Genomic DNA, 144,179 nt, shown 5'->3' with positions numbered 1-144,179 from the left:
CAGCACGTAAATGGTAAGTAGAACGCCCACAATTTCAATAATACTTGTGTTTCCGATTGTAACGTGACAACATTTGTTCCAAAATGACTTTGTTGGCTGTTAATGTGTGCGTCTTCGCGAATTGGACAAAAAAATTACCACAACATGTTGGTGGCATGTCATGACACCATACCAAGTTTCATGATTTTCAGGCAAGTTTTGGATTTACATGAATTTAAAAACCAAGTTTGTTGATGTTTCCGGCCGAGCCACGACGCCCAGATGTTTGAATTCCACTCTCATTTCTTGTTAATGGGACCTACATATTCACCCAAGTACACATAAATGATTTTGAACCAACTTTGGCACAGTGGAGCATGTGCTTGTAGTGCAAATTTGAATTATGCGCATTAAATGACCAGAAACTCAATTAATGTATAAAAAGGCCAAACGAAAACGGAATAATTCCAATATTTAGCACAAAACTCCTATTGGTCTATGTTTCCTTTGTAAAAAAAATCAAGGCGGGGAAAGGCAGTGTATGTCGTTTCGCACACGAAGGTGACACGTTCCCTCTCAGAACCACAAGCCTTCTTGAGAGAAGATCCGGTTTGCAAGAAGGTTATACCAAAGCTTGTCCCAATTCGGCCAAAAAAAATACCACAACATGTTGGTGCCATGTCATGACACCATGCCAAGTTTCATGATTTTCATGCATATTTTGGATTTACATGAATTTAAAAACCTAGTTTCTCAATGTTTCCAGTCGAGCCACGACGCCCAGATGCTTGAATTTCATTCCCATTTCTTGCAAGGGACCCATAAATTCACCCAAAGAAACACATGTGATTTTTCAACAAACTTTGGTGCACTGGAGCATGTGCTTGCAGTTAAAATTTGAATTATGCACATTAAATGTCCAGAATCTCAATTAATGCATAAAAAGGCCAAACGAACCCGAAATAATTCCAATTTTTAACACGACACTCATATAGTTCTATGTTGGCTCTGTAAAAAAATCAAGAAGGGGGGGCAGCGGCGTATATCGTTTCGCACACAAAGGTGACACGTTTCCCTCTCGGAACCACGATCCTTCTTGAGAGAAGCTCCGGTTTGCAAGAAGCTTATACCGAAACTTGTCCCAATTCGGCCAAAAATTTACCACAACATGTTGGTGCCTGATATGTCCATTTTGCATCATGTTTTCATACTGTTATTTATTATGTTTTTATTCATAATAATGCTTTTGGGAGTAATTCCAATGCCTTTTCTCTCATAATATGCAAGGTTTACACAAAGAGGGAGAATGCCGACACCTGGAATTCTGGACCTGAAAAAGCTATGTCAGAGTTACCTATTCTGCACATCTCCAAATGATCTGAAAATTTACGGAGAATTGGTTTGCAATATATGAAGAATATTAGAGCAAATAACTACCAGAGGGGCCCACCAGGTAGGCACAAGCCACCTGGGCGTGCCCGGGAACCCAGGAACGCCCTGGTGGGTTGTGCCCTCCTCGGTGCACCTCCGGTGCCCATCTTCTGGTATATAAGTCATTTTGACCTAGAAAAAATAAAGAGAGGACTTTCGGGACGAAGCGCCACCATCTCGAGGCGGAACTTGGGCGGGAGCACTTTTTCCCTCTAGTGGAGCGATTCCGCCGAGGGAACTTCTCTCCCGGAGGGGGAAATCATCGTCATCGTCATCACCAACCAACTCTCCTATCTTTGGGAGGGCCATCTCCATCAACATCTTAAACAACAACATCTCCTTTCAAACCCTAGTTCATCTCTTGTGTTTAATCTTTGTACCAGAGCCTTAGATTGGTGCTTGTGGGTAACTAGTAGTGTTGATTACATCTTGTAGTTGATTACTATATGGTTTATTTGGTGGAAGATTATATGTTCAGATCCATTATGCTATTTAATACACCTCTGATCTTGACCATGATTATCATTTGTGAGTAGTTACTTTTGTTCTTGATGTCACGGGAGAAGTCATGTTGCAAGTAATCATGTGAACTTGATATGTGTTCGATATTTTGATGATGTGTATGTTGTGATTCCCTTAGTGGTGTCATGTGAACGTCGACTACATGGCACTTCACCATATTTGGGCCTAAGGGAATGCATTGTGGAGTAGTTATTAGATGATGGGTTGCTAGAGTGACAGAAGCTTAAACCCTAGTTTATGCGCTATTTCATAAGGGACTGATTTGGATCCAAAAGTTTAATGCTATGGTTAGATTTGATCTTAATACTTTTCTCGTAGTTGCGGATGCTTGCGAGGGGGTTAATCATAAGTAGGAGGTTTGTTCAAGTAAGAACAGCACCTAAGCACTGGTCCACCCACATATCAAATTATCAAAGTAGCGAACACGAATCAAATCAACATGATGAAATTCCCGTGAACCCTCAAGAACGCTTTGCTTATCATAAGAGACCGTTTTGGCATGTCATTTGCCACAAAAGGATTGGGCTACCTTGCTGCACTTTATTTACCATTACCATGACTTGCTTGTTACAAATTATCTTGTTATCAAACTACCTATTACCGACAATTGCAATGCTTGCAGAAAATACCTTGTTGAAAACCACTTGTCATTTCCTTCTGCTCCTCGTTGGGTTCGACACTCTTACTTATCGAAAGGACTACGATTGATCCCCTATACTTTTGGGTCATCAAGGCTCTTTTCTGGCGCCATTGCCGGGGAGTGAAGCACTCTTGGTAAGTGGAAATTGGTAAGGAAAAATTATTACTACATGCTGAAACTTATTGTCACTTGCTACTATGGAAAATCATCCTTTGAGGTGTTTGTTCGGGGTATCTTCACCTCGACCGGAACCACGATTAGTTGCCCCTCAATCTACTGCACCTACTGAAAATATTGTTTATGAAATTCTTCGGGTATGATAGAACAACTGCTAGCTAATCCTTATGCAAGAGATGGAACCAAACATCCTGATATGCACTTGATATATGTAGATGAATTTGTGGATTATTTAAGCTTGCAGGTTTGCCCGGAGATGAAGCTAAGAAGCAGGTTTCCCTTTATCTTTGAAGGGAAAATCATTGGCATGGTATAGGCTATGCAATGATATTGGATGTTAGAACTGGAATCGATTGAAATTGGAATTTCACCAAAAACATTATCCTATGCATGTAGTTCATCGTGATCGGAATTATATATATAATTTTTGGTCTCGTGAAGGAGAAAGTATCGCTCTAGCTTGGGGGAGGCTTAAGTCAATGTTATATTCATGCCCAATCATGAGCTCTCTAGAGAAATTATTATTCATAATTTTTATGCTCGGCTTTCTCGCGATGATCAATCCATGCTCGATACTTCTTGTACTGGTTCTTTTATGCAGAAGACTATTGAATTCAGGTCGGATCTTTTAGAAAGAATTAAACTCAACTCTGAAGATTGGGAACTCGAGAAGGTAAAGAGTCAGGTATTAAGCTTGAATTTTATTGTGTTAAACCTTTTATGAATACCGATGCTTTTCACAAGTTTAGCACTAAATATGGACTTGACTCTGAGATAGTAGCCTCTTTCCGTGAATCATTTTCTACTCATGTTGATCTCCCTAAGGAGAAGTGGGTTAAATATCACCCCCCTATCAAACAAGAAATTAAAGAACCCGACATAGCTAAAGATGAAACTATCATTTACAATGTTGATCCAGTTGTGCCTACTGCTTACATTGAAAACCCACCTTTCCCTGTTAGGATAAAGGAACATGCTAAGGTTTCAACTGTGGTTTGCAAAAGTCATATTAGAGAAACTAAACCTTCTGAGAAAATTAAAGTAGAACCTAGTGTTGCTATTGTTAAAGATCTCCTGGTAGAAAACATTGATGGGCATGTTATTTACTTCTGTGATGAAGCTGCTAGAATTGCCAAACCCGATGAAAAAGATAAACATAGACCGCCTGTTGTCGCGTTAAAATAGGAGATCATTGTTATCATGATTTATGTGATTTAGCTGCTAGCGTGAGTGCTATTCCTTTTACCTTATACCAAGAAATTATGAATGACATAGCACCCGCTGAAATAGAAGACATAGATGTTACTATTAAACTTGCTAATAGAGACACCATCACACCACTTGGGATTGTTAGAGATGTTGAAGTCTTGTGTGGGAAAATAAAATACCCTACTGATTTTCTAGTTCTTGGTTCCCCACAAGATGACTTCTGTCACATTATCTTTGGTAGACCTTTCTTGAACACTGTCAATGATAAAATAGATTGTGAAAAACAAACTGTCGGTGTTAGCTTTGGTGATGAGTCTCATGAGTTTAATTTTTCCAAGTTTAATAGAAAACCTCACAAAAAGAATTACCTAGTAAGGATGAAATAATTGGTCTTGCTTCTATTGCTGCCTCCTATTGATCCACTAGAACAATATTTGCTAGACCATGAAAATGATATGCACATGCAGGAAAGAAATGAGATAGATAAAATTATCTTTGAACAACGACCTTTGCTCAAACATAATTTACCTCTTAAAACTCTAGGAGGTCCTCCTCCTCCTAAAGGTGACCCAGTGTTTAAATTGAAACAATTGCCTGACACACTGAAATATGCTTATCTCGATGAGAAAAAGATATATCCTGTTATTATTAGTGCTAACCTTTCGGAACATGAAGAAGAAAGATTGTTGAAAATTCTGAAGAAGCACCGTGCTGCTATTGGATATACTCTTGATGATCTTAAGGGCATTAGTCCCACTCTCTATCAGCACAAGATTAATATGGAACCTGATGCTAAACCCGTTGTTGATCATCAACGACGTTTGAATCCTAAGATGAAAGAAGTGGTAAGAACTAAAATATTAAAACTTCTGGAAGCAGGTATAATCTATCCCATAGCTGATAGTAGATGGGTAAGTCCCGTTCATTGTGTCCCTAAGAAAGGAGGCATTAATGTTGTTCCCAATGATAAAAATGAACTTATTCCACAAAGAATTGTTACTGTCTATAGATTGGTAATTGATTTTAGAAAATTAAATAAAGCTACTAGAAAATATCATTACCCTTTGCCTATTATTGATCAAATGCTGGAAAGATTGTCTAAGCACACACACTTTTGCTTCCTTGATGGATATTTTGGTTTTTCTCAGATACCTGTTTCACAACCTGATCAAGAGAAAACCACTTTTACTTGCCCTTTTGGAACTTATGCTTATAGACGTATGCCTTTTGGTTTATGCAATGCACTTGCTACTTTTCAAAGATGTATGACTACTATATTCTCTGATTTTTGTGAAAAGATTGTTGAGGTTTTCATGGATGATTGTTTGGTTTATGGGACTCCTATTGATGATTGCTTAAGCAACCTTGATCGAGTTTTGCAGAGATGTGAGCACACTAATATTGTCTTGAATTGGGAGAAGTGCCACTTTATTGCTAATGAAGGTATTGTCTTGGGTCATAAAATTTCTGAACGAGGTATTGAAGTGGACCAAGCTAAAGTTGATCCAATTGAGAAAATGCCATGTCCCAGAGATAAAGGTATTCATAGTTTCCTAGGTCATGCTGGTTTCTATAGGAGGTTTATTAAAGACTTCTCTAAATTTCTAGGCCTCTTACAAATCTTTTACAAAAGGATGTTCCATTTGTTTTTGATGATGATTGTGTAGAAGCCTTTGAAACAGTTCAGAAAGCCTTAACTTCTGCACCTATTATTCAACCACCTGATTGGAACTTGCCTTTTGAAATTATGTGTGATGCCAGTGATTATGTTGTTGGTGCTGTTCTAGGACAAAGAGTTGATAAAAATTAAATGATATCCATTATGCTAGCAAAACTCTAGACGGTGCCCAAAGAAATTGTGCTACTACTGAAAAAGAATTTTTAGCAGTTGTGTTTGCTGACAAATTCAGATCTTACATTGTTGATTCCAAAGTTATTGTTCACATCGATCATGCTGCTACTAAATATCTTATGGAAAAGAAAGATGCCAAACCTAGACTCATTATGTGGGTTCTCTTGCTACAAGAATTTTATTTACATATCACTGTTAGAAAAGGAGTTGAGAACCCCGTAGCTGATAACTTGTCTAGATTAGAAAATATTCTTGATGACCCACTACCTATCAATGATAGTTTTACTGATGAACAACTAGCTGCAATAAATGTTTCTCATAACACTCCTTGGTATGCTGACTATGCTAATTATATTGTTGCTAAATATATATATCACCTAGTTTCACATATCAACAAAACAAAATAATCTTCTATGACTTAAGACATTACTTTTGGAATGACCCACATCTTTACAAAGAAGGAGTAGATGGTATTATTAGACATTGTGTACCTGAGCATGAACAGGAACAAATCCTACGGAAATGTCACTCCGAAGCTTATGGATGGCATCATGCGGGAGATAGAACTGCTCACAAGGTATTGCAATCTGGTTTTTCTTGGCCTACTCTCTTCAAGGATGCCCGTAAGTTTGTTTTATCTTGTGATGAATGTCAACGAATTGGTAATATTGGGAAGCGTCAAGAAATGCCTATGAATTATGCACTTGTTGTTGAACCATTTGATGTTTGGGGTTTTCTTCATATGGGACCTTTTCCTTCCTCTAATGGGTATACACATATTTTGGTTGCTGTTGATTATGTTACTAAGTGGGTAGAAGCTATTCCAACTAGTAGTGCTGATCGTAACGCTTCCATTAAAATGCTTAAAGAAGTTATTTTACCGAGGTTTGGAGTCCCTAGATATTTAATGAATGATGGTGGTTCACACTTTATTCATGCTGCTTTCCGTAAAATGCTTGCTAAATATGATGTTAACCATAGAATTTTCATCACCCTATGATCCTCAATTTAGTGGTGAGAAATAAAACTAATATTACAGAAAACCGTTAATAGATCCCGAAAGAATTGGTCTAAGAAATTAGACGATGCACTTTGGGCCTACAGAACAGCTTATAAAAATCCTATGGGTATGTCTCCCTATAAAATGGTTTATGGAAATGCTTGTCATTTGCCTCTAGAGTTAGAACACAAAGCATATTGGGCAATTAAAGAACTTAACTATGATTTCAAACTTGCCGGTGAAAAGAGGTTATTTGATATTAGCTCACTAGATGAATGGAGAACCCAAGTGAGGGAGTCCTGGACTAAGGGGTCCTCGGGCGTCCGGCCTGTTATCCATGGGCCGGACTGATGGGCTGTGAAGACATGAAGACTGAAGACTATACCCGTGTCCGGATAGGACTCTACTTGGCATGGAAGGTAAGCTTGGCAACCGACTATGTATATTCCTTCTTATGTAACCGACTCCATGTAAACCCTAGATCCCCCCGGTGTCTATATAAACCGTAGGGGTTAGTCTGGAAAACATGCACATTACCATAGTCATATAGGCTAGACTTCTAGGGTTTAGCCATTAAGATCTCGTGGTAGATCAACTCTTGTAATACTCATATTCATCAAGATCAATCAAGCAGGAAGTAGGGTATCACCTCCATAGAGAGGGCCCGAACCTGGGTAAACATCGTGTCCCCCGTCTCCTGTTACCATCGATCCTAGATGCACAGTTCGGGACCCCCTACCCGGGATCCACCGGTTTTCACACCGACATTGGTGCTTTCATTGAGAGTTCCACTATGTCGTCGACAAAAGGTTCGATGGCCCCTTCAATCGTCCATAGTGACCACGTCCAAGGAGAAACCTTCCTCCCCGGACAGATTTTCGTATTCGGCGGCTTCGTACTGTGGGCCAACTCGCTTGGCCATCTGGAGCAGATCGATAGCTACGCCCCTGACCATCAGGTCAAATTTGGAACCTTGAACTATGTCATGGATATCCGCGGAGACTTGATCTTCAATGGATTCAAGACCGCGGCGATCGCTCCCCCTCGCTCCGTTAAACATGACTTAAATCTGTCATCGGACCAGATTCAGGAGATGGTTCCTGTAACTGCTACAGCCGTAGGTCCGAAGCAGATTGCACCATCCGAAGCCACAGAGTCCGCGGCGTTGGAGCCGCACACAAACTCAACACCAGGGAATATTTGCGTCAACGGAACTCCGGACTCGTCTCCGGTTATAAGTTCCGGACCATGCACGCTTGCGGACACCGAGCTGGATCGGTTATCGATTTTTGAATTCAGCGCCACAGATATCTTCCAGCACTCGCCTTTGGGTGATGTGCTAAACTCTTTAAAGAATTTGTCCTTGGAGAAGGATTCACAGCCGAACTATGTTCGGTTCGAGCTAGAGGCTGATAATGGAGAATTTCGCTTCCCACCCGCCACCCACTTCATAGCCGCTGTCGAGGACTTAACCGACATGCCCGCTTCAGGCTCCGAAGACATTGACGGTATAGACGACGATGCCGATAAGGAGCAAGGCCAAGACCCGCCAGTCATCAGGCGTGGGACGGTCACCCCTTCATATGACGTATACATGGTCGATACACTTAAAAAGCCTCGCGGCAATAACAAAGGAGATACAGTTGAGAATAAACCTCCTGAGACACAGTCTAAGTACCGGTGCCCTAAACACCACTCCAAGTCACATCGCAACAACGCTGGCACCGGAGAAAATAGTACTCCGGACGACGCCGAAAACAATTAAGACCCTGTTGGAGCAAGATCCGAACAGGAGGAACAAGAAAACGGGCAAGCCAGCCCCGATGAACAGGCCCCGCCCAGCGACAGTTCGGAAGACGGCAACTACCTTCCACTCTCCGAAGATGAGGTAAGCCTCGGCGACGAAGACTTCATCATACCCGAAGAGCCCCTCGAGCAGGAGCGCTTCAAGCGCAGGCTGATAGCTACGGCAAGGAGCCTGAAAAAGAAGCAGCAGCAGCTTCAAGCTGACCAAGACCTACTCAACGACAGATGGAACGAAGTCCTGGTTGCCGAAGAATACGGCCTTAGTGGCCTAGCTAAAAGCCACCCAAAGCACAGATTGCTATGCCAGTCCGATGACGGGGCGTTGGTGCCCATACCATCGTCACACAATGCGGCAGGTCGCCAACAATTCTGTCCGGATATGAGGCAACTCAAGCCGAACACCAGACCGCCCCACCTCGCCGTAAAGGCAGGAACAACACAGGTCACGGTTACCCAGACAACCTGCAGAGGTTCTTGGACAATAGAGCAGGCTACGCAAGACCGATCTACGGATCACGAAAGCATGCTTCGACACGCGACGATGGCTACCTATTCGGACGTATCAAACCTCGCCACGCCCGAGCCGAAAACCGCAAAGGGACTCCTTCGGAGTTACGTTGCAGTGTGGCCCAACATAGAGGCGCTGCACACCCGCTTTGCTTCACTGATGAAGTAATGGATCATGAATTCCCCGAAGGATTCAAACCCGTCAATATCGAATCGTACGACGGGACAACCGATCCCGCGGTATGGATTGAAGATTTCATCCTCCACATCCATATGGCCCGTGGGGACGACCTCCACGCCATTAAATACCTCCCACTAAAGCTAAAAGGGCGAGCTCGGCACTGGTTAAACAGCCTGCCTGAAAATTCCATAGGCAGCTGGGAGGACTTGGAAGAGGCCTTCCTCGATAACTTCCGAGGAACACATGTCCGGCCACCGGATGTCGATGACCTAAGTCACATTGTCCAGCAGCCCGGAGAATCAGCCAGGGAGCTCTGGACTCGGTTCTTAGTCAAAAAGAACCAAATCGTCGACTGTCCGAACGCGGAAGCCCTTGCAGCTTTCAGACACAGTGTCAGGGATGAATGGCTTGCACGCCACCTCGGCCAAGAAGGACCTAAATCCATGACAGCCCTCATTGTTCTGATGACCCGCTTTTGCGCGGGAGAAGACAGCTGGCTCGCTCGTGAAAGCAACAGCGCCAGCGACCCGGGCACCTCAGAAATCCGAGACGGCAACGGCAAGGCACGACGAAGCAAGTACAACAGTCGCAACGATGATGAAAGATCACGCGACACAGCGGTCAACGCCGGATTCAGCAATCACAAGCCCGGTCAGCGGAAGAATCCATTCAAGGCGAATCGAGACGAACCATCCAGCCTGGACAGGATATTGGACCGACCCTGCCAGATTCATGGCCACCCCAATAAACCAGCTAATCATACCAACAGAAACTGCTGGGTCTTTAAACAGGCCGGCAAGCTCAACGCCGAACACAGGGGGAGGAGGCCGCCAAGCGACAGGGATGACGGAAAGGATCACCAAAGAAACACAGGGGGTCAGAAGCAATCTCCACCCGAGGATCAACAACTCCTAGAACGGAAATAGCAACCCAGCTTCCGCCGTCCACTCTGTACACCTACAAAGTTTGTACCGCGCATACATCATTACACACTCAAGATACCATGGGCATTGGCGGAAGCACAATACGGACAAACCTGCAAGCACTCCGATAACTTTTTTTATTATTTACTTCCTTTTTATTTCTTCCTTTGCTATCCTTTAAAAATAGGTGACGAACAGGATAAACATCTGAAACTGGCTCTATCGGAATCCGGATCCGCACACTCACCTAAGGGGCTATTTCCATCAAGGATTCCCCCCCCCCCCCACCGAGGACTGGCGGCGCAGCGTGTGAGAGGAGGTCCAAAATAACTTTTTGTAGACCGCACTCTCTATTTCTCGAGCCCGTACTATGCCGGTTCCTCCGCCTCCAACCCCGAGCATGTCAAATAGCCGGGAGGATGGCTTTTATATATATATATATATATATATATATGTATATATATATATATCATAAGCAATCATTGGCACATCGCTCAGTTCCCAGTAAACAAATATCCGAACTAATCATCCGCACTGTTTCCCAAACAAATTTGGCTCCTACGGTTATTTTACAGAAATACCTTGTCATAACCTGCCAGGGGCTCGGTGTGGGAACAAATGAGTTGCCAGTAAAAGTCCGAACAGCTCTGTAGCATACTTCGGCGTCGCAAGTCTGGCCTTATATGCATCAGCTCTGAATCATTGTCTTGGGTCAATAGTTGGGTTGCCCGACTCCTGTGGTTGCTACCCTACGTTCCGCTCTATCGGCTAGGGTAGTAAGGGAGAACTACTGCGATTGTGCCCTGGTCTAAACCGGACGAGCACCTCAGTAGAGAAAGCCGAAAACTGACTGTCATGATGTGGCGTGAGCTGGTCAACCACTTGACGACTTCTTGGAATCTTTAGCGATTCTCCGTGTCACATGAGGGATCTTTTTCAGATCAAATATGTAAGGCACCATACGCCACATACATACCAGGGGCTATGTCGTAGCCCCACCATAAAACTCTTATGGCTAAGTGAAAGTGTTAACGCCTTATAGTCCGATTGCCTGGTTCGCCGCATTATCACCTCCTTCATGGACCAAGACGTTGGATAAAGAGTGATTAAATGCTTTTCCGAACACCCACGTACTTCTTACGAGGGGGCTGAAGCCGACGACTGGAAAACTTTCAGATTATATTAAAACGGCTGCACAGGAGGAATTCAAGCTTTCGAGCAAAACATAAAAATAGATTAATTATAAAATTGTCTTTTACAATTTTCGTACACGTCACTCGAACATTATGTCTTTTGAGCACTGACCCTCTATAAAGCGGGCGGCCTCTAGGACGTCTTCAAAATAATGCTCTGATTCCGGGTGGTCCTTGCCTTTGGGTGGACTCTTCGTCGCGACATCGATGGCCCTCATCTTCCCCCAGAATGTTTTGACTCGGGCAAAAGCCATCCGTGCACCCTCAATGCACGATGATCGCTTCACAGCATCGATATGCGGCACCGCGTCAACCAGCCTCTGCACCAAACCGAAATAGCTATTCGGAACATGCTCGGTTGGCCACAACCGGATTAGGACATCCTTCATGGCAGCGCCGGATATCCTATGAAGTTCGGCCCATTGGGACATATGTTCATTGAGCAACAGAGGGCGCTTTGATGCACCAAATTGCGACCAAAAAAGCTTCTCCGTTGCGTATTCGTCTCGCGCTTGGTAATACTATGCTGCATCGGCAGAACTCTTCGGCAAGTCCAAGAACTCGTCCGGAGAACTCCATACTTGGTTAAGTTGGGCATAGTTCGGGTCATCGAACTTAGTTTGCAGCAGAAAAGGCTTTCCAGCCGCAATCTCCCTCACCTGTCGAACCTCCTCACGGGCTGCTCTGGATTCCAACCGCGCTGCTCTAGCCTCTTGTAAGGCCTTGTCCAGATCAACCGTTAAGGCTTTACTCTCCTTCTCTAGAAATTCACAGCGGCCGGTAGCATTCTCCAGCTCGAGCGCCATCGTGGATATTTTCTCCTCATTTTGGCGTCGTGCAGCTTGTTCGGCTTTTAATTCAGCCGATGCCTTTTCGGCAGCAGCATTGCTACGATGGGCCTGCTCCTTGGCCCGGGCCAGCTCCGCTCGAAGAACTTCAACAGCGGCAGCACCATCTGCAGCCATGCATATTCCAGCATCTAAGTCTCAGCATCATGCTTATACCACAAAAAAAATGTATGAGGATTGTCCCGAATACATACCTTGCGACTCGTCAAGACGCATATTGATCAAAGCAAGATCATCCCCTGCCACATCAAGCTTCCGCTGCAACTCGGCAATTTCCATAGTCCGGGAAGCGGCCAAGGGGGAAGCAGCCGGTGTTCAAAGTTGATCAGGTTAGTCCTCAAACGATCCTTTTTCGATCCTCCGTTTTGCTTCCCAGTGGAAGCCAACCCGAGTATCAGGGGCTACTACCTATACACAGGCGCATCTTTGCAAATAAAACATAGCCGAAAAACATTATGTCACAAACCTCGAAGCCCTTCAGTAGGCTCATGAAAGCTCCATTTAATCCGCTCTTCGCGGACGAAATCTTTTCAATCACTGTACCCATCAAGGTACGATGTTCCCCCGAGACAGATGCCCCGCAACATGTCCTGCAACACATCCGGAGTCCCCGGGTCTCCGGAAGCTGCTCCAAGAGCGCAATCGTCCTTTGAAGGAATCTGTTCACCCGTCTCCAAAATCACTGTCGGCTGTGAACCAGACAGTTTGGGGGCCTTTGTTATCATCAGCCCCGGAATCCCGGATAGTCCGAGGTCCGCCTTCGGGTACTGCCTCTTTTGTCTCCTGTTCTAAAGGGACCCTCCGCGATGACACTTCAGAGTCATCCGCCTTATTGGGCGAGGAGGTTGGAGGAGGCGTCTCGCTCTCCATCATCTCTGGGAGAAGACTCCCCGAAGAAGAGGATCACCCAGAAAAACTCTGTGCCGACCTGCAAAAATGCATGAATGCGTTACGAATATCTTTGGTAACAGCAACGGAGCAGGACACTATCAAAGTACTCCGGAATCTCTTACGGTGTGGCCGAGTGCTTGTCCCACTGTTGGAGCTGTTCAATGGCGTCACTTTTCAAACCTAAGCCGCTCGACGGTGGCATCTTGCCCTTCTTGGAAGACCGCCCCTCCCAATCTTTAGAGGTGGCCCTTTTCCTCCTACTCGGAGAAGGGATGCTGGGTCCTTTTCCGCCTCTGTCTTCGGGCAAGGAAAGGTCGATTTCTCCGGACTCAGTGTCCGACTTACCTCCAGAACCAAGGTCATCTTGGGTCTTCTCACCCTCCCCTGCTGGTGCCTGGTACGGTGCCGAGGCCAGCATCCTTGTTAGCACAGGAGTAGCTGAGTCTTCGGGAAGGGGAGTCGGACACCTAATCCGCTCCACCTTCTTTATCCAGCCCTGAAAAAGGATGATACTGTCGGTATCTTGCCACTGGGTATCTAATTTAAGGTATTTGGCAAACGGGTACTTACCGGGGTATCCGGATGGTTACAGTCTAGGCTGGCATCTTCGGTGGTGTCCAGCCATTGCCTTCGTTTCCCGAAGAATAACCTCCACATTCCTTCGTGTGTAGTGCCGAAGAAGTGTTGAAGCGTCCGCGGCCCTTCCGGATTAAACTCCCACATGCGAAGAGGCCATCGCTGGCACGGCAGGGTCCGATGAACTAACATTACTTGAACGACGTTGGCTATATCGATGTCCTTCTCAATGAGGCTTCGGATGCGACTTTGCAGAGTTCGCACCTCGTTCATTGATCCCCAATCCAATCCCTTATTAATCCACGATGCAAGCTGAGTTGGGGGCCGGATCGAAATACAGGCACAGTTGCCCACTTGGAGCCGCGAGGCTCGGTGATATAGAACCACCCCTGCTGCCACAGATCGGAAGATTTGGCAAAGGATCCTTTCAGCCAAACCGCGCTAGCAAGCTTGCTCATTGAAGCACCCCCGCACTCGGTCTGCTCCCCCTCTATCACTTGCGGATTCACATCGAAGGTCTTGAGCCACAAGCCGAAGTGCGGGGGAGTCCGGAGGAAGGCTTCGCACGTGACGATAAACGCCGAGATAAGAAGAATAGAGTCCGGGGCCAGATCGTGAAAATCTAGCCCGTAATAGAACATGAGCCCCCGGACGAAGGGGTTAAGTGCAAACCCTAGCCCGCGAAGGAAGTGGGACACGAAGATGACCCTCTCGCCGGATCTGGGGGTGGGACTAACCTGCCCCTCGGCGGGAAGCCGATGATGGATTTCCGCGGTCAAATACCTCGCCGCCCGAAACTTTGCAATATCTCCCTCCGTGACAGAAGAAGCTACCCACCGGCCTTGACGGCTGGATCCGGACATAATTAGGGCTTGTGGCGACCGAAACTCGGGTGGTCAAGCTCGGGATAGCGGGGTCTGAGGGAGAAGCAAGCGTGGAAGAAAAGGACGGGTTTGTACCCCTATATATAAAGGCTGCGAATATCAAACGTCTCCTTTCAGGCCTCGAAAACTTGCTAGTTTCCAAGGAGTTGTACCCGAGCGACGGTTGGGTTACTCACGTCCGGGTTGACAGGAATCCCTTAAAAAAGGGAGGCACGATCTCTGCTTGGATAAGACATGCCTATAAAACCATGTCTTGAGACGTGGGGCGACGGGCCAGCTAAAACGGTTCGCAAATAATGGCCGAAGCAGGCGTGATGTCATATTACCAAAAATTGTCGGGGGATTGGACTCGTGAAATATTATATCCTCTGCAGTTGTGTATACAAATCCGGATACAATAAATACATCTGAAGACTATCTTGGAGTTCGGGAAAAAGGGGAACCCGCCTTGCAATGCTGAAGACAATATGCGCGCCGGACTCCTCGTCATTGAAGCCAGGTTCAGGGGCTACTGAGGGACTCCTGGACTAAGGGGTCCTCGGGCGTCCTGCCTGTTATCCATGGGCCGAACTGATGGGCTATGAAGACATGAAGACCGAAGACTGTACCCGTGTCCGGATAGGACTCTACTTGGCGTGGAAGGCAAGCTTGGCAACCGACTATGTAGATTCCTTCTTATGTAACCGACTCCATGTAAACCCTAGATCCCCCCGGTGTCTATATAAACCGGAGGGATTAGTCCGGAAAACATACACATTACCATAGTCATATAGGCTAGACTTCTACGGTTTAGCCATTACGATCTCGTGGTAGATGAACTCTTGTAATACTCATATTCATCAAGATCAATCAAGCAGGAAGTAGGGTATTACCTCCATAGAGAGGGCCCGAACCTGGGTAAACATCGTGTCCCCCGTCTCCTGTTACCATCGATCCTAGACGCACAGTTCGGGACCCCCTACCCGAGATCCGCCGGTTTTGACACCAACACCAAGCCCATGAAAATGCCAAGTTATTTAAAGAAATAGTTAAAAGATGGCATGACAAAAGACTCCTAAAGCGGGAATTCAAAGTTGGAGAATATGTTCTTTTGTACAACTCTCATTTCAGATTCTTTGCAGGAAAACTTCTCTCTAAATAGGAAGGACCATATATCATCAAGGAGGTTTACCGCTCTGGAGCTATCAAAATAAATAATGCCGAAGGTACTAACCCGAAGGTGGTCAATGGGCAAAGAATTAAACACTATATCTCAGGTACGCCTATTAATGTTGAAAGCAATATTATTCAAACCATCACACCTGAGGAACACATAAAAGAGACCTTCCGAAACACTCCAGAATAATTGAAAAGGAGGAGGTACGTGATACGGTAAGTAAACAGATTCCGAAAAATCCGCAAAAATATTTTCTGTCAGTTTTGGAATATTTTAAAAATTAGGAAGATAAGAAACAACCAGGAAGGCACCTGAGGGGGGCTGATAACCCACAAGTATAGGGGATCAATTGTAGCCTCTTTCGATAAGTAAGAGTGTCGAACCCAACGAGGAGCTAAAGGTAGAACAAATATTCCCTCAAGTTCTATCGACCACCGATACAACTCTACGCACACTTGACGTTCGCTTTACCGGAAACAAGTATGAAACTAGAAGTACTTTGTAGGTGTTTTTGGATAGGTTGCAAGAAGATAAAGAGCGCGTAAATAAAAGCTAGGGGATGTTTAAGTAAAGACACAACTAAGTTAATTTTAGTAGAGAGTTTTTGTCAACAAGAAAGTTATTTGTCCCTGGGCAATCGATAACTAGACCGGTAATCATTATTGCAATTTTATTTGAGGGAGAGGCATAAGCTAACATACTTTCTGTACTTGGATCATATGCACTTATGATTGGAACTCTAGCAAGCATCCGCAACTACTAAAGATCATTAAGGTAAAACCCAACCATAGCATTAAAGCATCAAGTCCCCTTTATCCCATACGCAAACAACCTACTTACTCGGGTCTGTGCTTCTGTCACTCAGGCCACCCACCATAAGAAAATCATGAACGTATTGCAAACCCTACAGCGGGAATCCCTCACGCTTGCGCGACATGGAGAGCACCATAGGACAGCACCAATAATAAAACGTGCAACTCAAACCAATCTTGATCATCAAATAGCCCATAGGACAAAATGGATCTACTCAAACATCTTAGGATAGCCATACATCATTGGGAAATAATATATAGCGTTGAGCACCATGTTTAAGTAGAGATTACAGCGGGTAAGAGAGAGGTTACACCGCTGCATACAGGGCGGAAGAGTTGGTGATGATGGCGGTGAAGTTGTTGGTGAAGATTGCGGTGATGATGATGGTTCCGGCGACGTTCCGGCGCCACCGGAAGCGGGGGGGAGAGCCCCCTCCTTCTTCTTCTTCCTTGACCTCCTCCCTAGATGGGAGCAGGGTTTCCCCTCTAGTCCTTGGCCTCCATGGCGTGGGAGGGGCGAGAGCCCCTCCGAGATTGGATCTGTCTCTCTGTTTCTCTCTGTTTCTGCGCTCTGTTATGCTGCCCTTTCACCGTTTCGTATATATATGGAGATCCGTAACTCCGATTGGACTGAAACCTTCACCGTGATTTTTTACCAAAATTAGCTTTCTTGCGGCCGAAGAAGGGCATCAACCGCCTTACGGGTGGCCCACGAGGGTCAGGGGCGCGCCCCCCTGCCTCGTGGCCACCTCGGGCACCGTCTCGCGTGGATTTTTCTTTCGGAATTTTCCAAATATTCCAAAAATAAGCTCCGTCCGTTTTTATCCCGTTTGGATTCCGTTTGATATGGATATTCTGCGAAACCGAAAACATGCAACAAACAGGAACTGGCACTGGGCACTGGATGAATATGTTAGTCCCAAAATAGTATAAAAAGTTGCCAAAAGTATATGAAAGTTGTAAAATATTGGCATGGAACAATCAAAAATTATAGATACGACGGAGACGTATCAGGGGCACAAGACACCAGGGCGCGCCTGGGCCCCCTGGCACGCCCAGGTGGGTTGTGCCCACCTCGGGAACCTTCCCGACTCCGTTTTCCTCCCGTTTGCTTGTTTCCCAAGATAAAAAATCTTTATATACCCCCCGAACGTATTGACCACCTTATCGCGGAGAAATCTTCTGTTTTTCTTTCTTGTTGTTTTCTGACAGATCTAGATCGCCATTGCCGCTTTGGGCTCATCCAAGGACAAGTTCTTCGAGAACGTTATCAACCCGTATTTGCGGGAGGTGATGCAGTACCCTCAAGCCATTGAGATGCGTGGGGGTGCTCCACATCCGGGACGTCCAGGGTCCCAAGGGGACGGGGACCATGGATGCCAGGCTCGAAGCTATGGAGCAGGAGGTCTTCAAGTGCAAGGGGATGGTGGAACATGGACTTAATGCCAATCACCTCATGATCGCGGATTAGACCCGTGATCTCAAGGTGGATGGCAAATCCATGAAGGACATCGTCTTCACCTTCAACAAGCAAATCAACTTTCTGCAAAGCCAACTCTATGATCTCCAAAACCAAGTCTTCGAATATGAGGCAAGGTTTAAAGGTATGAGTTTGGCTGCCAGCTGCAGGACTCACGAGACTCGCTCCTCCTTTTATGATGGTGAGCCATTGCCATGGAAACCGGAAGATAAGATCGCTACTACCTCTTCACCACCACCTTCTTCATCACCAAAGAAGACTTGAGTTCATGGTATGGACACTCCCCTTGGCTTGTGCCAAGCTTGGGGGAGGTGTCCCGGTATCGTATCACCACCACTATCTCTGCTTTTATCTATTTTAATTCGATCTTTAGTTTCCCTATGATTTAGTTGAATAAAAGTTTAGTTTGATCCTTTCTTTTCGAGTGTTTGCTTAGTGATCTATCTATCGATGTAATCGTGTGTGAGATATAATAAATAGTAGTTTGAGTTTTGTTTCTTTACTTTCATGTTCCAATAAAAAGAAAGGAAAATAAATGGAAAGATCATATGCTAATCTTATGGTAAGTAATGACATCACATAAGGAAAAGTATAGGTGGTAAAATTTATTGGAGATTGACAAACATAGTGCTACTTCTTGAGCTTGTGTTGGTTTTTCCCTTGAAGAGGAAAGGGTGATGCAACAAAGTAGAGATAAGTATTTCCCTCAGTTTGAGAACCAAGGTATCAATCCAGTAGGAGACAACGCACAAATCACCGAATACCTGCACAAACAATCAAACAACTTGCACCCAACGCAATAAAGGGGTTGTCAATCCCTTCACGGTTACTTGCAAAAGTGAGATCTGATAGAGATAGATAAACGATAAAGTAAATATTTTTGGTATTTTTGGTTTATAGATTGGAAAGTAAAAGATTGCAAAATAGTATATCAGAAACTTATATGATGGAAAATAGACCCCGGAGCCATAGGTTTCACTAGAGGCTTCTCTCAAGATAGCAAATAATACGGTGGGTGAACAAATTACTACCGAGCAATTGATAGAAAAGCACAATGTTATGACGATATTTAAGGCAATGATCATGAATATAGGCATCACGTCCGTGTCAAGTAGACCGGAACGATTCTGCATCTACTACTATTACTCCACACATCGACCGCTATCCAGCATGCATCTAGAGTATTAATTTCATGAAGAACAGAGTAACGCATTAAGTAAGATGACATGATGTAGAGGAATTAACTCAATCAATATGATGAAAACCCCATCTTTTTATCCTCGATGACAACAATACAGTACGTGCCTTGCTACCCCTACTGTCACTTGGAAAGGACACCGCAAGATTGAACCCAAAGCTAAGCACTTCTCCCATTGCAAGAAAAACCAATCTAGTTGGCCAAACCAAACCGATAGTTCGAAGAGAATTACAAAGATATCAAATCATGCATAAAAGTATTCAGAGAAGATTCAAATAATATTCATAGATAAGTTGATCATAAATCCACAATTCATCGGATCTCGGCAAACACACCGCAAAAAAGTATTAATTGAATAGATCTCCAAGAACATCGAGGAGAACATGGTATTGAGAATCAAAGAGAGAGAAGAAGCCATCTAGCTACTAGCTATGGACCCGTAGGTCTGTGGTTAACTACTCACGCTTCATCGGAAGGGCAATAGAGTTGATGTAGAAGCCCTCCGTGATCGAATCCCTCTCCAGCAGGGTACCGGAAAAGGTCCCTAGATGGGATCTCACGGGTACAGAAGGTTGCGGCGGTGGAAAAATGTTTTCGTGGATGCCTCTGGTGGTTTGGGGATATTTGGGAATATATAGGCGAAAGAATTAGGTCAGGAGGGCCACGGGGGGGCACGAGGGTGGGGGGAAAGCCCTACCCCCTGGGCGCGCCCTCTGTCCTTGTGGCCGCCTCGTGGCTCCTCCGACTTCATCTCCAAGTCTCCTAGTTGTCTTCTGGTCCAAGAAAAATCATCGCGAAGGTTTCATTCCGTTTGGACTCCATTTGGTATTCCTTTTCTGCAAAACTCAAAAACAACGAAAAAACAGGAACTGGCACTGGGCTCTAGGTTAATAGGTTAGTCCCAAAAATAATATAAAATACATATTAATGCATATAAAACATCCAAAACAGATAATATAATAGCATGGAACAATCAAAAATTATAGATACGTTGAAGACGCATCACATAGCATTGGTCAATGATGCAATTCACGAAAGAATTAATAAGGGAAGAGAAGATTCACATGCAAATACACTATCTTGGATATCTTTTATGATTGTGAGCCCCCATTAAATATTTTGTGTCAAATAGTTGACGTTGGACAAGGAAGACAACGTAATGATTTATGTTTGTTCATATTCACATAGAAGTTATATTGTCATAGATCCTTCAAAATGTGGTGCTTGCTCAATATCTTTTCTAGCCAAAAAATTTGCACTAAGTAGAGATACTACTTGTGCATCCAAAAACCCTTAACCCAAATCTTATTTTGAGAGTCCACCATACCTACCTATGTGTTGAGGAAGACCCTTCAAGTAAGTTGTCATCGGTGCAATAAGGCAATAAAAATTGCTTCTAAATGTGTTGGATCATTTAGTGTAAGAGAAAATTGAGTGTTGTACGAACTTGTGATGGCAAAATAATAAAAGCAACAGACTGCATAATAAAGGTTTCCATCATAAGGGGCAATATAATGTGACGTTCTTTTACATTAAGGAATTTGGCATACAAACAAATTAAGTGCATGACAACCTCTGCTTCCCTCTGCGAATGGCCTATATTTTACTTTTATACATTTACTTTTATGTAAGAGTCAAAAGTTTTCTTCCCTATTCCTTTTTATTTTCTTTTTCTGCAAGCATCATGTGGTGAGGAAAGATCTAGGCACATATATTCAGTTGGATATGAGTAGGCATGAGTTATTATTGTTGACATCACCCTTGAGGTGAATACGTTCACTATTGCAGGATGGTCCAAACGCGACACTACGATCAGAGACTCTTCGACGAACCTGTGTGCAATGCCATAATCACAAACGGTGGTGTAAAAAACCGTCAAAAAAGGTGCAAAACGTTTGCGATGGCAGATGCATCAAACACGGTTCAGAATTTAGTTGCGTGTGCAATGCAGGGCATACGGTTCAACTCAATTAACTGTTTGGGATGAGGAGGAACAAAAGAAACGGGCAGCCGGATGAAGGCGTATGCGATATACAACATATGGTTCACTGGGATGAACTGTGTGTGATTAGGCAACACAATGGAAACGGTTCAACTGAACAAGATGTGTGTGATACGCGGCAAACAGGTCCGTAATCAGAAATGTGTGCGAAGACCAATAATAACGCAGACGATTGCTGCTAATAAGCCGTGTGAATTGCTCTGTCTACAGTAGAATAACATATATATATATATATAACTGAAATAAACATCCAATTACATAAGTGACTATACAGATCATTCGCACACACCTCCATAAACAATTGCATGCATTCGAAAGTAGGAGAAACGATCGTCTAGTCATCTACTTCTTGTGATGCTCCCGCCACTGCTATGTGGCTCGATCCCTCGTCTGGGTCAGGAAGAAGACAGTTCCTCATGTCAACGATCCGCATGTACATCTCGTAGCTTGTGTACGCGTCCATGGCCGCGTACTTGACATGTTGTTCATCCAGTCTCTCATGCCACACACTGTGCCAGGCGTTCTTGTCCTTATTGCTCTCTTCCTTCATCTTTGCATAGTAGGGGTCGATGATGGCCGAGGCGAGGTCAACCAGGGAGTTCAGTTTGTTTTTGTCGCTGCCCCAGACCTTGTACTGCTGCTGGATGTTGACAAGATTCGGGCATTTCAAGTCCGAAACCTTGAGCGGTTTTTTATCGTTGGTGGTGTCCAGCTTAGAGAAACTGTAGTTGGAGCTATTGATAAACCTAGAGAAATGCTCGCAAGGCCTTGTGGCAAGGTGGTAGTGGTAGACGAGGACGTCATGTCGCACGCACAACTGGGCGACGACAACCTTCTGATCGTGCCCGGCACGACCGACGGTGTACTCGAGGTCGAAGCCGACCACTCGGTACTTGTCCTCGGCAAGGAACTGCTCCATAGTTTGGATGGAGCTCTCCACCGAGACCGGATCGTTCGTGTACACCACTGAGAGGGCCTTCCCCCTCACGTGGGTGTCCACTACGTGATGCGTGGTGAACTGCCCGCCGTTGTCGTCGTCGGCCGCTGGGAGCGCCATTGGAGCCACGGGAAGCGCCATTGGAACCGCTGGATGTCCTCTCTGTATCTGTCCTGGTGGGTGTGCTTATTGTGTCGTGTGAGACGAGAGAGGAAGGTAAATGGCCACAGGAATAAAAGGGGGTCGGGCGGCGTGGATTCTCGGCGCGTCCGCATGGCAGTTTTTGCAGCGGGTAACTGCATCGTCGCGCCGCGCCCGGCGCAACCGCTTGCACACGAATGTGCATGATCGTGCGCCGGCCCCAAACACTGGCAGTGCGCATGGAGGGACGAGGGCAGAGCACCCAGAGGGATGCGAGAGCAGAGCGCGCGACGCGAGCAGAGCGTGCCACGGCCGCCTGAACCGCAAGCAACCACACGCATAGAACAGTTGAACACGCAGGAAATGGTCGCCTACAAGCCGGCCGACAGTTCCTTTATATTCTATTCCATACTTTGCCCTCAAATTTAACCAACAAAATGTTAATTCTTGTTTTAAAAATTATATAATTGGAAACTATGTTCAAATACAAATCCAACTATATAATCCTTGGCGACATGCATTTGTATTTTATTATTTAAATCATACTTATAAACCAGGACGGTGGTATAGTAGGTAATTAAATCGCAAACGTTTCTTTTATTAACCGTATGTGTACGTGGCGTTTCGTCCTCCTCTCGCACGTCTTGTCACCTCGCTGCCGCAGACGGCTTACAGCGCAAGCTTGCGCAGCGCGCGGGGGCGTTCTTTTGGCCAAACGGTGGCGATAATGAATCATCGGTGAGCCCGTTCCCACGCAATCTCGCAGGTTCCCGCGCAAGCTTCCCGCCCGACTCGGTGAAATCCCCCAAAATCCCAATGCTTACCGGCCTGCTATAGAAACGCTCACGGCCGGCGAGTCCTGCGTCACATTTTCCCCTCCCTCCCTGTAGCTTATCTCATCTGCTTCTCCCACAATCACCAATGGCACCGGTCCGTCGTCGTCGCTCAGCCATTCCGCTGTCATTAGAGGACAGCTCCAGCTGGGAGGCTACACTGCGGGGGCGGCGCAGTCCCTGGCGTAGTGTAGTGCGCGTGGCGTCCTTGTTGGGTGTGCGGGGAACACCCACCACACGCTCCGCCGCCAGTGCCCGCAGCTGTTGCCGGCCGCCGTTGCTGCCACACCACCGTCGAAAGCCAGGGCCATCTCCCGCTCCGCCACCGCGGCCCGAAGGAGGGAGGTGGCCGTCGTGGCCGCCACCCCACTGCCGGCCACTGTGGCCGTCACCCGCTCCGCCACCGCGGCCCGAAGGCGGGAGGTGGTGGTCCTGGCCGCCACCCCGTCGTCGGCCGCCGTGGCCGCCAGCCCACCGTCGACCGTCGGGGACATCACCCGCTCCACCACCGCCACCCGAAGGCGGAAGGCAGAGGTGGATGCACGCACGTGCGTCAGCGACCTTGCGCGCTACACTGAGTTCCTGCGGGAGGAGGAGGAGCGCCTCGTCGAGCACGCAAAGAGCCTTACCGCCGCCGTGGCCGCGGCACACGCCGCCTCAGAGGCGAGGAACACTACTAGAAAAACGGCTATAGCTAATATGGACATTAATGGCGCACCATGTATGTGGTGCACCACTGCTATATAGTAGTGGCGCACCAGATATAGGTGCGCCATTAGTAACCAAAACAGTAATGGCGCACCAGGTGAAAAGTGCGTCATTACTAAGTTTGACCAAGGTTTGACCCAGTCATACACATAGTAATGGTGCACTTTGTATAGGTGCGCCATTACTAAGTTGACATAGTAATGGGTACAAGAAAAGGGGAGCACGGTGGTTTAAGAATTTAAACGAGGTTTCACATGTCCCAGTTCCATACGGAAATGCATAACAGGGGATGAAAGACTTATCTGAATCCGTAGCCCCCAGCAACCTTGGCTTGCCATGGTTGGATCCTTGTGTCTTCAGCTCCCGGCAGTCTTGGCTTGCCGGGGCCGGAGCGCCGGTCCATTCTCTTTCTTCCAAGTGGCTCAGCAGAAGTGTCCACGTGCCCTGCGAACCAAAGAGGATAGAAAACGCACACTCTACCTCTAGGCTAGGGGTTAGTCGCCGCTAAGCACTATCAACCCTAACCGAGGGAGAGACTTAACCTAGCATGCATGCTATAACTTAGGGCGCCAGTGCTTCATTTATTTATGCTCAGGGTCTGCGCCTGGCTTTGTACAGAGGGTTACATGCCTTGTCGGCAAGGCTTGTACAAAAGGTGGTTTGCCGGGGGGGCCCGGCAACCGCGCCTTATGGGTAAAACTTGCGAAGATGTTCAATGTTCCACGAGTTGCTCACTGGAATAGCATCTTCGGTCTCCAGGCGGACTGCGCTGGGCCTGGTGACTCGTATTACCCGATAAGGGCCTTCCCACTTCGGCGTCAACTTGTTGGAATTCTTGGCCGATTGAACGCGCCGAAGAACACGGTCGCCTTCCTCAAAGCTTCGGGCATGAACCTTGCGGCTATGGTAGCGGCGCAAGGCTTGCTGGTAGCGTGCTGCTCTCACAGCCGCCCGAAGACGATCTTCCTCAAGGAGCGTTGCGTCATCTTGCCGCAATTGCTCTTGCTCAAGCTCGTCGTAAGAGAGCACTCGAGGTGGCCCGTATATGAGTTCCGTGTGGAGAGCTTCCTCTGCCCCGTATACCAGGGCAAAGGGTGTCTGGCCGGTGGCTCGATTTGGCGTCGTCCTGATCGACCATAGAACCGCCGGCAACTCCTCAATCCAGCGCCTTCCGCTCTTGTGCAGCCTGTCAAAAGTCTTTGTCCTCAGGCCTCGCAACACTTCAGCATTTGCCCTCTCCGCCTGGCCGTTGCTCCATGGGTGTGCCACGAAAGCAAAATAGACCTTGCTGCCGAGGTCTTGGATGTATTGCATGAAGGTGTGGCTTGTGAACTGCGTGCCATTGTCGGTGATGACTCTGTTTGGCACACCAAAACGGCAAACTAGCCCCTTGAAGAACTTGACGGCTGACTGTGTTGTCACCTTTCTCACTGCTTCCACCTCCGGCCACTTTGTGAACTTGTCAATCACAACGTACAAGTACTCAAAGCCCCCGACAGCGTGGGGGAAAGGGCCCAGGGTGTCGAGCCCCCAGACCGAGAATGGCCAGGAAAGAGGAATTGTTTGAAGGGCTTGAGCTGGTTGATGAAGCTTCTTCGAATGGAACTGACACGCTTCACACTTGGTTACTAGTGCCATTGCATTCTGGAGGGCAGTGGGCCAGAAGAAACCCTGCCGGAACGCCTTGCCGGCAAGGGCCCTCGACCCTATATGGGAGCCACATATGCCTCCGTGTATCTCCTTCAATTTCACACCGTTCGATCTCTTCCTGTATAGAACGTCATCGACGAACTGATACATAGCAGAGCAACGGGCTACTTTCTCCGCTTCTTCCTGCTCCTCAGGAAGCTCCCCTGTTTGGAGGAATCGGACGGTATGTTGTGCCCATGCCAGAGCCTGGGGCTCGACGGCAAGGACCAAAGGAATTTCTTCTGCCATGGGAGCGGCCGTCTCTACGGCCAGGGCTTGACGGCCTTCCAGAGTCAGTCGCTCCTCGGGAGGCTCAGAATCCATGGCAACACCCTTACGGGCGGCCCCCGGGGGCTCAGCGGGAAAGTACTTGCCGGGGCCTGATTTCCTCCGTTTGTTCTGCTCCGTTGATGGTTCGACGGATGGTTGAGTTAATCGAAGCAAAAAAGTACCTGGTTCCACAGGTAGCTTGAATGCAGCGCGCTTTGACAGGTAATCGGCGATGTCGTTCTCCGCTCGGGGAACGTGCTCCGCTTGTATACCGTCAAAGCGTTCCTCCAGCTTCCTCACCTCATCTACGTAGGCCTCCATCAATGGGCTCTGATAATCTTTGTTGACTTGTCTGACGACAAGCTGCGAATCACCCCTGACGATGAGCTTCTTAACCCCGAGGTCTGCCGCGATCCTGAGACCGGCAAGCAACCCCTCGTACTCAGCAGTGTTGTTGGTGGACATCTCCCTGGGAAAGTGCATCTGGATTACATACTTGAGGTGCTCTTCGGTGGGTGCGACGAGCAGCACACCAGCACCGGCGCCTTGCAGCAAGAAAGCACCGTCAAAGTACATGATCCAGTTGTGACTTGCTTCCTTGCCGGGGAGAGTGGTCTCCTGGATTTCCTCGTCAGGCGTTGAGGTCCATTCTGCAATGAACTCCACCAAGACTCTGCTCTGGATTGTCGAAGTACTTTCAAACTTCAACCCAAAGCTTGATAGCTATAAGGCGCACTCCACAATCCTTCCGGATGCGTCTGGGTTGTGCAGTATCCGTTGCAACGGGAGGCGGGTGACGACAGTGATTGATAACCCACAAGTATAGGGGATCGCAACAGTTTTCGAGGGTAGAGTATTCAACCCAAATTTATTGATTCGACACAAGGGGAGCCAAAGAATATTCTCAAGTATTAGCAGTTGAGTTGTCAATTCAACCACACCTGGATAACTTAATATCTGCAGCAAAGTATTTAGTAGCAAAGTAGTATGGAAGTAACGGTAACGGTAGTAAAAGTAATATTTTTGGGTTTTGTAGTAATTGTAACACTAGCAACGAAAAAGTAAATAAGCAAAGAACAATAGATGAAAAGCTCGTAAGCATTGGATCGGTGATGGAGAATTATGCCGGATGCGGTTCATCATGTAACAATCATAACATAGGGTGACACAGAACTAGCTCCAATTCATCAATGTAATGTAGGCATGTATTCCGAATATAGTCATACGTGCTTATGGAAAAGAACTTGCATGACATCTTTTGTCCTACCCTCCCGTGGCAGCGGGGTCCTAATGGAAACTAAGGGATATTAAGGCATCCTTTGAATAGAGTACCGGACCAAAGCATTAACACATAGTGAATACATGAACTCCTCAAACTATGGTCATCACCGAGAGCAGTCCCGATTATTGTCACTTCGGGGTTGCCGGATCATAACACATAGTAGGTGACTATAGACTTGCAAGATAGGATCAAGAACTCACATATATTCATGAAAACATAATAGGTTCAGATCTGAAATCATGGCACTCGGGCCCTAGTGACAAGCATTAAGCATAGCAAAGTCATAGCAACATCAATCGCAGAACATAGTGGATACTAGGGATCAAACCCTAACAATTCTAACTCGATTACATGATAAATCTCATCCAACCCATCACCGTCTAGCAAGCCTACGATGGAATTACTCACGCACGGCGCTGAGCATCATGAAATTGGTGATGGAGGATGGTTGATGATGACAATGGCGACAGATTCCCCTCTCCGGAGCCCCAAACGGACTCCAGATCAGCCCTCACGAGAGAGTTTAGGGCTTGGCGGCGGCTCCGTATCGTAAAACATGATGAATCTTTCTCTCTGATTTTTTTCTCCCCGAACACGAATATATGGAGTTGGAGTTGAGGTCGGTGGAGCTCCAGGGGGCCCACGAGGCAGGGGGCGCGCCCCCCACCCTCGTGGAAAGGGTGTGGGCCCCTGGCCTTGATTCTTTCGCCAGTATTTTTTATTATTTACAAAAATAATCTCCGTGGAGTTTCAGGTCATTCCGAGAACTTTTGTTTCTGCACATAAATAACACCATGGCAATTCTGCTGAAAACAGCGTCAGTCCGGGTTAGTTCCATTCAATCATCCAAGTTAGAGTCCAAAACAAGGGCAAAAGTGTTTGGAAAAGTAGATACGACGGAGACGTATCAACTCCCCCAAGCTTAAACCTTTGCTTGTCCTCAAGCAATTCAGTTGATAAACTGAAAGTGATAAAGAAAAACTTTTACAAACTCTGTTTGCTCTTGTTGTTGTAAATATGTAAAGCCAGCATTCAAGTTTTCAGCAAAGATTATGAACTAACCATATTCACAATAACACTTAGGTCTCATGTTTAATCATGTCAATGGCATAATCAACTAGCGAGCAATAATAATAAATCTCGGATGACAACACTTTCTCAAAACAATCATGATATGATATAACAAGATGGTATCTCGCTAGCCCTTTCCGAGACCGCAAAACATAAATGCAGAGCACCTTTAAAGATCAAGGACTGACTAGACATTGTAATTCATGGTAAAAGAGATCCAATCATAGTCATACCCAATATAAATTAATAGTAATGGATGCAAATGACAGCGGTGCTCTCAAGCTGGTGCTTTTTAATAAGAGGGTGAAGACTCAGCATAAAAGTAAATAGATAGGCCCTTCGTAGAAGGAAGAAGGGATTTGTAGAGGTGCCAGAGCTCGATTTTAAAGCAGAGATAAATAATATTTTGAGCGGCATACTTTCATTGTCAACATAACAACCGAGAGATGGCGATATCTTCCATGCTACACACATTATAGGAGGTTCCCAAACAAAATGGTAGAGTTTATACTCCCCCTCCACCAACAAGCATCAATCCATGGCTTGCTCGAAACAACGAGTGCCTCCAACTAACAACAGTCCTGGGGGAGTTTTGTTTGCAATTATTTTGATTTGATTTGCATAAAGCATGGGACTGGGCATCCCGGTGACCAGCCATTTTCTCGTGAGTGAGGAGCAGAATCCACTCCTCTTGAGAATAACCCACCTAACATGGAAGATATGGACAGCCCTAGTTGATACATGAGCTATTCGAGCATACAAAACAGAATTTCATTTGAAGGTTTAGAGTTTGGCACATACAAATTTACTTGGAACGGCAGGTAGATACCGCATATAGGAAGTTATAGTGGACTCATATGGAATAACTTTGGGGTTTAAGGGATTGGATGCATAAGCAGTATTCCCGCTTAGTACAAGTGAAGGCTAGAAAAAAACTGGGAAGCGACCAACTAGAGAGCGACAACAGTCATGATCATGCATTAAAATTAATAAACATTGAGTGCAAGCATGAGTAGGATATAATCCACCATGAACATAAATATCATGAAGGCTATGTTGATTTTGTTTCAACTACATGTGTGAACATGTGCCAAGTCAAGTCACTCGAATCGTTCAAATGAGGATACCACCCTATCATACCTCATCACAACCATTTTAATAGCAGGTTGGCACGCAAGGTAAACCATTGTAAGCTCCTAGCTAATTAAGCATGGCATAAGTAACTATAATCTCTAATTGTCATTGCAAACATGTTTATTCATAATAGGCTGAATCAGGAACGATGAACTAATCATATTTACAAAAACAAGAGAGGTCGAGTTCATACCAGCTTCTCTCATCTCAATCAGTCCATCATATATTGTCATAATTGCCTTTCACTTGCACGACCGAACGATGTGAATAATAATAATAGTGCACATGCATTGGACTAAGCTGGAATCTGCGAGCATTCAATAAACAGGAGAAGACAAGGCAATATGGGCTCTTGGTTAAATCAAAAATAATGCATATAAGAGCCGCTTCAACAATTTAATCATGGTCTTCTCCTATCAACCCCCAAAGAAAAGAAAAGAAATAAAACTATTTACACGGGAAAGCTCCCAACAAGCAAAAGAAGAATAGGAAATCTTTTTGGGTTTTCTATTAGTTATTACTACAGCAAGAAAAGTAAACTAGCTAAAAGCTACAACTATTTTTTTTAGTTTTCTCAAGGTTTTTCAAACACACAAGAAGAAAGCATAAAAAGAAAAATAAACTAGCATAGATATTACAGTGAAAGAGTATGAGCACCGACAACTAGAAATGAGTGTGTGAACATGAATGTAATGTCGGTGAGAAATACGTACTCCCCCAAGCGTAGGCTTTTGGCCTAAGTTGGTCTATTACCACGGCTGGCCTGGCAAATATCCATAGTTATAGTTGGGGTCGTACTGAGAAGAAGAAGCCTCTAATTGCCACTGGTTGGCAATTACTTCCGGATCCCACTGGTAATTAGACTGTTGTGGAGGATCAAATTTTGGTTCCAGCTCTGGCTCTGTGGCTGATGTAGGGTTCCGGTATGCCTGGATGGTCGCTAGCGGAACGAGATACTGGCCTGCAGATAAATCAAACAAGGAAGGAGCAGGCAAGGTAATAGTCTCAGGGTGATTTTATCAAATAACAGTTTGTATTTAAGTGCCCCTTCCCTATTCTTAACAATAAAGTCATGCGCTACCATACTCTTATAATCTAAATAAACAGTAGGCAGCAATTTTTCTTCTTTTTCATAATGCCTAATAGGTATGTTATAGTATGCAGCGAGGCGCGAAGCATAGACACCTGCAAAGATGGGGCCCTTTGTATGGTTCAGACTTAACCGTTTGGCAATAATAGCGCCCATACTAACAGAGTCATCACGAAATAAAGCATGGAACAAAATAATAATATCAGGAACACTAAGGTTTCCACAGTTTCCGCGACCAATTAAGCAACGACTAGCAAATATTGCAAAGTAGCGTAAAACAGGAAAATGTATGCTAGTGATTCTTGCATCGGAAACCTTCCTAGTTTCCCCTACAGTAATAGTATCAATAAACCCATCCACATCTCTACGATGTGGTTCCTCTAAGCTACCCTCGAAAGGTATTTTGCAAACCCTGCAAAATTCATATAGTGACATCTTCTTAACCACATCATATAAATGAAACTCTACTGAAGGAGGAGATTCCTTAGGATAATAGCAGAAGTTTTGCACAAAAGTATTGGTGAGTAAGAGATACTGTTCGCGTTGGTCGTGGAGGAAGTCGGTGAGGCCTGCATTCTCAGCCAATTCATAAAAATCATCATAAATCCCAGCTGCTCTCAAGAAATCATCACACGGGCGAACCTCCGCAGTACGAGGCAGATTATACTTGGGCCTCTCTTCTTCTTCACTTTGTTTTTCCTTCGAGCTTCGGCTCGATGAGCCCCTCAAAAATCTCTTCATCATTTTCTGAAAATTTCTGAAATTTTTAGTAACTTCAAATAAAAGTGAACCAAGCTCAACAAAATTGATAGCAACTACTCCTACAAGTGCCTAGAGCCTATATGCATTAGAACTACTTGGAACCATATAAATTTGACATGCAAGCTCAAGAACATGGTCACCTAGGCAGCACAAATTTGCAATGAATAAAGCACTAGAACAAAAACTAATTGGACCAATGGAGGAGTCACATACCAAGGAACAATCCCCCAAAGCAGTTTTGTGAGAGGTGCTTTGAGCAAGGAGATCAAAAATCGCAGAAAAATGAGCTAGAACTCGTGCTTGAGCTGGATGGTGATTTTTTTGGGAGGAAGAAGAAGTGTGTGGGTGCAGGAATAAGTGGAGGGGAGCCACCATGGGCCCACGAGGCAGGGGGGGCGCCCAGGGGGTGGGCGCGCCCTGGACCCTCGTGCCCAGGTGCCAGCTCCCCCTGCTGTGTTCTCAGTGCCAGATATTCTCAAATATTCCAGAAAAAATCATATTTCAATTTCGGGGCATTTGGAGAACTTTTATTTTCGGGGTATTTTTTATTGCACGGATAATTCAGAAAACTGACAGAAAAAATACTATTTTTACTTTATTTCAACTAAATAACAGAAAGTAAAAGGAGGGTACAGAAAGTTGTGCTTTCTAACTTCATCCATCTCATGCTCATCAAAAGGAATCCACTAACAAGGTTGCTCAAGTCTTGTTAACAAACTCATTCCGAATAACATGGAACCGGAGAAATTTTGAATAACACTATGTTACCTCAACGGGGGTATGCACATCCCCAATAATGAGAATAGCATATCTCTTTTTGATAGTAGGAAGAGGAAATTCAAAACCTCCAAAAAAATCGATGGAATTTTTCCAATAGAGTTGATACTGTGGACTTGAGGTTGTTTCCTCGGAAAGTGTACCATATGCTCATTACCATTAACATGAAAAGTGACATTGCCTTTGTTGCAATCAATAACAGCCCCTGCAGTATTCAAAAAAGGTCTTCCAAGAATAATAGACATACTATCGTCCTCGGGAATATCAAGAATAACAAAGTCCGTTAAAATAGTAACGTTTGCAACCACAACAGGCACATCCTCACAAATACCGACAGGTATAGCAGTTGATTTATCAGCCATTTGCAAAGATATTTCAGTAGGTGTCAACTTATTCAAATCAAGTCTATGATATAAAGAGAGAGGCATAACACTAACACCGGCTCCAAGATCACATAAAGCAGTTCTAACATAATTTCTTTTAATGGAGCATGGTATAGTTGGTACTCCTGGATCTCCAAGTTTCTTTGGTATTCCACCCTTAAAAGTATAATTAGCAAGCATGGTGGAAATTGCAGCTTCCGGTATCTTTCTTTTATTTGTAACAATTTCTTTCATATACTTAGCATAAGGGTTCGTTTTGAGCATATCAGTTAATCGCAAATGCAAAAAGATAGGTCTAATCATTTCAGAAAAGCGCTCAAAATCCTCATCATCCTTTTTCTTGGATGGTTTGAGAGGAAAAGGCATGGGTTTCTGAACCCATGGTTCTCTTTCTTTACCGTGCTTCCTAGCAACAAAGTCTCTCTTATCATAACGTTGATTCTTTGATTGTGGGTTATCAAGATCAACAGCAGGTTCAATTTCTACATCATTATCATTGCTAGGTTGAGCATCAACATGAACATCTTCATTAACATTATCACTAGGTTCATGTTCATTACCATATTGTGTTTCAGCATCAGAGATAGAAATATCATTTGGATTCTCAGGTGGTTTAGCAATAGGTTCACTAGAAGCATGCAAAGTCCTATCATTTTTCTTTTTCTTCTTTTTAGAAGGACTAGGTGCATCTACATTATTTCTCTGAGAATCTTGCTCAATTCTCTTAGGATGGCCTTCAGGATACAAAGGTTCCTGAGTCATTTTACCAGTTCTAGTAGCCACTCTAACAGCATAATCATTATTCTTACTATTCAATTCATTGAGCAAATCATTCTGAGCTTTAAGTACTTGTTCTACTTGAGTGGTAACCATAGAAGCATGTTTACTAATGAGTTTAAGTTCACCTTTAACTCTAGACATATAATCACCCAAGCGTTCAATCATATAAGCATTTTGTTTTAATTGTCTACCAAAATAAGCATTAAAATTTTCTTGTTTAACAATAAAATTGTCAAACTCATCTAAGCACTGTCTAGCAGACTTATAGTGAGGAATATCACCTTCATCAAATCTATAGAGAGAATTTACCTTTACTACCTGTGTCGGGTTATCAAGACCATGAGTTTCTTCAATAGGTGATGAATTAAGATCATGTATTTCTTCAACAGGCGGTAAATTAAGACCATGTATTTCTTCAATAGGAGGTAAGTTCTTAACATCTTCAACTTTTATACCTTTTTCCTTCATAGATTTCTTTGCCTCTTACATATCTTCAGGACTGAGAAATAGAACACCCCTCTTCTTCGGAGTTGGCTTAGGAGTTGGTTCAGGAAGTGTCCAATTATTTTCATTGGTCAACATATTATTCAATAGAATTTCAGCTTCATCTGGTGTTCTTTCCCTGAAAACAGAACCAGCACAACTATCCAGGTGGTCTCTGGAAGCATCGGTTAGTCCATTATAAAAGATATCAAGTATTTCATTTTTCTTGAAAGGATGATCAGGCAAAGCATTAAGTAATTGGAGAAGCCTCCCCCAAGCTTGTGGGAGACTCTCTTCTTCAATTTGCACAAAATTATATATTTCCCTTAAAGCAGCTTGTTTCTTATGAGCAGGGAAATATTTAGCAGAGAAGTAATAAATCATATCCTGGGGACTACGCACACAACCAGGATCAAGAGAATTAAACCATATCTTAGCATCACCCTTTAATGAGAACGGAGATATTTTAAGGATATAATAGTAGCGAGTTTTCTCATCATTAGTGAACAGGGTGGCTATATCATTTAATTTAGTAAGATGTGCCACAACAGTTTCAGATTCATAGCCATAGAAAGGATCAGATTCAACCAAAGTAATTATATCAGGATCAATAGAGAATTCATAATCCTTATCAGTAACAAAGATAGGTGAAGTAGCATAAGCAGGATCATATTTCATTCTAGCATTCAGAGTTTTTTGTTTAAGCTTAGCTAATAATTTCTTAAGATCACTTCTATCATTGCAAGCAAGAAAGTCTCTAGCAGTTTCTTCATCCATAACATAGCCCTCAGGCACAACAGGCAATTCATATTTATTGGGAGTGTCTTCATCATCACTTTCATCAATATTATCAGTTTCAATAATTTCATTCTCTCTAGCCCTAGCAAGTTGTGCATCAAGAAATTCACCAAGTGGCACAGTAGTATCAAGCATAGAAGAAGTTTCGTCATAAGTATCATGCATAGCAGAAGTGGCATCATCAATAACATGCGACATATCCGAATTAATAGCAGAAGCAGGTTTAGGTGTCGCAAGCTTACTCAAAACAGAAGGTGAATCAAGTGCAGAGCTAGATGGCAGTTCCTTACCTCCCCTCGTAGTTGAGGGATAAATTTTTGTTTTCTCGACTTTCAAGTTCTTCATAGTGACCAACAGATATAAATCCCAAGTGACTCAAAGAATAGAGCTATGCTCCCCGGCAACGGCGCCAGAAAATAGTCTTGATAACCCACAAGTATAGGGGATCACAACAGTTTTCGAGGGTAGAGTATTCAACCCAAATTTATTGATTCGACACAAGGGGAGCCAAAGAATATTCTCAAGTATTAGCAGTTGAGTTGTCAATTCAACCACACCTGGATAACTTAATATCTGCAGCAAAGTATTTAGTAGCAAAGTAGTATGGAAGTAACGGTAACGGTAGTAAAAGTAATATTTTTGGGTTTTGTAGTAATTGTAACACTAGCAACGGAAGAGTAAATAAGCAAAGAACAATAGGTGAAAAGCTCGTAGGCATTGGATCGGTGATGGAGAATTATGCCGGATGCGGTTCATCATGTAACAATCATAACATAGGGTGACACAGAACTAGCTCCAATTCATCAATGTAATGTAGGCATGTATTCCGAATATAGTCATACGTGCTTATGGAAAAGAACTTGCATGACATCTTTTGTCCTACCCTCCCGTGGCAGCGGGGTCCTAATGGAAACTAAGGGATATTAAGGCCTCCTTTGAATAGAGTACCGGACCAAAGCATTAACACATAGTGAATACATGAACTCCTCAAACTATAGTCATCACCGAGAGTGGTCCCGATTATTGTCACTTCGGGGTTGCCGGATCATAACACATAGTAGGTGACTATAGACTTGCAAGATAGGATCAAGAACTCACATATATTCATGAAAACATAATAGGGGATCAAAACCTAACAATTCTAACTCGATTACATGATAAATCTCATCCAACCCATCACCGTCTAGCAAGCCTACGATGGAATTACTCACGCACGGTGGTGAGCATCATGAAATTGGTGATGGAGGATGGTTGATGATGACAATGGCGACGGATTCCCCTCTCCGGAGCCCCAAACGGACTCCAGATCAGCCCTCCCGAGAGAGTTTAGGGCTTGGCGGTGGCTCCGTATCCTAAAACGCGATGAATCTTTCTCTTTGATTTTTTCTCCCCGAACACGAATATATGGAGTTCGAGTTGAGGTCGGTGGAGCTCCAGGGGGCCCACGAGGCAGGGGGCGCGCCCAGGGGGGCAGGCGCGCCTCCCACCCTCGTGGAAAGGGTGTGGGCCCCCTGGCCTTGATTCTTTCGCCAGTATTTTTTATTATTTACAAAAATAATCTCCGTGGAGTTTCAGGTCATTCCGATAACTTTTGTTTCTGCACATAAATAACACCATGGCAATTCTGCTGAAAACAGCGTCAGTCCGGGTTAATTCCATTCAAATCATGCAAGTTAGAGTCCAAAACAAGGGCAAAAGTGTTTGGAAAAGTAGATACGACGGAGACGTATCCGTGATCTCGTGGGCTTGGAAGTAATGACGTAGCTTCCTCGAGGCCATAAGGAGGCCGAAGAGCAATTTCTGCACACCGGAGTACCTTGACCTAGCCCCCTGCAAGAGGGAGCTGACAAACTAAACCGGGTGCTGCATCATCTTCTTCTTCTGCACCACTTCATTTGGCTGCGCGGGCTCTGTCCCGATGGCGTTAGACTCCGCCGGGGGCCTTGCCTTGCGGGCACCTGGCCCTGCCAGGGGAATCTCTGACTTGCCATCCGCCGGTCCTGCCGTTGCCACTGCCTCTTCGTCGACCTCCCTCTGCGCCACTAGCGCGGCGCTGACCACTTGATTCATCGCCGCCAGATACAGCAGCAACAGCTCTTGCGGTTTAGGCGCCACCAGTACTGGTGTAGAAGAGAGGTATTTCTTCAGATCCTGCAGTGCTGCTTCGGTCTCCGGGGTCCACTCCATTGGGCCCGCCTTTTTCAAAATCTTGAAAAAAGGGAAGGGCGTGCTCGGCAGACTAGGAGATGAATCGGCTCATGGCGGCAACGCAGCCAGTGAGCCGACGCACATCCTTGATCCGCTTGGGCGCCTCAATCTGCTCGATAGCCTTGATCTTGTCTGGGTTTGCCTCGATCCCACGCTGCGACACAAAGGACCCGAGAAGTTTGTCGGACGGAACGCCGAAGACACTTCTCAGGGTTCAGCTTGAGGTTGATCTTGCGCAGGTTGGCAAACGTCTCTTCTAAGTCTTGTACCAGAGTTGCCTTGTCCTTGGTTTTGACCACTATGTCATCCATGTAAGCTTCCATATTTCTATGTAGCTGGGGCTCAAAACCAATTTGGACCGCCCTCGCGAACGTCGAGCCAGCACTCTTCAACCCGAAAGGCATCCGTAAAAAGCAATACGTACCACATGGGGTGATGAATGTTGTCTTCTCTTCGTCTTCTCTTGTCATGAAGATCTGGTGGTAGCCCGAGTAGGCGTCGAGGAATGATAACAGATCACACCCGGCCGTGGAGTCAACAATCTGGTCGATGCGCGGCAACGGGAAGGGGTCCTTAGGACAAGCCTTATTGATATCTGTGTAGTCAATACACAGCCTCCACTTCCCGTTTGCCTTGCGCACCACCACCGGATTGGCCAACCACGTCGGATGGAGCACTCCCCTCACCAAGCCTGCTGCTTCCAACTTCCTGATCTCCTGTGTGATGAACTCCTGCCGTTCCAAAGCTTGCTTCCTGACCTTCTGCTTGACGGGTCGCGCATGGGGGTAGACAGCAAGATGGTGCTCAATCACTTCCCTGGGATCGCCGGCGATGTCGGATGCTTGCCATGCAAAGACAACGACATTCGCCCGTAGGAAAGTGACGAGCGCGCTTTCCTATTTGCTGTCGAGGGTGGAGCTTATGGTGAAAGCCCCTCCCGTACCATCCTCCTTGACGGACACCTTCTTGGTCTCTGGCGGCGCAGCTCTGGATTTCTTGCTCTTGCCGGTGGAGCTCTCTGGCACGTCCTCGACGGTAGCACAACACTCCGAAGAGGTGCGCTTGCTAGAGTGGGTGCGAGAGGTCTTGCCAGTCTTCTTCTTCCCTCCCGGGGCTTCAGCGGCAGGAGCAAGTGCCTTGGCGGCAGCTGCTGCAACTGCTTCCCGGTAGAGTAGGTCGGCGCAGATCAACGCATCCTTCTTGTCGCAGGGAACGGTGATGATGGTCATCGGCCTAGGCATCTTCAGCGTGTTGTAGGCGTAATGCGACGCCGCCATAAACTTGGCTAGTGCCGGGCGGCCGAGGATCCCATTGTAGGGCAAAGGGATCTCGGCTACATCGAAGACAATCCTCTCCGTCCTGTAGTTCAACTCTCCTCCAAACGTCACAGGCAACGTGACCTTCCCCTTCGGCTGGCTCCTCCCAGGGTTGACCCCTTGAAACGTTCCCGTCTCCTCAAGGTCTCCGTCAGGAATTTTCAGCCTTTTGATCAATGGGTGAGATCAAGTTGAGACCGGCCTGCCGTCAACCAGCATCTTGTTCACCTTGAGGTTGCATATCGTTGGTGAAACCAACAACGGCAAACACCCGACCGCAGTTGTGCGATCAGGGCTATCCTCGGCGTCAAAAATGATGGGCGTGCTGGACCACTTCAACGGCTTCTGAGCGTCGAACGATGGATCCGTTGCTGTGATCTCACGCGCCCACTGCTTGAGCTGGCGGTGAGAAGTGTGCAGCGAGGCGCCACCATCGACGCACATGGCCTCCGTAGCCTTCTGAAACTCTTGCTCGCCGGACTCGTCGTCCTCATCGTGATCGTCGTCTTCCTGCTTCTTGTCGCGGCCCCGAGCGGGCCTCTCTTGTTCGTTATCCTTGCCGCGGCGGCCTCCTTGGCCGCCACGCTTCTTGCTGGATCCTTCGGCACCATCCTGGCCCTTCTCCTTGTCCCGCCTCTCATACTCGGCCTTTTGCTTCTCAGCAAGCAGCTCGACTTGTCGGCAGTTCTGGAGGTCGTGGCCCTTGGTGCGGTGGATCTTGCAGTATTGCTTGTCGGAGCCTACTGGCTTGTCGGCAGCCGCCAAGGCCCAGCAAGCGGCACACCCGGCAATCTCCTTGCCGGGGTCGTCTGCCTTGGCCTTCTTGGCAGCGCCGGTGTCGTCGGATCCCTCGACGGCAAGCACGACCTTGCCCTTGCGTTTCCTATTGCGACGCCGACCCTTCTTCGTCGGGGCGGTGGCGTCTTCGTCGGTAGAGTCGGTTTCCACGCCGGCGTCCTCGCCGGGGTACTTCCTCCCCTCTTCAGCCCGAGCGCATCTATCGGCCAGAACATAGAGTTCGGCGACATCCTTGACCTTGTTCATCGCCAGCTCTTCACGCATCTTGCGGTTGTGCATATTCTGATGGAACGCGCTGATCACGGTGGCAGGATGAACATCTGGGATGTTGTATTGCACCCGGCTGAACCTCTATATGTACTTGCGCAGGTTTTCACCTTCCTTCTGGGAATGATATGCAAATCACTCGCCTGGCCATGAGCTTGGTGGCCTCCGGTGAAGGGACCAAGGAACTCATGACACAGATCCGACCAAGAAGAAATGGAATCCGCCGGCAAGTGCATCAACCAAGACATGACATTGGGTTTTAGGGCCAACAGGAAGTAATTGGCAAGCACCTTGTCGTCGCGAGCTCCAGCGGCTTGCATCGCGATGGTGTAGATGCTGAGGAACTCCGACGGGTGGGTCTTGCCGTTCTACTTCTCGCCGACGTCGGGCTTGAACGTACGGTGGGACGGCCACTGGAACTGCCGCAGATCACGGGTAAAGGCCGGGCAACCCACCTCGTAAGGTAGGCCGCCGGAGCCTCCCGGTGCTGGGTGGTCCATAGTGGGCCCTGCCCGCCTATCTGACTGGTGGCGTATATCGCGCCGGCGCTCGATGGTGGTTTGAGCGTCTTCATGGGCTCGCTCCCGAAGAACTTGGCGCTGGTCGCGGTGGGTCCGTGGGTCGGACGACGCTATGGAAATGTTATCACAAGCGTCATCACGACGGATCGACACCCGCGGTGGCTGGCGTAGAGGAGGAGAGTGCACCATGGCCGCAGCACCTCCGGCCCCTCCACCGCTGGCATGCGGTGGTTCGACGGAGCGCCGGCCTAAGGTCCCCGCTGGCCGTGGCTCGTCTTGGTTGGCGACGCCGACAAGGCTCCGGAAGGTGGCCCTCCACTCATCGAGCCTTTCTGCAGCAGGAGGGAAGTCGAAGAGTAGCTGCGCGCGCGCCAAAGCTTCTGCTGGCATGGGTGGCGGCGAGAGCTGCGTGGACTGTGGCGTGCTTCGACTTCTAACCACGTTAGAAGGAGCTCTATCACGGCCCAGCGGCTGCGTACCATTTTCGCCAGCACTTCGGTGGGCATGCTGGCCTCCTTCGTCCCGCAGATGATGCACAGGACTCTTCCCACGGCGGCAGCCGGGGTCTCCAGCGTGGTGGCGCTGCTCGTCACGCGCACCCTGGGAAGAGTGCGCTGTGGGCGCCGGCGTAGGCGTCTTGGAGGTTGCTGCGCCGCCCGTAGGGGGCACAGCGACACCCCTGGAGGGCCCCGCGCCGCCTGTGGGGGGCCCAGCCCCGTCTTTGGATTTGGCGGTGTGCGGCCCGTCGTCTGGCGCACGAACGACGCCGCTCGCCAGGCTCTGACTGCCAGAGCGATGCTGGTGCTCGCGGGCTACAGCTCGGGTTCTGTCCGCGACCGGCCCGCTGCTCGCCCGCACTGGCACGGGCCGTTCGGCTCGCGGCGAGCCGATCGTCGTGATCGTCTTCTTCTTGGGGGCCATGGCGATGAAGAACTACTAGGCTAGCTGCTAGACCAGATTCTCACAACTGCTTCCCCTACCTGGCGCGCCAAAGATGTCGGGGAAACGACACCTAAGGGATCACTGGAATCCCTTCTACAGTTGGCGGGCGCGGGGTTGTGAGAAGAGCAGGTTTAGGAGCTAGCACAAAGATCGTTTACCCAGGTTCGGGCCGCGAGGATGCGTAATACCCTAGTCCTGCTTTGATGTGTATTTCAGAGTGTTCTTGAGCTCTCGAACTAGCTACGGTGGTTGCGTAGTTCCAAAGAGCCGAATCCTTCTCCAGTATGCCTCGGGCCTCCTTTTATAGTCAAAAGGGGCTGCCACAGTGGCACACAGGAGGTGGAAAGGTCTACAGTGTGCGAGCTTATCGCCTGGCACTACGGGACAAAGTGCATTAAATGCACTACTTAGGTGTCCATTAGCTTTATCGGGGACGAGAACGAGGCACGTCCTGTCCGTCGCCGCTCCGCCTTGCTTCGACACGCGCCCAGGCCAGCGATGTGTGCAGCGCCATGTAGGCAGGCAGGCTGCTGAGGTGGCGCGGTGGCAGGGCATTCACGAAGATCTGCATGCCACCACGCAGGTGCTTGCTGAGTTGGTCTGGAAGCCGCATGTTGCCACGCAGGTGCCTGCCCAGCTGTTTGCACTACTAGGAAAAGGGATATAGATAATATGGACACTAATGGTGCACCACACATGTGGTGCGCCACTACTATATACTAATGGTGCATCATGTGTTGGTACGCCATTAGTGTCCAAATACTAATGGCGCACCACATCCACGGTGCGCCACTACTAACAAAAAAAAAATTTCAAACTAGTAATGGCGCACCAGGGGATAGTGCGCCATTATTAGTTTAACTAGTAATGGCGCACCACACCCTCGGTGCGCCACTATTAACAATTTTTATTTTATTTTTTTAAAACTAGTAATGGCGCATCAGGGGACAGTGCGCCATTACTAGTTTTACTAGTTTTAACTAGTAATGGCGCACCACACCCTCGGTGCGCCACTAGTAACAATTTTTTTTATTTTTTTTCAAAGTTAGTAATGGCGCACCGTGGGTGTGGTGCGCCATTACTAGTTAAACTAGTAATGGTGCACCATACCCACGGTGCGCCATTACTTTGCCCAAAAATTCCACCGAATGCACCCCCCCCCCCAGACCGCCTTTTCCGTTTTAGAAAAAAATAAAAGAAAATGATGGAAATGTCAAAAAAATAAAAAAAATAAGTTTCCCATGTGATATGTGGTCTAGTTGTTGGGAAAATTTACAAATATGAATTTCGACTTTATTTGCAAAATCTCTCTGGAATTTGTAAAATGGGCATAACTTTTGCATACGAACTCGGATTAAAAAGTTTTTATATGAAAAATCATCTACTTGAAAAGATACATCCGAATTCAACTAGGGGAACCCCGTTGAACATTTTTAGAATCCCCAAAAACCTAACAGAAAAAAAGATACGGGACTTTTAAGATCTAGAGGGGGAAAATGGAAAAAAATTCAAACTTACTAGTGGCGCACCATTTGCTAGGTGCGCCACTAGTAACAGAAAAAAAATAGTTTCAAATTTTTTTTGGAAAAAATGTTCAAAATATGATACGTAATATGAACGGAAGTTTGAAATATTTTTTCAAAATTTCATCATACTCATGAACATGAACAAAGTCCTAGACATCAACAAGGTTTAATAGGATTGACATGCTAGATATATCAACAAGTGCCTGTTAAGTGAGCTGGTGCTGGGGTTGGATAGAACTCTGAAGTTAAGCGTGCTTGGGCTGGCGTAGTGTGAGGATGGGTGACCTTTCGGGAAGTTTGACCACGGAGTGCGATTTGACTTGAGATTAAGCATATTGACCCGAGATTAAGCCATAGTGACCAGAGATTAAGAAAAAATTGAAAAAAAATGAAAAAAAATTTGAAAAAAATTTGAAAAAAAAAGTTAGTAATGGCGCATTTCTATGTGGTGCGCCATTACTAAGTCAGATAGTAATGGCGCACCGTGTGATATATTAATGGCGCACTGCCTGGTGCGCCATTAGTATAACAGATACTAATGGTGCACCTGTGGTGCGCCATTAGTAAAAAATTCTAATGGTGTGATGCTAGTGGCGCACTAGCAGGCCTTTTCCTAGTAGTGTTGGGCTGGCAGCTGCATGCGAACGGCGGCAGAGTCTTGGTTGACGCAGGCCTGGCTGTGGCCCCACTAATGCCCTCGGCAAGGGTCTTGCCGGGGGGGCCGGCAAGGGTCTTGCCGTGGCGTTGCAGTCGTCCCCGGCAAGGCGCTTGTCGGGGGTCTTGTGGATTTCCTCGGCTAGGATCCCGCTGAGGGTCGCCGTCTTCTGGTCCTCATATGATCCTGTGTATTTATGATCTTGACAAAGATCTGCATGCCACCACAGAGGTGCCTCCCGAGCCTTGGTTCCAACGTAGTCGTTGGCGGCGTTCGGAACTCTTGGGCTCAGGGTGGCTCGCCCTGCTGGTACTGGGCAAGTTGCCCCGGCAAGGCTCTTGACGGGGCCATGGAGGCCGCCCCGGCAAGGGCCTTGTCGTGGGAGTCCACCTCGCCCTCTTGCTCTTTGGTGTTTCTGGCCTTGGCGTTGCCCTGACCGTCTTGTGCTCCGGCTTCTCTCCGGCTTCCCTCCTCTGCCCTGCTAAGTGTGGCCGCCGGCGCGGCTCCGACTGCCCGTGCACAAGTAAAGGGGTTTAAAAGGAGAGCCCCTACTTTTGTACACCGACACTATAGGATGGTACTAACTCTTTTACCTTGTTTTTACCCCTTGTGCCATTTCAAAATTTATAACAGCGATTTATGCATATCTTTGTTTTCAGTACTTTCCAAAGCAGTTCACCGATGATTACCTCTCAAACCACATGCATGATCAAGAGGCGAGGAAGGTATTCATTCAACACCCACGGTACAATATTGAAGTCTTCCTGAAGAGGATGAAGGTTGGGCGGGCAATAATCCATAGCCACTGGCCTAAAGTTGCAAGGACATTCAACATCACTGAAGGCTCAATATTCGCCTTCCGCTTCTGCAGTTTCCCAGATGAGATTCATCTATCTATTTACCGTGTATGATGCTACTTTCCAAAGGTTTTCGATGTTGCATGTGAAACTTGGTGCTGTTGTGTAATGGCGTAGCTAGCTACATCCCTCTTTGGTGTAACCGAGTGCTGAAGCTATCGGATATAATTCGATTATAAAATCCTGGTTGCTGTTATACGAATATGAAATATCTGGTGTGTTTTATAAGAAATGTCAATTTGATTACTACATGGATTATCAATAATAGGCTAATTATTCTGCTTATTGGGGTTTTCTATTGCAGACGGTTACTCTGACAACACCGTGGGCGATAAACTCAAACAACCCACACGGTTTTGAGAAAGTAGGCGTGTTGGATCAACTAACAATCACACACGGCTTCCGGCAAAGAACTGTTTGCGTTAGGCCACCTTGCACAAACGTTTCCACACAAAAAATTGTGTGTGATATACATACAAACGGAAACGTTTTTCCGGGATTCACTGTGTGGGATGTACATACGAACGGAAACGATTGGGCTTCGATGCCTCGCCCGATCGCACACGAGCTCATTTTGCCCCCACGTGTGTGGCCGGAGGGCCTATCCCCGATGGTTTCTGGGTCATGTGGGAAGGACCCCCTATCGCACACACTCACTCAGCGACGGTTCAGAATGCCATCGCGGAAAGGGGGTAAAAACTGTTTGTATAGCACGTCTCTGTACCAGTGGGCAAAGCAGTTTTTGAGTTTGTTTTCCACTTTTGAGGATTTTTTGGAGCCCCTTCAAATTTGAGACTACTATATGTTTACCTAATATGATTTTCTAAGGAATTTTTGGACCTAACTTATGTGTGGCGGCCCTTTACCACTGCCCGCCAGAGCTAACTTCTGGATATTTAGATTTTTTGGGGCGCATGTTACAAAGATTTATCTGTGGTGGGCATACGATCTGCCAGCCACTATTGCCTTTCAAACTAGTGGCGGGTGTCACTTTGAGCCCGCCGTTGATAACATTCACCACACGGGCAAAAGTGGAAGAGTTTGTGTGGTGGGTCAACATATCTGCCCGCCACTGTTGTGTCGATTCCGCTGGCATGTACCTGGCTACGCCCGCCACTCATTTGAGGGCACCTATAAGCGTTTTCCCAGTAGTGCCTGGTCATAAAGACCTTATTTTATAGGGTGACATTCTCTACTTATTCCGTAATAAGCAAAAATCTCTAGAGCCCCTTTCATTATAAAAGCAAATTCAGTATAAGAACAATAGTAGTCATTTGTTTAACTCTAGGATCCTGAATATTTGGGAGTTCAAGAAACAATCATTACAAAGTAGGATGCATATCTATAAATTTTCTTTCGAGTTGTACTACAAGCAAAATTATAGCGTTCGCATAACTAGTGGTTTTTGCAAGAATTGACCCCCCCCTATTGCTGGTTCCTGCACAAGTAAAGAGTTCTTAAATAACATTTTTTTCAATGATATCCCCACTTCCTACAAGAAACCTTTTTATTTGCAAGGTTAAAGGCACTTCTTTTCATGATAATCATTATCATGGGTAAGTGGTTTAGGCAGTTTCTCGTGATTACCACTAGGAATGTCTTCACTAGAATCATTAGCAACAACTTCTTCAAAAATTTGTTCTTTCATAAGATTTAACAAGGTAGCCTGAAAATCATAAGACTCCGCACTAGTGGCGGGAGGAGAAATAGGAGTACTAATAAAATTATTGTTATTAGTACTTGAAAATCGTAAAGCTTAGTGTTCTCGGTTGTAGACATAGTGGCAACAAAAGCAGAAATAGCAACACAAGTTATTTTGGTATTTTCAAAATTTTGCAAGCAAAGAAATAGGCAAATAAAAAGCAAAGGCAAGTACACAAGAAATAAAACAAGCAAAATAAAAGAGTTTGTGCGAAGGCACCTGATTTGGAAGAAGAAGACTCCCGGACAACAACGCCAGAAATTTCTTTGCTACTCCCACAGGAGTCATTAGGTTTCCCCAAATAGGAAGGTGATGTAGATAGAAGAAAATTTTCCCTCGGTTGAGAACCAAGGTTTATCGAACGAGTAGGAGCTTCAAGCTAACAAGATAAGAAGCACATGTACACCCAACGCTAAGAAGCTAATAAAATTCTTGCACCCAACGCTACAAGAGGTTTGTCAAACCCCTTGTCCTTGCTAGTTTCAAGATTGAAAGCTAATAGATAGATGGATAGTTGTGTCATAAAATAGCAAAATAAATAAAGGAGGAGCAAATTGTATGGAAAACTTTAATTAATAGAGAATGGACCCGGGGGCCAGAGGTCCACTAGAGGTATCTCTCTCGAAAGATAGCAATGGCATGGTAAAAAATTACAATTGGGCAATTGACAACAATAGCGACGTTTATAATTAGAATCATTCATGGCGTAATCTCACATATGCATTATGTCCGTGATAAGTAGCCGTTACTCCATCAACATCTACTACTAATACTCCACCCCGAAACCGTTATCCAGCACACATCTCAAGGTATTAAGTTTACAAGAAACAGATCATTGCAATAAGCAAGATGACGTAATGTAGACAGAAAGAAATCTAGCAACAAGATTAAAACCTGTCATTTTATCCTTAGTGGAAACAATACAATATGTATCTTTGTCCTTATTGTCACTAGATTAGAGCACCGTGAACCCACTACTATACACCACTCTCTCTAAAGAACTACTCATCAATCTTGGCCAGAGAAGACAAATAGATCGGAAAGCATACATAGCTATTTAATTCTACAACGAAGAAAAATCAAAAGATTCAATAATATTAAATGAACAATCTGATCATAAACTTATAATTCATCATGTCCCAACAAACACACTGAAAAATTACATCGTATTGATCCTGATCATACAAAGAAGGGGAACATGGTATTGAAGATCCAGAGAGAGAGGCAGAGAGAGACATCTAGCTACTACTATGGACCCGTAGGTCCTAAGGAAACTACTCACACATCATCATGGAGCTTTTTGCCTACTCTCGGCATCTCCCGAAGCTTCCTATGTTCCTTCTGGTCCATAAAAAATCGTCAAAATTGGCATCATGTTTAGACCTTCCTAGGTATTGATTTTCTGCGAAACCAAAAACAAGAAGAAAAAAGTACTAGCACTAAGTTAATAGGTTAGTCTTGAAAAGTAATACAAAAATATATAAAAAAGATAATATAATAGCATGAAACAATAGAAATTTATGGATACATTTGAGACATATCAACCATCTCCACCGCCATCACCGCAGCACTCATCGAAACTAGTCACACTTTATAATCGTGTATCGCATCCGGCAACTATTCTAAGACATATTATCAATCAATAATCCTCATGATGTGTTCTTCAATGGTTTCTTCTTGTGCTCTGGTCCCATGTGTGAGTATTTTGGCAAGGTCATGTGTTGAGGCAAATCCCTATAGCCCTATGTATTTGTCGGATGGATCAATGAAAGTATTTTGATGTCTTGTATGTGTGAAATAAAATTACTTCCTAGATGTCTCTTGTCTCATTCGCGATCTTTGTCTCTGCAGATGTTCACGATCATAGAGATCGAGCCACGGAGAGGCTAAGGGCAGAGAGACCGTGAAATGCCATTCTAAACACCAGTGATAGAAAGGTTTAGTATGATGGTGTGAATCCTATCTCTAGGATACAGGAGGTGTAGTCATTAAATGCCAAATACTTTTGTCTAATTTTCTTAATACCCGAGGCAACCTCACGCGACGAATAGAGCCTTCGGTAGGACAAATGACTCTTGATGCAGGATGTGTGTCGGTCAAGACGTAATTTGGACACATCCCCCACTTCAAGACGTTTCAAGCATATCCAAATGCTGACTTTCAAAGGACCAATGAATATCATGATTATCCTGTTCAAAAATATGTGGTTGTAAGAACAAGTCCTCATACTCATGCCTATTCCCATTTATAAGTGTTCAACTGTGCAACTTGATTTGATCCGGTCCAAGAACTGGAATTTAATTCTCTTGCAAATCTTGTTACAAACCCTAGCCTTAAAGGCACTCTTCCTCTCGTGGGTTCGATAAATCAAGGTCACCTCTGTGGAAAAAGACGAGAATCATTTCTGCTCCTTTATCGGCTCACTAAAAGGACCCATAGACCAAGCAAGCAGGACAATGATGTCAGGCCCAATGGCGAAGGTGCACGCGTGTGCACACACACACAAACATTACATTAACTGTGCATATTAATCATCACATCGTTAGTGAAATTTTACATATAAGGCCTACTATGTATATATATATGACAAATCTTATGTACCACCGGTGGTAGTTACAATGCAAGTCTCTCTTTGGTGAATGTTTCACAAGTTGTACAAAAGGTTATGTTAGCTAGAGCAATATTATTTCAGTGCCAAGTATATATCATATACACATCGTCAACATGTTATAGAAACAAAAGGTGAATAAAGCAGTTTGCCAGCTATTAGGTACCAAGCTCCTTCTAAACATCTCGTGTACTCTAGATTTTGCATGTATCTAATCATAAAGATCACTATCAAGATATATTTGTATACCACACACTTTAAGGTATTTATTAGATAGTTAACATCACACATATAAATACGCTACATTAATACAAGATTCACAAATCAATCTAAGAAGACATCAAATTTTGTCATTTTTGTTTGCTCACATTTAAATTGAATTGATTTAAATATCATTTAAGGTGTATTTTATTGAGAAATGCAATTTTATTACAAATGTTGTTTAAATTTACCACAAAACATAGATATGATTATAAGTTGGAAATATTGACTTATAAACATAGATATGATCATAAGTTGGAAATTTGATTTATAAACATAGTTATAATTATAAGTTTAGCATAAATACTGATATTTATTTGACACAACACCGGGGTTGGACTGTCCCTGAATGAAAATATAAGAAGATACTAAAAGACAATGTTAACTCACACAATTTTACTTTGAGTTTACTTGTCTTCCAGGATTCTGGTAGAACCATTTCCTGGAAGTGATACCATCAAATATATTTTGTGAATATTTAAAGACACAATTGGGACAGAAATGCAAGAGTTCATTCGAGCAAAAATATACCTCCAAAAGTGTAGCTGCAAAAATGGGTTCTATTTCAAGGAGTTCCTCGGAATGCATTTGTTCATGATCTTCAACAAAAACAGAAAAAACACATGTGATGTAGTGTCCAATGCCAAACCAGTCTACAGTTAGCACTTTATTAAGTTTATGAAATTATGCATTGCAACAGTAAGAAAAAATATCATTTATATATCATCTTATCACTGGATCTGTGTGGCACTGTACGAATAGTGGATAGAGTACACTGAGGAATGCATGCTAGAAAGTACACCCAATGCTTGTAGAGCTGTGAAAATGAGAAGATGAAGGCAGCACACCTTGTAGTCACCAAGAGAGCGGTTTGCCCATGCCCTCGCCTATATTTGGTAGATTTCTTTTGGGTGTTTTTCTTGTGGGTAGTCACCCAATGCTTGTAGATTTCTTGTAGTCATCAACAGCAAAAAGGATGATCACTGGTTAGCACGAGATTGAGTTGTTTTTTCTCATTCTTGTTGAACCATGCAGGACTATGATGTATGATTTTTTAAGTGCATTATAAATCAACAAACATCATTGTGTGGAAGACCTCGCTTATGTAAGAAAAAGGACTACAAGCATTGGGTGACTACCCACAAGAAAAATACCCAAAAGAAATCTACCAAATATAGGTGAGGGCATGGGCAAACTGCTCTCTTGGTGACTACAAGGTGTGTTACCTTCATCTTCTCATTTTCACAGCTCTACAAGCATTGGGTGTACTTTCTAGCATGCATTCCTTAGTGTACTCTATCCACTGTTCGTACAGTGCCACACGGATCTAGTGATAAAATGATATATAAATGATATTAAGGCTCCAACAAATGACTTGTTTCCATGTTGGTGAACTGACCAGCGAACGTTTTCGTTTACTAGGGAGCTAGCGATCGAGTGAACCAACCTATAGAGGCCCGCTTTAACTTCTAGGCCTCTAGGCCCAATTACAATTTTCTTATGTACACAAAAAAGGAAAATAAAAAATTTACCATGATATATGTATAAAAATCAGTACATAATAAAAAATGTCATCTTGTACAAAAACTTTTTTGCCACTGATCTGAATTATGAAAATTGCCATGCTACTTTAGAGAAAAGTGCCACTACTCTAATTTATAAATTTACAATGAGTGTGATTAAAAAAAGTTTGTGTGATCTAGAAAACAAAATTGTCATGCTAAACTATAAAAACTTCCATCTTGTAGATAGAAAAGATTTTATCTAGATACTAAAAAAAATTTGTCATCTCTTAATATCAAAAAATCCATATCTTAATAATTAAAATGCCATATGTTAATAATAATAATGTCATCTCTTAATAATAAAAATGATATCTCTTCAAATATAAATATGCCATCTCGTAATAATTAAATATGTCATCTCTTAATATTAAAAATGTCATCTATTAATTAATTAAAATGTTATCTCTTAATAATAATAAATTCCATCCCTTAATAATAAAAATGGCACATAAAATAAACTTGAGTTGTAAAAAAGGCTAAATTGCCATCGAGCGAACCAACCCATAGAGGCCCCCTTTAGCTTCTAGGCCTCCAGGCCCAATTACAATTTCCTTTTGTACACAAAAAATAAAAGGAAAACGATTTACCATGATGTATGTATAAAATCAGTATCTAATAAAAAAATGTCATCTTGTACAAAAACGTTTTTGCCGCTGATTTGAATTATGAAAATTGCCATGCTAATTTAGAAAGAAAAAAATGCCACTACTCTAATTTATAAATTAACAATGAGTGTGATAAAAAAAGTTTGTGTGATCTAGAAAATAATGTTGTGATGCTAAACTTTAAAAACTGCCATCGTGTAGATAATAAAGGTTTTATTTGGATACTAAAATTTTAGAAAATTTCCATCTCTTAATAATAAAAAAATCCATATCTTAATAATAAAAATGACATGTCTTAATAATAATAATAATAATAATAATAATAATAATAATGATGATGATGTCATCTCTTAATAATAAAAATGGCATCTATTAATAATAAATGACATCTCTTAAAATATAAATATGTCATCTCGTAATAATAATAAAAAATGTCATCTCTTAGTAATAAAAATGCCATCTCTTAAATAATTAAAATGTCATCCCTTAATAATAATAAATTCCATCTCTTACTAAAAAAATGTCATATAAAAAATAAACTTGGTTTGTAAAAAATGCTGAATTGCCATGTGACATATTTCAAAAATTTATAAACTGACATGTTATATTTTTTGCTAGAAAAAATTGCCATGTAAAAGTTGATTCCATCATGGTGAGAAAAGGCTAAAAAGGAGTGCCTGGGATTCGAACCCAGGTATCCCATGTGCAAGCTCGTGTCACTAGCTAGTGTAGTACACTAGGGTGCTTTGAAAAGTAAAATGTTTGCTGGCTTTTATCTTATAACGAACTACTTTCAATATCTGGCGTGCCATCTCCCCTTCGCTGAGATCTATGCAACTGTGGGTAGGGCATTCGCTGGGCCAGCAAAAAACAAAAAAAGACGAAGAAAGTCGTTGCAAAAACAAAGAAAAACCAAAGCATAATGAAGAAAAAATAAAAGAAAAAGAAACCTGAATAAAAATAGAAAAAAGAAAAAGAAAGAAAGAACACCGGACTGAACTGATGAATGCAACGACTGGGCGCGGTGCGAACGAAGCCATCATTCAATGCTGCTAAGTGGGCCAGCCAGCTGCTCTGTTTCCCGTAGGCAATTCCTATTAGGAATCTACCGGCGAAACATAGTTGTCACGCCTCCCCAGCCCGAATACTTCAGCACCAAACAGAGATAGAGTGTATTCGATAAGCGGCCCAGACCCTTCTGATCGAAACTCCGCCTATGTTGTCTCAACATAGCTGGTCCCAAGCCCATGTAAAAGAGGAGGGTTGTGATAGGCTTGGTGAGCCAACGTCAAAACTCAACCACCCTTATGGAGATGAAACCCAAAAGATTTCTGTTGGGGCGTAAGCCTATCAGTGACGTCACATCGTAATCCGGGTGTGGTGTCATATGGGAAAGGGCCAGGCAGTTACCCCCCCCCCCCTCGTGGCGCGTTGTATCTTGATCTGCATATGATGGCAAGTGAGCAAGGATCGGTCCATCGCATCCTTAGTGGCGCGCTACACCGATGCCTGGGTGTAGTGGAAAATGAGCAAGGGTGTTTGCATTTGACTTGAGTGCGAAGGGTAAGGAAGCTAGCCGTGACTAGGAGGATCCGCTTATGTAGCTAGAATGTAGGGTCCATGACAGGTAAGTTTTGGGAGCTAGTTGATACAGCAGTGAGGAGAGGTGTTGATATCCTTTGCGTCCAAGAAACCAAATGGAGGGGATATATTGTGAAGGAGGTAGAGGATACCGTCTTCAAGCTGTGGTATACGGGGACGGCCGCGAACAGAAATGGAGTAGGCATCTTGATCAACAAGAGCCTATAGTATAAACTGGTAGACGTTAAGAGACATGGGGATTGGATTATCCTGATCAGGCTGGTAGTTGAGGACTTGGTTCTCAATGTTATCAGCGCATATGCCCCGCAAGTAGGCCACAATAAGGACACCAAGAGGGAGTTCTGGGAAGGCTTGGAGGACATGGTTGGGAGTGTACCGAGTGGCGAGAAGATCTTTATAGGAGGGGACCTTAATGGCCATGTGGGTACATCTAACACATGTTTTGAAGGGGTGCATGGGGCTTTGGCTATGGCATCAGGAATCAATAAGGAGAAGATGTCTTAAGCTTTTCTCCAGCCTATGGCATGATCGTAGCTAACAGCCTCTATAAAAAGGGAGAATTACATCTAGTGGCTTTTAGTAGTGGTTAACACTCTAGCTAGACTGATTTCATCCTCTCGAGAAGAGAGGACATGCGTGTGTGCCTAGATTGTAAGGTGATATCTGGAGAGGGTTTTGTCCCTCAACATAAGCACGTGGTGGTTGACTTCCACTTTTGGATCCCTTTCCAGCGGGATAACTGTGCCAAAGTTGCTAGAACGAAGTGATGGAAACTCAGGGGGGGAGTGATAGCTCAGGCGTTCAAGGAGAGGGTCGTTAAGGAGGGCCCTTGGGGGGAAGGAGGTGACGGAGATGATATGTGGACGAAGATGACGACTTGCATTCGTAAGGTGGCCTCAGAGGATTTTGGAGTGTCCAGGGGAAGTAGAAGCGAATCTAATAAAGATACCTGGTGGTGGAATGATGATGTCCAAAAGGCTATTATGGAGAAGAAAGATTGTTTTAGATGCCTATACCTGGATCGGAGTGTAGAAAACATAGAGAAGTACATGATGGTAAAGAAGGTGGCAAAGCAAGCTGTGAGTGAAGCAAGGGGTTAGGCATATGAGGAACTCTACCAACGGTTAGACACGAAGGAAGGCGAAAGAGACATCTATAAGATGACCAAGATCCAAGAGGGGGAGATGAGGGAAGTTGACCAAGTCAAATGCATCAAGGACGAAGTAGACCAGCCCCTGGTGAAGGACGAGGAGATTAAGCATAGATGGCGGGAGTACTTCGACAAGCTCTTCAATGAGGAGAATGAGAGCTCTACCATTGAACTGCACGACTCCTTTGATGATACCAGTAGGCATTTTGTGCGGAATTCAGGAGTCTGAGGTCAAGGGGCCTTATAAAAAGGATGAAAGGAGGCAAGGCGATGGCCCTAATTGTATCCCGATTAAGGTGTGGAGGGGCCTTGCAAACATAGCTATAGCATGGCTAACTAAACTTTTCAACCTCATTTTCCGGGCAAATAAGATGCCAGAAGAATGGAGACGGAGTATATTGGTACCAATCTTTAAGAACAAGGGGGATGTTAAGAGTTGTACTAATTACCGTGGAATTAAGCTGATGAGCCATACAATGAAGCTATAGGAGAGAGTCATTGAGCACCGCTTAAGAAGAATGACAAGCTTGACCAAAAATTAGTTTGGTTTCATGCCTGGGTGGTTGACCATGAAATCCAATTTCTTGGTACGACAACTCATGGAGAGATGGAGCAAAAGAGGGACTTACACATGGTGTTCATTGACTTGGAGAAGGCCCACAATAAGATACCATGGAATGCCATGTGGTGGGCCTTGGAGAAACTTGTTTGGGTCTAAAGTCTTTGTTGTTATTGTTGATGTTGTTGTCGTTGTTGTTTGTTTATGTACGTTTAAGTTTTTTTTTCATTTCTTTTTTATTTTTCCTTCCTTTTTTACTTCTCCATAGTTAAATTTCATGATTTTTTGTGTCTTTCAATTGGCAAAATTAACCCAATTTCGTGAAACTTTTTTATTAAAGTCCTGAAATTTTTTCAATTGCAGAACTTTTCCGAATTCATGATTTTTTTTTTCTCAAAATACATGAACATTTTTGTCTCAAATTTGTGAACTGTCTTCAAATTCATTTAGTTTTTTCTCCAATTTGTGAAATATTTACAAATTCATGACCTTTTTTTAAATATGCGATTTCTCAAATTCATAACTTTTTCAAAACTGAGAACCTTTTTCCTAAAATTTGTGGACTTTTTCGCAAATTCATAAATTTTCTGGTCTCGGGATTTTTATTACAAAGTAATGAGCTTTTTCAAATATGAGGAAATTTTTCAAATGTTTGATTTTTTTTTGCAACTTCGTGATATTTCTAAATACTTGTGAATATTTTCTAAATTCATGAACATTTTTAAAAATTCATCAACTTTTTACGGATTCATGATTTATTTTTTGTATTGTGAACTTTTTTACAAATCCACAACTTGAAACAAATGTAAGTGAATTTCGAAAAAAATCATGATTAAATAAAATGTAAACCAACTTGTAAAAAATGTCCATGAAGTTGAAGAATGTTCATGATTTCAAAAACTGAGCACATTCAAAAAAAACTGTTCAAGGATTTTAAAAATGGTCGTTAATTCTAAATGTTCACCATATAGAAAAATGTTGACGTATTTGTAAATAGTGTTCGCAGATTTATAAATATTTGCAATTTGGGAAAAGTATGAACATTTTTTGAATTCAATTAACAAATTTTTAATTCAAAACAGTGTTCATCTACAATTTAAAAAATTGTTTGGATTTGAAAAAATGTTCCTCCAATTTGAAAGAAAATGTTCATCAATTGTTCGTTAAATTTGGAAAAAAAATTAAAAAGGGAAAAAGTAAAATGGAAAGATAAATAAACAAGAAAAAGAAAATGAGAGAAAAAACTGAATGAAATATGAAGTAAAAAAATCTGTTTGGGAACGTTCTAGAACCTTCCCAAAATCGGAGATGAGCTAGTTGGCCGACCCACCCAGCGAGGGAGCGTTTGGGGGGGGGGGGGGGGGGGGGGGGCGTATACTCGCGGGCGACCTTCGCATGGAAGGAGACGCATCAAAATAATTTTTGAAGATATTCTTTCCATCAAAATAAATTTTCAAGATATTATTTCCATCAAAATAATTTTTCAAAGTGAATATGCTAGTAAAAACTGAGAATATTTTTTAAAAAGTGAAAAAAGTGCATTATTTTTAAAAATTCTACATCTTTCGAGATTCCATACAATACTGGAAAACGGCGAACAAATTTATGAATGCACGAATATTTTTTAAAATTCTGAGTAGATATTTAGAACACGGATAATTTTCAAAATTCGCAAACATTTCTTAAAAACGCATTTGGAATCGTTTTTGGAATTGTGAACAATTGTTTAAATCAGACATTTTCTAAATTTGTGATATTTTTAGAAAACATAAAAATTATTTAGAAATTTGAACAGTTTTTTAAAACACAAAGATTTTTCAAATTTTCAAACCTTGTTTGAAACCATAAACATGTTTTAAAACACAAGCATTTCCTGAAAAACATGAAAATTGCTTGAAATTATAAGAGTTTTTTGAAAAAGACAAAAAAAATTGAAAGTTGTGAATTTTTTTAAAGAAGAAAAAGAGAAGAAAAGAAAAGGGAACCAAAAACATGGAAAACAATACAAAGAGAAAACCAAAATACTTAAAACAAAAAGAAAACCGATGAAGCACTAAAGAAGACAACAGAAAAAAGGAATCCGATCATGAACCTTCTAGAAGGTTCCCAGAACTTGTCAGGAGCCATCTGGAAAGTTCCCAGAACCAGTACCGTAGCAACCTGTGCCCTAACTAGAATGGGCCAGCTAGTTTAGTCTTTCGCTTCCAATCGTTGTGCGTTTCACAAACACTTTGACGCAGTGAGCGTCAAATAGATTCACCTTAACTCACGGTGCAAACAAGAAGAAGAAAGAATAAAGAGCGGCGCTACTGTGTTTTTTCGTGTGGTTTTTTTTATCAAATTTTCACTATTTTGCATTGGTTTTCTTTGGGTTTTCTCAATTTTTCTTTCTTTCTTTTTCCTCTTTTCTTGGTTTTCTTTGTTTCTTTCTTCTGTTGTCACATGTTTTCTTTGGTTTTAATTTTCCATTTTTCATCAAACAACTTATTTTTCTTATACAGTGTAGATTTTTCTTATACACCAGGAATAATTTCTATACACGTTTATATTTTTCAAATACATGATTAATTTTTACAACATATGTTTTGATGTCTACATTTTTCATACACATTGAATATTTCTCGAACATTTAATTTATGTAATCTAGTATTTTCCAAATAGATGATTAACATTTTTTATGTACGTGATTTGAACATTTTTTTTGGAATATGTGTTAAACATTTTCAAATACACGTTAAAACAATTTTTGAACATGTTTCTACCATTTTTATATAAGTCTAGAATTTTTCAAATACATGATTAACGTTTTTTTAAGTACAAGATTTGAACTTCTTTCCGAAAATGTGTTATTTTTCCAAATACAGGTTAAAGCAGTTTTCTCAACGATACAAAGATTTTTTGAAAACTATGTGAACATTTTTTTACATTGTAAAAACATTTTTTAGAATGTCACAAACATATTTTTTGGAATGTGTGAATATTTTTTAAATTGTAAAGTATATTTTTGAAACACTTGAACACTTTTTAAATTTCCCACACAGTTTGTTAATTGGAAAAACATTTTCTACAAGTTAAACTAACATTTTTTATACTGCATGCACAATTTTTAAATATGTGATGAACGCTTTTGCAGAAAATAACTAAATTATTTTTTTCATAATATATGTCCTTAGTATTTATAAAAGATAAACAAACATAAAAAAAGGTACATGACATCAGCATGACAAAGCTAGATGTTTACTGGGCTAGCCCTCTAGGGACTCCCTTGTAGGCGAGCTCGGCTTCCATCCCATTAATGGGGAGACAAACTTGCCCTGGAAATGGCACTATATCTATATCGATATTTATAACTCCAATGCATCCACATTTATATCTATATTTATATCTACTAATAATGGGCAACGTATTTCTCTGAATTTTTGGCCCAACCACCCGTAAGTGCTAAAGAACGTGACGCTTCGTACATCGTCGTCGGCTTGGCCTCCACCTGGCCATGTAAGTCGGATGCCAAAAGCTAAAATTCGTTTATCAATTAATCATCTCATCTTACTTATTTACACCAAATTTCACCAATTTATCTATGCCTACGAGTAACGAGAATCAACAAGTTGAGCCATCAACAGTCGGAAAAAGCATGCAGAACCCATGCATAACAATCAAAGAGGTGTGTGCATTAATATCTTGGCCTCGATGGAGACCAGCTAGGAGTACATACACGATCTGGTTCGAAGACCTGTCCACTACCCGTCTGCAGTCAGGGCCATCTCATCCTGAGCACAACACTATGGTTGTCGCGCGGCTTCTTTGTGACTCAACAAATCCTTCTGGGGTCCAAACCAGGTGCCGAATTTATCTTCAAAATTAATTCTTCCAAACTCAATTATAAATCCAAATTTTGTTTTTTTTACGAGAAAAACAAATCTAGATCTGGGTGTCCGCCTAAGTGTCGGCTGCCAAATTTGTCTTCAAAATTAACTCTTTTGGAGTCTCAGAGTTGGATTATCAATTTAATTTTTTATTTTTTACCAGAAAAATAAGTTTAGATCTCGGAGTCCGTCTACGTGCCGTCGCCGGGTATCATTGTTCAGATGCTGTCATAATGCGTCGATAAACGTTTTGATGAACATGCTTATTTCTTTCACATTGCAACGCATGGCCATGTGTGCTACGACTCAAAAGGGAAATGGAGATGTAGAGACGGGCCGGCAAGACCCTGCACCAACCGCGTGCTGGGCTGCTGCGGCATAGTACTCCCTCCGTCTAGGTATGTAAGTCATCTTAGGTTGCGCACCGCGACCAAGGTAGAGGGGAAAACAAGAGTACTTAATTTTTTTGGCTAATTAATAACATTGCATGCAATGAACTAACCACTGCATGTCGAGTTTGCTAGTCTCAAGTCATTTAAAGCATGCATGGCTCACATCTCTTATTGGTTGATATGTCACGAAACAAGAAACGAGATGAGAGTTAATGTATCGCGCCTAAGTGTTTTGGGATTATTTGATTTTCGTAAGAGGACTTACACACCTAGACGGAGGGAGTAGTGAACATCTGAGCACCTTTTTCTCTTGCCTACATAAAAATGAACTTTTTCTGAAAGAAACATAGTAAACTATTTTTTTGCGAGGAACACAGTAAACTAAGGTTGGTCATAGTTGGAGTAATATAAATAGTAACATAGATGCCACATAAGCAAAAATGATGATGTGTCAAGTAGTTAATGAGGAGAGAGGGAAATAGAGTAACATAATATATTACCATCACATAGCGCTTTTCAATGTAAAATGAGTCTACAAAGTAATAAATGAAGGCATATACTCCCTCCGCCTAGGTGTGTAAGTCATCTTAGGTTGCGCACCGAGAACAAGATGGAGGGGAAAACGGGAGAAATTAATGTTATTTTGCTAATTAATAACATTGCATGCAATGAACTAACCACTACATGTCGTGTTTGGTAGTCTCAAGTCATTTAAATCATGCATGGCCCACATCTCTTATTGGTTGATATGTCACGAAACAAGAAACGAGATGAGAGTTATTGTACCCACTAGTAGAAAAAGGGTCATCTGTCTCGGTTGGTAAGGGTCTTTTGTCCCGGTTGTTAAACCGGGACTAAAGGGTCGTTACTAATGCCCTAGCCCTTTAGTCCTGGTTCTTACACGAACCGGGACAGATGGGCCTCCACGTGGCCGCTGCGGCCAGCCCAGGCAGGAGGGCCTTTGGTCCCGGTTGGTGACACCAACCGGGACCAAAAGGCATCCACGCGTCAGCATTTCAGTGGCTGGGGTTTTTGTTTTTTTTTTGAAAGGGGGAGGGTTTAGGGGGTAATTTAGGGTGTGTAAGCTAGCTAACAGAGATATATAATAACTGATATATAATAACTCTTCATGTCCGCATCATGCATCATCATAATAACAAGTCCTACTAATCATCATCATACAACTTATACTCGTTATTAATAACAAGTCATACGATCATCATCCTCATAGTCATCGAACCAACCCTACTTAATTGTTCTTAGCACATGATCATCAGTATTAGGTAGGACCTAAATACCCTCTTTAAGGTAAAATAGCATAAAACAATATAGACCCCGACTCTCCATTATGGAGAATGGAGATCATCCTGTCTCCAATTTTTGCGCTTCGCTTCCTTTTGCTTCCAAGAACCTCCTTGCGACTGTCCATACATTTTTTCCATTCTTTGATTTTCGTGTCTCCACTTCTTTTAGAAATCCGGTATGGACAGTTGAGATTCGTAGGATGACCTGGTTGTATGTTCAAAACATCAAGACTACCATTCGGATACATCAAATGAGGCACACAATCCTCTGGGATTATCTGTTGAAAAACATAATAATAACTTCATAGTTAGCAATGATGTACTAGTTTTAGAAGTAGGCAAAAGATGCACGGATGTCGTAATAGTAAGAAATCTTACCAGGGTATCTCCATAGTAGTTACCGTAGTTCAACACGTGCACTAGTGGCACGTATTGACCATAATGTGGAGTAGTTTTACAATAGATATTCTAATTCTCAAGATCAGTACAAAATCCGACCAGATGAGTTTTCTCCTTATAAGTTAACTCAGAGCCATCAGTGTAGTACGTTCTGTCTACCATGTTCCGCACATTGTTTGAACAATCAAAATAAGCTGTCAATGAAAATAAGTTGTCAACTATTTTGAAATGAACAATATAAATTAGCGAATAACTATGTTTGAGAAACTCACATAGCGGTAGAATTGGAGGCGTATCAACAAGGACCCAAATGTCCATATTGTCTTGCTCGATGTCAGGATCACCAAGATCCATGGTGACAAGCATACCCTCATCAAAACCATACATCTTGCAAAATGCTTCCCAATTTTTGCAACCAAAATGGGTTACGCTCTCAGAATTATACAGATTTACTTCAAAATCTATATCATGATGGGTCCTTAGGTGAATTTTCTTTGTTTCCATACTTTCATGGTCTTCAAAACCCATCCTCTCCAAGACGTAGCGTCTTGCATGGCATGGGATAAGCTAGTCGAATTGTAAAAGATGAAAATTACACGTTGAAATAGTTGAAGTCGTGCTTAATTACGAAAAAATAACACTTGTCGTCGTTGCGTACCGTTTCAACATCGAAGGTCTCCTCCAGCTTAATACTGAAGCGCCGATCTTTGTCCAGGTGAGGCCTATCGCACAGACCTCGGTCGTCGTGGCACTAGTTGCACTCCCACGGGAGACTTTCGTCGTTCGAGTACGACATTTCCTATGTTCATAATTCAAATATTAAACGTCTACAATTAAATATATGTACTAAAAAACCTAAGTTAGATCATTATTATTCATCACGGGTTGACTATCGGTTTGTCGAGTCTTTTCTTGAAAACTCTCAGCTCACGTGGTGTATACATTTGACCGTTGGTGATGGTCGCTCCTCCCTTCATCCCCGAGTGCATTACACCAAAATGTCTAGCACACGGGAATGAAGGAGAAGCGACCCCCACGACAACAGTCGGGATTCTTTGTCCTCTCATATATATATGGTGGAACTCTCCCTCACTGATTCCTCTCAGACATTTGCGACCGTCGGTGATGGTAGCTCCTTCCTTTCGTTCCCGAGTGCATTACACCAAATTGTCTAGCACACGGGAACGAAGGAGAAGCTACCCCCACGACAACAGTCGGGATTCTTCGTCCTCTCATATATGGTGGAGACTCAATAGACTTAAAGTCAACCCGAAATATCGTTTAATTATCTTTCTAAAACTGGTTCGTGGCTGGTCTCACCTCGAAGTCGGAGGGGGTCGGTGACGGGGACGACGGCAGGGATGATGGAGGGTGGCTCCTAGATTTCTGCGAAAACAAAAACCCTATAAGCTATCAACTAATCATATGCATACGCCTTGCATAGTGCTCTCCAATTTTAGCATTCAAAGTAGGAGTAGTTTTCCAATTTGAGCATTCAATAATCAAAATCAAATCACAAAATAAAGTAGTATTCAAATTAGGATGCATTCAATTATAAGCAAAACTACATCATCTCCATGCGTCCGTACATCGTCGAATATTATCACTAATACACCTCGAATACTATCATACATATAGCATCGCTAGTACAGCTAGAACCGTAGCGCCCGACGGGTATCGGTGCGGGCGGTGGATACCCAAAGAGAAGGAACCATCACAGGATCATAGCTCCAGTGAGATCCCTGAAGAACCTGCCAGGTATTGTCGAACCTGCACTCCAACGCAACTATGTAGCGACGGACGTGCTCGTCTCCTCGCTGACACGGTGACGTACCACCTCCGCGGTGTCCGGAAGCCTCGGCACCATCACTGGCCCACGCGACCGCCACCAAACAAGGATCGGGTCAATGACGGGCTGGCTCCTCACCAACCTACGCCCCCGGGAAGGTAGCACCTCCCAAAACCAGCCCGGCGGAGCCCAGTCCCGGACATGGCCCCTCTGATCAAGCCGGCCTCCTCCGCCGAGTCGATGATGAGGATGCGGGATTGGCACCATCGACGTCGATGCGGGAATAATTGCTTTAACTAAAAAATAAACTAGTTCTATTAATTTTCTTGCTAAAAATAAACTACTTCTATACTAAAATAAACTAGTTTTATTAAATCAACTAGTTCAACTACTAAGCACTTACTATAAATAGAATAAAGTAGTACTTACTAAAAATAAACGAGTTTAACTAGTTCTATTATTTTTCTAACTAATTCTATTAAACACTTTCTCTTCTTATTCTACGAACAAAATTACAACAGAAAAAAATCATAAAAATTCTATGAACAAGATAAAAATTCTATGAACAAAATTACAACAGAAAACAATTATAAAAATTCTATGAACAAAATTGACATATTCTTTGTATATATATGAACACACAAACATTTGCATATTCAACAATAATATCACAAAAAAATCTATGAACAGAAAAAAAATTCTAACTTCTGCATATTCATTTATGAACAAATTACAACAACTCAATTAACTACACATCTAAACTGCACATCTAAATTATTTACACATCTAAATTAGGAAAATTCATATGAGCTCACTAAGGGGGCGGCGATCGACGAGGAGGCAGGCCACGGGGGCGACGGTGAGGGGCGCGGCCACGGGCGACGAGGAGGCAGGGGGCGGCGACGGCGAGGGTGAGGGGCGCGGCGACGGGTGACGAGGAGGCAGGGGGCGGAGGTGAGGGGCGCGGCGACGGGCGACAAGGAGGCAGGGGGCGTGGGGCGGCGACGGTGGCTGGGCGGCGCGGGACGGCGTCGGAGGCAGGGGCGACGACGGCGACCGCGAGGCGTAGAGGGGCAGCCTGGCGGCGTCGTCGGGGCGGGGAAGACGAACTGAATGAAATATTTCACAAGTGCTAGTTATATAGACGAAGCATTGGTCCCGGTTCGTGACAGCAACCGGGACGAATGCGACCTTTAGTCCCGGTTGTTGCCACCAACCGGGAGGCCTTTGGTCCCGGTTGGTGGCACCAACCGGGACCAAAGGCCTTGTGCTGCTGCGCCCGCGTCGAAAGTTTAGTCCCACCTCGCTAGTTGAGAGGGGCGCGCAGTGGTTTATAAGCCCCACTGCCGCACCCATCTCGAGCTCCTCTCCATTGTAGGCTTACGGGCCTAATTGTCACTGATATGCCTGATGGGCTTACTGGGCCTTCTGCGGGCCTGAATCCTGGCCCATCGATGGGTTTCTAGTCGTATTCACGCCGTGGTGGCCCAGTAGGTGGCATATTTTTTATTTTTTGCCTTTTTTTGTTTTCTTTTTTGCTTTATTTATTTTGTTTTGTTTCTACTTAAAACAAAAACTTATTTATTTTATTTTATTTTATTTTGTTTCTAATTACTTATTTATTTTACTTTATGATAATTCTTTTTGCTATTAAAGTTTCTAACAAAAAAGTTCTTTATGAAAATTATTTTTGCTTTTAATGATTTTGAACAGAAAAAACTTCGATAATTTTAGTTGCATCAATTTTATGTAATTTTAGTTCAATAATACTAGAGGTTTCTTATAATGTTTTGAACAGAAAATACTTTGTTAATTTTAGTTTCATACATTTTATTAAAGTTTATTTTATTTTGTTTCTACTTATATATTTTAATAAAGTTTATATTATTTTGTTTCTAATTACTTATTTATTTTATTTGTTATTTTTCATGCATTTACTGATTATTTTGAGCTATAAGACCCTAAAATTGAAAAGCATTTCAAATGAACTCTGAAATGGTTGAAAGTTGGCATGGTATCATCATTTCATCCACATAGCATGTGCAAGAAAGTTGAGAGGGTTACGGCAAAAACTGGATGCACTTCGTATACAAAACGGACAATCTCTTTCGAAGTATCAGGATTTCATACGGAAACTCGTCTGTTACAAAGGGATTTCATTTTTTAAAACTTATTTGAACTCCTGACTTTTTGTGTGTTCAAAATGCACCATTCAAAATCACATCATCATTTTTCAATCCTTTCTGACTTCATTTGTTATTTTTCATGCATTTACTAATTATTTTGAGCTATAAGACCCTAAAATTGAAAAGCATTTCAAATGAACCTGAAATTGAAAAACCCTACAAATGAACTCCGAAAAGGTTGAAAGTAGGCATGGTATCATCATTTCACCCACATAGCATGTGCTAAAAAAGTTGAGAGGGTCCCGGTAAAAGCTGGATGCACTTCGTGAACAAAATGGACAATCTCTTTCGAAGTATCAGGGTTTCGGAGGAAAACTCATCTGTTACAAAGGGATTTCATTTTCTTGAACTTATTTGAACTCCAGACTTTTTGTGTGTTCAAAATGCACCATTCAAAGCCACATCATCAATTTTCAACCCTTTCTGACTTCATTTGTTATTTTTCATGCAGTGACGGATTGTTTTGAGCTAAATGACCCTGAAATTGAAAAGCCCTACAAATGAGCTCTGAAAAGGTTGAAAGTTGGCATGGTATCATCATTTCACCCACATAGCATGTGCTAAAAAGTTGAGAGGGTTACGGCAAAAGCTGGATGCACTTCGTGAACAAAATGGACAATCTCTTTCGAAGTATCAGGATTTCGGACGAAAACTCATCTGTTACAAAGGGATTTCATTTTCTTGAACTTATTTGAACTCCAGACTTTTTGTGTGTTCAAAATGAACCATTCAAAGCAGAGAGTGATTTTGAATGGTGCATATTCAACACACAAAAAGTCTGTAAAGATCGCCAACCCCAAAATAAAAAAATGAGCATAGATGCGCCTATAGAGAGAATTCAACCTAAATTCATAATAAATTTCTATGAATTTCAAAGAAATTTACTCTGAATTTAGGTCAAATTCCCTGTATAAGGGCATCTATTTTCACTTTGAGAGGAGCTCAACAAGGTAGAGAGGGACGGGCTTATAAACCGGTGTGAGCGCCCTTCGGTTGGCGAGGTGGGACTAAACTCTGACCGCAACGAGGACCAAACCTTTAGTCCCGGTTTGTGGCACAAACCGGAACTAATGGTCATGGGCCAGGGGCGAGGCGCATTGGTCACGGTTCGTGCGTGGAACCGGGACCAAAAGGTCCAGACGAACCGGGACCAATGGCCCACGTGGCCCGGCCGGCCCCCTAGGTTCACGAACTGGGACAGTTGCCTCCTTTGGTCCCGGTTCGTGAGCGAACCGGGATTAATGGTATTACGAGGGCCGAACCAATGCCCTGTTTTCTACTAGTGACCGCGCCTAAGTATTTTGGGATTATTTGGTTTTCGTAAGATGACTTACACACCTAGACGGAGGGAGTATGTTACCACACCTATGACACTACCCATTATGAATGTAGTAACATAGACTAGTATTACCACCTTTCCGGTTTATAGGGCTTAATTTAAAAATGTCACCAACCAAGATAGATGATAAGTGATAGAATAATTTTTGTAGTTTGCAAAAGCACTCAATTAATGTGCCCGTTTTCTTCACAAAATTGTGTTTTCAATGCATTAATTGCAAATGCATTCATGAATAAAGTATATGCATTGGTCAACTTTCTCTTAATCCTCGTATGCAATGATTTAATGCACCTTGAAATCTGAACATGTGATGGGAAACAATCAAATTAAGACTTATAAAACGGGAAATCTAAAATTTTGAGATAAGCCCTATAAACCGGAAAGGAGGGAATAACATGCTTGTTACTACCTCTCTCTCAGTTTACAGGGCATGCGCGTACCCCTAGGTCGTCAATTTGACCAATCTAATATAAGTCATATATTACAAAAAATATACCAACATAAACTACGGAGTTTCTACTTTCAAAAGATATAATTTTTGTGTTATATAGTTTATATTAGGGTGATAAAATTGGCAACCTAGGTATACGCGTAGGACTTGTAAAAGGTAGTACTAGTCTGAGTAAAAGGTAACGAATCTGCAGGGGCAATGGCCAATGGGCATCCGTGCAAACGCAAGGTGTCTCCACGATCATGCATGACGACGACGGGAACGTGTGGTCCGGCCGCGCCGGCCGGAGCGGCAACTATTTATCTGCGGCAAGTCCACACGGTGGTTTGGCTCGGAAGCAGCGCCACCGCACCGGCGACGCCGCCCGAGGCGCGCACGCGGCTCAACCGGCCGGTTAGCCAATGGGCTCCGTCCACGAGAGGTTACTTAAACCTCACCTTGATCATCAACTGGGCATGCAGCTGCATCGATGATCGATCAACCTATCCTGCCTCTGTCTACTATCTGCACCCGTGCGTACGCGGATCCAACAGCCTGAGGCAGACAGAGCCCATCTCCGGCTGTCGCCGCGCCAGCCGGCCGCGCCACTGTCGACTTGTCGCGCTGTCCGGTTGCTTGTACCACTAGCACGTAATTCCCGTGATCACTCATCCTGGTTACTGCACTCGGTTAGCCAGAAAACAACAAGTGGCAGCCCCAAAACAGCACCTTTGATCCTACTCAAATGAAAACAAGAAGTTTCTCATGCCATCTGTTTGATGGTTCCATTGTTTAATTCTTCCGTTTCGTGCATCGCGGACTAGCGTGTATCGTAAATTCAACCGCGTGCAATGTATGTATGCGTGCAGCGCTGCGCTGATGTGGTGGTGTGTAGGCACGCAGCTGTAACGTTTGCTTGCAGATGATTGCGCTAGCTAGCTGAATTGTTTAAGACTAAGCCAGGTTGTTGCGATAAGCTAGACTAATCCATGCATTATTTCCCTCTGCTCTTTGGGCGTCACGTAGTACAAAGCTATAGCTTCTTTCGGCCAGGTATATACATTACTTTTTATTAAATTATATACATCTTTCGGAAAGTTAGAAATGTACTATGACCCCCTACAAAATTTGGACCACACTATAAATCTGATGTCGAATTTTTAAACATGGAAAATTAATTACGTGTCGCGAGCCTGACAATTCTCTTCCGCAAGCATGGCAAATCCTGACAAATCCTAACATTTTCAGTTTTTTTTTTGCAGGATTTGCCATGTTTATGCTCAGGAGACGGGACACACGTAATTTGCCATAAAAGACGATTTGTCATGCTTAAAAAAATCGGACGGCAGATATTTAGCATTTCTGTAAATTTTAGTTTATTGTTAAAATCATTTTTCTTTGCGAAAAGGCCAAAGGCCATAACCTTTACATCCTTATAGTAGTATTTAAAAAGTGCGTACATGTCCTTGGGGAATCAATGTCATCTTCCTTTTGCACCTGCTAATAGCGTTCTGTGAGCGAAGCTCGATACTGCCTCTCGACCTCGGAAACATCGTGAGAGCCAGGGAAGCATTGTTAATGCAGTAGCCCAGAAGCACCAGCCTAAACTAGAAGATGTCGGCGACAGTGGACTGAGATCGCCGCCCTGGAGAAGCCGACAAAGAGGTTTGGATGACCACCAAAGATCTGACCAGACAGAACCGGAGAGACCTAACCTCCCAAGCTCCCCAAGGACGACTAAGTTGGCCTAACGTCGTCGATTGAAGAAGGGGTCAAAGGACCAAGACATGAAGTGCTGCCAATCACTCTGCCGGAAGACACCTTCGAAGACCACCTTCGTAACATGAAGACACAACCAGATCCACCACTCCAGAAAAAACAACGACCAGATAATCCCTTGTCCTTCTCTACGCTAGTGCTGACAAGGTAGATCAGGGATCGAGGAAACCTTATTCTTGATCTGTGCGGTGTCTACATCGTCTCCACCGAAACTCTAAAACTAAGAGACCTAACTACAACTTTGCAACGCAGATCTGGTGCTCCCATAACCGCCTCTCGTTGTCGGAGCAGCTACTGAAGGTGGAGGGAACGACCTCTCGTCACCGAAGTGGCTAGTGAAGGAGGAGGGAACGGTTGGCCTCACCAGCGGGAAACGGGTGGAGCAAGGCCAGTTGTCTAGGCTTTATGGAGAGGTGGCGGTTGGACTAAGTGCATCCAGTTCGAATCATTTAGTGTTACATAAAAAAGATGGAGTTTAAAACACATGTGCGTGCGCACGCACGCACGCACGCACGCACAGCGCGCGCGCAGACACAGAGACTAACAATATCGTGCCTGCAACAGGGTGTTAAACTTGCCCAGCCATGCCGCCAAGTTCCAACTTTCCTTGACCAAATTGGCTGAGTTGTAAATGTGTATTGAAAATAGTAATTCCCCATAACTATAGCTTATATATACGGAAAAGGGAAAGTCCTAGTCAATTAATTCTTTGCTAGCTAAGCTACGCCAAATAATGATGCCCAAGTTCTGCCTACACGACATCAATTTGATAAAAACATGATGACCCAATTTTTAGAGGATTAAATGAGTTTAAATTATCTTTATTGCATTCTCTACCTCTTCAGTGGATCCAAAATATTACTTAACGATGAACATCCCTGAATTAGAAACCTGAAAATTTTGAAATTAGGAATCAAACAAGACATACTAATTACAACCATGGTGTTCTGTGCAATTCGATACAGTTTGAAGTAGTGCAAATCATGATTTTGACAGGCTCATGATTAATTCTGGCCCAATCTCGAGATTGTTGCATATTTGGAAGATTAAGGCTCCTTTGCGCATTAAAATCTTTATGTGGTTTGTCCACAAACAAGTAATTCTTACAAAGGACAACTTAATCAAGAGGCAATGGGTAGGTAGTCCACGATGTTGCTTTTGTGATCATGATGAAACAATACAACATTTATTTCTTGAATGTCCGCTCACCAAATTGCTTTGAAGAACGATTCATATAGCCTTCAACATTATTCCTCCAGTTGACATTGCATCGTTGTTTGGAATGTGGTTAACTGGGGTTGAACATACTATTGCGGCTCGTATTCGGATTGGAATATGTGCGCTTTTGTGGGCTATATGGAATTGCAGGAATGATTTGATATTTAACAGACAACACAATTTAACTTTCTTGCAGGTCATCTTCAGAGCTACCGCTTGGATCCGTACGTGGTCCTTACTCACTCCTATGGAATCCAAGGAACCTTTGGTTACTGGGTGCAACCAGTGGGAGATGGTAGCATGGGCTATATTCAACCGGTTCGGATGGCGGTCGCATAACAGGATAGGAGTCTAGGGAGCTTATCCTTCACATTGACATTCCGGTTGTGATTGTGAGCATGAACTTTGATTTTTTTTTTGTTTCGCTCCACTTGTGAGTTGTAATACTTTGACGACTTTGTGATACTTTGCGAACTTTTAATAAGATGGCTGCATGCATCATTATGATGCAGAGGCCGGGGGTACGCCTCCATTTCAAAAAAAAAAATTGCACCTGCTATTTACACGAATATCACAATTTTTGCTTTAAATGATTAAGAAGGCTTGATGATGAATCAGTTGATGTTCATTATTGCTATTTGTAGCTGGTGCGTTGCATTTGTATTTAGTCATCACTTGTTGTACGCACATGCTCCATAAAAAAGTCTCCAATTGCACCACTAGCAAATAAATAAATCTCCAATTGTACGGGAGCCGAAGGAAATACTATTATTCCCCCCTCGGCCTGATCCACTTGGCTAGCTAGCTCAAGAGCCGCGCATGGAGAAGCCAAGCATGGGCAACCACCTTGCACGTTCTAAGATGCCAAGCTTTAGTTACCGCGTCTATTAAGTGCTCACGATAGCTTAATTAACATCAGAATTAAGTACTAGCTTACCTATTATATATTTAGCTGCACATGTCAGCCTCAATGTTGCTTGTTTTTAGTTGAAACAGTTAATTACAAGTACTGTTAGCTAGTACTTCCTCCATTTTTAAATATTTGTCTTTTTAGATATTTCAAATGGACTACCATATACAGATGTATATAGATATATTTTAGAGTGTAGATTCACTCATTTTGCTCTGTATGTAGTCACTTGTTAAAATCTCTATAAAAACAAATATTTAGGAACGGAGGGAGTAGCTGTTTAGATTTAAGTAATGATGTCCTTAGCCAGTTCTTTAATTTTTCTTAGACTTTATATAATTTACTATGTTGTCTTTGGTAGGGGATACGTGGCCTCATGTGATCCATATGGTTGCCCCCATTTTTCTCTTGTGGAGTTGACTTTGTTTAAAGAGCAAGGGTTTTTCCTTTAAGTGAACAGACATCGAGTTGCTCACATGATCTATACGTGTCCACACCCTCCCCCCCCCCCCCCCCCCCCCCAACCCCGGTAGTTCAGTTGTTAATGACACATTCAAGTATTTCATACACACTGAAAACAATTTGTTTTAATAGACAAATGACTTATTGGTTGTAATTTGCATCGTTTATCTTCACACAAACACTATGAAGTGAATCCTTGCATTAAAATTTTAAATACTAGGATCAACGACACTTTTGTACCAACACCCAAGAAAAGTAGTCGGAGCTAGGGCTCCAGGTCGCACTTAAAAGAATTGTGATTTTTTTGTACATATACATATAGATGTGTAGTGTGTGTGTGTGTGTAAGAATTTCCATCAATATATTTATTGTATCTGGACAAATACATAGACCAACATGGCTTCTTTTTATTGTTTTGGGGACATATGTTGCCCAAAAATTATCTTACTATTTGTTGAAATTTACATATACATAGAGAAAATCTATTATTGTTTGTAGACTTTTAATAGATCTTTTGGAACATGCAAATGGCATTTGCAAAAACGTCGTACCTCAACATCCAACTTCTGCAAACCCATTTCTTGGAAAGAGTTGAATTGATAGTAGAATTAAAATCCAACTAACTATTCTAACTGGAGCAAAACCTAATTCCCCCAACATAATATTAAGTTCAGTATATGCCCCAAACTCTCCTAGTTGCTCTAAATATTCCCATACATGACCCAACTGGAGGTATATCAAGGACTTCTCTTTGGCGGATACGCAAAGCTTGCGTATCATTTCATTGATAGAAGAAGTTAAGAGTGAATACAAGTGATGATACATGTCGTGAACATGGTGCCCGGAGCAGAGAGACATGGGATGCTCGGCCCAGAGGTATATTAAGGACTATTTGCCAGTAGGAAGATAGTTATTTGTGTGCAAATTGTCTAGTGTACAAGCAATTAAAAATTAAATTATACACGTATCCAGTTAGAGTGCAATACTCACATGCTGAGCTTTGTTTTGTTTGACAATATATTGCTTTTCCCCGAAAGCAACTCTGTACATCTCCACGTAGTTAGTGGTCCAACGCAAAGTAGTACTGGTGGACAACTAAAATAAAATCATATTCATTGGGTTCCCTCATAGGGCTCAGTCTACTTGTCCTGCTTATTCTGTGGCAATTCAAATCTAGCTGTTGGATGCACTAGATTACAGCTGCTCTGGCCGTCGATTACAAATGTAAAACTATATACAAATCCCAAAATGCAACCTAAACCAGCTGTGGTACACTTTTGCAGAAGAACTGTCAACCAATTAGAGATGATACATTTATGTTTAATACATGTCTAACTATAAAGCTAGCTAAATTGAATAGTCATATTCAAGGGCAATGCAATTGTAGCCCCGGCATGTTGGTGTAAGTTGCCGCATGTCCTAATTTAATATGATCAACGGCTGTGGTGGTGCTGCAGGGATCAAGCTGGCAGCACGTTAGATTGTGGTTGCTTTGCCTCCTCTTGTATGGAACTATTATTGAGGTAGAGTAGGCCACTATGAGAACAGCTGCTGCTTATATGGTGCTTCTACTTTGCAAGTGGAACAACTGCTTAATTTAGACATTATACACCTCACAACTTGCTGGGACATGGGCAGCTTGGTGTCTGGTGAGTGCTGGCGGATAATGTAATAAGCCTCGGGCTCACGCATGTGCCCTTGTTAAAATATACATTTATCATGATTAGCGAAAAAATTCATACCATTTATCATGATTAGCGAAAAAAATCATACTTTCAGAACATCATGTGTTACACATAGCTGTCGAGTTTCGTGCAAAAATGTGCATTTTTGCGATTTAAACAGCAGAAGGAAAAACTTAAGATCGCATAAAAATTGGCACTCGCAAAAAAAAAGAGAAGGAAAATAATACAGACGTTTGCAGTATTTCCGTGAGATGTTTTTCCTTGACCTACCTAGTTCAGTTGGATGAGCTCACATCTGATCTAGCCACTAGGTTGGTACTATTTGCATCTCCCAAGCTGAAACCATTCAGGTTCTGATGTACAGTAGTGCCTCTGAAGATGTCTAAGAAAAAGCTCTGAAGATGCTGCTGCATTTAATTCTCCCCAACCAACCCCAAAGTCAATGATGGCACTGTAATTAGTTAGTTAGGATCTAATCAGAGGTTGGCACAAATGGTGACATGATTGCATAAACCACTTCCCCCCAGGATGAAAAGTAGACAGTCTCCATGATTCCCTGCGGAGAACTCAACTACTAGATCCTCTGCGTACACTGGTACCCCTTCAAGATAAATTAGTTCTGTCATAGCTCTAATTTGGCCAGACCATCACGAGGGTTTGCAGGCCTTGTCTTGCGTTGCCCTGCTGGTGGAGCTCATACTTTCTCGGCCGAGATTCCTGGGTGGGTTGAACTACAATACATCAGAATTCAGAAGTGCAGCAACAGCACTAGTGCTAATCCTCTATCTCCGGCCCTAACACGCGGAATGGGCCATCACAATCCACGGGCAGTTTGCCCATAGATTGCCCGAAAAGTTACATACATAAACACATCCGCCAGTGGGTGGCAGTGCTGGCACGATGCCAGCACCAGTTATGATGGCCGCATTAGCATCTCCACTCAGCATGTGATCAACCCCTTAATTAATCCACTCTGCACGTGCTAATCAAGAGGAGGGCGTGAGATCCAACCGGTGCAATGAACCTGCTCCTACGTGCGTTGAGTTGGGAACGCAACCGTCGCTTGATTGGGCGTCGACGCAGCCTGCAAAGACAATCAAGAGAGTAATTAAACTCATCGTTTCAATAGTACTCCTTGTCAGCAGCGATCGACTTCTTTTATCAGTTTCTCTGCATCCGTTCGGTTGTACAACCGGTTTTCAGCTCCACCGTAGATTCTCAACCTCAATCACATTTTTACTCTGGCATCGTTCCATGTCAATGAAAAGGCTTCTTTTGCATAAAGCAGAACCATGCGGTCCAAAGTAGGATAAACGCTACCCCCGTCCCCCTCCCACCATCGCCCCCTTAGGGCATTTCTAACCGATCCCCTAAAGGTCATAAGGAAGTAAAAATTCGGTATTACTCCCTTACGGTGCACCTAGCCGATCCCTTAAAAAAGTTAACGGGGTATAATTTTTACTCCACCTCCCTATTCTCTCTGAAATCTCCATGAATTTACTCCATCCCGCCGCAGCCGATAAAAGTGGTGCCTCTCACTCTCGCCGCACTGTCTCCCGCCGATGCCGCTTCCACACCCCGCTGCCGCCGATGACCGTCGGGCTGGCCGGAATGGATAGCCCGGCCTCTTCCCTCACCCCGCTGGTCACCGACGCCAGCTTTTCGCCGCCAGAAACCACCCATGCGCCACCGGCGCTCTAAAGAAGAGTTTGGGTGTGAAGAAGACCCACCGCATCCAAGCTCCTCCTCCCACGCTCCAATGGACTCCAGGGTGGCCACCGCCTCTCCGGCAACGGCACGCCGCTCTCCTGCCGCACCTACCGGAGGCAAACAGGCTCAAAAGCCAACGGCGGCGATGTTGGCGCTCGTGGAGGCGGCCGTGAAGAAGAAGACGAAGGCCAAAGTGGCGCCTCCCTAGGACGCCTCGTCATGCTGCAACTCTCAGCCCCTACGGCGACTGCTTCGGCGCGAGCGGCGGCCGCAGTCGGCAACAAGAATCGCGGTCGCCAAATGCTCGATGAAATGCCATCAAGGTGAAGGAAATATGCCCTAGAGGCAATAATAAAGTTATTATTTATTTCCTCATATCATGATAAATGTTTATTATTCATGCTAGAATTGTATTAACCGGAAACATAATACATGTGTGAATACATAGACAAACATAGTGTCACTAGTATGCCTCTACTTGACTAGCTCGTTAATCGAAGATGGTTGAGTTTCCTAACCATAGACATGAGTTGTCATTTGGATCACGTGATGATCGGACATGGTTTAGTTGATTTGGATCACGTAATCACTTAGATGATTAGAGGGATGTCTATCTAAGTGGGAGTTCTTAAGTAATATGATTAATTGAACTTAAATTTATCATGAACTTAGTACCTGATAGTATCTTGCTTGTCTATGTTAATTGTAGATAAATGGCCCGTGCTGTTGTTCCGTTGAATTTTAATGCGTTCCTTGAGAAAGCAAAGTTGAAAGATGATGGTAGCAATTACACGGACTAGGTCCGTAACTTGAGGATTATCCTCATTGCTGCACAGAAGAATTACATCCTGGAAGCACCGCTAGGTGCCAGGCCTCCTGCAAGAGCAACACCAGAAGTTATGAACGTCTGGCAGAGCAAAGCTGATGACTACTCGATAGTTCAGAGTGCCATGCTTTACGGTTTAGAACCGGGTCTTCAACGACGTTTTGAACGTCATGGAGCATATGAGATGTTCCAGGAGTTGAAGTTAATATTTCAAGCAAATGCCCGGATTGAGAGATATGAAGTCTCCAATAAGTTCTACAGCTGCAAGATGGAAGAGAATAGTTCTGTCAGTGAGCATATACTCAAAATGTCTGGGTATAATAATCACTTGATTCAACTGGGAGTTAATCTTCCGGATGATAGCGTCATTGACAGAATTCTTCAATCACTTCCACCAAGCTACAAGAGCTTCGTGATGAACTATAACATGCAAGGGATGGATAAGACAATTCCCGAGCTCTTCGCAATGCTAAAGGCAGCGGAGGTAGAAATCAAAAAGGAGCATCAAGTGTTGATGGTCAGTAAAACCACTAGTTTCAAGAAAAAGGGCAAAGGGAAGAAGAAGGGGAACTTCAAGAAGAACAGCAAGCAAGTTGCTGTTCAGGAGAAGAAATCCAAGTCTGGACCTAAGCCTGAAACTGAGTGCTTCTACTGCAAGCAGACTGGTCACTGGAAGCGGAACTGCCCTAAGTATTTGGCGGATAAGAAGGATGGCAAGCTTAACAAAGGTATATGTGATATACATGTTATTGATGTGTACCTTACTAATGCTCGCAGTAGCACCTGGGTATTTGATACTGGTTCTGTTGCTAATATTTGCAACTCGAAACAGGGGCTACGGATTAAGCGAAGATTGACTAAGGACGAGGTGACGATGCGCGTGGGAAATGGTTGTTCGGAGTCCCGGATGTGATCACGGACATGACGAGGAGTCTCGAAATGGTCGAGACATAAAGATTGATATATTGGACGACTATATTCGGACACCGGAAGTGTTCCGGAGAAGTTTCGGATAAAACCGGAGTGCCGGAGGGGTTACCGGAACCCCCCGGGGAAGTATTGGGCCTTAGTGGGCTTGAGGGGAGAGAGAGGGCAGCAGCCCAGGAGGTGGCGCGCCCCCTCCCATGAGGAGTCCGAATTGGACTAGGGGAGGGGGGCGCAGCCCCTCTTTCCCTCTCTCTCTCCCTCTCTTTCCTTCCCCCTTCTCTCTTCCTAGTTGGACTAGGAAAGGGGAGTCCTACTCCTACTAGGAGGAGGACTCCCCCCGTCTTTGGCATGCCCCAAGGGCCAGCCGGCCTCCCCCTTGCTCCTTTATATACGGGGGCAGGGGGGCACCTCTGGACACACAATTGATCTACGATCTTTTAGCCGTGTGCGGTGCCCCCCTCCACCATATTACACCTCGATAATATCGTTGCGGAGCTTAGGCGAAGCCCTGCGTCGGTAGAACATCATCATCGTCACCACGCCGTCGTGCTGACGAAACTCTCCCTCAACACTCGGCTGGAACGGAGTTCGAGGGACGTCATCGAGCTGAACGTGTGCTGAACTCGGAGGTGTCGTGCGTTCGGTACTTGATCGATCGGATCATGAAGACGTACGACTACATCAACCGCGTTGTGATAACGCTTCCGCTTTCGGTCTACGAGGGTACGTGGACAACACTCTCCCCTCTCGTTGCTATGCATCACCATGATCTTGCGTGTGCGTAGGAATTTTTTTGAAATGACTACGTTCCCTAACAGTGGCATCCGAGCCAGGTTTTATGTGTTGATGCTATGCACGAATAGAACACAAGTGAGTTGTGGGCGATATAAGTCATACTGCTTACCAGCATGTCATACTTTGGTTCAGCGGTATTGTGAGATGAAGCGGCCCGGACCGACATTACGCGTACGCTTACGCGAGACTGGTTTCACCGTTGCGAGCACTCGTTGCTTAAAGGTGACTGGCGGGTGTCTGTCTCTCTCACTTTAGTTGAACCGAGTGTGGCTACGCCTGGTCCTTGCGAAGGTTAAAATAGCACAAACTTGACAAACTATCGTTGTGGTTTTGATGCGTACGTAAGAACGGTTCTTGCTAAGCCCGTAGCAGCCACGTAAAACTTGCAACAACAAAGTAGAGGACGTCTAACTTGTTTTTGCAGGGCATGTTGTGATGTGATATGGTCAAGACATGATGGTATATTTTATTGTATGAGATGATCATGTTTTGTAACCGAGTTATCGGCAACTGGCAGGAGCCATATGGTTGTCGTTTTATTGTATGCAATGCAATCGCCATGTAATTGTTTTACTTTATCACTAAGCGGTAGCGATAGTCGTAAAAGCAATAAGTTGGCGAGACGACAACGATAGTACGATGGAGATCAAGGTGTCGCGCCGGTGACGATGGTGATCATGATGGTACTTCGGAGATGGAGATCACAAGCACAAGATGATGATGGCCATATCATATCACTTATATTGATTGCATGTGATGTTAATCTTTTATGCATCTTATCTTGCTTTGATTGACGGTAGCATTATAAGATGATCTCTCACTAAAATTTCAAGATAAAAGTGTTCTCCCTGAGTATGCACCGTTGCGAAAGTTCTTCGTGCTGAGACACCACGTGATGATCGGGTGTGATAGGCTCTACGTTCAAATACAACGGGTGCAAAACAGTTGCACACGCGGAATACTCAGGTTAAACTTGACGAGCCTAGCATATGCAGATATGGCCTCGGAACACGGAGACCGAAAGGTCGAGCGTGAATCATATAGTAGATATGATCAACATAGTGATGTTCACCATTGAAACTACTCCATCTCACGTGATGATCGGACATGGTTTAGTTGATTTGGATCACGTAATCACTTAGATGATTAGAGGGATGTCTATCTAAGTGGGAGTTCTTAAGTAATATGATTAATTGAACTTAAATTTATCATGAACTTAGTACCTGATAGTATCTTGCTTGTCTATGTTAATTGTAGATAAATGGCCCGTGTTGTTGTTCCGTTGAATTTTAATGCGTTCCTTGAGAAAGCAAAGTTGAAAGATGATGGTAGCAATTACACGGACTAGGTCCGTAACTTGAGGATTATCCTCATTGCTGCACAGAAGAATTACATCCTGGAAGCACCGCTAGGTGCCAGGCCTCCTGCAAGAGCAACACCAGAAGTTATGAACGTCTGGCAGAGCAAAGCTGATGACTACTCGATAGTTCAGTGTGCCATGCTTTACGGCTTAGAACCGGGTCTTCAACGACGTTTTGAACGTCATGGAGCATATGAGATGTTCCAGGAGTTGAAGTTAATATTTCAAGCAAATGCCCGGATTGAGAGATATGAAGTCTCCAATAAGTTCTACAGCTGCAAGATGGAAGAGAATAGTTCTGTCAGTGAGCATATACTCAAAATGTCTGGGTATAATAATCACTTGATTCAACTGGGAGTTAATCTTCCGGATGATAGCGTCATTGACTGAATTCTTCAATCACTGCCACCAAGCTACAAGAGCTTCGTGATGAACTATAACATGCAAGGGATGGATAAGACAATTCCCGAGCTCTTCGCAATGCTAAAGGCAGCGGAGGTAGAAATCAAAAAGGAGCATCAAGTGTTGATGGTCAGTAAAACCACTAGTTTCAAGAAAAAGGGCAAAGGGAAGAAGAAGGGGAACTTCAAGAAGAACAGCAAGCAAGTTGCTGTTCAGGAGAAGAAATCCAAGTCTGGACCTAAGCCTGAAACTGAGTGCTTCTACTGCAAGCAGACTGGTCACTGGAAGCGGAACTGCCCCAAGTATTTGGCGGATAAGAAGGATGGCAAGGTTAACAAAGGTATATGTGATATACATGTTATTGATGTGTACCTTACTAATGCTCGCAGTAGCACCTGGGTATTTGATACTGGTTCTGTTGCTAATATTTGCAACTCGAAACAGGGGCTACGGATTAAGCGAAGATTGGCTAAGGACGAGGTAACGATGCGCGTGGGAAATGGTTCTAAAGTCGATGTGATCGCCGTCGGCACGCTACCTCTACATCTACCTTCGGGATTAGTATTAGACCTAAATAATTGTTATTTGGTGCCAGCGTTGAGCATGAACATTATATCTGGATCTTGTTTGATGCGAGACGGTTATTCATTTAAATCAGAGAATAATGGTTGTTCTATTTATATGAATAATATCTTTTATGGTCATGCACCCTTGAAGAGTGGTCTATTTTTAATGAATCTCGATAGTAGTGACACACATATTCATAAAGTCGAAGCCAAAAGATGCAGAGTTGATAATGACAGTGCAACTTATTTGTGGCACTGCCGTTTAGGTCATATCGGTGTAAAGCGCATGAAGAAACTCCATACTGATGGACTTTTGGAATCACTTGATTATGAATCACTTGGTACTTGCGAACCGTGCCTCATGGGCAAGATGACTAAAACACCGTTCTCCGGAACTATGGAGAGAGCAACAGATTTATCGGAAATCATACATACAGATGTATGTGGTCCGATGAATATTGAGGCTCGTGGCGGATATCGTTATTTTCTCACCTTCACAGATGATTTGAGCAGATATGGGTATATCTACTTAATGAAACATAAGTCTGAAACATTTGAAAAGTTCAAAGAATTTCAGAGTGAAGTTGAAAATCATCGTAACAAGAAAATAAAGTTTCTACGATCAGATCGTGGAGGAGAATATTTGAGTTACGAGTTTGGCCTACATTTGAAACAATGCGGAATAGTTTCGCAACTCACGCCACCCGGAACACCACAGCGTAATGGTGTGTCCGAACGTCGTAATCGTACTTTATTAGATATGGTGCGATCTATGATGTCTCTTACTGATTTACCGCTATCGTTTTGGGGTTATGCTTTAGAGACGGCTGCATTCACTCTAAATAGGACACCATCGAAATCCGTTGAGACGACGCCTTATGAACTATGGTTTGGCAAGAAACCAAAGTTGTCGTATCTAAAAGTTTGGGGTTGCGATGCTTATGTGAAGAAACTTCAACCTGATAAGCTCGAACCTAAATCAGAGAAATGTGTCTTCATAGGATACCCAAAGGAGACTGTTGGGTACACCTTCTATCACAGATCCGAAGGCAAGATATTCGTTGCTAAGAATGGATCCTTTCTAGAGAAGGAGTTTCTCTCGAAAGAAGTGAGTGGGAGGAAAGTAGAACTTGATGAGGTAACTGTACCTGCTCCCTTATTGGAAAGTAGACCATCACAGAAATCAGTTTCTGCGACACCTACACCAATTAGTGAGGAAGTTAATGATAATGATCATGAAACTTCAGATCAAGTTATTACTGAACCTCGTAGGTCAACTAGATCAAGATCCGCACCAGAGTGGTACGGTAATTCTGTTCTGGAAGTTATGTTACTAGACCATGACGAACCTACGAACTATGAAGAAGCGATGGTGAGCCCAGATTCCGCAAAATGGCTTGAAGCCATGAAATCCGAGATGGGATCCATGTATGAGAACAAAGTATGGACTTTGGTTGACTTGCCCGATGGTCGGCAAGCCATCGAAAATAAATGGATCTTCAAGAAGAAGACTGACGCTGATGGTAATGTTACTGTCTATAAAGCTCGACTTGTTGCGAAAGGTTTTCGACAAGTTCAAGGGATTGACTACGATGAGACCTTCTCACCCGTAGCGATGCTTAAGTCTGTCCGAATCATGTTAGCAATTGCCGCATTTTATGATTATGAAATTTGGCAAATGGATGTCAAAACTGCATTCCTGAATGGATTTCTGGAAGAAGAGTTGTATATGATGCAACCGGAAGGTTTTGTCGATCCAAAGGGAGCTAACAAAGTGTGCAAGCTCCAGCGATCCATTTATGGACTGGTGCAAGCCTCTCGGAGTTGGAATAAACGCTTTGATAGTGTGATCAAAGCATTTGGTTTTATACAGACTTTTGGAGAAGCATGTATTTACAAGAAAGTGAGTGGGAGCTCAGTAGCATTTCTGATATTATATGTGGATGACATATTGCTGATTGGAAATGATATAGAATTTCTGGATAGCATAAAGGGATACTTGAATAAGAGTTTTTCAATGAAAGACCTCGGTGAAGCTGCATATATATTAGGCATTAAGATCTATAGAGATAGATCAAGACGCTTAATTGGACTTTCACAAAGCACATACCTTGACAAAGTTTTGAAGAAGTTCAAAATGGATCAAACAAAGAAAGGGTTCTTGCCTGTACTACAAGGTGTGAGATTGAGTAAGATTCAATGCCCGACCACTGCAGAAGATAGAGAGAAGATGAAAGATGTTCCCTATGCTTTAGCCATAGGCTCTATCATGTATGCAATGTTGTGTACCAGACTTGATGTGTGCCTTGCTATAAGTTTAGCAGGGAGGTACCAAAGTAATCCAGGAGTGGATCACTGGACAGCGGTCATGAACATCCTGAAATACCTGAAAAGGACTAAGGATATGTTTCTTGTTTATGGAGGTGACAAAGAGCTCATCGTAAATGGTTACGTTGATGCAAGCTTTGACACTGATCCGGACGATTGTAAATCGCAAACCGGATACGTATTTACATTGAACGGTGGAGCTGTCAGTTGGTGCAGTTCTAAGCAAAGTGTCGTGGCGGGATCTACGTGTGAAGCGGAGTACATAGCTGCTTCGGAAGCAGCAAATGAAGGAGTCTGGATGAAGGAGTTCATATCCGATCTAGGTGTCATACCTAGTGCATCGGGACCAATGAAAATCTTTTGTGACAATACTGGTGCAATTGCCTTAGCAAAGGAATCCAGATTTCACAAGAGAACCAAGCACATCAAAAGACGCTTCAATTCCATCCGGGATTTAGTCCAGGTGGGAGACATAGAAATTTGCAAGATACATACGAATCTGAATGTTGCAGACCCGTTGACTAAGCCTCTTCCATGAGCAAAACATGATCAGCACCAAGACTCCATGGGTGTAAGGATCATTACTGTGTAATCTAGATTATTGACTCTAGTGCAAGTGGGAGACTGAAGGAAATATGCCCTAGAGGCAATAATAAAGTATTATTTATTTCCTTATATCATGATAAATGTTTATTATTCATGCTAGAATTGTATTAACCGGAAACATAATACATGTGTGAATATATAAACAAACAGAGTGTCACTAGTATGCCTCTACTTGACTAGCTCGTTAATCAAAGATGGTTATGTTTCCTAGCCATAGACATGAGTTGTCATTTGGTTAACGGGATCACCTCATTAGGAGAATGACGTGATTGACTTGACCCATTCTGTAAGCTTAGCACTCGATCGTTTAGTATGTTGCTATTGCTTTCTTCATGACTTATACATGTTCCTATGACTATGAGATTATGCAACTCCCGTTTACCGGAGGAACACTTTGTGTGCTACCAAACGTCACAACGTAACTGGGTGATTATAAAGGTGCTCTACAGGTGTCTCCAAAGGTACTTGTTGGGTTGGCGTATTTCGAGATTAGGATTTGTCACTCCGATTGTCGGAGAGGTATCTCTGGGCCCACTCAGTAATGCACATCACTATAAGCCTTGCAAGCATTGTGACTAATGAGTTAGTTGCGGGATGATGTATTACGGAACGAGTAAAGAGACTTGCCGGTAATGAGATTGAACTAGGTATCGAGATACCGACGATCGAATCTCGGGCAAGTAACATACCGATGACAAAGGGAACAACGTATGTTGTTATGCGGTCTGACCGATAAAGATCTGCGTAGAATATGTAGGAACCAATATGAGCATCCAGGTTCCGCTATTGGTTATTGACCGGAGAGGTGTCTCGGTCATGTCTACATAGTTCTCGAACCCGTAGGGTCCGCACGCTTAAAGTTACGATGACAGTTATATTATGAGTTTATATGTTTTGATGTACCGAAGGTTGTTCGGAGTCCCGGATGTGATCATGGACATGACGAGGAGTCTCGAAATGGTCGAGACATAAAGATTGATATATTGGACGACTATATTCGGACACCGGAAGTGTTCCGGAGAAGTTTCGGATAAAACCGGAGTGCCGGAGGGGTTACCGGAACCCCCCGGGGAAGTATTGGGCCTTAGTGGGCTTGAGGGGAGAGAGAGGGCAGCAGCCCAGGAGGTGGCGCGCCCCCTCCCATGAGGAGTCTGAATTGGACTAGGGGAGGGGGCGCAGCCCCTCTTTCCCTCTCCCTCTCCCTCTCTTTCCTTCCCCCTTCTCTCTTCCTAGTTGGACTAGGAAAGGGGAGTCCTACTCCTACTAGGAGGAGGACTCCCCCCTCTTTGGCGCGCCCCAAGGGCCAGCCGGCCTCCCCCTTGCTCCTTTATATACGGGGGCAGGGGGGCACCTCTGGACACACAATTGATCTACGATCTTTTAGCCGTGTGCGGTGCCCCCCTCCACCATATTACACCTCGATAATATCGTTGCGGAGCTTAGGCGAAGCCCTGCGTCGGTAGAACATCATCATCGTCACCACGCCGTCGTGCTGACGAAACTCTCCCTCAACACTCGGCTGGATCGGAGTTCGAGGGACGTCATCGAGCTGAACGTGTGCTGAACTCGGAGGTGCCGTGCTTTCGGTACTTGATCGGTCGGATCGTGAAGACGTACGACTACATCAACCGCGTTGTGATAACGCTTCTGCTTTCGGTCTACGAGGGTACGTGGACAACACTCTCCCCTCTCGTTTCTATGCATCACCATGATCTTGCGTGTGCGTAGGAATTTTTTTGAAATTACTACGTTCCCTAACAGCGGCGCCCCCCTTTTTCCTTCTCCTCCCCTCTCCCTTCATTCCCCTCTCCTACTCCAACAAGGAAAGGAGGAGTCCTACTCCCGGTGGGAGTAGGACTCCCCCCTTGGCGTGCCCTCCTTGGCCGGCCGCCTCTCCCCCCTTGCTCCTTTATATACGGGGGTAGGGGGCACCTCTAGACACAACAATTGATATCTTGATCTTTTAGCCGTGTGCGGTGCCCCCCTCCACCATATTCCACCTCGGTCATATCGTAGCGGTGCTTAGGCGAAGCCCTGCATCGGTAGCAACATCATCACCGTCATCACGCCGTCGTGCTGACGGAACTCTCCCGTGAAGCTCTGCTGGATCGGAGTTCGCGGGACGTCATCGAGCTGAACGTGTGCTGAACTCGGAGGTGCCGTACGTTCGGTACTTGGATCGGTCGGATCGTGAAGACGTACGACTACATCAACCGCGTTGTGCTAACGCTTCCGCTTTCGGTCTACGAGGGTACGTGGACTACACTCTCCCCTCTCGTTGCTATGCATCACCATGATCTTGCGTGTGCGTAGGAATTTTTTTGAAATTACTAAAAACCTTGCGTCTTTTCAGTATCCGATAGTGACCAGTAATGATTGTTGGTAGTGTTTGCTTTGATATTATAGTGCGGAGATGAACACGGCCGAACTTCTCGCATCGTTGGAGTCCTCGGCCGCCGTTGGCCTTGATGAGCTCAACTATGGCTTATTTTGGGACCATTCAGCCACCCAAGACATGGAGGAGGAGGAGGCCGAGGCCGAGGAGGGGGTCCAAGAGGTGGTGGCCGAGGAGTAGGAGGTTGTGGAGGTGACCGAAGGAAGCACCAAGGTCCCAAGGGCCACACCCAAAATTACAACCAAAAGGAGGACATTGCTCTTTGCGATGCTTGGTGCGCCATCTCCATGGATGCAACGATTAGAACGGATCAAACGAAGACCATGTTTTGGGAGAGGATTACCGACCACTATCCGTGGACGTGCGATCAAGCCGTACCCAAGGTTCTCTTTGGCATCGTTGGAGCACCATTCATGACCAATGCAACCGATGGTCCGGTTGCATCGACCAAGTGAATCATGCTCCACCGAGTGGTGTGCAAGTGGCGGAGTATGGCCCCTACATCCAAGAGCTATTCAAGCATCGGAACACCAAGTTCGGCCACAAGCCCTTCACTTGGCATCATTGTTACAAAGAGCTATGCAAAAATGAGAAGTGGATCCAAAAAATTGCGGAGACCACTCCAAAGAGGTCAAGGTTGAGCATCCGTTGAGGAGGAGGAGGACAAGGTTGATGAAGATGCCAACAAAAGACCGGAAGGAAACAAGATTGCGAAAGAAAGAAGAGAAATGCATTCGGTGGCACTTACAAGGAAGAACTTCTGGTAATGATCGAGACCAATAAGATGTTGGCGGACGAACGCAAAGAGGAGAAGATGGCGAGGTGGAATGAGCTTAAGGCGTTAGAGGATGAGAAATGGAAGGCCAAGTCCGCGTCCAAAGAGAGAATGTTTAAGGTGGAGGAGCATAGGCTTGCACTTGAGGAGGAGAGGATTCGTGATGCCAAGAAGGCGGAAGTACGCGCTATCATCTTCATGAATCCAAATACAATGGATGAAACCACAAGAAAGTATTGGGAGCTCACTCGTGGAGAGATCTTGGAAGCCTCTCTACGAAATGTTGGTGGTGGCCAAGGGGGTGGTGTTGATGGTGGCGGTCGAGGGGGTGGTGGAGGCGATGATGTTGGTGGTGGTGGCTGAGAGGATGGCAGTGTTGATGTTGGTGGTGATGGTGGCCGAGAGGATGGCGGTGTTCATGGCGGTGGTGATGGTGGCCGAGAGGATGGTGAAGTTGATTTCTTCGCCAACGACATTGTTTGAGTGGTGGCTGATCGAGGAGGTGATGGTGCATGCCAAACTTTGGCCCGATCACAACATATACATGCCATGTTTGTGGTGATTTTGGATCAAACATTGTGTTTGACGTGATGTCTTTTGGACGAACTTCACATGTTTTACTTTGAAAAACCAGATGATGAAACTTTATGTAATGACGGTTATGCTACGCATGTTTTAATTTGAATGTTTTAAAGATATGTATTGTGTTTTGTTTGAAGTTGGTGCGGCTAGGATACAAAATCTAGACAAATTTATTTTTACTCCACTAACTTTTAGGCGATTGGCTAGGTGCGGCCACCGTTAGTGGAGTAAAATTTTACTCCACTAACTTTACTCCACCGTTTACTCCCTTAAGTTTCACCGAATCGGTTAGAAATGCCCTTAGGGCCCATGTGGCTGCCACCCCTTGGGCTAGCCGAGGTGAATCCCATAGGACACCTCCGCCCAGAATATTTCGGAACCTTTCGACACCTACAAAAATAACCAGAACGCTTCCGGATCCATGTGGAGCAGTTCTGAAACCTTTGAAAACTTTTCCGGTGCCATTCTCTCTTTCTCCAATGTCCTATATTACTCATACAATTTGCTAGTCGTTTAGCGTGTACCTTGCAGGTTTAGTAATATGTACGCATGACTCGGAACACCTTCTGGAATAGTTAATGGTGGAATCTAGGCATGTTAATTCCTACATACACACGAAGATCTTTTATTCGGTGAACCTTTTGTTATCGAATACATTTTTTCCTTTGTTTCACAGTACTTATACAAAACACGAGGCGAGACAGTATTTCCATGATCAACACTTTGATCACTATATTCGTTATCCTCGTTATCAGTTTTGTTCTATTACTCGTTTCCTTATTCTGGTATCCCTGTGATCACTACCATTGTCTATGGCCAGACGATAATGGATACCATAATATTGAGTGACCCCAGAGAGTATCTCTCCATTGTCAGAGGTACAAATCCCTATCACGAATCATCAAGAACCTTGACATACTTTCTGGTGTACCCTTAAACTCTCCTATCACGGGAAACGTTTGGTAACCCCAAAGTAACCATCCGGTATGAAGTTCCTACGATATTCTCATGGTCTATAGACATATGTAAACATTAACTCTTTATATGATATTATTGACAACTAAGTGACGATGTTTTTCTCGCGGGGTATCATAAGCATTGGGTATATCCAACACCATTGTTCTACTAACAATATGTTCGCATTGTTGTTGGCATCGTTGTTACTTTAGCAATGCCCATATCAGGAAAACAAGATCATCAACAATTGTAAGTGCATCTAGTGCCACCCGTTGTTGGTTTTGTACTACCGAAGACATACTTGGTTGTGGGACTAATGTGTTTGTGAGATTCACAGGAGAACACAGGTAGAAGTCCCTATTGATTCAGTTTACCCATCGAAGATGGCCCCTAAAAATGTGTGAAGACATTGAAGACAATGGTGGTTTATGAATATATTCATGTTGAACATAATGGCTCATGAAGACATCCGTTGAAGACAATGAAGCACGAAGACATAGTCTTTCGGTGGTTTCATTTTCTTGTTTCTTGAGTCATAGGAGGATACACCGAACCGTCAAGTGGGGTCGAGGTAAACAAAGTCAGAATCTGGCGTGATGCTCAACCTAAAATTCTATGCCTTCGAGCGAAGACAAATGAGAGAAAATCTCTTCTGGAGTTGGTTGAGTCAGCTTTTCTTGGAGCTCAAGTAAAGTTGCCGCGTGGGTTGGGATCCGACCGTTGGACACGTGTCAGTTCCCCAATGACCCAAGGTCATATCGGACAAATCATGTCAGGCTGCCCCTTGGCTATAAATAGCCACCCCCTCCACCATAAGTTGGTGGCTGCTCCGAGAGAATTACACGGCTTTTATCGTTTGAGAGCAACCCAGCTTCGAAGCCATTGAGAGAGAATCCTTGTGAGGACAAAACCCAGAACACCCAGAGCCCAGAGTGATTGAGCATCACCGAAGACACTATGTTCTGAGTGAATCGTTGATTTATTACACTTGAAGACTGTGGTCTTCCAGTCGGTTAGGCGTCGCATTCTGAGCATCCAAGAGTCACTGTGGTTTGCTGGTGAACGAAGTCTGTGAAGGTTTGGAAGTCTACCTTGAAGACTTACCTGAGTGATTGGGCGGGGTCTAGGTGACCTTAGCTCAAGGGGAATAAGGTGAAGACAAGGTTTTCTAAGTTCAATCTCAGCCTCCATAACTAGACGTAGAACTGTCACAATAATTGAAACCATTCAACCAAAACATTGTCTTCCCCGAGCTACTGGTTCCATCCTCAATCTCCTTTACTTACCGCATCATATTTTGAATTCTTTGCTTGCTTACTTGTGTTTGAAGATATTCCCTAAAGTCGTTCATCTGTTTGCTCATTTGTATTCATGCTTCTTGTGTTTATCTTCAATGCATGTATCCATGTATGATGTATATGCCTCCAATGATTGCTCGTCTTAATCCTTGCCACTGTTAGATCTTGTATCACTTCCGCTATCTTCGACGACATTGCTTGTTTTCAAAGCCTTTCATAAAAATCGGCTATTCACCCCTCCCTCTAGTCGATAACTAGCACTTTCAATAATTCATGACCTAGTCTTAGAGGAGAGACTAGGATGTGCAAGTGTTTATGTTTCCACACATGCAATTGGGTTTTCCTCGGAATCTCTTATTCAAGAATCATTGCAACTATGGCATAGAAATATAAGCATTAATTATGAACATGGAAATAAAGGATACATTAGTATCTCCTCTCGGCATATTTCCAACAATCTGCCACTTGCACTATAGTCAATAATTTAGTCACATAAGTTCTTTAACACCAATGCCATTCCATCGTAGAGGCTTCGACAACGGATCCAACACATTCAGGTCTGTATGAATTTCGCATACTTTTACATGTCCATGATCCACCATATCTCGGATTATGTGATGTCGACGTTCAATATGTTTGTATTTGTAGTGAGACCTTGGCTACTTTAGCCTAGGCCATGACGCCACTATTGTCAGCCCTCCATGGGATCTGATATGTCTCAAATCTATCTATTTTTATGTCATGTTTATATCATTTTGGCATAGTCTTGGCACCAATTTATATTATTTTTCTGGAATAACCTATTAATTTAGTGGCCAATGTGAGTTGCTGTTTTTCTGGATTTTTTTTGGATTTTCAAGAAAATCAACTTTATTGGGCTCAAAAAATCCGAAAAAATCAGCGGAAGATTTGCATCTAGATGCATCCGATGGCAACCGACATAGATCAGGGGCCGCCCACAGGTCCCACTCTCTACCACCACACGCTAGGGGCCACATGGGCCTATCGCATGGGCCCCCCGTGCTCCATTTCACCGCCTCTCATTCCCAGTGTCTTTATATACCTCTGAAATCTTCAAGGATTTTTATATACCTGTGTTTCGTGATGTCCAATCCGGGGCCTTTTTTGGAACTCTGTCGGAGGGAGAAGTCTTCTCAGTGGCCATCTCCATCGACTTGAAGGCCACCATGATTGCCCGTGATTAGTTTAATTTGGACCATGGGTTCATAGCAGTAGCTAGATGTTTCTCTCCCTTGCTTCCCAATACAAAGATCACATGAGTCGCCCTACATGACTGTGATCCATCTGATGTAATCTTGTGGTGTGCTTGTTGGGATATGATGAATTGTCACTTTATGATTAGATTTATCCATGGATCTTTTTGAGATCTTTTTGGTTTATTTGCTGCATAATTCTTATTCATATATGCTCTCCGATCTATTCTTCTCTCTTTGGCCAATATTAGGGGTTTGATGTTCAAGAGGGAGTTGTGTATGATAGTTTGGTTCAACCTTGCAAGTAATCTGCCACTGTGACAAAAAGGGGAACATGCTTGTATTGTGTTGTTGCCACTAGGAATAAAAGGTTGATTGTGTAGTTGTTCTTTGAACACATGGTGAAGACAGTATATCATCTACTTCATGCCATCATACTTATTGTGTGTTTTTACTTAATACTTCGAGATGCATGTTGGATAGAAATCTTGGGGTGGAGTATTAGCTATAGATGCAGTTGGATAGCGGTCTAAAGATATTGGGACGGGATGCTCATATGTTAATTATTCCATGGACAGTCATACTCAAAACTATTTAATCGTTCTCAACTATAATTTGTTCACCACACCACGTGTTCTTTTGGAGATAAACCACTAGTGAACGTATGGATCCCAATCCATTTTCTTCCTATAAACTTTCAATCTCAATCAACTCTCTTTCAATTTCTTGCTTTTACATCCCCGTCAACTTTTCATTAAGTTCAAGCATTTTTCTGGTTCCATTGCTGTTTTTAATCCTTGTAACTAGCAAGCTAGTGAGTTTGACACCTCGCTAGTGCTATTGGGGGCCGAGAATTTTTTTGTATTTGTGTGTGCAGGTGCTGATAATTGGTCGTGTTACCAAGATCCTGTTGGTTCGATAAACGTCGAGGTCCCTTAAGTGGAATTACTGCTTGCTACAAACCCTTGCACTTGGGGGGGCAACACCTTGACAGGAAGGATCCCGGACTAAGAACCACAACATGCTCAGTTTATAAAATTCTTAATCCAATAGCCCTCTTTTGCATCTTCTGAAGTAACAATATATTCTGTCTCGTTGTAGAATCCGTCATAGTGCTTTGCTTAGAACTCTTCTAGCTCACCGCACTACCATTGAGTGTGAAAACAAAGCCCGATTGAGATTCAAAGTCGCCTAGATAAGTCATAAAGTTTGCATCAGTGTAGCTTTTTAGAACGAGCTCTTCATCACCTCCATACACAAAAATATTTCCTTAGTCCTGTCAAGGTACTTTAAAATGTTTTTAACGGTTGTCCAGTGGTCCATTCCTGGATCACTTTGATACCTGCTCGTAATACTTAGAGCAAATGACACATCTGGTCTTGTACAAATCATGGCATGCATGATAGATCCAATTGTGGAAGCATGTGGAATCTTAGTCATTCATGCTTGCTCATCAGTGGTCTTTGGGCACATAATCTTACTCAACATTGTGCCACGTGACATCGGCAAGAATCCCTTCATGGCGATTCCCATACTATATCTCGTTAGTACTTGGTCAATGTACGTGCTCTGACTCAGTGCTATCAAATGTCTTGATCTATCTCTATAGATCTTTATGCCCAATATATACACAGCTTCGCCCAAGTCTCTCACTGAAAAACTATTTATCAATGACTCTTTTATTGCGTTAAGAAACTTTATGTCATTCCTCATTAATAACATGTCATCTATATATAATATGAGAAATGCAGTTGCGCTCCCACTTACTTTAGACACAAGCCTCTTTACCACTCTTGATGAAGACAAACCCTTTGACCACTTCTTCGAAACAAAGATTTCAAGTCCTTGATGCTTGCTTCAGCCAATAATGTATCTATGAAGTTTGCGCACCTTGTTAGCATCCTTTGGACCAACCAAACCTTTGTTTGTATCGTATATGCATCCTCCACTAGTTTTCCATTAAGGAAAGCCATTTTGACATGCACCTGCCATATCTCATAATTACAATATGTAGCAATACTACAAAAATCTGAACAGACTTAAGCATGGCTACCGGCAAGAAAGTCCCATCATGGTCAACTCCTTGAATTTGTCAAAACTTTTTTTGACAAGTCAAGCTTTATAGACGGACATTTCCATTCAAGTACATTAAATAATTGGTTTCACACCCTCTGGAGGATCAACCAAGTTCGAAACTTGGTTCGTGTACATGAATACTCTCTTGGATTTCATGGATTTGAGCCATTTCCCGTAGTCAAGGCCCGCCATTTCCTATTTATAATTGGCATGCTCACCATTTTCTAGTAAAAAGATTGCATTCTCAAATAGGAAAATTTCATCCTCATACCTCATATGTTGAGGACGGTTTCTTCTTGTCATGCGTGGTTCATCTACACTTGACCAAAGTTTCTACATTGCATGTTGTAGCTTCCGGCAAAGGAGTGACCTCAGGAACATTTTCTAGTGCCTCATCCCTTTGCTCTGACACCAAAGGTTCTATACTCTCGTCACGTTGTACTGTCCCCCACCGACCTCTTTCTCGAGGAATACTCCATTTTTAGCGACAAACACTTTGCCCTCGGCTCATTTGTAGAAGTAATACCCCATTGTTTTCATGGGATAACCAACAAAGTAGCATTTGTCCAGCTTGGGATCGAGCCTATTTGGTTGTAAACGTTTTATATACACATCGCATCACCAAATTTTAAGAAAGGATAAGTTTTGTTTCTTCCCGTTCCATATCTCATATGACATCATTTCAGCACTTTGACGATGCTCTCTAAAGCATAACCTCTAAAAGATAGTGGTAGTTCGATTGATGACATCATAGATCGAATCATGTCTAACAAAGTTCGATCACGTCTCTTGGGCTCTCCATTCCACTGTGGTGCCCGGGTTTCATAAGTTGTGAACAATTCCACGACCTCTAAGATGCTTTTTAAACATGCAACTCAATTATTCTCCTCCGCAATTTGATCACGGAAAGTTGATTCTCTTGTTATGATGATTTTCCAGTTCATTCTAAACCTCTTTGAACTTTTCACATATTTCAGACTTTTGTCTCATTAAGTAAACATATTCCTATCTACTTAAGTCATTGGTAAATGTAACAAAATAGAGATGTCCACCGCGCATCGGTATACTCATTGGGCCACATGCGTGAGTATGTATGATTTCTGGTAAGTCGCTCGCTCGTTCCATATGGCCGGTGAACGACGTCTTAGTCATTTTCCATCAGACAAGACTCACAATTGTCAAATGATTCAAAATCAAAAGACTCCAAAATTCCATCACAGTTGAATTTCTTCATGCGTTTCTTTCCGATATGGCTAAGAGGACAATGCCTCAAAATGTAGTATTTGTCTTATCAGTCATTTTCAGACGTTTAGCATCAGTGCTTAAGATAAGATTACCACATTCAAGGTTCATAATAAATAGTGGAAACTTCAATGACATCTAGCCCTCCCATAAAAACTATTTAGACTCGCCCATGGTCGCGAAAAGAGTGTGACAATTCACCTGCTCATTTTGACTCCATCTCTTTGATGTTGAACTCCTGTCCTAACCCGTGGTCATGTTACCAGATTTTGATTTATTTTTGACGAGGGACATATGTGTCTAAAGTTCCTCAAAAGGGCTAGATTTTTTGAAAGAAATACTAAGGCAGTTGCCATCTCCACCATTTTTTTTGTCTTTGATACCTCGCATTGCTAGCCCCCCTCGTCTCCTAACCACAGGGCTTTGATGTTGATCTTTCGATCTCGATCCTCATCGACGCCTCCTTCTACACAGTTGATCACTATTATCTCCCCACGTTGGTCTGTCAGCTCCGCCGGCATGGCCTCATCGCCCCTCTCATAGCGCACTATCACCCATGTCAACCCATTACCATTACCCCCCGACTCTGCTCTAAGCCCAACAAACACAAGTGCGTTCGAGTGCCGATGATCCCCCGCCCAACCCCTATCCTCTTTGGTGAGGATATCGGTCTCGGCTTGGGCTCTACCTCTACTTCATGTCGATTGTACCCCCCCCCTCGCCACCCGGCTCCAACCAAGCTGCAACAACGCCACTCCGGACCGGAGGAAGTGGAAGGAGACAAGGAAGAGGTAGTTGGAGCACATCCATTAGCTCTACTCCAAAGTAAAAAGTAGCAATTCCATTGAACGCCCCAAAGTTAACAACCATGCACTGTAGAAGCAAGTTAGCAACTGCCATACAGTACTACATCCGTCCTGATTTATTGGTCCTTATTATATTTTGTGCCAAACTTTGACCATAAATTTCTTGTATGTCATCAAAAATTATATCATTGAAAACTATGTTCAAATACGAATTCAACGATATAATTTTTGTTTACATGCATTCATATTTTGTTAGTAAAATATTTGATCAAAATTTGAGACAAATTACAAAGGGGCAATAAACCACGACGGCGGTAGTACAAGAGATAAAAAGTCGGCGTCTGCCAAGCTGGCCCCACACGAACTACTGTTGAGTTCGTTTCTAGGAACCGGAGCCGAGAATGATCGCCGCTGACAGGTGGGCCCCACACCACAGCTGCACACGTCCTCCCCCAATTTAAAAACTCCCATCCTCTCCCTCTCCCCACCCCCGCCGCCATTTTTTAACCCCCCTCCCTCGTCGTCGTCGCTTCCGCCACCGCCGGGACGGGAGGGACGGCGACCGGATCGGCCGGGCAAAGATTTTTTTTTTCCGTCCGCCCCCGCGGAGGCCGTCGCCAGTTGCGCGATCCTCCATTTCTTTTTCTCCCTCCCTCCTCCTCACATGGCCCGTGGCCGCGATTCCTCCCCCGCACCCGCCCTCCCGCGGACGCCTCCGCCCCATTTTTATACTATTTCCCGGCACATGGCCGCGCCCCCCCTCCCCCTCCCCGTCCTCGCCCCGCTCGCTGCCATTAGATCCTCCGCGAACTCCACCGCCCACACCTCCCCACCCCCCTGCTCCGCGTCGCCTTGCTGCATTGACCCCCCCCCCCCCCCTCCCCCCCCTGCCAAGTTCCAGCTCAATCTCGCGCGCCCTCTCTGCTCCCGGCCCTGTCCCTGTCCCTGCGGCCGTGCGCGTTCGGGAAGGAGGAGGAGGGAGCCGAAGGCGTCGTCTTCGGAGCTCGCGCCCGTTACCTCAGGTGAGTCGTGAGGTCTCCTGATCGCTGGTGCCGGCCAGGCATTCCGTCGAACGCTTGGCGGGCGTGTTGCGATTTCGTAGAGCTTCTGGGCTTCGGGTGCTAGTTGCCTACTTGGCATGTTTTCCGTTTGATCGGGTGGTTTTCGAGGCCGGGGATTTGATCCAGAGTGCCGCGGCGCTGTGAGCTCTCCTTGGCATTCTGCCGAGCGGGTTGCGGGCATGGACCGGCGGAGCAGAGCAAGGCCGGATCCTACTGGGATCAGGTTCCTGATATATGCTGTTGCTTTGGTGATTGTTTTTGCTTGTGCTCTCTCTAGAACTGAGCTGTTTGACTTTATGAGGCATATGCTTCATTCGATTTGTGGTGACTTGGCCTCTGATCCTTTGGAGAGGTCAGCTCAATTGGACGCTGTAGTTCAGATTTGCATCTGTCATATTTTCTTCAGCATTGTGTTTGGTCCTGTGGTTTCTGGAGCCCAGTCGTAGAATCTTAGATTCAGCGCTGTCCCTTTTTCACTGCCGTCCCATGATCCGAAAATGCTCCCCTGCTGCCTCGAAGAAAGGGGAGGTGACATCTTTACGGAATGTATGGAGCTTCGTGAAAAGGAGAGCTGCATGTCTGCTTTTGTTGCCACAGTCATGCACGTTTACTTGGTTGCCCTGAAAGCGGAATTCCTTTCGGCATTTTCGCTACAGAATTTTACTTGAATATGCATTACCTGTTGATCATAGTTTGCTCTTCCGGCAAGCTTGTTTCTCCAGCAGAGTCCTAGTACTGTGCAATTCAGTTGATCAGCTATTGCCAAATTTGACCAGCTTCATGATGAGATTATCTTTTTTCATTTGGCACCAGGTTGCAAACTGGATGTTTTATGCAGAAAAAAGAGTAGCTGCTGATCCTCTCTCTCTGTCTGCAGGTTGGTGGACACAAGAGTTAGTTACACTACGACTTGCTGTTCTCAGAGCACCGGGAACGTTGAAATTTGAAGTAGAAATTATTGTGTGTAAGCAAGAGCCGGCAACAGCACATGCTGGGTGCACAATGACTAAAGTTTGAGTGAGATTTCACCAGATAGCAGAAGTGCTTGATATAAAAGTAAGATGGGCGACGAGTACCAGTGCGAGTCTGATGATGAGGTCGCACCACCAATGTGGCCTAACGTAGGGGATGCACACCAGAAGCAGTTCAAAATGGAGAAACTTGGAAAGGACGACGATGCACTCAATGATGTTGAGTTTCGTGAGCAGCCTGCTCGTGCGGATCTCCACCGGCTAAAGGAAATTGCAAGCTCTGAGAAAGGCGCTTCTCAAATGCAATACTTTGTAAAGCATTGGGAATATAAGCGGGCTAGTAATGCTCTGCTTTTGAGCGAAGAGCTTGGCCGTCTCTCCCAACAGAGAAAAGAGATTGAAGAAAAGAAGCAACAAATCTTGGAGGAGCAGCGATTTCAGGATGAAAATTATTATGCTGCGAAGAGGCAAGTACCAATACTGGATGAAGTTTACAAGAATGAATGGAAGCGTCCGAGCAAAAAGACTGATGACCATTCTCGTAATCAAGAGCTTAAAATAGATGCAGAATACAACACTATTTCCTATTGGAAAGAGCGAGCGATGCGGTTAGAAGAAGCGCTTGAGGCAAGCCTGGAAAGGGAGCGTGCATTGGAGGAAAAGTTGGAGGAAGATATAAAGAATCTTCAGTCACATACACCGGTGGAGGAATTCTCTGGAATGTTAAAACGGGCTGATTACTTCTTGCATTTGGTTCTCCAAAGTGCTCCTATTGTAATTGCTCACCAGGTATGCTTTATCTAAGTTTACACCAGTTACAACTTGCTACACAAGATGCCGTTCAAAGAAGGCACATGATGGAGCACTGAACATGAACTTCGATGATAGGGTATTGGTAAATGATACGTATTCTCTTTCTTATTTACAGGATGCTGACTTGCGGTACCGTTTCATATTTAATCACTTCCCAACACTTGCTGATGAGGTAATTTAATTTGTGCTGATACCTTCACCATGCCTTCGTCGCTGACTTTTCTGCTTCATATACTTTTCATAGCTCCCACTCTATAAATTTTGACTTTGGTTAATTACAATTTATTTTTCAGGATGTTATTGGTAAAACCGACCATGAGATATTGTCAGGTGAGGGTATAGATGAAATGAATAATGTCAAGAGGGAGGTTATGGCCAAGGGTATACCAACTAAGAGAGAGTTTGTATTTAACACTCCATTGTTTGGAGCAAAGACTTTTGTGACATACATTGAACCAGTATTCAGCAAATCTGGGGAAACAATTGGTGTGAATTATGTTGCAATGGACATAACAGACCAGGTGATTTGTTGAATTTACTTCTCTCATATAGGCCTCTTCAATTCCATTTCATTCTGAATCTTGAGAATAAAAATATTATTCGTTTCCCTTGGCTCTGGTGTGCACAGTAAAAGTCACCCTTCTTGGTCTGTGAAAGGATGCATAGAATTGTAGCTAGAAGCCTAGAACTGCATACTAAAATTTCTCTTTCATCCAGTGGCACTGCGCCTATTTCTAACTTTGTAGGAACCAGTCGCTTCTTGTAGCATTTTAGATAATTGACATTTGTTACCAGTGGTCGGCATGTTATATTTCATGGCTAGGCTCATGATTTCAGTTTTGAAATTGCATGCGAAAACGATATTGTGCATTGGAACCTTCTTGTGAGGATTACATAAACTATTCTTTGAGAGTAGTTTTCACATTAAATGGGACCTTAATTAAATTGTATTTAGTGCACCGCATGCTGTTCTATATTTTGTTCCTCCCTTCTGATTATTTGCGCTTTAGGTCAAAACAAGGGAGAAAATGGCGGATATAAGGGTGAGAGAAGCTATCCAAAAAGCCAAGGAAACAGAACTTAGCAGATCTCTGCACATTACTGGTTTGCATCTTGTAGCACAGTCTATTTTACTCTAATATAATTATTGAGCTGTAAGTCAGAATTGTACACTGAATGCTTCCACTTACCTAATGTTGCAGAGGAAACTATGAGAGCAAAACAAATGCTAGCCACCATGTCCCATGAGATCAGATCTCCCCTTTCAGGGGTTCTTAGCATGGCTGAAATTCTTGCAGCTACTAAACTGGATAAAGAGCAATATCAGTTGCTAGAAGTTATGTTATCTTCTGGAGATCTTGTATTGCAATTGATCAATGACATCCTCGATCTTTCCAAAGTGGAGTCAGGTATTTAAAATGAATGTTATTTAAGAAAAATGAGCCATTTATCTTCTTCTTTTCAAGTGGTTTCTAGGAGTTGCTGGATGCAACACAGCAACACCCACTAAAAGACATAATGTATACATTAAGTGCATTTCAATTCCCACTGTGTTACTTGGTAGTAAATAAGTTCAGAGTGACATTTCCTGAGTGAAGATAGTTTTTGAGATTTGCTCCAAACAATTATCCAAAACCGTTGGTGCATTTCATTTGGTGTTATAGTTGTTAACGTATTTCTCTTTGTGCCTAAGACACTTGAAATCTGAAGTAGGTTGTTTCTGCCTTCATTACTTCAGGAGCTATGAAACTAGAGGCTACGACATTTAGACCAAGGGAAGTAGTTAAACACGTACTCCAAACTGCTGCTGCATCTCTGAAGAAGGAATTGACCCTTGAAGGATTTATAGGAGATGATGTTCCATTGGAGGTATTGAGTAATAACTACCTTTTCTCCCATGTTTTCTTGTCTAAAGCGTTAACACGTCAATCTGTACCGGACCCAGAGTCAAACTCAGATCTGTTAAGGGTGAAGACTGAATTTGGCTTTACACATTCATGTATCTGCAAATTGACTTCAGTCACCTTATGGAAGAAAATGAAGTACCTATTTATAAGTTTAAGTAGTTGCAGAGCAGGAGAGATCTTTGTCAATTTGGGGATTTCGCTTACTTAAAATGATTTCATTTGTCTGAGTTATATTTTTTCAATGTTGTTATAGGTCATTGGTGATGTGCTAAGGATTAGGCAAATTCTGACCAATTTAATCAGGTGAGTTTCCATTTCCTATTTTCCTAAAGCATACCAGCCTTTAAAGAGATTGGATAAAAGTTAAATAAAACAAACATGCGCTTGGATGTAATGCAAAATATATGTCTGATATATATCTTATTTGGAACCATGCCAGCAATGCAGTGAAGTTTACACATGATGGGACGGTTGGGATAAAACTTCGTCTTGTAGATAAGCAGCAAGCAGGATGTGAAATAGAAAATGGGCAACTTCATATGAGAGCCCATCCTGCAAGCTCAGTTACTACTGCAGCAGAAAATTCTGCTGCCTCTCCAAGAAACTGTGATAAAGATGCTTCGCGTTGCTCCAGTCGTGAAGATGTTTGTCAGAATGGTGTTGTATCAAATGAAAATTTTAGGGAGTACCATGCGGGAGAAGTTGTTTGGCTTCAGTGCGATGTACATGATACTGGGATCGGAATACCAGGTTTTTCCCCATATATCTCCTTTTCCCCCATATCCCGTTTCAAGGGGAAACATATAATCTCAGGGATTTGTTTTATCTTCTTTTCTCATGATTCTTTCAATCTATGATCATCTGCAGAGAAGGCACTGCCGTGCCTGTTCAAGAGGTATATGCAAGCCAGTACGGACCATGCAAGAAAATATGGTGGAACAGGGCTGGGCCTTGCGATCTGCAAGCAGTTGGTACGCTCTTTTTTCAGTTCCGGTTATTGATTCATCTATAAGACAAAATTAATATACCAGTAGTTATGCATGAACTAACCACTAATACCTGGAATCACAAGAAGAAATACTTTAATGTTAGTTTTAACTAAAGCAGGTTCACAGTAACTTAATAAATTGCGGAGTAACTTTTCTTAGATAAGGAATAAATCATGTAACTATTCTATTGATTTTTCACAATGATTTAGGTGGAGTTGATGGGTGGTACTCTAACTGTGGTTAGCTATGAGGATGAAGGATCAACATTCACATTCATGATACCTTGCAAAATTCCTGCAAAAGAGGAGAACAGTGATGATCCTGATGATGAGGCCAGTACTCGTAATAATCTCACTATCAATGATATAGAAGGATCTTTCGTTTTCAAGCCGAAAGTGCGCCCTTCTCTCCTGTCTTCTGGAGTTCCAATAATGAACAACACCAAGTTCTTTGGCAGCAATCTTATGTGCTATGATTCTACTAATGTAATAGAGGATCATAAACCATTCTCCAATGGTTTCATATCGACGGAAGATAATTCTGGAAAGTGTGCCCCTGCTGCTAGTCAATCAAATGGTCCAAATGTTAGCAGCATAGATGAAGAAAAAAATGATTGTTCAATGGTCTTTGAACTGAATAGTCAAGCTGAACGGGTTTCCAGTTCCCGAGCCGACACAACATCAGTTTCAGGGGCTGGCATTCAGGAGGGAAGGAAAGCATGCAAAGCTCTTGAAGAAAACTCACTTAACAAGAAATCCAAGTGTTCTCCAAGTAGCAGCAAGGCAAAGATCCTCCTCGTCGAAGATAACAAAGTCAATATAATGGTGGCAAAATCAATGCTGGTGCCGCTGGGCCATGGAATAGACATAGTAAATAACGGACTGGAAGCAATCCGTGCAGTACAGCGCCATCAATATGATATTATCCTGATGGTATGACAAACAAAATTCTCGATTGTCTATGCTAACATGCTAGCATTAGTTTGGTTTCTCATGTTTACCTCATCCATTCATCCATATGTAGCCATCACTTCATTCTCGATTGCCTCACCTGAAAATATTTAAGTTACAAAAGTGACACTTAAAGGATGCCAAGTTTACAAAATAAATAAATAAAAATTCAAGCCAATAGGCACATCCTTTTCATGAACACACCACTTCAAGCACAAAAAAATGGAGCAAAAAGCTTAATCTGTTAGGTGATGGATATACATTATTCTGAACTTAAAAATGGGCAAGGGTTACTCCAATAATTGATTGAGTTGACTCATTGCGTGACTTGTTCTAGTGTGTTCCAAGCTTCATGGATTATCTCTTGTTGTCTACAACGATTAGTTGCCCTCCTTGCTTCCTATATCACTAGTCACCATGGTCCAGTATTGATATTGTTTGATAGCGTAGCGGATTACCTTTATACTTTTTGATAAATATAATTTAAGTTATAAAGATGGTGAATCATCTTGTGATATCATTACTAGCGTCAGGACAGCCTTATGAAACCAAGTGAAATTTATATCATGTGGTAGTGTTTCTTCTGCTCTTCTGTTGACAATGGTAATGGCACTTTCTTGACAGGATGTTCACATGCCAGTAATGGATGGCCTACAAGCCACTAAATTGATCCGTTGCTTTGAAAATACTGGCTGTTGGGATGCTTCTGTAAAGCCTGAAGACAATGAGATGATAGCTAACTCAGCTATTTCATCTGATTGTGTGCAAGACAAGAAAGGGAAGAGAGTACCTATAATTGCGGTAAGCTTAAACAATTCCAAATTCATGTTAAATAGTATCTGTGTCTCACCTTTGTTCCCATGTTACTTCATGATTGTCTGTTTTGTGATCGTACATTCATGTGCAAAATGACATGCAGTTAGGTGCGTAGTGGAGAAAAACATTCATTTGCAAAATAAAAATTTCAATGCTTTGAGTACTCATATTTAGAGTAAAAAGTAAAATATGCCCCTGCATCTAATATTTCAAATGTTCATGTTATCTCTGCCTTGCTTTGTAAGACAAGTGCCCAAACTACGCACAATCACATTACCTGTATCTGATATTTAAGAATAAGTTGTATTTTCTGTACAACTACAGTGCTATAATTGGAAATGTGTTCCTTATACAATAACAGCTCAAATGTATGAATGATTAGTATATACCATTGTAGGTCATTTTCTTTTTCCTCTCCAATTAATGTGGGAAATACTAGCACCTCAGCACTACCGAAGGAACTCCTTTGAATCTTTTTATAGAAATATCATAGACTTGCCTAGACTTTGAAAGAACGCATCGACACATTGTGAGAACAACATTTCCACTTTACTGATTAACAGTGGATTTTTTTTCGAGCCTTTTCAGTGTGTTTCTGGCCATGAGGCTTCACATACTCTTCCATTTGGCTTTAAATGTCAATGCATGGGATTTCTTTGTGGTTCAGTTAATCCCCACATAACAATAGATATTAGGGATTATGGACCATTACGTTAAGTCGATTATTTTCGGATACTGTATAATAACCCCGAATATCATGATGCATTGCAGATGACAGCAAATTCATTCGCGGAGAGTGCTGATGAGTGCCTTGCTGCAGGCATGGATTCCTACATATCTAAGCCAATGAACTTCCAAAAAACAAAAGAGTGCCTGCAGCGCTATTTGTTGTCTCAGTAACTAACCAATTGCTGTAAAGTGTAGGAAGGTAATTTTTAGCTTAGGAAAGTTTTGTGAAATCATATCAGTGTTTTCTTGTAAATGTTATTCCATCGACGCATCAGAAATGCAATAGATAGTGTTAGTGTGTCTTCCTTACTATTGGAAGACAGACAGAGAGCTCTTTTTTAGGGAGCGGGGCCAACCTAGCCCGATCAGTAAGATCACATAGCTTACTCAAACTTTAGATCCTCATTGATTGTATGAGACATGAACTGATATTGTGCCACCCCTGTATATATCTTATCCTTTAGCAACTAACTGTATTACTGCCAGTAGCTTCAGTTTTGTGATGATGTGTGGCACCAATGTATGTATTGCCGAGATAATTGTGGATTAAAGCTGTCATCCTTTTGACGAGGAACTTATTCTGATAATATCTTGGTGAAAATAGTCACAAAGTACTTGCACAAACCGTTGCATGTCTGTAATGATCTGTTTCTTATCTTAGTGAATGCTGTGGATAACATGGCAATGACCTTTTATGCAATGACTTTGATTTGGTTGATATCATTATAAGTTTGTTAAGTTCTTATTCTAGAGATCGTGTCGCCACATTCTTCGGATCATGCTATATATATGCGGAAGTTTCGTACCGGTTGACATCTAGTCATGGGCCTGACTGCAAAAGCAAGGATTTAGTAATAATAACTGCAGTATCTCTAGAGATTTGTCACTAAGAAAGAACATCCCGAGATTCCTGTATCTCGGATGCCCGCAGTAAATTCTATGTTGGAGCACTCCATAAAGCAATTTAGAAGTATTAGGCAAAGATCATCATCCCCCACAAGGATAAGAAACGCGGAATGATCTTTCCCCGGATCATTGTGTTGGATCAAAGCAGCAATCACCTAATAAAACACTTTGCTTTCCTGATGCTGACCTGCACTAAGCCCTTATTCCCCTTCCTGTTGGTGACAAGAGATTTGCATCAAATCTTGCTTTACTTCTCCTCTTACCTGAAGCATAATCTGTTAACTTAGTCTAATTACAGCATCAATTTTTTTCTCTTCTCGCAGGTGATCCTGGAGCTGCTGCATAAAGATTTGGCCCTGCTTTTTGGCGGTGTTTATTCCTGCTCCCTGCGAGTGCTGGTGTCACTAGCAGCAGTGAAAGGGGTGCGCTGAAAGGGACCTGACAAATGCCATGGATAATGCTCCTCCCCTTTCTTTAGGTAAGGGGAAAGGGGTTTTTCCTGGGAAGTGCTGGTGCAGACTGCAGAGCAGTTGAGCACAAGGGCTGCCGCGAGTTGGAGGGGCCGATGCACCGTACTACCACCGAACAGGCTTGTGGGCGACGGCGCGGTCGCTGTCACGCGTTGTGCTCGCGGCCTCGGTTCGTCATCTCGACAGCGACCGGTCGTGGGAAAGAGCTGGTACAGATCAGCACAGCCATTCCTACCGGCCGGCGACGGGCGAGGTTCAGCTGCAGTATGGCGCCACCATCTTCTTCAGGTACCAAAAGGGGGGCACAAGTTGATGATGATGATGATGGCATAATGCGCCAGTGGATGGATTGTGGATTATGGATCTGGCCCTCTTGTGCTCTGCCTGATGAGCAAAGCAGCCCTTCTGCAACATGTGCAACCGCCACCCTATTCTGGATGATGTTTTGTCTGACCCCAAAACAAGAAGCTGAAACCTGAATGGATATTTCTTCAGGCTGCTGGCTGGCTGGGTGGTATCCTCTGAGGCATCGGATGCTCGGTCACTCATTCATCATGATCAGGGAGAACTCGCCGGGAAGTCGCCGGACAGAGCATATCACCCCCTTTCGCTTTGCATCTGCTACAGTCTCGGAACACCTGAGCACTGTTTACCGTGGGGAGGTTCTCATTCCTGCATCCCGGCAAAACACAGCAACACCGAATCTGCAGCCCCTAGTAGAGTGATAAAGTTCAGCCGCCGGGACATGCACAATTGGCATCGCGCCGTGGATTAAATTCGGTCAGTGGACCGTCGACGCCGACACACGTCGTCGTCGCGGCAGATGCGTGGCCGTGCTCTTAGAACAAGTAAATCGTCGAGGCGGATTTTGGTGGCCGTGTGTGCTTGAGATCGATGTTGTCATCCTCATCCAGGATGACCGTGGAGCAACCGAAGACGGTGCGGCGAGATGCGCTCGCTGGGTGTTATTCGGGCGACACGCTGGGACGGCGACGGGACGCGGATTCAGTACATACACCGATGGAGAATGGTGTTCGATGGGGGTCTCGGTCTCGCGTTCACGTCGTATGATTCCTCGCCACAACTGGGCGAGGCATGTTGGGTTTACTGCTGCAGCACTACCTGGAGCTCTCTCTGCGTGCTCGAGTCGGCACGCTCTCCCCTCGACAGTGATATGCTCTCTCCTGGCTCTCCAGCGCTCCATGGAATCTCACTCTCTAAACTTTCTCTCCTCGCAGAGTGGATTTTGTGGGCATGGGGTCCCACAGTCCGCAGGATATGCTCTGGTGTGTTACCTACGGTCCGGTAATAGTTGTCGTTTTCGATAAGGACAGTTAGCAGAAAGTATTGTTGGTCCTAGTCGCTTGTGTGACCATCAAGTAAACCATTTACATCACAAAATCACACAACATTATGTGTTTGTACTATCTTGATTGGTTTCTCCCTCTCGCGACCTTCCAGGAGGAACTTTTTGATTGGTCCAGTCCTAGTCTAACGAAGCAATCTCTCCGTAGAAGCTGCTAATCCTGCAGCTTCCTCCCCCTTGGTTCAGATATGCTGCTGCTGCCATGGCTGCACAGTCCAAGCATGTTCCAAATTAGTTACATCAGGACACGGAAATGCCGTGCCTTTATCCAAAACGATGGCTCTTCAGGTTACTTCAGTTCCACGTCCATAAAAATGCTACTCCCTCCAATCCATTTTTTTTTTTGCGAAATTCCAATCCAAATTAATCGAGGCTAGTTTAATGCGAACCGCCTTTTTGCCGATATTTTTCTGTCCGCGTTAATTATTAGAGATCATAAAAAAGGTACACATTTTGAAGTCTTTTCCGCAGTGAATTTAATGACACAGTAACAAATTAAAATACGTCCAATTTCATGTTTTCTACGTTTTTTTTAGTCGAACATGTAGGATTTACTTTCAGCAATTCCATGGCGAGTTTTCCAATTTTGTATGCAGAAGGGCATTTACATGCCTAAAGAAAAGTGAAGAAAGCTAAGATATTTTCTGAACACCAGCGGTGATATTTGTTAGCTGGACTAGACTTGAGACGTCCGGTGGGACGGAGGTCAGCCGTGTAGAGAGAGGTGGCCGGCCAAGCCGTGGAATCCACCTCACGTCGGTCACGTCTTGTACAGGATTACATAGATTCGTTCCATCATGGAACGTGGATTAATCGGGGGCAGGTTAAGCTAACCAAGAGAGTGGACTAGATAGTGGAGTGTGAGTGTGATCTCACCCGCCGTTATTCCGTTGAGGTTGGTTGAGGTGGCCGCTGCCTGCTACGTCACGCCACCCGACTAACGGCCTCCATCCCTTTTCTGTTTTTCTTCCTACCTAACTAACGGCCTCCATCCCTCTTCTTCTTTTCGCTAACGGCCTAAGACCTGGCTATGGGCAGCCCAGCCCGGCCCGAAAAGCCCGACCCAGCTGGCCGGACCTTGTCCATGGGCTAGGCTCGGGCCTAGATTTCAAGCCCGAGGGCCGAGCCAGGCCGGGCCCGTCGTATTCACGCGTTAACGAAGAGGGTCGACCCAAGGCCCGGCGGGCTTTTAACGTGATGGGCCGGGTTCGGGCCCAATTGTTAGGCCCGATGGCTGGGCCGGGCCGGGCTTGGGCCTGGGTTTTTTGCATTGGGCTTTGGTAGGCCCGTCCCGTCAGATGGCCAGGTATGCCTGAGATAGATCAGCTTTGTTATCATCGGCGCGCGTAGATGTACCACATACGTGACAGCCCCCTTGCAGCAACATGCTCTAGCCGATGGGCCTCACGCGCATTGCAGCCAATGAAAAAAATAGCGTGCTACAGCAAAATAGCGCCGACCTCAAAATATGCTATTAGCGTGCTATATCGTGCTATAGCGTGCTATTAGCGAGACGTTGTACACCGATATATTTAGCGAGACAATTCTCAAGATGCTATAGCGTGCTATTAGCGAGGTTATAGCGTGCTATTTTTTTCAGTGATTGCAGCTGCTCCGTCATCATCGCGCTCCCAACACCAAGGTAGCTCCCCCCCCACACGCACGTAATCGCAGTGTGTCGATGCTGGCCTCTCTCCATCCACGGCCATGGGTTCCCTCGTTACAATAGCGACAACGAACGTCCAACTGGTCCCAACATCTCGCCCCGCAGGTCGTAGCCCCACGCCTCATCGACTTGTAGAATAGTTGTCGCAACCACCGATAGCCGCACCAAAAAAAACATCGATAGTTGGGCGTGTCCCTGCCATCGCAGCGACCGTCAATTGCCTCTGCACCAGCGACGCTTCCCTTTGCAGCGTCGGCACCACTTTGCAGCATCGTCGATAGTCCTCTCATCTTGCGGTGGTGGGAGACTCTCACAACAGCAGCCGTGCGCAGGGATTCACGGTGGCTGGAGAGTAGGCGATGCCTGACACGGAAGGGAGAGGAGGGAAACAGGGGATGCGAGCCATGGTCGGTGCGCGAAGAGATAATGAAAAGAGAGAGGCCGGGAGGCTGTATGTGGGCCCCACTGAAACGCATGGCATGCCCGTCTGATCTGTGCTCGTGACCGGCCGCCCGATTACAATCATGGTCAATGGTGAATTGTCGTAGTTGCTTTGTTTTTGTAAATAAATTAACTCTCATCTCTTTCAGATATGTGTACAAATAAGTTCTATTTCGTCAAGGAATATACTCCCTTCGTTTCTAAATATTTGTCTTTTTAGAGATTTCAAATGGACTACCACATACGGATATATATAGATATATTTTAAAGTGTAGATTCACTCGTTTTACTTTGTATGTAGTCACTTGTTAAAATCTTAGAAAGACAAATATTTAGAAACGGAGGGAGTATTTACGTACGTACGTAGAGAAAGTTATCCACAAAACTTCTCGCAAAAAAAAAAAAAGAGCAAGAAAGTTATCCACGAAACTGACAATGGATAAGAGATTGGGCGCCAGCAATGTACCAGCGTGGACATGGCTACGTATAGTAGTGTAACAGGTGTATGTACTTCCGGAGAACTCTCCATCATCTCACATATCCATGTACGCAAGATGGGACACAAACTTCCAATACGCAGCTCATCATTGTGACCTTTTTATCCCCGGTGATACATTAATAAAAGACCAACAGATTCTTTTCTTATATTTTTTCTAATATTTCGGCAGCGTCACCATTGACCGGCCATCATCCGGCCGGACAGGTGTGTGATCAACTTTACCAGACACCATCTCTCATTTGAAACTGTGCCCCCAAGAGATTGATGAGAGGAAGACCTATGGATTGATTGCCACCCACGTCTATCCACATCGAACATTTGAAAGCCATACTACCTTTCAAACAAGCCAGTGGTGAACTGAGGAGAGTAACTATACTAACCCACTCCGTTGGAGATGCAATACTCTCGATATTGTATGGTAGGATGACTACTGTTTTAACGTGTTCCAAAGCTTATGAAAGCAAGATGCTATCCTACAGAGCGATCTTTGGAGGAACACACCTATATGAGCCCGACTGCTAGTCACAGTCTACGAGATTGGGGTGATCTCTAGTAAACTCATGAATAGGCCAGGAGTGTGACTTATATGCTCCACCTGAGGGGTCAGCCTTCGGCAGCCTAGTACTAGTAAGACATGTGGTGAAACTTATTTACGCCAAACTGACAATTCAAGGCATAGTCCATTGTTCAGTTGTGAAGGAGTGTAGCTACTTGCTCTAGGTGAAGTTCAACCTTAACAGGTCTTCACTAAAACACTGGTATATCGAAACAGTAATTGGAACAGAGGACACAGTGGGCCCTCGAGATCTGGTGGGGGATTGCTGAAATTTGAGATGGGCTCTAGGCCCATATAGCAATTTCTGAAAAATCTCTAAGGGCCCATGTGCGTTATATGACACTAGGTGTAGTGGGAAGTTTAGTCCCACCCCGGAAGTGGAAGAGGAGTTGGACCTCCTTATAAGGGTTTCTCTTCTACATTCTATTGGAGCTTAAGAAGAGAAGAGGCCCTCGCGCACTCCTCCTCCGCCGCCCGCCACACCTCGTCACGACGCGCCGCGCCGCGGGTTGCGGGATTGAGCCGAGCCGAGCTCACACCTACGCGCTTATTTTTCCAGTCACTAACGGAGAGTTCTCTGACAGCTGGGCCACGATCTGAGACGTCGGATCGCGGGCTATCACGGACTCGGACGTGGGTCGAGCCCACGTCTCTCCACGCGGCCATCTGCTCCACGCGCACGCCCACCGTCGTTCCTTTGCTGCTGCTGCCGCCGGTGACTCCATCTCGTCCGCCGCATACACGGTCGACGGGAGAGCAGGTCTCCGAAACCACGACCTTCTGGTTCCTGTACGGGGTGAGGGGCGAGTAGGTTTTTGGGCAGCGACTATGCGACTGATCGCTTTCGATCCGCTACTTCCTCTACGTCCGCGTCGCCCTCATCATCATCGTGTCCACCAACGCCGAACGTGCCGCCGACAAGAAGGCCGCCGAGGATGCTGCTGCTGCCACCACCGCCGCGGCGTCTGCATGGCCTACTGGAGGGTATAACGCGTTTATCCCGCTCCTGATTATTTTCGTATTAGCAGTACTAGCAGTATGTGTAGATTTGTCTACTGTTTGCTTAGTACGTGCATGTTTAGATCAGAGTCAGTACGTCATCAATTTAGTCAATGTTATGCTAGTGATTTATCTATGGATTAAATTAGTCGAAAAATTGCCTATTTACTCAGCAATCCAAAAACCTATTATGCGTAGGAATTTTTCGGCAAGTGGCTTTGCCGCTGCACTGAAACCGGATAAGTTTACCGGTACATACTTTAAGCGTTGGCAGACTAAGACCACGTTATGGCTCACGGCTATGAACGTGTTCTGGGTCACCGGTGTCTCCACGGGAACGATTGCTCCTGAACAGGAGAAGGCGTTCAAGGAGGCTACCGTTGTGTTTCTCGGAGCAGTTCTTAGCATGATCGGAGATAAACTGGTCGATGCATATTTACATGTGCATGTCGCCAAGGACATGTGGGAGGCGCTCGAATCTAAATTCGGGGCCGCCGATGCAGGGAGCGAGATGTATATTATAGAGCAGTTCCACGATTACAAGATGGTTGAAAACCGTCCTGTATTGGAGCAGGCTCATGAGATAATATGCATTGTTAAGGAGCTTGAACTTCTTAAGTGCGAGTTACCGGGCAAGTTTGTCGCGGGCTGCATAATCGTTAAGCTCCCTAATTCCTAGAGGAACTTTGCCACCACTCTGAAACATCAGAGGCGTGAATTCTCTGTGGAGGATGTCACTGGCCATCTGAGTGTTGAGCAGAATTCAAGGGCAAAGGACTCACACGGAAAAGGGGCCGAAGGGACTTCTGTCGCCAACATGGTGAACCAGAAGAACTTCAACTCCCACAAGCCCAAGGGAAAGAACGGTGTCCAACACAATACCGACTTTAAGAAGAAGAGTAAGAAGACCTTCAAGAAGAACAAGAAGGACGAGGGCTGCTTTACTTGTGGTTCGGTTGAACATTGGGCTAACAAGTGCCCAAACAAGTACAAGAAGTCAGGACAGGACTCCAAGTCTGTCAACATGATTGTGGGCAACAATGATAATGGTGCATCTGGGTACGGTAATTTATTTACTGTTTTTTCAGTGTTTCAGCCTACCGATTGGTGGGTGGACACAGGTGCAGGTGTTCATGTGTGTGCTGACATTTCATTGTTCACTTCTTACCAGGTCACAGGTCCGTATTGATGGGGAATGGCGCAAGTGCTTCTGTTCATGGTGTTGGCAAGGTCGATCTGAAGTTTACTTCGGGAAGGATCGTGCAGCTGAAGAATGTGCAACATGTCCCCGCCATCAAGAAGAACCTCGTTAGTGGCTCCCTTCTATGTAGAGAAGGGTTTAAGTTTGTTTTCGAGTCTAATAAATTAGTTGTTACGAAATATGGACTCTTTGTTGGAAAAGGTTATGAGAGCGGAGGGATGTTCCGCCTTTCCCTCGCAGATTTTTGTAATAAAGTCGTGAACCATATTCATTCGAATGTCAATGAATCTGAAGTTTGGCATTCACGTCTTTGTCACATTAGTTTCGGTGTTATGACGCGGCTAGCCAAGTTGGATTTAATCCCGAGTTTCACTTTAGCCAAAGGTTCTAAGTGCCTTTCATGTGTGCAAGCTAAGCAACCTCGCAAGCCTCACAAGGCCGCGGAGGAGAGACACCTGGCACCATTAGAACTCATACATTCTGATCTTTGTGAGATGAATGGTGTGTTGACTAAAGGTGGAAAGAGATACTTCATGACATTGATAGATGATTCCACTAGATATTTCTATGTTTATCTGTTAAATACTAAAGATGAGGCTCTACACTACTTTAAAATCTATAAGGCAGAAGTTGAGAATCAACTTGAAAAGAAAATTAAACGAGTCCGGTCAGATCGTGGTGGAGAGTACTATTGGGGAACGTAGCAGAAATTCAAAATTTTCTACGCATCACCAAGATCAATCTATGGATTAACTAGCAACGAGAGAGAGGGGAGTGCATCTTCATACCCTTGAAGATCACGATGCGGAAGCGTTGCAAGAACGCGGATGAAGGAGTCGTACTCGTAGCGATTCAGATCGCGGTTGATTCCGATCTAAGCGCCGAACCACGGCGCCTCCGCGTTCAACACACGTGCAACCCGGTGACGTCTCCCATGCCTTGATCCAGCAAGGAGAGAGGGAGAGGTTGGGAAGACTCCGTCCAGCAGCAGCACAACGGCGTGGTGGTGGTGGAGGAGCGTGGCACTCCAGCAGGGCTTCGCCAAGCACCGCAAGAGACGAGGAGGGAGAGGGGTAGGGCTGCACCATGAGGGAGATGTTCTTGTGTCTATGGCAGCCCCAAACCCCCACTATATATAGGGGAAAGGGAGGGGCTGCGCCCCCACCTAGGTTTCCACCTCTAGGGGTGGCGGCCAGCCCTAGATGGGACTTGGAGGGGCGGCCAAGGGGGGAGAGAGGGGGGCGCACCACTAGGTGGGCCTTAGGCCCATCTGAGCCTAGGGTTTCCCCTTTTCCCTTCTCTCTTCGCCTTGGGCCCTGGTGGGGGGCGCACCAGCTCACCTGGGGCTGGGCCCCTCCCACACTTGGCCCACGCAGCCCTCTGGGGCCGGTGGCCCCACCTGGTGGACCCCCGGGACCCTCCCGGTGGTCCCGGTACGTTACCGATAGCACCCGAAACTTTTCCGGTGACCAAAACAGGACTTCCCATATATAAATCTTTACCTCCGGACCATTCCGGAACTCCTCGTGACGTCCGGGATCTCATCCGGGACTCCGAACAACATTTGGTAACCACGTATATCTATTCCCTATAACCCTAGCGTCATTGAACCTTAAGTGTGTAGACCCTACGGGTTCGGGAACCATGGAGACATGACCGAGACGTTCTCCGGTCAATAACCAACAGCGGGATCTGGATACCCATGTTGGCTCCCACATGTTCCATGATGATCTCATCGGATGAACCACGATGTCAAGGATTCAATCAAGCCCGTATACAATTCCCTTTGTCTACCGGTATAGTACTTGCCCGAGATTCGATCGTCGGTATCCCGATACCTTGTTCAATCTCGTTACCGGCAAGTCTCTTTACTCGTTCCGTAACACATCATCCCGTGATCAACTCCTTGGTCACATTGTGCACATTATGATGATGTCCTACCGAGTGGGCCCAGAGATACCTCTCCGTTTACACGGAGTGACAAATCCCAGTCTCGATTCGTGCCAACCCAACAGACACTTTCGGAGATACCTGTAGTGCACCTTTATAGCCACCCAGTTACGTTATGACGTTTGGTACACCCAAAGCATTCCTACGGTATCCGGGAGTTGCAAAATCTCATGGTCTAAGGAAATGATACTTGACATTAGAAAAGCTCTTAGCAAACGAACTACACGATCTTGTGCTAGGCTTAGGATTGGGTCTTGTCCATCACATCATTCTCCTAATGATGTGATCCCGTTATCAACGACATCCAATGTCCATGGTCAGGAAACCGTAACCATCTATTGATCAATGAGCTAGTCAACTAGAGGCTTACTAGGGACATGGTGTTGTCTATGTATCCACACATGTATCTGAGTTTCCTATCAATACAATTTTAGCATGGATAATAAACGATTATCATGAACAAGGAAATATAATAATAACCAATTTATTATTGCCTCTAGGGCATATTTCTAACAGTCTCCCACTTGCACTAGTCAATAATCTAGTTCACATCGCCATGTGATTAATACCCAAGAGTTTACTAGAGTCAATAATCTAGTTCACATCACCATGTGAATGTAATGAATCCAACACCCATGGGGTTTGTTCATATCTCGCTTGTGAGAGAGTTTATTAGTCAACGGGTCTGAACCTTTCAGATCCGTGTGTGCTTTACGAATATCTATGTCATCTTGTAGATGCAGCTACCACGCGCTACTTGGAGCTATTTCAGATAACTGCTCTACTATACGAATCCGGTTTACTACTCAGAGTCATCCGGATTAGTGTCAAAGTTTGCATCGACGTAACCCTTTACGACGAACTCCTTTTCACCTCCATAATCGAGAAAATTCCTTAGTCCACTAGATACTAAGGATAAGTTCGACCGCTGTCATGTGATCCATTCCCGGATCACTATTGTACCCCTTGACTAACTCATGGCAAGGCACACTTCATGTGCGGTACACAGCATAGCATACTGTAGAGCCTACGTCTAGAGCATAGGGGACGACCTTCGTCCTTTCTCTCTCTTCTGCTGTGGTCAGGTCTTGAGTCTTACTCAATACTCACACCTTGTAACACAGCCAAGAACTCCTTCTTTGCTGATCTATTTTGAACTCCTTCAAAAACTTGTCACGGTATGTATTCATTTGAAAGTACTATTAAGCGTTTTTTGATCTATCCTTATAGATCTTGATGCTTAATGTTCAAGTAGCTTAATCCAGGTTTTCCATTAAAAAACACTTTTCAAATAACCCTGTATGCTTTCTAGAAATTCTACATCATCTCTGATCAACAATATGTCAACAACATATACTCATCAGAAATTCTATAGTGCTCCCACTCACTTCTTTGGAAATACAAGTTTCTCTTAAACTTTGTATAAACCCAAAATCTTTGATCATCTCATCAAAGCGTACATTCCATCTCCGAGATGGTTACTCCAGTCCTTAGAAGGATTGCTGGAGCTTTGCATACTTGTTAGCATCTTTCAGGATTGACAAAAACCTTCTGGTTGTATCACATACAACCTTTCCTCAAGAAAATTGTCGAGGAAACAATGTTTTGATATCCTATCTGCAAGATTTCATAAATAATGCAGTAACTGCTAATACAATTCCAACAGACTCTTAGCATCGCTACGAGTGAGAAAGTCTCATCGTAGTCAACTCCTTGAACTTGTCGGAAAACATCTTAACGACAAGCCGAGCTTTCTTAATGGTGACACTTACCATCATTGTCTGTCTTCCTTTTAAAATCCATCTGCACCCAACAGCCTTACGACCATCAAGTATTTCTTCCAAAGTCTATACTTTGCTTTTATACATGGATCCTCTCTCGGATTTCATGGCCTCGAGCCATTCGTCGGAATCCGGGCCCACCATCGCTTCTCCATAGCTCGTAGGTTCATTGTTGTCTAGCAACATGACTTCCAAGACAGGATTACGTACCACTCTGAAGTAGTACGCATCCTTATCGACCTACGAGGTTTGGTAGTGACTTGATCCGAAGTTTCATGATCACTATCATAGGCTTCCACTTCAATTGGTGTAGGTGCCACAGGAACAACTTCCTGTGCCCTGCTACACACTAGTTGAAGTTATGGTTCAATAACCTCATCAAGTCTCCACCATCCTCCCACTCAATTCTTTCGAGAGAAACTTTTTCTCGAGAAAGGACCTGTTTACTTCCAGATCTGAAACAGGAGGTATACCCAACTGTTTTGGGTATTCTATGAAGAAGCATTTATCCGCTTTGGGTTCGAGCTTATCAGCCTGAAACTTTTTCACATAAGCATCGCAGCCCCAAACTTTTAAGAAACGACAACTTAGGTTTCTCTAAACGGTGTCGTCTCAACGGAATTGCGTGGTGCCCTATTTAAAGTGAATGCGGTTGTCTCTAATGCCTAACCCATAAACGATAGTGGTAAAGAGACATCATGGTATGCACCATATCCAATAGGGTGCAGTTATGATGTTCGGACACACCATCACATTGTGGTGTTCCAGGCGTATAATTGTGAAACACTTTCCACAATGTCTTAATTGTGTGCCAAACTTGTAACTCAGATATCTCTATGATCATATCATAGACATTTTATCCTCTTGTCACGACGATCTTCAACTTCACTCTGAAATTACTTGAACCTTTCAATAATTCAGACTTGTGTTTCATCAAGTAAATATTCTCAGCATCTACTCAAATCATCTGTGAAGTAAGAACATATCGATATCCACTGCGTGCCTCAGCACTCATTGGACTGCACACATCAAATGTATTACTTCCAACAAGTTGCTCTCTTGTTCCATCTTACTGAAAACGAGGCCTTTCAGTCATCTTGCCCATGTGGTATGATTTGCATGTCTCAAGTGATTCAAAATCAAGTGAGTCCAAACGATCCATCTGCATGGAGTTTCTTCATGCATATATACCAATAGACATGGTTCGCATGTCTCAATCTTAAAAAAAAACGAGTGAGTCCAAAGATCCATCTACATGGAGCTTCTTCATGCGTTCTATACCAATATGACTCAAATGGCAGTGCCACAAGTATGTGGTACTATCATTACTATTTTATATCTTTTGGCACGAACATGTGTATCACTGCGATCGAGATTCATTTTAGGTGCTAGACCATTGAAGGTATTATTCAAATAAACAGAGTAACCATTATTCTCCTTAAATGAATAACCGTATTGCGATAAACATAATCCAATCATGTTTATGCTCAACGCAAACACCAAATAACAATTATTTAGGTTTAACACCAATCTCGATGGTAGAGGGAGCATGCGATGCTTGATCACATCAACCTTGGAAACACTTCCAACACATATCGTCATCTCACCTTTAGCTAGTCTCCGTTTATTCCGCAGCTTTTATTTCGAGTTACTAACACTTAGCAACCGAACCGGTATCTAATACCCTGGTGCTGCTAGGAGTACTAGTAAAGTACACATTCATATAATGTATATCCAATATACTTCTGTCGACCTTGCCTGCCTTCTCATCTACCAAGTATCTAGGGTAGTTCTGCTTCAGTGACCGTTCCTCTCATTACAGAAGCACTTAGTCTCGGGTTTGGGTTCAACCTTGGGATTCTTCACTAGAGCAGCAAATGATTTGCTGTTTCATGAAGTATCCCTTTTGCCCTTGCCCTTCTAGAAACTAGTGGTTTTACTAACCATCAACAATTGATGCTCCTTCTTGATTTCTACTTTTGCGGTGTCAAACATCGCGAGTTGCTCAAGGATTATCATGTCTATCCCTGATATGTTATAGTTCATCACGAAGCTCTAATAGCTTGGTGGTAGTGACTATGGAGAACCATCACTATCTCATCTGGAAGATTAACTCCTACTCGATTCAAGTGATTGTAGTACTCAGACAATCTGAGCACATGCTCCACGATTGAGCTTTTCTCCCTTAGTTTGCAGGCTTAAGAAACTTGTCAGAGGTCTCATACCTCTTGACGTGGGCATTAGTCTGAAATCCCAATTTCAGTCTTGGAACATCTCATATGTTCTGCGACGTTTCAAAACCGTCTTGTCGCCACAATTTTAAACCGATAGCATCACACACTGAACTATCACGTAGTCATCAAAACGTGTGTGTCAGATGTTTCGTAACATCTACAGACGACACTCGAGGTTCAGCACACCGAGCGGTGCATTAAGGACATAAGCCTTCTGTGCAGCATTGAGGACAATCCTCAGTTTACGGACCCAGTCCGCATAATTGCTACTATCAACTTTCAACTAAATTTTTTCTAGGAACATATCTTAAACAGTAGAACTAAAGCGTAAGCTTTGACATAATTTGCAAAGACCTTTTGACTATGTTCATGATAATTAAGTTCATCTGATTATTTAATGAACTCCCACTCAGATAGACATCCCTCTAGTCACCTAAGTGATACATGATCCGAGTCAAACTAGGCCGTGTCCGATCATCACGTGAGACGGACTAGTCATCATCGGTGAACATCTCCATGTTGATCGCATCTACTATACGACTCATGTTCGACCTTTCGATCTCTTGTGTTCCGAGGCCATGTCTGTACATGCTAGGCTCGTCAAGTCAACCTAAGTGTTTCGCATGTGTTCCGAGGCCATGTCTGTACATGCTAGGCTCGTCAACACCCGTTGTATGCGAACGTTATAATCTATCACACCCGATCATCACGTGGTGCTTCGAAACAACGAACCTTCGCAACAGTGCACAGTTAGGGGGAACACGTCTCTTGAAATTTTAGTGAGGGATCATCTTATTTATGCTACCGTCGTTCTAAGCAAATAAGATGTAAACATGACAAACATCACATGCAAATCATAAAGTAACATGATTGTTGGAAATATGCCCTAGAGGCAATAATAAATGGTTATTATTATATTTCTTTGTTCATGATAATTGTCTATTATTCATGCTATAATTGTATTGTCCGGAAATCGTAATACATGTGTGAATACATAGACCACAAAGTGTCCCTAGTAAGCCTCTAGTTGACTAGCTCGTTGATCAACAGATAGTCATGGTTTCCTGACTATGGACATTGGATGTCATTGATAACGGGATCACATCATTAGGAGAATGATGTGATGGACAAGACCCAATCCTAAGCATAGCATAAAAGATCGTGTAGTTTCGTTTGCTAGAGCTTTTCCAATGTCAAGTATCTTTTCCTTAGACCATGAGATCGTGCAACTCCCGGATACCGTAAGAGTGCTTTGGGTGTGCCAAACGTCACAACGTAACTGGGTGACTATAAAGGTGCACTACGGGTATCTCCAAAAGTGTCTGTTGGGTTGGCATGGATCGAGACTGGGATTTGTCACTCCGTATGACGGAGAGGTATCTCTGGGCCCACTCGGTAATGCATCATCATAATGAGCTCAATGTGACTAAGGCGTTAGTCACGGGATCATGCATTGCGGTACGAGTAAAGAGACTTGCCGGTAACGAGATTGAACAAGGTATTGGGATACCGACGATCGAATCTCGGGCAAGTAACATACCGATTGACAAAGGGAATTGTATACGGGATTGATTGAATCCTCGACAACGTGGTTCATCCGATGAGATCATCATGGAACATGTGGGAGCCAACATGGGTATCCAGATCCCGCTGTTGGTTATTGACCGGAGAGGCGTCTCGGTCATGTCTGCATGTCTCCCGAACCCGTAGGGTCTACACACTTAAGGTTCGGTGACGCTAGGGTTGTAGAGATATATGTATGCGGAAACCCGAAAGTTGTTCGGAGTCCCGGATGAGATCCCGGACGTCACGAGAGGTTCCGGAATGGTCCGTAGGTGAAGAATTATATATAGGAAGTCCAGTTTCGGCCACCGGGAAAGTTTCGGGGGTTATCGGTATTGTACCGGGACCACCGGAAGGGTCTCGGGGGTCCACCGGATGGGGCCACCTGTCCCGGAGGGCCCCGTGGGCTGAAAGTGGAAGGGAACCAGCCCCTAGTGGGCTGGGGCGCCCCCCTTGGGCCTCCCCCCATGCGCCTAGGGTTGGGAACCCTAGGGGGGGGGGGGGGAGTTCCCCCTTGCCTTGGGGGGCAAGGCAACCCCTTCCCCCCCTTGTGGCCGCCGCCCCCCTTGAGATCCCATCTCTTGGGGCTGGCGCACCCCCCCAGGGGCCTATATAAAGGGGGGGGAGGGAGGGCAACACAGAACAGCCTTGGGCGCCTCCCTCCTCCCCTGCAACACCTCTCTCTCTCTCGCAGAAGCTTAGCGAAGCCCTGCCGAGACCCGCTACATCCACCACCACGCCGTCGTGCTGTTGGATCTCCATCAACCTCTCCTTCCCCCTTGCTGGATCAAGAAGGAGGAGACGTCGCTGCACCGTACGTGTGTTGAACGCGGAGGTGCCGTCCGTTCGGCACTCGGTCATCGGTGATTTGGATCACGGCGAGTACGACTCCGTCATCCACGTTCATTGGAACGCTTCCGCTCGCGATCTACAAGGGTATGTAGATGCACTCCTTTCCCCTCGTTGCTAGTAGACTCCATAGATGCATCTTGGTGAGCGTAGGAAAATTTTAAAATTATGCTACGATTCCCAACAGTGGCATCATGAGCCAGGCCTATGCGTAGTTACTATGCACGAGTAGAACACAAAGCAGTTGTGGGCGTTGAGTTTGCCAATTCTTCTTGCCGCTACTAGTCGTTTCTTGTTTCGGCGGCATTGTAGGATGAAGCGGCCCGGACCGACCTTACACGTACGCTTACGTGAGACAGGTTCCACCGACTGACATGCACTAGTTGCATAAGGTGGCTAGCGGGTGTCTGTCTCTCCTACTTTAGTCGGAACAGATTCGATGAAAAGGGTCCTTATGAAGGGTAAATAGAAATTGGCAAATCACGTTGTGGTCATACGTAGGTAAGAAACGTTCTTGCTAGAAACCTACAAACCACGTAAAAACTTGCAACAACAATTAGAGGACGTCTAACTTGTTTTTGCAGCAAGTACTATGTGATGTGATATGGCCAGAAGATGTGATGAATGATATATGTGATGTATGAGATTGATCATATTCTTGTAATAGGAATCACGACTTGCATGTCGATGAGTATGACAACCGGCAGGAGCCATAGGAGTTGTCTTTATTATTTTGTATGACCTGCGTGTCATTAAATAAACGCCATGTAAATTACTTTACTTTATTGCTAAACGCGTTAGCCATAGAAGTAGAAGTAATCGTTGGCGTGACGACTTCATGAAGACACAATGATGGAGATCATGATGATGGAGATCATGGTGTCATGCCGGTGACGAAGATGATCATGGTGCCCCGAAGATGGAGATCAAAGGAGCATGATGATATTGGCCATATCATGTCACTATTTGATTGCATGTGATGTTTATCATGTTTTTGCATCTTATTTGCTTAGAACGACGGTAGTAAGTAAGATGATCCCTTATAATAATTTCAAGAAAGTGTTCACCCTAACTGTGCACCGTTGCGAAGGTTCGTTGTTTCGAAGCACCACGTGATGATCGGGTGTGATAGATTCTAACGTTCGAATACAACGGGTGTTGACGAGCCTAGCATGTACAGACATGGCCTCGGAACACACGCAATACACTTAGGTTAAATTGACGAGCCTAGCATGTACAGACATGGCCTCGGAACACGGAGGACCGAAAGGTCGAGCATGAGTCGTATAGAAGATACGATCAACATGTAGATGTTCACCGATCTTGACTAGTCCGTCTCACGTGATGATCGGACACGGCCTAGTTGAATTCGGATCATGTTTCACTTAGATGACTAGAGGGATGTCTATCTGAGTGGGAGTTCATTAAATAATTTGATTATATGAACTTAATTATCATGAACTTAGTCAAAAATCTTTACACTATGTATTGTAGATCAAATGGCCCATGTTGTCCTAAATTTCAACGCGTTCCTAGAGAAAACCAAGCTGAAAGATGATGGCAGCAACTATATGGACTGGGTCCGGAACCTGAGGATCATCCTCATAGCAGCCAAGAAAGATTATGTCCTAGAGCACCGCTAGGTGAAGCACCAATCCCTGAGAACCAAGACGTTATGAACGCTTGGCAGCAGCGTGCTGATGATTACTCCCTCGTTCAGTGCGGCATGCTTTATAGCTTAGAACCGGGTCTCCAAAAGCGTTTTGAGAAACATGGAGCATATGAGATGTTCGAGGAGCTGAAACTGGTTTTTCAAGCTCATGCCCGGGTCGAGAGATATGATGTCTCCGATAAGTTCTTCAGCTGTAAAATGGAGGAGAACAGTTCTGTTAGTGAGCACATACTCAGAATGTCTGGGTTGCACAACCGCTTGTCTCAGCTGGGAGTTAATCTCCCGGATGACGCGGTCATTGACAGAATCCTCCAGTCGCTTCCACCAAGCTACAAGAGCTTTGTGATGAACTACAATATGCAGGGGATGGAAAAGACCATTCCCGAGGTATATTCAATGCTGAAATCAGCTGAGGTAGAGATCAGAAAAGAACATCAAGTGTTGATGGTGAATAAAACCACTAAGTTCAAGAAGGGCAAGGGTAAGAAGAACTTCAAGAAGGACGGCAAGGGAGTTGCCGCGCCCAGTAAGCCAGTTACCGGGAAGAAGTCAAAGAATGGACCCAAGCCCGAGACTGAGTGCTTTTATTGCAAGGGAAGTGGTCACTGGAAGCGGAACTGCCCCAAATACTTAGCGGACAAGAAGAAGGCCGGCAACACCCAAGGTATATGTGATATACTAGTAATTGATGTGTACCTTACCAGTACTCGTAGTAGCTCCTGGGTATTTGATACCGGTGTGGTTGCTCATATCTGTAACTCAAAACAGGAACTACGGAATAAACGGAGACTGGCGAAGGACGAGGTGACGATGCGCGTCGGGAATGGTTCCAAGGTCGATGTGATCGCCGTCGGCACGCTACCTCTGCATCTCCCTATGGGATTAGTTTTAAACCTCAATAATTGTTATTTAGTGCCAGCTTTGAGCATGAACATTGTATCTGGATCTCGTTTAATTCGAGATGGCTACTCATTTAAATCCGAGAATAATGGTTGTTCTATTTATTTGAGAGATATGTTTTATGGTCATGCCCCGCTGGTCAATGGTTTATTTTTGATGAATCTCGAACGTGATGTTACACATGTTCATAGTGTGAATACCAAAAGATGTAAAGTTGATAACGATAGTCCCACATACTTGTGGCACTGCCGCCTTGGTCACATTGGTGTCAAGCGCATGAAGAAGCTCCATGCAGATGGACTTTTGGAGTCTCTTGATTACGAATCATTTGACACGTGCGAACCATGCCTCGTGGGTAAGATGACCAAGACTCCGTTCTCCAGAACAATGGAGCGAGCAACCAACTTATTGGAAATCATACATACCGATGTGTGTGGTCCAATGAGTGTTGAGGCTCGCGGAGGATATCGTTATGTTCTCACTCTCACTGATGATTTAAGTAGATATGGGTATGTCTACCTAATGAAACACAAGTCTGAAACCTTTGAAAAGTTCAAGGAATTTCAGAGTGAAGTCGAGAATCAACGTGACAGAAAAATAAAATTCTTACGATCAGATCGTGGTGGAGAATATTTAAGTCACGAATTTGGTACACACTTAAGGAAATGTGGAATAGTTTCACAACTCACGCCGCCTGGAACACCTCAGAGAAATGGTGTGTCCGAACGTCGTAATCGCACTCTATTGGATATGGTGCGATCTATGATGTCTCTTACCGATTTACCGCTCTCATTTTGGGGTTATGCTTTAGAGACTGCCGCATTCACTTTAAATAGGGCTCCGTCGAAATCCGTTGAGACACTGTATGAATTATGGATTGGGAAGAAACCTAAGCTGTCGTTTCTAAAAGTTTGGGGATGCGATGCTTATGTCAAGAAACTTCAACCTGAAAAGCTCGAACCCAAATCGGAAAAATGCGTCTTCATAGGATACCCTAAGGAAACTATTGGGTATACCTTCTACCTCAGATCCGAAGGCAAGATCTTCGTTGCCAAGAACGGGTCCTTTCTGGAGAAGGAGTTTCTCTCGAAAGAATTGAGTGGGAGGAAAGTGGAACTTGATGAGGTGATAGTCACCCCTTCCGAACCGGAAAGTAGCGCAGCGCGGGAAAGTGTTCCTATGGTGCCTACACCGACTGGGGAGGAAGTTAATGATGATGATCATGAAGCTTCGGATCAAGTTACTGAACTTCGTAGGTCCACAAGGACACGTTCCGCACCAGAGTGGTACGGCAACCCTGTCCTGGAAATCATGTTGTTAGACAACGGTGAACCTTCGAACTATGAAGAAGCGATGGCGGGCCCGGATTCCAACAAATGGCTAGAAGCCATGAAATCCGAGATAGAATCCATGTATGAAAACAAAGTATGGACTTTGACTGACTTGCCCGATGAGCGGCGAGCCATAGAAAACAAATGGATCTTTAAGAAGAAGACGGACACAGATGGTAATGTGACCATCTACAAAGCTCGACTTGTCGCTAAGGGTTATCGACAAGTTCAAGGGGTTGACTACGATGAGACTTTCTCACTCGTAGCGAAGCTGAAGTCCGTCCGAATCATGTTAGCAATTGCCGCATACTATGATTATGAGATATGGCAGATGGACGTCAAAACGGCATTCCTTAACGGCTTCCTTAAGGAAGAGTTTTATATGATGCAGCCGGAAGGTTTTGTCGATCCTAAGAATGCTAACAAAGTATGCAAGCTCCAACGCTCAATTTATGGGCTGGTGCAAGCATCTCGGAGTTGGAACATTCGCTTTGATGAGATGATCAAAGCGTTTGGGTTTACACAGACTTATGGAGAAGCCTGTGTTTACAAGAAAGTGAGTGGGAGCTCTGTAGCATTTCTCATATTATATGTGGATGACATACTATTGATGGGAAATGATATAGAATTCTTGGAAAGTATAAAGGCCTATTTGAATAAGTGTTTTTTAATGAAGGACCTTGGAGAAGCTGCTTATATATTAGGCATCAAGATCTATAGGGATAGATCAAGACGCCTCATTGGTCTTTCACAGAGTACATACCTTGACAAGATATTGAAGAAGTTCAATATGGATCAGTCCAAGAAGGGGTTCTTGCCTGTATTGCAAGGTGTGCAATTGAGCACGGCTCAATGCCCGACCACGGCACAAGATATAGAAGAGATGAGTGTCATCCCCTATGCCTCGGCCATAGGGTCTATTATGTATGCCATGCTGTGTACCAGACCTGATGTAAACCTTGCCGTAAGTTTGGTAGGAAGGTACCAAAGTAATCCCGGCAAGGAACACTGGACAGCGGTCAAGAATATCCTGAAGTACCTGAAGAGGACTAAGGATATGTTTCTCGTTTATGGAGGTGACGAAGAGCTCGTCGTAAAGGGTTACGTCGACGCTAGCTTCGACACAGATCTGGATGACTCGAAGTCACAGACCGGATACGTGTATATATTGAATAGAGGAGCAGTAAGCTGGTGCAGTTGCAAGCAAAGCGTCGTGGCGGGATCTACATGTGAAGCGAAGTACATGGCAGCCTCGGAGGCAGCACAGGAAGCAGTCTGGATAAAGGAGTTCATTACCGACCTAGGGGTGATTCCCAATGCGTCGGGCCCGATGACTCTCTTCTGTGACAACACTGGAGCTATTGCCCTTGCGAAGGAGTCCAGGTTTCACAGGAAGACCAGGCATATCAAGCGTCGCTTCAACTCCATTCGTGAAAGTGTTCAAAATGGAGACATAGATATTTGTAAAGTACACACAGACCTGAATGTAGCAGATCCGTTGACTAAACCTCTCCCTAGGGCAAAACATGATCAACACCAGGACACAATGGGTGTTCGATTCATCACAATGTAACTAGATTATTGACTCTAGTGCAAGTGGGAGACTGTTGGAAATATGCCCTAGAGGCAATAATAAATGGTTATTATTATATTTCTTTGTTCATGATAATTGTCTATTATTCATGCTATAATTGTATTGTCCGGAAATCGTAATACATGTGTGAATACATAGACCACAAAGTGTCCCTAGTAAGCCTCTAGTTGACTAGCTCGTTGATCAACAGATAGTCATGGTTTCCTGACTATGGACATTGGATGTCATTGATAACGGGATCACATCATTAGGAGAATGATGTGATGGACAAGACCCAATCCTAAGCATAGCATAAAAGATCGTGTAGTTTCGTTTGCTAGAGCTTTTCCAATGTCAAGTATCTTTTCCTTAGACCATGAGATCGTGCAACTCCCGGATACCGTAAGAGTGCTTTGGGTGTGCCAAACGTCACAACGTAACTGGGTGACTATAAAGGTGCACTACGGGTATCTCCGAAAGTGTCTGTTGGGTTGCCACGGATCGAGACTGGGATTTGTCACTCCGTATGACGGAGAGGTATCTCTGGGCCCACTCGGTAATGCATCATCATAATGAGCTCAATGTGACTAAGGCGTTAGTCACGGGATCATGCATTGCGGTACGAGTAAAGAGACTTGCCGGTAACGAGATTGAACAAGGTATTGGGATACCGACGATCGAATCTCGGGCAAGTAACATACCGATTGACAAAGGGAATTGTATACGGGATTGATTGAATCCTCGACACCGTGGTTCATCCGATGAGATCATCATAGAACATGTGGGAGCCAACATGGGTATCCAGATCCCGCTGTTGGTTATTGACCGGAGAGGCGTCTCGGTCATGTCTGCATGTCTCCCGAACCCGTAGGGTCTACACACTTAAGGTTCGGTGACGCTAGGGTTGTAGAGATATATGTATGCGGAAACCGGAAAGTTGTTCGGAGTCCCGGATGAGATCCCGGACGTCACGAGAGGTTCCGGAATGGTCCGGAGGTGAAGAATTATATATAGGAAGTCCAGTTTCTGCCACCGGGAAAGTTTCGGGGGTTATCGGTATTGTACCGGGACCACCGGAAGGGTCTCGGGGGTCCACCGGGTGGGGCCACCTGTCCCGGAGGGCCCTGTGGGCTGAAAGTGGAAGGTAACCAGCCCCTAGTGGGCTGGGGCGCCCCCCTTGGGCCTCCCCCCATGCGCCTAGGGTTGGGAACCCTAGGGGGGTGAGTTCCCCCTTGCCTTGGGGGGCAAGGCAACCCCTCCCCCCCCCTTGTGGCCGCCGCCCCCTTGAGATCCCATCTCTTGGGGCTGGCGCACCCCCCAGGGGCCTATATAAAGGGGGGGGGAGGGAGGGCAACATAGAACAGCCTTGGGCGCCTCCCTCCTCCCCTGCAACACCTCTCTCTCTCTCTCTCGCAGAAGCTTAGCGAAGCCCTGCCGAGACCCGCTACATCCACCACCACGCCGTCGTGCTGTTGGATCTCCATCAACCTCTCCTTCCCCCTTGTTGGATCAAGAAGGAGGAGACATCGCTGCACCGTACGTGTGTTGAACGCGGAGGTGCCGTCCGTTCGGCACTCGGTCATCGGTGATTTGGATCACGGCGAGTACGACTCCGTCATCCACGTTCATTGGAACGCTTCCGCTCGCGATTTACATGGGTATGTAGATGCACTCCTTTCCCCTCGTTGCTAGTAGACTCCATAGATGCATCTTGGTGAGCGTAGGAAAATTTTAAAATTATGCTACGATTCCCAACAATGATATGGCAAATATCATCTTGCGCCTTTTGATCTCCATCTTCGAGGCGCGGCATGATCACCTTCGTCACCGGCATGACACCATGATCTCCATCATCATGATCTCCATCATCGTGTCATCATGAAGTTGTCTCGCCAACTATTACTTCTACTACTATGGTTAACGGTTAGCAATAAAGTAAAGTAATTACATGGCGTTTTTCATTGACCCGCAGGTCATACAATAAATTAAGACAACTCCTATGGCTCCTGCCGGTTGTCATACTCATCGACATGCAAGTCGTGATTCCTATTACAAGAACATGATCAATCTCATACATCACATATATCATTCATCACATCCTTTTGGCCATATCACATCACATAGCATACCCTGCAAAAACAAGTTAGACGTCCTCTAATTGTTGTTGCATGTTTTACGTGGCTGCTATGGGTTTCTAGCAAGAACGTTTCTTACCTACGCAAAAACCACAACGTGATATGCCAATTTCTATTTACCCTTCATAAGGACCCTTTTCATCGAATCCGATCCGACTAAAGTGGGAGAGACAGACACCCGCTAGCCACCTTATGCAACTAGTGCATGTCAGTCGGTGGAACCTGTCTCACGTAAGTGTACGTGTAAGGTCGGTCCGGGCCGCTTCATCCCACGATGCCGCCGAATCAAGATAAGACTAGTAACGGCAAGTAAATTGACAAAATCGACGCCCACAACTACTTTGTGTTCTACTCGTGCATAGAAACTACGCATAGACCTAGCTCATGATGCCACTATTGGGGAACGTAGCAGAAATTCAAAATTTTCTACGCATCACCAAGATCAATCTATGGATTAACTAGCAACGAGAGAGAGGGGAGTGCATCTTCATACCCTTGAAGATCGCGATGCGGAAGCGTTGCAAGAACGCGGATGAAGGATTCGTACTCGTAGCGATTCAGATCGCGGTTGATTCCGATCTAAGCGCCGAACCACGGCGCCTCCGCGTTCAACACACGTGCAGCCCGGTGACGTCTCCCATGCCTTGATCCAGCAAGGAGAGAGGGAGAGGTTGGGAAGACTCCGTCCAGCAGCAGCACAACGGCGTGGTGGTGGTGGAGGAGCGTGGCACTCCAGCAGGGCTTCGCCAAGCACCGCAAGAGACGAGGAGGGAGAGGGGTAGGGCTGCGCCATGAGGGAGATGTTCTCGTGTCTATGGCAGCCCCAAACCCCCACTATATATAGGGGAAAGGGAGGGGCTGCGCCCCCACCTAGGTTTCCACCTCTAGGGGTGGCGGCCAGCCCTAGATGGGACTTGGAGGGGAGGCCAAGGGGGGAGAGAGGGGGGCGCACCACTAGGTGGGCCTTAGGCCCATCTGAGCCTAGGGTTTCCCCTTTTCCCTTCTCTCTTCGCCTTGGGCCCTGGTGGGGGGTGGGGGGGGGGGCGCACCAGCTCACCTGGGGCTGGTCCCCTCCCACACTTGGCCCACGCAGCCCTCTGGGGCCGGTGGCCCCACCCGGTGGACCCCCGGGACCCTCCCGGTGGTCCCGGTACGTTACCGATAGCACCCGAAACTTTTCCGGTGACCAAAACAGGACTTCCCATATATAAATCTTTACCTCCGGACCATTCCGGAACTCCTCGTGACGTCTGGGATCTCATCCGGGACTCCGAACAACATTCGGTAACCACGTATATCTATTCCCTATAACCCTAGCGTCATCGAACCTTAAGTGTGTAGACCCTACGGGCTCGGGAACCATGCAGACATGACCGAGACGTTCTCCGGTCAATAACCAACAGCGGGATCTGGATACCCATGTTTGCTCCCACATGTTCCACGATGATCTCATCGGATGAACCACGATGTCAAGGATTCAATCAATCCCGTATACAATTCCCTTTGTCTACCGGTATAGTACTTGCCCGAGATTCGATCGTCGGTATCCCGATACCTTGTTCAATCTCGTTACCGGCAAGTCTCTTTACTCGTTCCGTAACACATCATCCCGTGACCAACTCCTTGGTCACATTGTGCACATTATGATGATGTCCTATCGAGTGGGCCCAGAGATACCTCTCCGTTTACACGGAGTGACAAATCCCAGTCTCGATTCGTGCCAACCCAACAGACACTTTCGGAGATACCTGTAGTGCACCTTTATAGCCACCCAGTTACATTGTGACGTTTGGTACACCCAAAGCATTCCTACGGTATCCGGGAGTTGCACAATCTCATGGTCTAAGGAAATGATACTTGACATTAGAAAAGCTCTTAGCAAACGAACTACACAATCTTGTGCTAGGCTTAGGATTGGGTCTTGTCCATCACATCATTCTCCTAATGATGTGATCCCGTTATCAACGACATCCAATGTCCATGGTCAGGAAACCGTAACCATCTATTGATCAACGAGCTAGTCAACTAGAGGCTTACTAGGGACATGGTGTTGTCTATGTATCCACACATGTATCTGAGTTTCCTATCAATACAATTTTAGCATGGATAATAAACTATTATCATAAACAAGAAAATATAATAATAACCAATTTATTATTGCCTCTAGGGCATATTTCTAACAAGTACTTCTCGAGTGAGTTTGATTCCTTTTGTGCGGAACACGGCATTATTCATGAGAGGACGCCTCCCTATTCACCCCAGTCAAACGGGGTTGCCGAGCGGAAAAACCGTACTCTAACTGATTTGGTTAACGCCATGTTAGATACATCGGGTTTATCCAAGGCATGGTGGGGGGAGGCTATATTGACGACATGTCATGTCCTGAATAAAGTTCCGACAAAGGATAATGAGATCACTCCCTATGAGAAATGGGCAAAGAGAAGGACAACAGTCTCGTACTTGCGCACTTGGGGCTATTTGGCGAAAGTCAATGTGCCGATCCCCAAAAATCGTAAACTTGGACCCAAGACTGTGGACTGCGTTAATTTGGGCTACGCTAAGAACAGCGTTGGCTATAGATTTCTAGTAGTGAAATCTGAGGTACCTGACCAGAAGGTCGGTACGATTATGGAGTCTAAGGATGCTACATTCTTCGAGGATATTTTTCCTATGAGAGATATGCAAAGCACTTCTAGACAGGAATCTGAGGAGACTCCTGAGCCTGCCATTCCTATGGATTATTATGAACAAACACATGATGAAAATCCCGAGGAGGATGACGAGGAAACCCTTGGTAGGGGCAAGAGACAAAGGACTGCAAAGACCTTTGGTGATGATTTCTTCGTGTACCTCGTGGATGATACTCCCACTTCTATTTTAGAAGCGTATGCCTCTCCAGAAGCTGATTACTGGAAGGATGCGGTCCGTAGCGAGATGGAGTCCATCATGGCTAACGGGACATGGGAGATCACTGACCGTCCCTACGGTTGCAAACCATTAGGATGTAAGTGGGTGTTCAAGAAGAAGCTTAGGCCAGATGGTACGATTGAAAAGTACAAGGCTAGGCTTGTGGCCAAGGGCTATGACCAGAAAGAAGAGGAAGATTTCTTCGATACTTATTCACCTATGGCTAGACTGACCACCATTCGAGTATTACTCTCGTTGGCGGCCTCGCATGGTCTTCTTGTCCATCAAATGGATGTTAAGACGGCTTTTCTGAATGGAGAGCTAAACGAGGAAATCTACATGCAACAGCCAGATGGCTTTGTGATAGATGGTCAGGAAAGAAAGGTGTGTAGGTTGCTGAAATCTTTATATGGCCTGAAGCAAGCACCTAAGCAATGTCATGATAAGTTTAATACAACTCTGACATCTGTTGGTTTTGTTGTTAATGAGGGTGACAAATGTGTATACTATCGCCATGGTGGGCGCGAAGGAGTTATACTGTGCTTGTATGTTGATGACATACTGATATTTGGTACAAACCTCAAAGTCATTGAGGAGGTCAAATCGTTTCTATCTCAGAACTTTGAGATGAAAGACCTTGGTGTGGCTGATGTTATCTTGAACATGAAGCTACTGAGAGATACTGAGGGTGTGATTACACTTCTGCAATCCCACTATGTTGAGAAGGTATTGAGTCGTTTTGGATATTCGGACTGTGCACCATCTCAAACACCATATGATCCTAGCGTGGTGATTCGAAAGTCCAAAGGCACGGCTAAAGATCAATTGAGATACTCTCAAATCATTGGTTCACTGATGTACCTAGCAAGCGCAACGAGGCCTGACATCGCGTTTGCTGTGAGAAAATTAAGCCGGTTTGTTTCCAAACCGGGTGATGTACATTGGCATGCTGTTGAAGAGTTATGCGCTATCTGAAAGGTACTATGAACTATGGACTTCACTATACCGGAGACCCGTCGGTACTTGAAGGGTATAGTGATACGAATTGGATCTCTGATGCTGATGAGATGAAGGCCACAATTGGGTATATGTTTACTCTTGGAGGTGGCGCTGTTTCCTGGAAGTCTTGCGAGCAAACGATCTTAACGAGATCGACAATGGAAGCAGAATTAACAGCATTAGACACATCTGGTGTTGAAGCAGGATGGCTTCGAGATCTTTTGATGGACTTGCCATTGGTTGATAAACCGGTTCCGGCTATCCTTATGAACTGTGACAATCAGACTGTCATCACCAAGGTGAAGATTTCAAAGGAGAACATGAAGTCCAACAAACACATAAGAATGAGATTAAAAGCTGTCAGAAAATTAATAAAACTCCGGAGTGATAGCGTTGGACTATGTCCATACGGCTAAGAATCTGGCAGATCCCTTTACGAAAGGGCTATCACGTGTTGTGATAGATAATGCATTGAGGGAGATGGGTATGAGACCCACATTAGTTGCCATGGTGGTAACCCTACCTATGTGATCGGAGATCCCGTGAAGTAGGACCTGGGAAAACAAGCCAGTGGTGAACTGAGGAGAGTAACTATACTAACCCACTCCGTTGGAGATGCAATACTCTCGATACTGTATGGTAGGATGACTACTGTCTTAATGTGTTCCAAAGCTTATGAAAGCAAGATGCTATCCTACAGAGCGATCTTTGGAGGAACACACCTATATGAGCCCGACTGCTGGTCACAGTCTATGAGATTGGGGTGATCTCTAGTAAGCTCATGAATAGGCCAGGAGTGTGACTTATATGCTCCACCTGAGGGGTCAGCCTTCGGCAGCCTAGTACTAGTAAGACATGTGGTGAAACTTATTTACGCCAAACTGACAATTCAAGGCATAGTCCATTGTTCAGTTGTGAAGGAGTGTAGCTACTTGCTCTAGGTGAAGTTCAACCTTAACAGGTCTTCACTAAAACACTGGTATATCGAAACAGTAATTGGAACAGAGGACACAGTGGGCCCTCGAGATCTGGTGGGGGATTGCTGAAATTTGAGATGGGCTCTAGGCCCATATAGCAATTTCTGAAAAATCTCTAAGGGCCCATGTGCATTATATGACACTAGGTGTAGTGGGAAGTTTAGTCCCACCCCGGAAGTGGAAGAGGAGTTGGACCTCCTTATAAGGGTTTCTCTTCTACATTCTATTGGAGCTTAAGAAGAGAAGAGGCCCTCGCGCACTCCTCCTCCGCCGCCCGCCACACCTCGTCACGACGCGCCGCGCCGCGGGTTGCGGGATTGAGCCGAGCCGAGCTCACACCTACGCGCTTATTTTTCCAGTCACTAACGGAGAGTTCTCTGACAGCTGGGCCACGATCTGAGACGTCGGATCGTGGGCTATCACGGACTCGGACGTGGGTCGAGCCCACGTCTCTCCACGCGGCCATCTGCTCCACGCGCACGCCCACCATCGTTCCCTTGCTGCTGCTGCCGCCGGTGACTCCAACTCGTCCGCCGCATACACGGTCGACGGGAGAGCAGGTCTCCGAAACCACGACCTTCTGGTAACTGTACGGGGTGAGGGGCGAGTAGGTTTTTGGGCAGCGACTATGCGACTGATCGCTTCCGATCCGCTACTTTCTCTACGTCCGCGTCGCCCTCATCATCATCGTGTCCACCGACGCCGAACGTGCCGCCGCCGAGAAAGCTGAAGCCGACAAGAAGGCCGCCGAGGATGCTGCTGCCGCCACCACCGCCGCGGCGTCTGCATGGCCTACTGGAGGGTATAACGCGTTTATCCCGCTCCTGATTATTTTCGTATTAGCAGTACTAGCAGTATGTGTAGATTTGTCTACTGTTTGCTTAGTACGTGCATGTTTAGATCAGAGTCAGTACGTCATCAATTTAGTCAATGTTATGCTAGTGATTTATCTATGGATTAAATTAGTCGAAAAATTGCCTATTTACTCAGCAATCCAAAAACCTATTATGCGTAGGAATTTTTCGGCAAGTGGCTTTGCCGCTGCACTGAAACCAGATAAGTTTACCGGTACATACTTTAAGCGTTGGCAGACTAAGACCACGTTATGGCTCACGGCTATGAACGTGTTCTGGGTCACCGGTGTCTCCACGGGAACGATTGCTCCTGAACAGGAGAAGGCGTTCAAGGAGGCTAACGTTGTGTTTCTCGGAGCAGTTCTTAGCGTGATCGGAGATAAACTGGTCGATGCATATTTACATGTGCATGTCGCCAAGGACATGTGGGAGGCGCTCGAATCTAAATTCGGGGCCGCCGATGCAGGGAGCGAGATGTATATTATAGAGCAGTTCCACGATTACAAGATGGTTGAAAACCGTCCTGTATTGGAGGAGCTCATGAGATAATATGCATTGTTAAGGAGCTTGAACTTCTTAAGTGCGAGTTACCGGGCAAGTTTGTCGCGGGCTGCATAATCGTTAAGCTCCCTAATTCCTAGAGGAACTTTGCCACCACTCTGAAACATCAGAGGCGTGAATTCTCTGTGGAGGATGTCACTGGCCATCTGAGTGTTGAGCAGAATTCAAGGGCAAAGGACTCACACGGAAAAGGGGCCGAAGGGACTTCTGTCGCCAACATGGTGAACCAGAAGAACTTCAACTCCCACAAGCCCAAGGGAAAGAACGGTGTCCAACACAATACCGACTTTAAGAAGAAGAGTAAGAAGACCTTCAAGAAGAACAAGAAGGACGAGGGCTGCTTTACTTGTGGTTCGGTTGAACATTGGGCTAACAAGTGCCCAAACAAGTACAAGAAGTCAGGACAGGACTCCAAGTCTGTCAACATGATTGTGGGCAACAATGATAATGGTGCATCTGGGTACGGTAATTTATTTACTGTTTTTTCAGTGTTTCAGCCTACCGATTGGTGGGTGGACACAGGTGCAGGTGTTCATGTGTGTGCTGACATTTCATTGTTCACTTCTTACCAGGTCACAGGTCCGTATTGATGGGGAATGGCGCAAGTGCTTCTGTTCATGGTGTTGGCAAGGTCGATCTGAAGTTTACTTCGGGAAGGATCGTGCAGCTGAAGAATGTGCAACATGTCCCCGCCATCAAGAAGAACCTCGTTAGTGGCTCCCTTCTATGTAGAGAAGGGTTTAAGTTTGTTTTCGAGTCTAATAAATTAGTTGTTACGAAATATGGACTCTTTGTTGGAAAAGGTTATGAGAGCGGAGGGATGTTCCGCCTTTCCCTCGCAGATTTTTGTAATAAAGTCGTGAACCATATTCATTCGAATGTTAATGAATCTGAAGTTTGGCATTCACGTCTTTGTTACATTAGTTTCGGTGTTATGACGCGGCTAGCCAAGTTGGATTTAATCCCGAGTTTCACTTTAGCCAAAGGTTCTAAGTGCCTTTCATGTGTGCAAGCTAAGCAACCTCGCAAGCCTCACAAGGCCGCGGAGGAGAGACACCTGGCACCATTAGAACTCATACATTCTGATCTTTGTGAGATGAATGGTGTGTTGACTAAAGGTGAAAAGAGATACTTCATGACATTGATAGATGATTCCACTAGATATTTCTATGTTTATCTGTTAAATACTAAAGATGAGGCTCTACACTACTTTAAAATCTATAAGGCAGAAGTTGAGAATCAACTTGAAAAGAAAATTAAACGAGTCCGGTCAGATCGTGGTGGAGAGTACTTCTCGAGTGAGTTTGATTCCTTTTGTGCGGAACACGGCATTATTCATGAGAGGACGCCTCTCTATTCACCCCAGTCAAACGGGGTTGCCGAGCGGAAAAACCGTACTCTAACTGATTTGGTTAACGCCATGTTAGATACATCGGGTTTATCCAAGGCATGGTGGGGGGAGGCTATATTGACGGCATGTCATGTCCTGAATAAAGTTCCGACAAAGGATAATGAGATCACTCCCTATGAGAAATGGGCAAAGAGAAGGACAACACTCTCGTACTTGCGCACTTGGGGCTGTTTGGCGAAAGTCAATGTGCCGATCCCCAAAAAGCGTAAGCTTGGACCCAAGACTGTGGACTGCGTTAATTTGGGCTACGCTAAGAATAACGTTGGCTATAGATTTCTAGTAGTGAAATCTGAGGTACTTCACCAGAAGGTCAGTACGATTATGGAGTCTAAGGATGCTACATTCTTCGAGGATATTTTTCCTATGAGAGATATGCAAAGCACTTCTAGACAGGAATCTGAGGAGACTCCTGAGCCTGCCATTCCTATGGATTATTATGAACAAACACATGATGAAAATCCTGAGGAGGATGACGAGGAAACCCTTGGTAGGGGCAAGAGACAAAGGACTGCAAAGACCTTTGGTGATGATTTCTTCGTGTACCTCGTGGATGATACTCCCACTTCTATTTTAGAAGCGTATGCCTCTCCAGAAGCTGATTACTGGAAGGATGCGGTCCGTAGCGAGATGGACTCCATCATGGCTAACGGGACATCGGAGATCACTGACCGTCCCTATGGTTGCAAACCATTAGGATGTAAGTGGGTGTTCAAGAAGAAGCTTAGGCCAGATGGTACGATTGAAAAGTACAAGGCTAGGCTTGTGGCCAAGGGCTATGACCAGAAAGAAGAGGAAGATTTCTTCGATACTTATTCACCTATGGCTAGACTGACCACCATTCGAGTATTACTCTCGTTGGCGGCCTCGCATGGTCTTCTTGTCCATCAAATGGATGTTAAGACGGCTTTTCTGAATGGAGAGCTAAACGAGGAAATCTACATGCAAAAGCCAGATGGCTTTGTGATAGATGGTCAGGAAAGAAAGGTGTGTAGGTTGCTGAAATCTTTATATGGCCTGAAGCAAGCACCTAAGCAATGGCATGATAAGTTTAATACAACTCTGACATCTGTTGGTTTCGTTGTTAATGAGGGTGACAAATGTGTATACTATCGCCATGGTGGGGGCGAAGGAGTTATACTGTGCTTGTATGTTGATGACATACTGATATTTGGAACAAACCTCAAAGTCATTGAGGAGGTCAAGTCGTTTCTATCTCAGAACTTTGAGATGAAAGACCTTGGTGTGGCTGATGTTATCTTGAACATGAAGCTACTGAGAGATAATGAGGGTGGGATTACACTTCTGCAATCCCACTATGTTGAGAAGGTGTTGAGTCGTTTTGGATATTCGGACTGTGCACCATCTCAAACACCATATGATCCTAGCGTGGTGATTCGAAAGTCCAAAGGCACGGCTAAAGATCAATTGAGATACTCTCAAATCATTGGTTCACTGATGTACCTAGCGAGCGCAACGAGGCCTGACATCGCGTTTGCTGTGAGCAAATTAAGCCGGTTTGTTTCCAAACCGGGTGATGTACATTGGCATGCTGTTGAAAGAGTTATGCGCTATCTGAAAGGTACTATGAACTATGGACTTCACTATACCGGAGACCCGTCGGTACTTGAAGGGTATAGTGATGCGAATTGGATCTCTGATGCTGATGAGATGAAGGCCATAACTGGGTATATGTTTACTCTTGGAGGTGGCGCTGTTTCCTGGAAGTCCTGCAAGCAAACGATCTTAACGAGATCGACAATGGAAGCAGAATTAACAGCATTAGACACATCTGGTGTTGAAGCAGGATGGCTTCGAGATCTTTTGATGGACTTGCCATTGGTTGATAAACCGGTTCCGGCTATCCTTATGAACTGTGACAATCAGATTGTCATCACCAAGGTGAAGAGTTCAAAGGACAGCATGAAGTCCAACAAACACATAAGAATGAGATTAAAAACTGTCAGAAAATTAATAAAACTCCGGAGTGATAGCGTTGGACTATGTCCATACGGCTAAGAATCTGGCAGATCCCTTTACGAAAGGGCTATCACGTGTTGTGATAGATAATGCATTGAGGGAGATGGGTATGAGACCCACATTAGTTGCCATGGTGGTAACCCTACCTATGTGATCGGAGATCCCGTGAAGTAGGACCTGGGAAAACAAGCCAGTGGTGAACTGAGGAGAGTAACTATACTAACCCACTCCGTTGGAGATGCAATACTCTCGATACTGTATGGTAGGATGACTACTGTCTTAATGTGTTCCAAAGCTTATGAAAGCAAGATGCTATCCTACAGAGCGATCTTTGAAGGAACACACCTATATGAGCCCGACTGCTGGTCACAGTCTATGAGATTGGGGTGATCTCTAGTAAGCTCATGAATAGGCCAGGAGTGTGACTTATATGCTCCACCTGAGGGGTCAGCCTTCGGCAGCCTAGTACTAGTAAGACATGTGGTGAAACTTATTTACGCCAAACTGAAAATTCAAGGCATAGTCCATTGTTCAGTTGTGAAGGAGTGTAGCTACTTGCTCTAGGTGAAGTTCAACCTTAACAGGTCTTCACTAAAACACTGGTACATCGAAACAGTAATTGGAACAGAGGACACAATGGGCCCTCGAGATCTGGTGGGGGATTGCTGAAATTTGAGATGGGCTCTAGGCCCATATAGCAATTTCTGAAAAATCTCTAAGGGCCCATGTGGGTTATATGACACTAGGTGTAGTGGGAAGTTTAGTCCCACCCCGGAAGTGGAAGAGGAGTTGGACATCCTCGCGCACTCCTCCTCCGCCGCCCGCCACGCCTTGTCACGACGCGCCGCGCCGCGGGTTGCGGGATTGAGCCGAGCCGAGCTCACACCTACACGCTTATTTTTGCCAGTCACTAACGGAGAGTTCTCTGACAGCTGGGCCACGATCTGAGACGTCGGATCGTGGGCTGTCACGGACTCGGACGTGGGTCGAGCCCACGTCTCTCCACGCGGCTGTGCCTATATAAGTGTGCGGTGTCTCCTAACCCTAGCCGCCACGAACAGATCACATCTGCTCCACGCGCATGCCCACCGTCGTTCCCTTGCTGCTGCTGCCGCCGGTGACTCCATCCCGTCCGCCGCGTACACGGTCGACGGGAGAGCAGGTCTCCGAAACCACGCCCTTCTGGTTCCCGTACGGGGTGAGGGGCGAATAGGTTTTTGGGCAGCGACTACGCGACTGCTTGCTTCCGATCCGCTGCTTCCTCTACGTCCGCGTCGCCCTGATCATGATCATGTCCACCGACGCCGAACGTGCCGCCGCCGAGAAAGCTGAAGCCGACAAGAAGGCCGCCGAGGATGCTGCTGCCGCCACCACCGCCGCGGCGTCTGCATGGCCTACTGTAGGGTATAACGCGTTTATCCCGCTCCTAATTATTTTCGTATTAGCAGTACTAGCAGTATGTGTAGATTTGTCTACTGTTTGCTTAGTACGTGCATGTTTAAATCAGAGTCAGTACGTCATCAATTTCAGATATGTGTACGAATAAGTTCTATTTTCTCAAGGAATATATGTACGCACGTACGTGAACAAAGTTATCCACAAAACCGACAACGGATAAGGGATTGGGGATTAGCAATGTACCAGCATGGACATGGCTACGTATAGTAGTGTAACAGGTTTATGTACTTCCGGAGAACTCTCCATCATCTCACATATCCATGTACGCAAGATGGGACACAAACTTCCAATACGCAGCTCATCATTGTGACCTTTTTATCCCCGGTGATACATTAATAAAAGACCAACAGATTCTTTTCTTATATTTTTTCTAATATTTCGGCAGCGTCACCATTGACCGGCCATCATCCGGCCGGACAGGTGTGTGATCAACTTTACCAGACACCATCTCTCATTTGAAATTGTGCCCCCAAGAGATTAATGAGATGCACACCTATGGATTGATTGCCACCTCGTGTATCCACATCGAACATTTGAAAGCCAGGGTAGCTTGGATCCATACTCCTCTCCTAGACCCTAAGGTATTTGGCACAAGGTGAACTCGTGGATCCGATCGACCGTTCGACCCTGAGATGACTCTTTGGATTGGTGATAGCAGGCCATCCACTCCACCCCCACCTCCGCGAAACACGACACCTCTCGATGATCATGATCATGGCGTGGTAGACCTCAAAGAGAAGCGTAACACAATTACCTTCAACAAACGCGCAACCCGACATTGCTAGCCTTCCTTACACGATTAGGACTGACACCCGCTTTGGGTTAGAGCGGGAGCGGTTCTTTCGGTGGTGCCTAAAACTTTGGGGGTATGGTGTTCCGAATTTGGGTGTGGCCTATCCTAGGGATTGTAGATAACTTTTTTTTTACCAACTCATCGAGGTGTAAATATTATTGCATCTTCAAAAAGAAAGTTCTATGTGGCAAGGCTAGGATTAGACCGGGTCTGCCTGAACAAAGCCCGATCCGACATCCGATCTTTCGTGTGTAAAGTTGAGCCTGAGCCTGGCCCAGATGTCGGGATTTCGCCCCGGGCCATTGAGCCAGGCTGCACATGCTCAGGCGTGGCTATGATAAATGGTCGTCAGGTGCAAAGCTTTGTCACCTTGTTGTAATCTCCACTCTACCTGCCCCTTAATTATTATTTTTGAACACAGTACAGACGCAAGCGCTCATACATACACACATACACTCATCCTTATGAACGCACACACGCACACCCTATCCCTATGAGCACCTTCGAGAGACTGAGCCGGCATATCATCTTGAGATTTATGAAGTCACTATAGGCGCCTCGCCGTCGACGGGAACATCTCCTCCCACTGAAAGCGCGTCACCGGAAATCCTGAAATAAATCCGGGAATAATACGAGCACCAGGACTTGAACCCTGGTGGACTAGGGATACCACTGTCCCTCTAACCATCCAACCACAGGTTGGTTCGCACCCGCCCCTTAATCTGGTTGGTTGTTCTCCACGTTGTAAAAGATGTGTGTTGCTAAGAGCTTCTCTCTGTCGACCCCCGTGTCGATTTTCTTTCCATTCCCTTCCTCTGTAAAAATTTCCTTGTTTCTAAGCGGCAGAATGGTACGGCAGTGCTACTGCATGGCATTTAACGTTCCGACTATTCTTGAAAATGCTCTACAAGGCGAAAACCGCCTTAAAATCGGCAAAACTGAAATTCATAAGTGATCAGTTTTTAATGGTTTAGGATTTCATTTTTCACGAAATAAGTTTATGATTTAGCTTGGGGCTCCTGTAAAGTGTCAGTACGGAACGTGATCGACTAAAATACGTTCACTGCCGGCCCAAGATGGACTTGACCTTTGGGTGGTTGGATCCGAATTCACATGTCACTCGTCAAGGTCAAGTAGATATTTCTGAGTGGGGAAAGTCAAGGCGGGCAATGATCTCAGTGCCAACCGGAACGGAGTGCGACACATGCATACGGTGCCCGACCACCTAATTAGCTCCCGTAACATGTGAATGAGTGAGCCCAGCATGCATGCGCACACAAAGTCACAAGCTCAAGCTAAAGCAAGCTCGTGAGCTCGTTCCTTCCTTCCATCGATGCTAGCTGTTGCGCGAGCTGATAAAGCAAAATTAGCCCGTACTGCGTACGTACGTATGTACCAGTTGGGTCCTGCGAGAGTGGAATCGATCGTCATTTTGTTGAGGCAAGAGTCCATATCGAACGATCATGCACCATGGAAAGTGCTCGAGGAGGGAGATGCCACACTTGATGAATGGATTGAGGAGCCGTGGACACACTGGTAGAGCTTCTAATTAATAATAGTTACTCGGTCGAACGTTCCCCCGAGCGACCCGCTCCGCTAGGGTTCCTCCCCTCGCCGCCGCCGCCCCGACCTAGCCTCCCCGCCGCCGCCGGCCGCCGGGCGCGCGCCTCCCGGCCCGCCCCGCTCCCCCCTCCCCCCTCCTCTCCTCCCCTCCCGCGGCGCGCCCGCGCGCGCCTGGGGGCTCCCTGCGGCCGCGGCCCTCGGCCCCGCCTCCCTCCCCTTCCCCCCGCCGTCACCAGCGAGCTCCGTCGGGCAAAGCCCGGGGGGCGCGGCGGCGGCGGGGCCCTCCTTCCCCGTCCGCTTGGGGGCGCCGGCGCGGGGCGGCTCCTTCAAGCGGCGGCGCTGGACGCCCGCGGGATCCAGTGGCGCGGTGGCGGTGGCGGTTTCGCGGGGCGGCGCGGTGGCCTGCTGGTGGCGGCGCTCCGACGTCCCTCGTTCTGCGCGCGGGGCGGCTGCGGTGCTCCCGGCTCGGGAGGTGGCGCGCGACCGGTCTCTTGCCGGATCCGGCCGGATCTGGCTTTGGGGGCCGGCCGGCGGCGCCGGGCTCCGGTGGTGCGTGCCCGGCGGCTCCGGCGCTTGGAGCTCACCGAGCGACGCGGGTAGGGCAGCGGCTGGGCGTGGCCGCTGCTCCGACCGTGGGCGGCGGCAGGGGTAGGTCTCGGTGGTGGCCTACCGGTGTCGTGGCGGCTTCACGGTGGCTCGATGGATCTGCCCGCGGCAACGGCCGGCTTCTCTGGCGTCGGTTTGTCTGCGTTCGGGCCGTCTCGACCTTCACCCCACCTCCTCGTCGCCCGGGCGCTACCCCCATCAATGGGCTGATCCTCTCCCAGTTGCAGTCCACCGCTCGTCTCGCGCCCGATGTCGCAGGACCGAGCTCGTCTCGCGCACGATGCAGCAGGACCGAGCTCGTCTCTCGCACGGTGCAGCAGGACTGACCTCGTCCCCCTCTCGGTGCTGCAGGACCGAGCTCGTCTCGCGCTTGGGGCAGCAGGATGGGTCGGTGGATGCCAGTGTTGGTGAACGTAGCAATAATTCAAAATTTTCCTACGTGTCACCAAGACCAATCTAGGAGATGCTAGCAACGAGAGAGAGGGAGTGCATCTTCATACCCTTGAAGATCGCTAAGCGAAAGCGTTACAAGAACACGGTTGATGGAGTCGTACTCGCAGCGATTCAAATCGCGGAAGATCCGATCTAGCGCCGAACGGACGGCGCCTCCGCGTTCAACACACGTACAGCCCGGGGACGTCTCCTCCTTCTTGATCCAGCAAGGGGAGAGGAGAAGTTGAGGGAGAACTCCAGCAGCACGACGACATGGTGGCAATGGAGCTCGTGGTTCTCCGGCAGAGCTTCGCTAAGCACTACGGAGGAGAAGGAGGAGTTGGAGGAGGAGAGGGCTGCGCCTTGGGAAAGGTATGGCTGCCCTCCCACCCCTCCACTATATATAGGGGCAAGGGAGAGGGGGGCCGGCCCCCTCAGATCCCATCTGGTGGGAGGGGCGGCGGCCAGGGAGGGTGGCTTGCCCCCCAAGTCAAGGGGGGCGCCCCCTCCAGGGTTTCCCCCAACCCTAGGCGCATGGGCCCTAGGGGGAGGTTGGTGCCCAGCCCACTTAGGGGCTGGTTCCCTTCCACCTACAGCCCATAAGGCCCTCCAGGGCAGGTGGACCCTCCCGGTGGACCCCCGGAACCCCTTCGGTGGCCCCGGTACAATACCGGCATACCCCCGAACACTTCCGGTGACCGTATGATGACTTCCCATATATATAAATCTTTACCTCCGGACCATTCCGGAACTCCTCGTGACGTCCGGGATCCTATCCGGGACTCCGAACAACCTTCGGTAACCACATACTATTTCCCATAACAACTCTAGCGTCACCGAACCTTAAGTGTGTAGACCCTACGGGTTCGGGAACCATGCAGACATGACCGAGACACCTCTCCGACCAATAACCAATAGCGGGATCTGGATACCCATATTGGCTCCCACATGTTCCACGATGATCTCATCGGATGAACCACGATGTCGGGGATTCAATCAATCCCGTATACAATTCCCTTTGTCAATCAGTATGTTACTTGCCCGAGATTCGATCGTTGGTATCCCAATACCTCGTTCAATCTCGTTACCGGCAAGTCACTTTACTCGTTCCGTAATGCATGATCCCGTGACTAACTACTTAGTCACATTGAGCTCATTATGATGATGCATTACCGAGTGGGCCCAGAGATACCTCTCCGTCATACGGAGTGACAAATCCCAGTCTCGATTCGTACCAACCGAACATACACTTTTGGAGATACCTGTAGTGTACCTTTATAGCCACCGAGTTATGTTGTGACGTTTGGTACACCCAAAGCATTCCTACGGTATCCGGGAGTTGCACAATCTCATGGTCTAAGGAAATGATACTTGACATTAGAAAAGTGTTGGGGAACGTAGCAGAAATTCAAAATTTTCCTACGTGTCACCAAGATCAATCTAGGAGATGCTAGCAACGAGAGGGGAGGAGTGCATCTACATACCCTTGTAGATCGCGAGCGGAAGCGTTCAAGTGAACGGGGTTGATGGAGTCGTACTCGTCGTGATCCAAATCACCGATGACCGAGCGCCGAACGGACGGCACCTCCGCGTTCAACACACGTACGGAGCGGGGACGTCTCCTCCTTCTTGATCTAGCAAGGGGGGAGGAGAAGTTGATGGAGATCCAGCAGCACGACGGCGTGGTGGTGGAAGTAGCGGGATCCCGGTAGGGCTTCGCCAAGCGCAAGCGGGGAGGAAGAGGTGTCACGGGAGGGAGGGAGGCGCCACGGCTTGGGGTGCTGCTCCCATGCGCCTCCCCACTATATATAGGGGTGGAGGGGGCTGGTTTCTTGCCCTCCAAGTCCATTGGGGCATTGGCAAAGGTGGGGAAAAGAAATCCCATCATTTCCCTTCCCCACCGATTGTTATCCCCCTTTTTTAGGGATCTTGATCTTATCCCTTCGGGATATGATCTTATTCCTTCTAAGGTGGGATCTTGGTGCACCTTGACCAGGGGTGTGGGGCCTTGCCCCCACTACCCACGTTCATGTGGGTCCCCCCATGCAGGTGGGCCCCACTTCGGAACCTTCTAGAACCTTCCCGGTACAATACCGAAAAATCCTGAACATTTTCCGGTGGCCAAAATAGGACTTCCCATATATAAATCTTTACCTCCGGACCATTCCGGAACTCCTCGTGACGTCCGGGATCTCATCCGGGACTCCGAACAACTTTCGGTTAACCGCATACTAATATCTCTACAACTCTAGCGTCACCGAACCTTAAGTGTGTAGACCCTACGGGTTCGGGAGACATGGAGACATGACCGAGACGACTCTCCGGTCAATAACCAACAGCGGGATCTGGATACCCATGTTGGCTCCCACATGTTCCACGATGATCTCATCAGATGAACCACGATGTCGAGGATTCAATCAATCCCTTATACAATTCCCTTTGTCAATCGGTACGTTACTTGCCCGAGATTCGATCGTCGGTATCCCAATACCTTGTTCAATCTCGTTACCGGCAAGTCACTTTACTCGTACCGTAACGCACGATCCCGTGGCTAAATCCTTAGTCACATTGAGCTCATTATGATGATGCATTACCGAGTGGGCCCAGAGATACCTCTCCGTCATACGGAGTGACAAATCCCAGTCTCAATTCGTGCCAACCCAACAGACACTTTCGGAGATACCTGTAGTGCACCTTTATAGCCACCCAGTTACGTTGTGACGTTTGGTACACCCAAAGCATTCCTACGGTATCCGGGAGTTGCACAATCTCATGGTCTAAGGAAATGATACTTGACATTAGAAAAGCTCTAGCAAACGAACTACACGATCTTGTGCTATGCTTAGGATTGGGTCTTGTCCATCACATCATTCTCCTAATGATGAATGATGTGATCCCGTTATCAATGACATCCAATGTCCATGGTCAGAAAACCATAACCATCTATTGATCAACGAGCTAGTCAACTAGAGGCTTACTAGGGACATGTTGTGGTCTATGTATTCACACATGTATTACGGTTTCCAGTTAATACAATTATAGCATGAACAACAGACAATTATCATGAACAAGGAAATACAATAATAACCATTTTATTATTGCCTCTAGGGCATATTTCCAACAAAAAGCTCTTAGCAAACGAACTACACGATCTTGTGCTATGCTTAGGATAGGGTCTTGTCCATCACATCATTCTCCTAATGATGTGATCCCGTTATCAATGACATCCAATGTCCATGGTCAGGAAACCATAACCATCTATTGATCAACGAGCTAGTCAACTAGAGGCTTATTAGGGACATGTTATGGTCTATGTATTCACACATGTATTACGGTTTCCAGTTAATACAATTATAGCATGAACAATAGACAATTATCATGAACAAGGAAATACAATAATAACCATTTTATTATTGCCTCTAGGGCATATTTCCAACAGTCTCCCACTTGCACTAGAGTCAATAATCTAGTTCACATCACTATGTGATTGTAATGAATCCAACACCCATGGGGTTTGTTCATATCTTGCTTGTGAGAGAGGTTTTTAGTCAACGGGTCTGAACCTTCCAGATCCGTGTGTGCTTTACAAATCTCTATGTCATCTTGTAGATGCAGCTAGCACACGCTACTTGGAGCTATTCCAAGTAACTGCTCTACTATATGAATCCGGTTTACTACTCAGAGTCATCTGGATTAGTGTCAAAGTTTGCATCGACGTAACCCTTTACGACGAACTCTTTTCCACCTCCATAATCGAGAAAATTCCTTAGTCCACTAGATACTAAGGATAAGTTCGACCGCTGTCATGTGATCCATTCCTGGATCACTCTTGTACCCCTTGACTAACTCATGGCAAGGCACACTTCAGGTGCGGTACACAGCATAGCATACTGTAGAGCCTACGTCTAAAGCATAGGGGACAACCTTCGTCCTTTCTCTCTCTTCTGCCGTGGTCAGGTCTTGAGTCTTACTCAATACTCACACCTTGTAACACAGCCAAGAACTCCTTCTTTGCTGATCTATTTTGAACTCCTTCAAAATCTTGTCACGGTGTGTATTCATTTGAAAGAACTATTAAGCGTTTTTGATCTATCCTTATAGATCTTGATGCTCAATGTTCAAGTAGCTTGATCCAGGTTTTCCATTGAAAAACACTTTTCAAATAACCCTGTATGCTTTCCAGAAATTCTACATCATTTCTGATCAACAATATGTCAACAACATATACTCATCAGAAATTCTATAGTGCTCCCACTCACTTCTTTGGAAATACAAGTTTCTCATAAACTTTGTAAAAACCCAAAATCTTTGATCATCTCATCAAAGTGTACATTCCAACTCCGAGATGCTTACTCCAATCCTTAGAAGGATTGCTGGAGCTTTGCATACTTGTTAGCATCTTTCAGGATTGACAAAACCTTCTGGTTGTATCACATACAACCTTTCCTCAAGAAAATCGTCGAGGAAACAATGTTTTGACATCCTATCTGCAAGATTTCATAAATAATGCAGTAACTGCTAATATAAATCCAACAGACTCTTAGCATCGCTACGAGTGAGAAAGTCTCATCGCAGTCAACTCCTTGAACTTGCCGGAAAACATCTTAACGACAAGTTGAGCTTTCTTAATGGTGACACTTACCATCATTATCTGTCTTCCCTTTAAAATCCATCTGTACCCAACAGCCTTACGACCATCAAGTAGTTCTTTCAAAGTCTATACTTTGTTTTCATACATGGATCCTCTCGGATTTTATGGCCTCGAGCCATTCGTCGGAATCCGGGCGCACCATCGCTTCTTCATAACTCGTAGGTTCATTGTTGTCTTGCAACATGACTTCCAAGACAGGATTACATACCACTCTGAAGTAGTACGCATCCTAGTCGTCCTATGAGGTTTGGTAGTGACTTGATCTGAAGTTTCATGATCACTATCATAAGATTCCACTTCAATTGGTGTAGGTGCCATAGGAACAACTTCCTGTGCCTTGCTACACATTAGTTGAAGTGACGGTTCAATGACCTCATCAAGTCTCCACCATCCTCCACTCAATTCTTTCGAGAGAAACTTTTCCTCGAGAAAGGACCCGTTTCTAGAAACAATCACTTTTGCTTCCAGATCTGAAATAGGAGGTATACCCA

The 144,179-nt window shown here is 44.9% G+C and overlaps 1 protein-coding gene and 1 pseudogene across 1 annotated transcript; both read left to right on the top strand.

The window, feature by feature from the left end:
- Positions 1 to 93,071: 93,071 nt before the first annotated feature.
- On the top strand, positions 93,072 to 102,738 carry LOC109782851 (probable histidine kinase 1). The gene is made up of 17 exons (XM_073505390.1): positions 93,072 to 93,193; positions 94,110 to 94,992; positions 95,132 to 95,188; positions 95,310 to 95,537; positions 96,027 to 96,120; positions 96,219 to 96,425; positions 96,755 to 96,885; positions 97,177 to 97,226; positions 97,363 to 97,673; positions 97,791 to 97,894; positions 98,122 to 98,844; positions 99,487 to 99,663; positions 100,450 to 100,547; positions 100,603 to 100,606; positions 101,637 to 101,735; positions 101,792 to 102,071; positions 102,279 to 102,738. The coding sequence occupies exons 2-17, from the start codon at positions 94,294 to 94,296 to the stop codon at positions 102,506 to 102,508; spliced, it is 3,492 nt and encodes a 1,163-aa protein (XP_073361491.1). The 5' UTR covers positions 93,072 to 93,193; positions 94,110 to 94,293; the 3' UTR covers positions 102,509 to 102,738.
- Positions 102,733 to 130,785, top strand: LOC141027487 (uncharacterized; annotated as a pseudogene).
- The last annotated feature ends 13,394 nt before the right edge of the window (positions 130,786 to 144,179 follow it).

Source organism: Aegilops tauschii, chromosome 7, assembly GCF_002575655.3.
Source record: "Aegilops tauschii subsp. strangulata cultivar AL8/78 chromosome 7, Aet v6.0, whole genome shotgun sequence".
NCBI lineage: Eukaryota > Viridiplantae > Streptophyta > Magnoliopsida > Poales > Poaceae > Aegilops > Aegilops tauschii.
This window is presented reverse-complemented; position numbering and strand designations above follow the sequence as displayed.

What these genes read in the sequence shown, in the direction of transcription:
- LOC109782851 (XM_073505390.1), top strand. Translation starts at nt 94,294, where the DNA reads ATGGGCGACGAGTACCAGTGCGAGTCTGATGATGAGGTCGCACCACCA. An exon ending in CTATTGTAATTGCTCACCAG is followed by an intron (nt 94,993 to 95,131) that starts GTATGCTTTATC and finishes TCTTATTTACAG; the next exon opens with GATGCTGACTTGCGGTACCG. An exon ending in GGCGCCACCATCTTCTTCAG is followed by an intron (nt 102,072 to 102,278) that starts GTACCAAAAGGG and finishes ATATTTCTTCAG; the next exon opens with GCTGCTGGCTGGCTGGGTGG.